Source organism: Cherax quadricarinatus, chromosome 16 (assembly GCF_038502225.1).
Source record: "Cherax quadricarinatus isolate ZL_2023a chromosome 16, ASM3850222v1, whole genome shotgun sequence".
NCBI classification, from domain to species: Eukaryota; Metazoa; Arthropoda; class Malacostraca; order Decapoda; family Parastacidae; genus Cherax; species Cherax quadricarinatus.
In genome coordinates, this window is record NC_091307.1 from 42,232,028 (window position 1) to 42,376,206 (window position 144,179).

The window sequence follows — 144,179 nt, forward strand, 5'->3', positions numbered from 1 at the left end:
ATTCACTCGTTGATTCCTTGCTGCTATTTATTTCCTGAACTATTTTAATAAGTTTCTATCCTCTCCTCTCCTCCAATCCTCTCTAATTTTTTATCTTGTCTCTAATGCGGCAATATTTCACAAACTTTCTTCATGTCTAAAAAATATGCAAATCCACCCACTAGTGTCTCTATTCTGCGTCTGTTCTGCTACCTTGCTGTAGAATTCTAGGGTTCGTAGAAAGGATTCACCATCTCTAAAGCCGTGCTGGTTATTATTTAAGAACCAATACGTCATTGACCACCGTTTCTTTGCAATGGACTGAAGAAGTCACTAGATGATGTAACGACTCCAGAATAAAGATACCGAAGTTTTGAACAATTGTCTTATTTATGTACGTGTCAGTTTTCTAAACTATTTATTCAGAATCTGTCAGACACAGAACTAATGGACTTTTCCATTAGTGACTCTGCCTTCCACTGGTGACTCAGCCTTCCACTGGTGATTCTGCCTACCACTGGTCTACCTCATCTCTCTGTGGCATTTAAGCTTCTAATATGCTGCACTTTTATCAAAACCGATGGAGTAAATACATGAGCTCCTGCTCATCCTTCACCTCTCCTCTGCATAAGACTGAAGACACCACTGCATGGAGACACATTCCCATAATAAATATGCCCAAATGTTGCATGAATGTCTTATTTATGAAGCACGTTCTACACTGTGGACCAACTGGACTTCTATACTGGACCACTCTGGACCTCCTTGACTCCGACACTAGACCACTCTGGACTACATTAATTCAGACAATGCAGCACTGTGGACCACCTTGACTCCTACACAGCATCACTGTGGACCTCCTTGACTCCTACACTGTGGACCACCTTGACTCCTACACAGCATCACTGTGGACATCCTTGACTCCTACACTGTGGACTACCTTGACGCCTACACTGTGAACCGCCTTGACTCCTACAATGTGGACCACTGAGGACCACCTTGACTCCTACAATGTGGACCCCATTGACTCCGACACTGCACCACTGTGGACAAACTTGACATCGACTCTGTGGAAGTGTGGACCACATTGACTCCTACACTGTGGACCACCTTGACTCCTACACTGAGTACCATCTTGACTCCTACCCTGTGGACCACTTTGGACTACGTTCATAACCTTATAGACCATGAATGTCAGTGATACTGCTAAAGTCTTATACACAGATAGCGCAAGAGACAAGGTGGTCCACAGTGTAGGAGTCATGATGGTCCACAGTGTAAGAGTCATGATGGTCCACAGTGTAAGAGTCATGATGGTCCACAGTGGTCCACAATGTAAGAGTGAGGGTGGTCCTCAGTGCTCCACAATGTAGGAATCAAGGTATTACGAACACAGGTTAAGAATGGCCTTTAACCTGGTCGTAATGGGTTTCTGGAGCTAAACAAACTCAGTAATATATTTAACTTCTTTATATTTAATATATTTAACTTGTATTTCCTACACCAGATATATATAAGCAGTTGCGTACATTTATGTACACTATGTATAGGAGTTGAATATAAGTGTACACCACCGTGACGAAGAATGACTAAACAGAAGCCAAAAAGAGAGAGCACCGTAATCAATCAGCAAAGTCTAACAAATGCTGACTGCGAGCGAACCACGTCGCCTCAGCATTTGGCGGGCTCGACTGTGATTGGACTATGAACCAAGGTACTGATTTACGATGGGTACCCAAAAAATAGTTAAACCCACAGCACCCGTTTCGCTGGTTGGGAGGCAGCCTATATGGGAGTGTGTACATACGCCGATAAAATTCCAACTCTTTGCATGCCGCACAAGGTGCTCAACAGTGGTCCATAGTGGTCCACAGTGTAGGAGTCAAGGTGGTCTACAGTGTAGGAGTTAAGATGGTCCACATTGGTCCACAGTGTAGGAGTCAAGCTGGTTCACAGTGCAGGAGTCAAGGTGGTCCAGAGTGTAGGAGTCAAAGTGGTCCACAGTGTAGCACTCAGGGTGGTCCACAGTGCAGGAGTTAAGGTGGTCCCCAGTGTAGTAGTCAGGGATGTCCACAGTGGTCCACGGTGGTCCACAGTGTAAACGTCAGAGTGGACCACAGTGTAGGAGTCATGGTAGTCCACAGTGTAGGAGTCAAGATGGTCGATAGTGTAAGAATCCAGATGGTAAGCTGTAGTCCACAGTGTTGGAGTCAGGGTGGCACACAGTGTTCTGGAGTGTAGAAGTCAAGATGGTCCATAGTGTAGAAGTGAAGGAGGTCCACAGTGTAGGAGTCAAGATGCTCCACAGTGGTCAAAAGTGTAAGAGTCAAGGTATTCCACAGCGTAGGACTGAAGGTGGTCCACAGTGGTCCATAGTGTAAAAGTCAAGGTGGTCCACATTGCTCCACAGTGTAAAAGTCAAGGTGGTCCACAGTGCTCCACAGTGTAAGAGTCAAGGTGGTCCACAGCGATGCAGGGTAGCAGTCAATGTCGTCCTCAGTGGTCCATAGTGTTGGAGTCAGGGTGGGTCACAGTTGTGCACAGTGTAGGAGTCAAGGTGGTCCACAGTGGTCCACAGTGTGGGAGTCAAGGTAGTCCACAGTGGTCAAGTGTACGACTCGCGTTGGTTCACAGTGTAGAAGTCAAGATGGTCCACATTGAAGGAGTGAAGGAGGTCCACAGTAAAGGTGTCAAGGTTGTCCATAGTGTAGGAGTCAAGATGGTCCACAGTGGTCAAAAGTGTAAGAGTCAAGGTGGTCCACAGAGGTCCACAGTGTAGCAACCAAGGAGGCGTAGAGTGGTCTAGTGTAGGAGTCAAGTCAAGGTCTTCCACAGTGTAGGAGTCAAAGTGGTCCACAGTGGTCCATAGTGTAAAAGTCAAGGTGGTCCACAGTGTAAGAGTCAAGGTGATCCATAGTGACCCACAGTGTTAGAGTCAAGGTGGTCCACAGTGATGCAATGTAGGAGTCAATGTCGTCCTCAGTGGTCCATAGCGTAGGAGTCAGTGTGAGTCACAGTGGTGCACAGTGTAGAAGTTAAGGTGGCCCACAGTGTAGGAGTCAAGGTCGTCCGTAGAGGAGTCAGGGTGGTCCACAGTGTAGGAGTCAAGGTCGTCCGTAGAGGAGTCAGGGTGGTCCACAGTGTAGGAGTCAATGAGATCCACAGTGATTCAGTGTACGAGTCAAGGTGGTCCACAGCGTTGCACAGAGTAGGCTTCAAGGAGGTCCACATTATATAAGTCAAGGTGGTTCAGAGTGGTCCACAGTGTAGGGGTCAACGTGGTCCACATTGTAGGAGCCAAGATGGTCTACAGTTGTTCACAGTGTAGGAGTCAAGGTGGTCCATAGTGTGGTGCACATTGGAGGTGTCAAGATGTCCACAGGAGTTCACAGTGTAGGAGTCAAGGTGGTCCACAGTGTAGGAGTCAAGGTGGTCCACAGTGTAGGAGTCAAGGTGGTCCACAGTGTAGGAGTCAAGGTGGTCCACAGTGTAGGAGTCAAGGTGGTCCACAGTGTAGGAGTCAAGGTGGTCCACAGTGTAGGAGTCAAGGTAGTCCACGGAATAGAGGTGGTCCACATTGCAGGTGTTAAGGTGGTTCACAGTAGTTCAGTGTCGTAGTCAAGGTGGTCCACAGTGTAGGAGTCAAGGAGGTGTGGAATGGTCCAGTGTAGGAGTCAAAGTGGTCCACAGTGTAGAAGTCAATCTGGTCTTCAGTGGTCCACAGTGTAGGAGTCAAAGTGGTCCACAGTGGTCACAGTGTCGTATTGAGGTGGTCCACAGTGGTCAAGTGTAGAACTCACGTTGGTTTACAAGGTAGGAGTCAAGGTGGTCCACAGCGTAGGAGTTAAGGTGGTCTACAGTTTAGGAGTCAAGGTGGTCCACAGTGTCGGAGTCAAGGTGGTCCACAATGGTCCACAGAGTAGGATTCGAGGTGGTCCGCAGTATAGGAGTCAAGGTGGTCCACAGTGGTCCAGTGTAGGAGTCAGTGTGGTCCACAGTGTATGAGTCAATGTGGTTCAAAGCGTAGGAATCAAGGTCGTCCACAGTGTAGGAGTCAAGGTGCTACACAGTGGTCCACAGTGTAGAATCAATGTGGTCCACAGTGGTCCACGGTTTTAGGAGTCAAGGTGGTCCACAGTGTAGGCGTCCACTTTCGGGGTAAGCTCCTGCTAATTCCTAATGTAACTATCAAGCAGATCCATTGTGTAGGTTTCAAGTTGATCCAGAGCAGTCATCCAGCGGAACCGCAGTGTTGCGTTCCAGCTGACCTGCAGTGTGACTCTCCAGCTGACTAATATTTTAGACAGCAAAAAGACACAGAGTGTACTATGTGTTTAGCTTGATCAAAGTGGGTCAGTTGGGCTCCAGTTGACCACGATATGAGAGGTCCAGCTGACCACGGTATGAGAGGTCCAGCTTACCACGGTATGAGAGGTCAAACTGATAACACTATGAGAGGTCCACCTGAGCACCTTATGAGGGATCCAGCTGACTGCAGTTTGAGGGATCCATCTGACTGACAGTCTGTGGGTTCAGTTGGCTCAGTTCAGGTTGACACTAGATATTTCTTGAATGTTTTAATACATTTTATCTTCTATATTTCCCTTTTCTCTATTTCATAATCCGCGTCTTGCCCATACTATCCATCTAAATTTTCGCCTTTACATTCACCCCAAAATTCTTCCTTCTCTGATGATGAATCACGACACTACACCCCGGAGACTTAATCTGCGTGAAGTATATCTTGGATGTATATCATTACTATTTTCAGGGTGTCATTAATGAGCATGATTTATGAACTTTCTCTCCAAGTTTGTTTTTATGTCATTATAACAGAATGATACATTTGTTCATTCAGCTAGTTCTAGCTTACCAATATTGCTTTTTAATTAACTTATATTTGGACATTTTTTTCTTAAAAGATTTAGCATAATTTCAGTCTTCTTAAACGCCGTTTTTTATAGAAATAGTTATTTTTTAATGAAGAAATTGTATTGTGCTGGTGAGTTTGCGTTCACGAGTTGATCCAGCAGTGTATGTGGACGAGAGGTTTCTGGTAAGAGTGGCAGGTGATGCCTCCTGCTATTGGAAAGCTGGCTAAATAACTAATATTGTTATAGGTTTATGGTACCATTCGTAGATATTACTGTACAACATGAGTATTAATGAAGCTTAGGGTGACGCCAACCACCTAGTACCGGTCATAGATTCAAACTGTCACAGGTGTCGCTATGAAGCTGTACGCTCCACCGACTACAGGAGTTGATCTTATGACTGCTTTCTAGTGGTTTAGCAGAGTAGCGCCTTCCTGCAGTACATTGTGATATAAAGGAAGACACAGCAGCTGCCACTTAGGTTCACTCACACTGGTCGTGAACCTCACGTACCATAGGCATCGTAGGCAAGCCCACTTTTTTTTATGGTTCCGTGAAAGATCTTTGCCTCATCTTATTAAAACTTTGCAGTCGCAAAGCCCTTCATTTCTAGGGGCCACTTGAGGGTTGGACCCGAACTAAATCATAAAGATTTTTCTCCCCTGATCTTTAAGGGATGTTCCCCGGGACAGATTATCTGGTACCAGCTTGTGTGAATGGGGAATGGACATGGTACAATCACAAGAGTTGGTACAATTATATATATATATATATATATATATATAAATATATATATATAAAATAAATAGATATATAAAATACATATATATATTTTTTTTTTTTTCAACAAACCGGCCGTATCCCACCACGGCAGGGTGGCCCAAAAAGAAAAACGAAAGTTTCTCTTTTTAAATTTAGTAATTTATACGGGAGAAGGGGTTACTAGCCCCTTGCTCCCGGCATTTTAGTCGCCTCTTACAACACGCATGGCTTACGGAGGAAGAATTCTTTTCCACTTCCCCATGGAGATAAGAGGAAATAAACAACAACAAGAACTAGAAAGAAAATAGAAGAACACCCAGAGGGATGTGTATATATACATATATATGCTTGTACATGCATGTGTAGTGTGACCTAAGTGTAAGTAGAAGTAGCAAGACGTACCTGAAATCTTGCATGTTTATGAGACAGAAAAAAAGGACACCAGCAATCCTACCATCATGTAAAACAATTACAGGCTTTCGTTTTACACTCACTTGGCAGGACGGTAGTACCTCCCTGGGCGGTTGCTGTCTACCAACCTACTACCTAGAATATATATATATATATATATATATATATATATATATATATATATATATATATATATATATATATATGCAAAACAACCACTCTGAAAGAATAGAGAAATTCCAAGCGCTTTCGTGACTACTCACATTATCATGAGTAGTCACGAAAGCGCTTGGAATTTCTCTATTCTTTCAGAGTGGTTGTTTTGCATATTTTGAAATCACCTGTTTACTGTGATCTTATTGCATATATATATATATATATATATATATATATATATATATATATATATATATATATATATATATATATATTATATATATATATGTATATATATATATATTATATATATATATATATATATATGTATATATATATATTATATATATATATATATATATATATGTATATATATATATTATATATATATATATATATATATATATATATATATATATATTTATATATATATATATATATATATATATATATATATATATATATATATATATATATATATATAGAAATAAATGGTATAAAATACCGACACAATGAAATATAAACACATATGCAGTATAATGTGATCCTTTATTGACTACGTTTCGCCCACACAGTGGGCTTTTTCAAGTCACAAACAGATCTACCTGGGGTGGAAGGGACGCGAGTATTTATAGTCAGGTTCAGAATGCTGAGGTCAGGTGGAGAATGCTGCATCTGATGATGTACCGAGTGGGGTTATAGAGTCTAAAATCTTGGGTAGCTTGTAAATGAGATTGAATAAGTTTGTGAGCAGACCTTCTACAGTGTTCTTATGTGGGATAGCGATGAAAAAGTTTCTTGGCAAGTGGTTCAGCTATGTTATAGAAGCCACTATTCTGGTTGAAGTTGTCGGATATAGAAATAAATGGTGATTCCAGGATTCTTCGGTATTGAGTGTTGTCTTCTGTGGCGATGAGTCTTGAGTTTCTGTAGTTTATCAAGTGGTTGTGTGAATTACGGTGTTGTACACAGGCATTCCTTGTGTCGTCAGACCTGCTTGCGTATTGGTGTTCTGAAATACGTGTTTGGAGGTCCCTTGATGTTTCGCCCACATATAACTTGTTGCAGTCATTACAAGGGATTTTGTATACTCCTGCAGAGGGTGGAAGCTTGTCCTGTCTATCACTGGTAATGTCCTTGATGGTCGTGGTTGTGGAAGTAGATACTTGAAATGAGGTATTGGAAAAGATGTTGGAAACGTGTTTGGCAATGGAGTTGGTGGGGAGGACTATGTATCTCTACTCGGCAGTGTCTTCTCTGGGTGTGTTGAAGATGTTTAATGCCCGTCGTCTGCAGTCTCTGATGAAGTGACGAGGATAGTGGAGTTTAGAAAATACTTGTTCAATTATCGTGCATTCTTCAAGAAACTCATTGCTGCAGATTCTGAGTGCACGCAGGAAGAAGCCTATAATTACACCACGTTTGGTTTTGGTGTCGTGGTGAGAGTAAAAGTGAAGAAGGTCGTTTTGGTTGGTGGGTTTTCGATAGACTTTAAAACGAAGTTCGTGGTCAGCTTTGCAGAGCAGAACATCAAGGAAAGGAAGAGTGTTGTCGACTTCTTCAAGTGTGAACTGGATTGAAGGCTCGACCTGGTTGAGCTTGTCTTGGAGAGCTTGAACGTTGAAGCGTTTAGGAGTTATGAGGAGAATGTCGTCAACATAACGGAGCCAGGTGACAGACGAAGGAATAATGGTGGAGAAACGTTCGGCTTCTAGATGTTCCATGTATAGGTTCGCCAGGACCGTACTGAGTGGCGAACCCATGGGTAGTCCAAAAGTCTGCTGAAAGAGGTGATTTTCGAAAGAGAAACACGTAAAGCCAACACATAGTTCAACAAGGTCGATGAAATCGCTGGCTGGAATGGGAAGATCAAGTGAATCGTCAATTTTCCTGCGCAAGAGATCGATGGCTTGTGTAGTAGGTACTTTGGTGAATAGGGAAGTCACGTCAAGGCTGGAAAGTTTCTTGTTCCTGATGTTGATGTTGCGAATGCGATTGAGAAGATCACCCGAGTGTTTGAGATGTGCTGGACTGATAGTGCCCAAGAGTTTAGAGAGGTGTTTTGCGAGAATTCCTGAGAGCTGGTGGGGAGCACTGCCTATTCCCGAGGATATGAGCCTCAGTGGGATACCAGGCTTTGGGAGGCCGTACATTCTGGCAGGTCTGGGGTTGCTGGGCATGGTGTGCAGAAGTTTCTTCCCTTGTTCTGAGCCCCTCAGAATGCGGCGAGTCCTTTGAAGAAAAGTTTTAGTAAGGTTGTCCACTTGGTTAGTTGTGAGGGGTTTGTAGGTATCTGGGTCATTAAGTAGATTGAGCATTTTGTTCCTGTAATCGTCAGTGTTCATGATAACAACACCACCTCCTTTATCAGCGGTGGTGACCCTGATGGTCGTGTCAAGGACATTACCAGTGATAGACAGGACAAGCTTCCACCCTCTGCAGGGGTATACATAATCCCTTGTAATGACTGCAACAAGTTATACGTGGGCGAAACATCAAGGGACCTCCAAACACCTATTTCAGAAAACCAATACGCAAGCAGGTCTGACGACACAAGGAATGCCTGTGTACAACACCGTAATTCACACAACCACTTGATAAACTACAGAAACTCAAGACTCATCACCACAGAAGACAACACTCAATACCGAAGAATCCTGGAATCATCACTTATTTCTATATCCGACAACTTCATCCAGAATAGTGGCTTCTATAACATAGCTGAACCACTTGCCAAGAAATTTCTTCATCGCTATCCCACATAAGAACACTGTAGAAGGTCTGCTCACAAACTTATCCAATCTCATTTCCAAGCTACCCAAGATTTTAGACTCTATAACCCCACTCGGTACATCATCAGATGCAGCATTCTCCATCTGACCTCAGCATTCTGAACCTGACTATAAATACTCGCGTCCCTTCCACCCCAGGTAGATCTGTTTGTGACTTGAAAAAGCCCACTGTGTGGGCGAAACGTAGTCAATAAAGGATCACATTATACTGCATATGTGTTTATATTTGTTCATATATATATATATATATATATATATATATATATATATATATATATATATATATATATATATATATATATATATGTCGTGCGCAATATGTAAAACTGGTCAATTAGCAAGAACTCATTTAAAATTAATTCCTTTCTAAAATTTTCTCATATACGTTTAAAGATAATTTTTTTTCATTAATGTTGATGTAAAAAAATTTAATTTTGCACCAAAAGGAACTTAGAAAACTTACCTAACCTTATTATAACAAGAACAATTTATTTTAGCCTGACCCGACTAATTATATTTTAGATTTATTTACAATAATTTAATACTAAACAAACACAGTGAAACATACTTTTTTTCGTTAGGTTCAGAATGATTTTGGCGAAATTATTGCATACACATATTTTCACTTGTCCTATATGGCAAGATGAGCGTTGCTATTTAAGCCAAGATCGCAAGTTCTGCCTATTCGGCACGACATATATTTTTTTTTTTTTTTTTTTTTTTTTTTTTTTTTTTATCACACCGGCCGATTCCCACCAAGGCAGGGTGGCCCGAAAAAGAAAAACTTTCACCATCATTCACTCCATCACTGTCTTGCCAGAAGGGTGCTTTACACTACAGTTTTTAAACTGCAACATTAACACCCCTCCTTCAGAGTGCAGGCACTGTACTTCCCATCTCCAGGACTCAAGTCCGGCCTGCCGGTTTCCCTGAATCCCTTCATAAATGTTACTTTGCTCACACTCCAACAGCACGTCAAGTATTAAAAACCATTTGTCTCCATTCACTCCTATCAAACACGCTCACGCATATATATATATATACATATATATATAAATATATAATTTTTTTTTCAACAAGTCGGCCTTCTCCCACCTAGGCAGGGTGACGCAAAAAGAAAGAAAAATCCCCAAAGCAAAAATACTTTCATCATTCAACATTTTCACCTAACGCACACATAATCACTATTTTTTGCAGAGGTGCCGAGATACGACAGTTTAGAAGCATATATAAAGATACAATATAAAAAGTGACCTGAAATATTATAAACCCCCTATAAAATATAATGTCAGGGCCCCAATCATATATACCATCCTATTACACATCCCTCCAAACTGCTAATATCCCAAACTCCTCCTTTAATCCTTCAAAGCGCAGGCATTATACTTCCCGTTTCCAGAACTCATGCCCGCCCCATGGTAAGCGAAAAATCGCACATGACGCTCTAACCAACAGGACCATGCAATCCTACAAGAATCACGCACCAAGCAGAGCTAGGTGTTTTACCATGATCCGAGGACATACAGTGGTGTGGGTGCCTCTGAGCTAATTTCTTTCTACTCTCCGTTTGTTGTACTAGCCTCCACGAGCAGTATTTTATATTATTGTAACCAAGAACGAGTGGTATTGAATCAATAACAACATTGAGACTAGCCGAGGTTTTGAACCCATGTCGCTTTGGCCCGTCCCATGGTAAGCGAAAATCATACATGACGGATTTTTTGGAGCCTCATTGTCCGCTTTGAAGAAGAAGGATGGGGGAATCAGACTCATTACTGTCGGTAACACTCTTCGCCGTCTCGTTGCCAAAGTAGCAGTAAGAAACATTCGCCTAGAAACTGCTAGTTTACTCCAGCCACACCAACTGGGCTTTGGGGTCTCTCAAGGCAGTGAAGCGGCAGCTCATGGTACAAGGGATTACATTAGAGACTTGCCAGAAGTGAATGCCGTAATCAAACTTGACTTTAGAAATGCTTTTAATATGGTGAAAAGAGATGTGTTCTTGCCAGCCGTTCAGGAACGGTTCCTCAGTCTTTTTCCTTTCATTTCAGCTGGTTACAGCAAATCCTCAATTGTTTTGTTTGGCGAACATGAAATTCCATCATCAGAAGGTGTTTAGCAGGATGACCCATTCGCTCCACTTTTCTTCTGCTTGGGGGTAAGAGAACTAACTTAAAGCCTGCGCAGCAAGCTCAGCATTTGGTACCTGAATGATGGTACTCTGGCAGGTACTGAAGAGTCCATGCTATAGGACCTACAACTGGTGAAGACACAGGGAGAAGCCATGGAGCTCATCCTCAGTTCCTCGAAGTATATAATCATCACACCAAACCAGGAAATAATCAGAGTTGTGCGAACAATCCTTCCTAAAGTTTCTACCACTATTCCATTCATGAGCACCCTCTTGGGAACACCGCTGGGTAAGCTGGCCATCGACACACTACTCAAGGACAAACTAAATGACCTGAAGAGAATGGAGGAGAGAATAAGGGATCTTGATGCCTATGATGCCCTGTATCTCCTCATAAGGTGTCTTGCTCTGCCAAGACTTACTTCCTGAAGTGCGCACCCTCTTTTGACAACCCAACACTCAACGAATATGACACACTCTTGAGATCAGTCTGTAAGAAGGCACTAAATCCGTTGCTGGAAGATCAGCAATGGGATCAGGCAACTCTCCCAGTGCGACTGGGAGGCATAGGGGTGGGCAAGGAAATGCAGGTAGCTTTACCTGCATTTCTGTTCTCGTGTCTGGCTTCCAGTGGACTAGTCAAGGAGATTGTCCTCCAAAGCTTGAGAGGCCAGCCGCCCCCATGCTCTCCGAACATAGGAATATTTGTGGCAGGGCGACGGCTGATCAATTCGGACTTCATGGTCTTGTGTGTCATACATCAGAAGGGAAGTATACCAGACATTTGTGATGAATGGTTTGAAAAACCGACAAGTTGAAGATTGAGACACTTATGCAGCATATGGGAATCTTTATTCAGGAAACGTTTCGCCACATAGTGGCTTCATCAGTCCAATACAAAGAGGAAGGCGTAAGGAGAGGAGGAGAATGAGGTAATCAGTCCCTCAACCTGGAGTCGATGTGTTCAGTCCATCAATCTTGTAGAATGTACAGCATAGGGCCGTAGACGTGGCTTATATACTGTAGTGAGGTGACGTGAAGCAGATGGAGGCGGGGTCATAGTGGTACCATCCACTAGTCGAAGTAGGTCTTCGTCCAAAGGTTGAACAAGTGTTGAAGAATTCTTTGTAACAAGATCCCATGATGCTGCAGTGTCTGACAGTTGTGATGAATGGTTTGAAAAACCGACAAGTTGAAGATTGAGACACTTATGCAGCATATGGGAATCTTTATTCAGGAAACGTTTCGCCACATAGTGGCTTCATCAGTCCAATACAAAGAGGAAGGCGTAAGGAGAGGAGGAGAATGAGGTAATCAGTCCCTCAACCTGGAGTCGATGTGTTCAGTCCATCAATCTTGTAGAATGTACAGCATAGGGCCGTAGACGTGGCTTATATACTGTAGTGAGGTGACGTGAAGCAGATGGAGGCGGGGTCATAGTGGTACCATCCACTAGTCGAAGTAGGTCTTCGTCCAAAGGTTGAACAAGTGTTGAAGAATTCTTTGTAACAAGATCCCATGATTCTGCAGTGTCTGACAGTTGTGACGAATGGTTTGAAAAACCGACAAGTTGAAGATTGAGACACTTATGCAGCATATGGGAATCTTTATTCAGGAAACGTTTCGCCACATAGTGGCTTCATCAGTCCAATACAAAGAGGAAGGCGTAAGGAGAGGAGGAGAATGAGGTAATCAGTCCCTCAACCTGGAGTCGATGTGTTCAGTCCATCAATCTTGTAGAATGTACAGCATAGGGCCGTAGACGTGGCTTATATACTGTAGTGAGGTGACGTGAAGCAGATGGAGGCGGGGTCATAGTGGTACCATCCACTAGTCGAAGTAGGTCTTCGTCCAAAGGTTGAACAAGTGTTGAAGAATTCTTTGTAACAAGATCCCATGATGCTGCAGTGTCTGACAGTTGTGATGAATGGTTTGAAAAACCGACAAGTTGAAGATTGAGACACTTATGCAGCATATGGGAATCTTTATTCAGGAAACGTTTCGCCACATAGTGGCTTCATCAGTCCAATACAAAGAGGAAGGCGTAAGGAGAGGAGGAGAATGAGGTAATCAGTCCCTCAACCTGGAGTCGATGTGTTCAGTCCATCAATCTTGTAGAATGTACAGCATAGGGCCGTAGACGTGGCTTATATACTGTAGTGAGGTGACGTGAAGCAGATGGAGGCGGGGTCATAGTGGTACCATCCACTAGTCGAAGTAGGTCTTCGTCCAAAGGTTGAACAAGTGTTGAAGAATTCTTTGTAACAAGATCCCATGATGCTGCAGTGTCTGACAGTTGTGATGAATGGTTTGAAAAACCGACAAGTTGAAGATTGAGACACTTATGCAGCATATGGGAATCTTTATTCAGGAAACGTTTCGCCACATAGTGGCTTCATCAGTCCAATACAAAGAGGAAGGCGTAAGGAGAGGAGGAGAATGAGGTAATCAGTCCCTCAACCTGGAGTCGATGTGTTCAGTCCATCAATCTTGTAGAATGTACAGCATAGGGCCGTAGACGTGGCTTATATACTGTAGTGAGGTGACGTGAAGCAGATGGAGGCGGGGTCATAGTGGTACCATCCACTAGTCGAAGTAGGTCTTCGTCCAAAGGTTGAACAAGTGTTGAAGAATTCTTTGTAACAAGATCCCATGATGCTGCAGTGTCTGACAGTTGTGATGAATGGTTTGAAAAACCGACAAGTTGAAGATTGAGACACTTATGCAGCATATGGGAATCTTTATTCAGGAAACGTTTCGCCACATAGTGGCTTCATCAGTCCAATACAAAGAGGAAGGCGTAAGGAGAGGAGGAGAATGAGGTAATCAGTCCCTCAACCTGGAGTCGATGTGTTCAGTCCATCAATCTTGTAGAATGTACAGCATCATGGGATCTTGTTACAAAGAATTCTTCAACACTTGTTCAACCTTTGGACGAAGACCTACTTCGACTAGTGGATGGTACCACTATGACCCCGCCTCCATCTGCTTCACGTCACCTCACTACAGTATATAAGCCACGTCTACGGCCCTATGCTGTACATTCTACAAGATTGATGGACTGAACACATCGACTCCAGGTTGAGGGACTGATTACCTCATTCTCCTCCTCTCCTTACGCCTTCCTCTTTGTATTGGACTGATGAAGCCACTATGTGGCGAAACGTTTCCTGAATAAAGATTCCCATATGCTGCATAAGTGTCTCAATCTTCAACTATACCAGACATGTCTACGCTAGACATGAGAATGTGGCGAGAGAAGACTCGCCACAGCCCATTGCCCAGTTCATCGGGAACCCTAAGTACAGAGATCCGATGGAAGTCAAAAGCGTCATAATGGAACTACTGTGCCTGAAACTAGACCTGTGCCACCACACTGGCGGACACCTACTTGACTTAATCTGAAGTGGTGGAGCCGCTAGCTGCAGCTATAACTTCATCCCAATGGGGTCAGAGATCCCTGAAGCATGAGGCAAGTGTGCTTTAGTTCCTCAAAGAGCTGGGTGAAAAATGCATCACAGAAACCAAGGATTGCAGGTAGGCCAGCTGCCTCTTGCAGAGACTCAGTGTTGCGATCCAGAGGAAAAATGCCTGCAGCATTCGGAGCACACGGCCCACCGCCGGTGAGCTGGAAGAAGTATTCGAGATGTAGGCTTTAAGATGTTATCTATGTTGTTCTACTTCCTACTGTATTTTTGTCAGTGTATTTTATTTTTAGATAAAGCCTACATGGAATATGGAATATAGAGGGTGGTAGGAGAAGACAATATTCAAACAGCTCCGGGGAGAACCTTCAGTTTTCCCTGAAGTAAGTTTATTCTTTTCTCAAAGGATGAGGGTCCCCAGCACAGTTCCAGAGATGGTAACTCCATATATATATATATATATATATATATATATATATATATATATATATATATTTTTATTATCACACCGGCCGATTCCCACCAAGGCAGGGTGGCCCGAAAAAGAAAAACTTTCACCATCATTCACTCCATCACTGTCTTGCCAGAAGGGTGCTTTACACTACAGTTTTTAAACTGCAACATTAACACCCCTCCTTCAGAGTGCAGGCACTGTACTTCCCATCTCCAGGACTCAAGTCCGGCCTGCCGGTTTCCCTGAATCCCTTCATAAATGTTACTTTGCTCACACTCCAACAGCACGTCAAGTATTAAAAACCATTTGTCTCCATTCACTCCTATCAAACACGCTCACGCATGCCTGCTGGAAGTCCAAGCCCCTCGCACACAAAACCTCCTTTACCCCCTCCCTCCAACCCTTCCTAGGCCGACCCCTACCCCGCCTTCCTTCCACTACAGACTGATACACTCTTTAAGTTATTCTGTTTCGCTCCATTCTCTCCACATGTCCGAACCACCTCAACAACCCTTCCTCAGCCCTCTGGACAACAGTTTTGGTAATCCCGCACCTCCTCCTAACTTCCAAACTACGAATTCTCTGCATTATATTCACACCACACATTGCTATCAGACATGACATCTCCACTGCCTCCAGCCTTCTCCTCGCTGCAACATTCATCACCCATGCTTCACACCCATATAAGAGCGTTGGTAAAACTATACTCTCATACATTCCCCTCTTTGCCTCCAAGGACAAAGTTCTTTGTCTCCACAGACTCCTAAGTGCACCACTCACCCTTTTCCCCTCATCAATTTTATGATTCACCTCATCTTTCATAGACCCATCCGCTGACACGTCCACTCCCAAATATCTGAATACATTCACCTCCTCCATACTCTCTCCCTCCAATCTGATATCCAATCTTTCATCACCTAATCTTTTTGTTATCCTCATAACCTTACTCTTTCCTGTATTCACTTTCAATTTTCTTCTTTTGCACACCCTACCAAATTCATCCACCAATCTCTGTATCTTCTCTTCAGAATCTCCCAAGAGCACAGTGTCATCAGCTAAGAGCAACTGTGACAACTCCCACTTTATGTGTGATTCTTTATCTTTTAACTCCACGCCTCTTGCCAAGACCCTCACATTTACTTCTCTTACAACCCCATCTATAATTATATTAAACAACCACGGTGACATCACACATCCTTGTCTAAGGCCTACTTTTACTGGGAAATAATTTCCCTCTTTTCTACATACTCTAACTTGAGCCTCACTATCCTCGTAAAAACTCTTCACTGCTTTCAGTAACCTACCTCCTACACCATACATCTGCCACATTGCCTCCCTATCCATCCTGTCATACGCCTTTTCCAAATCCATAAATGCCACAAAGACCTCTTTAGCCTTATCTAAATACTGTTCACTTATGTGTTTCACTGTAAACACCTGGTCCACACACCCCCTACCTTTCCTAAAGCCTCCTTGTTCATCTGCTATCCTATTCTCCGTCTTACTCTTTATTCTTTCAATAATAACTCAACCATACACTTTGCCAGGTATACTCAACAGACTTATCCCCCTATAATTTTTGCACTCTCTTTTATCCCCTTTGCCTTTATACAAAGGAACTATGCATGCTCTCTGCCAATCCCTAGGTACCTTACCCTCTTCCATACATTTATTAAATAATTGCACCAACCACTCCAAAACTATATCCCCACCTGCTTTTAACATTTCTATCTTTATCCCATCAATCCCGGCTGCCTCACGAACTTCCCCCACACTCACAACTGGCTCTTCCTCACTCCTACAAGATGTTGTTCCTCCTTGCCCTATACACGAAATTATATGTATATATATATATATATATATATATATATATATATATATATATATATATATATATATATATATATATATATATATATATAACCAAGGATAAGAAAATGAAGTTAAACAAAGATTTGTTTCTGGTAAGAAGAGACATTCTCCGGTTATTTAAAAGAAATAATTTTGATTAACATAACTGAGTCATAAAACTTTACAACCTAGATTCTACTCAAGTGTTCAGTTGAGGAAAACACATCAACACAGAGATTCCATCAAAATAGGCACCAACACGGCTTTAAATGTGGAAATTTCTAATTTATTTGTAAGATGGGCCAGCAAATAGAATGATGCTTTTCAGAGGAATACTCTGAACTAGTTGGGGTAATACAGAGCCTTAAACACGTGGTACATTCGTATTATAATCAAACAGATCCGGTTCTTTGGAATAAGAGCCTTTCTTAAGCATCAAGCAAAATATTGCCAAAAAAATAGTGCTAATTTACTATTTAAAAGTAGCAAAATGGCAGGTACTCATTCTATTAACAAAGTCATTCTTCTTGTCAGCAGGATACACATACGTTGTTTTTTTAAGCCACTCACAGATTTTCTACAGGTAGCACCGTCCATAGATCGCCCACACATGCAAATAGTCCAATGAATCTTGACCAACATACATTGCACCTTTGTTTACATTCTGAAGCCAATTGGATAAGGTATTTTCCATATATGAACGAAAATTTGTACAGGAAGAAACGATAAAAACTGCTGAGGAAATTTTTCGAAAATGAGAAAATCTGTCCATGCTATATTTAAAAACACCTTAAATCTTGAACTGTTATTTATTCGTTTTTTTTTCATTTATATTCATTTCATTCATATTCAATGTTTTTAAAAAAAATACATATTTGAGTTGATTTCTCAAGACAATCCAATTTGATAAAACTGGTTCAAAACACCGTCAAACTGGCGCCCACAATTCCTGAAACAAATTTTATATTTACATGAGCTCAAAGTAAAATTATGGGAAACCATCCGTTTTGCAAAATACGTCATCATCAATAGTTTGAAGCCGGCTTGAAGAAGTATTCTTTAGTTACCGATTAAAAATGAATAATAAAACTCGCAAAATAGGAATTATGGAACTAAAAAGAGCACCAAAGTTGCCCCTCGAGATACCACAGCAATAATGAAAATTTATAGGCCAATCATGTGAGTAATTCACCAGTTATTCCTGAGATATCAATTTTTTAACCATTTTACATTAACAAAAGTTTGTCTGCATGCTAACCAAGGATGTAAACTGAAATTTATTTAAAGTAATATAAAGGAATAAAAATTTCACTCCATCTTACACTAAAAATGGACAGATCTGCATCTACACTCCCGAATTTTACTCGTCGGAGTCTACAAATTAGGATGCATTTGTTCTGAAGGTATGAAGTTTTATTTTATCAGAATTATTCCAGGATACTGAGAATAGGCTGAATAACTTTGTTGATAAGGAACGTTCACATGCCAGTTTCTCGGAGAATGAAGAATTCTTAAGATTCAGAAGGCGATTTGATGAGACCTGTATCTGTGAGCTAAATAAAAACGAAAAGATGCAGGAAGAAACAAACAGAAAAAAGAAATAGTCATCCTCTTCTAAGTCCCCCTTCGGGGATTTCTAATTATTTAAACCAATCCATAATGAAACAGATAGTTTATGCCTTCAAATATAATAAATTTTACTAAATTTGACCTCAGACAATGAAAAATATACTTTTAAGACAATTTCAAAAAATAAATTATGTCTGAATTTTACAGTGGAAAGAGGTAATATAATCAATGTTTTTTTGTCTAATATGATGAGGTGGACCAACAATAATTTACTTCTAAAACAGGTAAAACAGGAAATTATATGTAATGGTTTAATGGAAGGATATAGAGTGCACTTAAAAATATATAATATATCAAGATTCCAGACTCAACTCTCAGTAGAGATTCATACAAGCAAGAGTGGAAATTGTTCATAAGCAGAGGATAAAAGAAATTTTGGAAATATAATAATAGAACAAAGCAAGTGGTATACAAATTCCTCATTAAAGTATGATAAATGTCAATTACATAATAGAGATAACACACAAAGTAAGAAATAAAACATCAGAGACACTGTAATGTAATTAATACCAACTTTAATTGCTTTCATAGAAAAATAATTGATTTTCAATTTATTCTTATTTCAAATTTGTGATTAAAATAAAAGCCATTGGAATAACTGAAGAGGAAGTATAAAGTTACTGTTTAATGATGAGAGAAAAAACAATAGGACGTGATACTTCCATAAATTAAAAATAAAAAAAAAATCAGTTAACCAGGAAATAATAAGCGTTTGTAAAAGTTTAGCTTCAGTGACGTCAGGTTTATGGGAGGGGGGGCGTAATTTCCGGGTAGAGAAATGTTGCAGTGTAAATATTCCAGTTATATTTATATTTATTCTTAGGTGAGAGGCAGTGTCTGTGATGACTTATAAAACATTGACTGTGTTGTTAGCTCTACTGATTTCTGTAAAGGTTTCTCTATTTTCATGGATTAACGTGCCTCCCAAAACCACAATTTTGGAGTATTACTCTGTCTTTTCCTGATTTGTCTGCATAGCATCTGTTAGTTACTGAACTTTAGGTATGGTTAACTTATCGTCAATTAATCAAATATCCCCTTTACCAATGAAAGCATTTTTGGCTGTGTGGTCTTCTCATTGTAGCACAATATACCTGAAGAACTAACCCAATTCCTACAACCAACAATTTTTTTTTATGTTTTATTTAAAACAATGCATACAAATATACATATATAGTCACGTGCAATAAGATCACAGTAAACAGGTGATTTCAAAATATGCAAAACAACCACTCTGAAAGAATAGAGAAATTCCAAGCGCTTTCGTGACTACTCACATTATCAAGGAACTATGAAAGTGAAGCATCCAAGGAAGCTATATAAGGGGTCGGCCAGCACCTCACTATCAGATCCCACAATGGTTAAACACGTGACGCGCGGCGAGCCAACTTGGACAGGTCCTTTGCAAAACTCACCCCCGAGCTATTTATTTGTCCAGTGTATTATTAAATTCTACCCAAATTCTATTAATTATAAATGGATCTAATTTATATAAACCAAAGGAAATATTCATATTATTGTCAAAACTGCTTTTTATGAAACAAGATTCAATTATATTCCTGTCGACCATGGACTTGCTTGATACTACTTTCTCAACTTTTTGAAAATCAATTGGATGGTTAAAATCTCTTACATGAATAAATAGAGCATTGGAATCTTGTCCAGTTCTAATGCTATATTTATGTTGTTTTAATCTTAGTTCGAGATTTTTACCAGTTTGACCGTAATAAACTTTATCGCAAATTTTACAAGGAATCTTATAGACACATCCATCAGCATTTTGGGGGGAATTCTTAATCAAAAGTTTTTTTACTGTATCAAGATTTTTGAATACAACTTTAATATTAAAAGTCTTAAGAAGAGAAGGCATATCAACCAAGTTTTCATGGTAAGGGAGAACCAACATATTTTTAGTTGAATAAGGCTGGTTGCCCTTTTTTGGATTATAAAAAGTGTTCCTAGCAACTTTAAAAGATTTATCAATTACATTTCTTGGGTATTTTAAATCATTACCTATTTCATAAATTTTGGATATTTCCTCATCTATGAACTCAGGACTACAAATTCGTAAAGCTCTCAAAAACATTGATGAGAAAACAGACAGTTTGACTCTATCTTGATGCGAGGAATAATAGTGGACATAGGAACAGTTATTTGTAGGTTTTCTGTAAATTTTAAATTTGAATTCATTATTACCCTTAATAATTAAAACATCTAGAAAAGGCAATGAGTTATTTTCTTCAAACTCAACAGTAAAGTTTATAGAATGGGCTAAGCTATTTAATTTTCCAAGAAAATGGTGTATATCTACATTTTTGGGCATAAGACACAAAATATCATCAACATATCTGAACCATTTAGCTCTATTAGGGAGGATTGTGTTAAGCAACCTTGTTTCAAAAAATTCCATGTATAGGTTACTAAGAACAGGTGAAAGAGGATTTCCCATTGCCATACCAAACTTCTGAGTGTAAAACTTATCATTAAATACAAATTTTGCATCAACAATGCAAAGTTTAATAAGTTTAATGATAGTAGGAACTGGCAATGGTAAATCATAGTTAACGAGTTCTTCAGATAAGAAACTTAATAAATCATCAACAGGAACTTTCGTAAACAAGGAATTAACATCAAAACTAACCATGTTAAAATCATTTAATAATAATGAATTCAAATTTAAAATTTACAGAAAACCTACAAATAACTGTTCCTATGTCCACTATTATTCCTCGCATCAAGATAGTCAAACTGTCTGTTTTCTCATCAATGTTTTTGAGAGCTTTACGAATTTGTAGTCCTGAGTTCATAGATGAGGAAATATCCAAAATTTATGAAATAGGTAATGATTTAAAATACCCAAGAAATGTAATTGATAAATCTTTTAAAGTTGCTAGGAACACTTTTTATAATCCAAAAAAGGGCAACCAGCCTTATTCAACTAAAAATATGTTGGTTCTCCCTTACCATGAAAACTTGGTTGATATGCCTTCTCTTCTTAAGACTTTTAATATTAAAGTTGTATTCAAAAATCTTGATACAGTAAAAAAACTTTTGATTAAGAATTCCCCCCAAAATGCTGATGGATGTGTCTATAAGATTCCTTGTAAAATTTGCGATAAAGTTTATTACGGTCAAACTGGTAAAAATCTCGAACTAAGATTAAAACAACATAAATATAGCATTAGAACTGGACAAGATTCCAATGCTCTATTTATTCATGTAAGAGATTTTAACCATCCAATTGATTTTCAAAAAGTTGAGAAAGTAGTATCAAGCAAGTCCATGGTCGACAGGAATATAATTGAATCTTGTTTCATAAAAAGCAGTTTTGACAATAATATGAATATTTCCTTTGGTTTATATAAATTAGATCCATTTATAATTAATAGAATTTGGGTAGAATTTAATAATACACTGGACAAATAAATAGCTCGGGGGTGAGTTTTGCAAAGGACCTGTCCAAGTTGGCTCGCCGCGCGTCACGTGTTTAACCATTGTGGGATCTGATAGTGAGGTGCTGGCCGACCCCTTATATAGCTTCCTTGGATGCTTCACTTTCATAGTTCCTTGATAATGTGAGTAGTCACGAAAGCGCTTGGAATTTCTCTATTCTTTCAGAGTGGTTGTTTTGCATATAGTCACGTATATAAAAATTATATAAATGTATAAAATTAGACATCATAGGTGACTGTTCCAGTCCACAAAGTAACACTATTCCTAATGGTGCTGATATACACCTGACCACAGTACGAGGCAGGTGACTCACCCCTCCCCACCAATTTTACTTTATTGCTATTAATATACTCAAAAAGTTGCGCTAAACCACAAGGAAGAACATTTACTTTAACAGTTTCATGTACTCCATATTTTATTGTTTTATTTTAAAACATTGTAATACTTTTATAAAATATAAGAACCTCGTCTAGTTCTCCACAGAAAAAGAGAATTTTTTATACCTGCAATACACAAACACATTTATCTTTGATCTTACAAAATATTCCTCATCCTAAGCTTTTTATCCTTTAACGAAATACAAGATTACACAACAATATACTTTGTATTATTCAAAATATATCACAATATGCATGTAAATTTTAAATATACTTGACATGAAATTACCTAAGAATTAATACAAAATAATGACTTGTATATACATTGTACACACATGTATTACATGTGATTATGATTCCATCAGAATGACTTGCATACATCCCTCCTTTACCACAGTGCAAAAATTAAGACACTTGCCCTAGAATTCACAACATCGTATAACTATTCAAATAACTTATAAAAAAACTAACAACAATTACACTTTAGGACAATTTATAGATGATTACACAACTTTACAACAGTGGAGAATGTCAACTAATATAATAACAGTACACTAGATCTTGAAACACATACTAGTATTACATATACTCAGATTTATATTAGTTAACACGTATTAACATGTACAACAAGATATAGATGTTTATTGACAAGTTACATAGCAATTTCAGACTATGCTTTTTCACACACTTAGGTTGATAATAGAACATTATAGCACCTAATCGAATTGATAAGCCCCTTCTCTCTTCTCAGGATAAACATCACTACAGTTAAACAGAGCTAAAAAAAATTCTATTTGTTCGTGCAGTTCAAATTCCATGTAATACATTATACCGATGAAAACACCACGACAGTGTAATCAGAGCTTAAGATTCATGATATTCTAGCAATTCTATGTCCATGTAATTCATTCTCCCCCCCCCCTCCTTATGCAGAGACCAGTCCACCCAACCATTACAACACTAAATCGCGCAACCCTCTCACAGTCATACCTCTATACGATGCCGGAAAATCTATAGCCCATCTACGTCCATACACTACCTCATTTATACACTTTGTTTTATAGAAATGCCCTGCAAAAGCCCTTGTTCGTTCCTCCCCCCCCCCACCTCCCTCATCGTCCACGATATATAGATATAATCTGCCACTAAATACATGACGGCCCTCCTCACACTATCTCCCACTTCCTCTATATCCAAACTCAGTGCCCTTAATACTACTAAACCACTCCCACCCACCATATCCAAGACTCTGCGAAACCATAGACGTGCCCTTTCAATATACTCGCAGAAATACACCACATGATATGCTGTTTCTTCCCCCCCCCCCCCACACAAAACACAATGTTGAGACTGCAAAATTCCCATCTGATACAGTCGTACTTTAGTTGGCAAAATCCCATGTAAAAACCTATACATAGTTTCCCTTACCCTTGACTTCAACCGTAACTTACTGAATACTCCCCAGATTCGTGTCCAATTATATAATGGAAAAACAGTCTCCCCTTCCAACACCTCTTGACACCTTTCCAACCTCCCCAAAATACACGCCTTTACATTTCCCGGATTTCTTACTTGTAATATGTATCTCAACATACTCATACACTCCTCTAAGTCCCTTCCCCCCCACCACCGCCTCACATCTTCCATCACATCCCTCACTCTGACACCACGTTCCCCACCCAATCTCAGATAACAATGCTTCACATATATGCTCTTTAGTCTGCTACCCAAAGGAATTAAACCTAAACCCTCTTTCGCCAGCGGTGTCATTACAACCGTTTGCCTCAGCCAATGACAACCATATCCCCATATAAAATTCAGTACTTTCCTTTGCACTTGCCGCTCATTTTTCGCCATCAAGGGGTACACCACAGCCACGTACCACAATTTAGGATAAATAGGTGTATTAACCACAATGACGCCTCCTGTTGTATAGTCAAACCACTCGTTTTTATTCCCCCTAACCTAAGCAAGACCCGTTGCACTACCCTTTCAGAATTTACCTCTCTAGCCCCCTGCGCTTCCCCTCTACAATACTCAACAAATTTTTATCTGCTCTACGACCTGCCATCCATACTTATTTCCCAGTTCCCCTCCCACCCATGACCCAACCTCCAGTAATTTCGACTTTTCACTATTAACACTCATACCTGTTGCTCCACTAAATATTTCAACAATTCTGTTTACATTCTTTAACCCCTCCTCTTCCCCCACTAAGACCGTCGTGTCATCAACATAACCAACTATACCCATAGCACCCCTAAGTTTTACTCCCCCCTCACTTACTCCTACATTTATCAACCTATATAATGGGTCTTGCAGACATGCAAATAGGATTTGAGACATGGGGCATCCCTGCCTCAGCCCCCTACCCATACTAACCGTCTTTCCCACTCTTCCATTTATTTGCACTCGTATTTCTGCATCTCTATATAAAGTTTCCGCCCACTGCACAATTTCCTCACCGAAACCCATCCTCCTCATAATCATCCATAATGTCTCTCTCTACACAATCATAAGTCACCTTCCAATCCAAAGTAAGAACACCTCCGCCGTCCATCCTACGCTCCTCTATATAACCCTTTATCCTTCCATGCCCACTAAACATTGTCAGCCCTGGCACACCCATCTGCCCCATATCTGTAACCTTCCCAATTACTTTACGCAACCTATTACCTAAAACTTCTGTACTTCCCCCTTTGGAACCATAACTACTACACCTGTCCTTTGTGTTTGACTCATGCTTCCCTTATCCTTCATCTCATTCACCAACTGCACCAAGAAATCCTTCATGACATCCCAGTTGCTCAAATAAAATTCATTTGGGATTCCATCTATCCCAGGTGCTTTCCCGACATTCATCCCTTTTAAAGCCATCCACACTTCCTCTTCATCTATAAGCCCTTCTATCATCGCTTTATCTTCTGACTCTAGGTTTCTCCATATCCCCTTCTCTAAAATCTTCAGATCTCCTATCTTTCTGTTTCCCCCTCTCATATATATCTCAAACCACTTATCAGCATAACCACTCATACTTTCTGTAGTTACTAACCTCTGTCCCATCGTATACCCTCCCACATCCGTATGTACGTCCAACTTCATCATAGTCATTATCCTCTGTCGTGTCTTTAATCGCCGCAATACACAGGCGGATGGCTTATCTCCCCATAAAACATCTTCCATTCCACCTCTCAATCTCTCACCATCAAATCTTGCATTCTGCATTTCCATCAATTGCGCTTTGATGCCCTCAATCTCTTGTACTGGATAAACCCCACTGAAACCTTCATAGCACTGTTTCAACTGCCCTTCTAAATATCTCTGTAAGCCATATTTCCAATGACTTACCTCCTTTCCTTTCCTCATATAAAAATTCTTGATTCCTGGTTTAGCATATTCCTCCCACCATCGTAGTATATCACCTCCCTTTCACCCCTAGGTCCACTCATTTGTCCACCACTCTACAAAACTAACACCGTCGTCCTGTTCATCTAACAATCTCACATTAAGTTTCCAATAACTCATGTAATGCTTTGGTAAACCTCCCCATCCCACATCCACGACTTCTCTATGATCTGAAAACACAACGTTTATAGTTTCTGTATTAGCAACCTGTAACCCGGGCGAAGCATAAATACAGTCTAATCGTGCCGCATATCCTCTCCTCACATAAGTATGCTCCACGTTCCACCCCTCCCACCTCACTACATCCGGTAAGCCTGCTCCTCCTAAAGCATCCCGTAGGACCCCCAACACACACCCAGCTCCTCTCGGCTCAACATCCTTCCTACGGATTACACAATTCCAGTCCCCCCCCAAATAATGTATATATAGGAAGCCCTCGCATATAATAAATAAGAACATCCTTCACAAAATCTTCCTTTACGCGCCTATTGCTATCAGCAGGCATATAAACACTTACTAAACACACAGGAACCCCACCCCATGTACCATCCACCCTTACCATCCACCCATCCCCCCCTTCTTCCCAGTGTAATATTTGAAATGGACTGGTCTCCGCTATTAAAACTGCAGCACCTCCCTTGAGTTTACCTGTATACCCAGCATAAACTTTGTACCCGTCAACTAATAAATCCCGACCAAACTTAAAATTATGTTCTTGTAAAAGGATAGCATGTACCCCATATCGCCTTAAAAAGGCACTGAACATCCTCCTTTTCACTTCGGCCCTGAGGCCATTTGTATTCAATGTTAAACACTTAAAAATGCTAACGGGGGGCTTACCAATCGATCTCTTACCGTGTGTTTCTTTACGTTTTTGATCAGTATTCTTTTCACTATGCCTGTTCCTAGTCACATCTTTCTCCTTCCCCTTACCTCCTCCCCCCCTGACTTTCCTAGCCACATCCACTGTTTGTTTTTTACCCGAACGTTGTGCAGGCGTAATAATATCAACATTGTCCGAGGCAACTGCCTCCCTCTTACGTGAAGCCGCAACAATGATCATTTCTTTCGGACTGCCTTCCTTGTGTATTTCAACTACAATTTCACAGAGTCCTTGTGTTTGCCCATCCCTCCTACTCACATTGCCTCCCTCATGTACCCCTCCCTGATTCACATGTTGCTCATGCAAGCCTATATTCAGCATTCCATCTTCATGCTGATCATCCAAAAATTCCTTTATAACATTATTTATGGCAGCCGACACTTCACTACCCAAATCCAGTTGTTCCACCTCTTCCTCCATACATATTTTTTCAACGTTCTGTGTTACCACCGGTAACGTAGCACACTCCTCTGGACTGTCATCCACAATCTCACTCCACAGCCTACGTTCCCGAATATGTTCTCCTGTAGACTGGGACATCACCTCTCTTTCCTTTTCCCTTCCTGTCCCTGCTCCCTGTGTCCCGGTCGACGAGCGTCGTGGACACTGTGCAGCAACATGTTCAAGTGCACCACACAATCGACAGGTTCTCCTTTGCCAGGCATATGTGACATAAACCTGAGTTTTAAAATCACTCAAAGCCACAAATGAAGGTATGGGTCGCCGCAAGGACATTTTGAGAGTGAAAGATCCCTCACGCAGTCCCGCATACATACCATCTGACCATCGTCCAATCGTAGCTTGATGTATTACTCCATGTTCTTCAAACGACGCTTTGATGTCTTCTTCATCAGCCTCAAAGGGGACATTCCGTATTTTTACCCAAGTATAGTACTTGGACACGTCCCTCATTCTCACTTCCACCATTTTGTCATACGTCACAGTCGTCACAAATTTCACGAATATTCTCGTTGAGCCGTTTAATGCAATGCCATACAGATCTTCATTGTTGATTCCGTATGTATCTCGTAAGATAGCAGGCCGTAGATGCATTTGTGTTATACACCGCACCTTTCAGCACTTCTGTGCACACAGTGTTGACACGTCTCCTGATAGCCTGCGCCATCTTGAGAAAATCTCGCAGTGCTACCAACAGACAGAAGCACAACAGCCAACGTCCGCTCTCCACCAAGGGTGTGTGACGACTGCGAGAGCTAAGGTGCAGCACAACCTCCCGGCCCGAAAGCGAAGAGGTCAATGTCTTCTCATTGTAGCACAATATAGCTGAAGCACTAACCCAATTCCTACAACCAACAAATTGAGCCATGGCTAAATACATACAGTAACACAGTATTCCTACTCGGTAGAGGCAAAATGAACACTAGTCGCTCCACATTACAACTCGAGCAGTCAATTAGAGGAGTAAACCCATGGTTAAACTGCACGTATCATGAAGAAGAGTTGGGTGTAAAGGCTTTACTTAACACTACCCAATTTGTTTCCCTTAAACTGATATGTGCCATCTCATGTCCTATGGACCCGTGAGTGTGAAAGACTTTATGGTAGATTGAGGTAGGTAATATAGATAGTTTGGTGGAGGTCAAATCTGAAACAATCAATTGTCATTGCATCGTACCTCAGCTGTTTGTGTGCAAGGTTTTAAGTTTCTGATGAATATTTTCTGTTGAATATTTTTGGTGTGTAGAGTTTCCTTGAAAAATTGAATTTGAATGGAGTGAAGCTAGATGGGTTTGTGATTGGTTTGTCGATGGCCTGTGGTGGGTACTCTTTTAGTTTAGTGGCTGTCATCAGTTCCTTTGATTTAACTGCTGCTTATCTGAAAATAGCTCCATCTTCTTCCATAACATAATGTTGCGCCTCTACTACTTCTCCTATATTGTTAATGTTTATTTCCTTTAATAGTACATTGCGTTCATTTCCTTCAATAGCTAAATTGGAAATGAACGTCCTTGTATTATTAAGATTATTCGCTTGTGTATTTATTGTGGCCACAACTGATTAAAATTTTGTGTGTTATGTTGCTTGATGTTACCAGGCTGTGTACCGAAGAAAGGTAATCGTTAGGAGTTAAAACTTCAAGAGAATCACCAATAAATTCTTTTCGGTTGTTATATCTCCCCCATCCTTTTCCCTCTCTGTGTTTAGCAGGTGGTGGTAATAGTCACGTGATCTACCTAACCTTCACGCTGGCTGTAGAGCTGGAGTCAGTGTGGAAATATCACACTGACTCCAGCTCTAACGAGTCAACACTTCTGCTCTGATCTTATAAAGTGACTGGTGTTGGTTTTCTTCAGTTTGCTTATTCTGATAAATTGTATAAAACTCTGACTGATCTAGTATGAAGACTAGATATTGTACTCTGAAGGGGTATCTGTATATAAGTCATATCTTACAGATTTAACGTCTCTCTGCGACCACGTATTTTAAGGCATAATCTAGGAAGCTTGAAGTAGAACGTGCAGTAAGCATTCATAACAGATATTGTATAACGATGTAATCTTAATTGCCTTATATTTTGTATTATCTATTCAACTACTTCGTTAAAGTAAGTTTTATTGAAGATTATTATCCCCCAAACTCTGTCTGAAAATGTTATGCTCTAATAAGAAAGTATATGATTGTTAAGACCTTATATAGACCCTTGAGTTTAATACTTATCACCCCCTCGTATCTTCCTGAGGCTCATTTCCTTTTCAAGATAAATTAAATCTAAAATGATAGCAAAACTTTCAGCTATTCAGTCTGGTGAGGCTGTGAACCTAATACACAATTATACTCGCCCAGGCAAACCTAATGAACGATAAACTCAGAAAATTATCTTGCTCACCATGATAGGCAATGATACTAACTTAACCTAAATGATGTTAACTTAAACTAAATTTATTTTGGTTAATTCATGATAGGAGAGAGAGGTCCCCACATAAAACGTATCCATTGCTCCCTATACCCACTCAACAGTACTTATAGCTGTACTTATAAACCTTCAAGATGCAAATGAACTTCAGTAGAACTTCCTTGTAGTGCCCTTGGAACTTTATTCTTTCTTAAGAAATGCAGGTGATACAGATCAACACGATGAAGAAACAGGTCCAGTGTTAGAACTCATCAAGGTCATAAACCGAAAAGACGTTTATGAATTGAGGGTTTTTGAAAATCATGGCTGGATAAAAATTTTGAGAATTTGTCGTCGGTCATTTTATGATAAAAATATATGTTTTCATTATTCTTTAAACTTTGCATTTTTTTCCCCTTTATGTTCATTTTTATGCTTTACAGTCGCCTAAGAAAATATTATTTGCTAAACAGAAAACTTTGGAAAATCTGCATGAACCTAATTTGTAGATCTGTAAAAGAACAAATCTAATTTTCTAAATTTTTTATTAAATTAATACCTATAAAGCGAACAATGGGTGAAATGTTATTATTTCTATAATAATTGAAACTTTCACTAAACCAAAATTTTTGAAAAGTTTGCTTCTTAAATAAGATTAGTTAATTCTTGTGTATTTTCATGCCCTGAATCCAAATTTCACCCTCAAAAATGCTTATTGGTTATAGGTTTAAAGATACGAGACAAGTAATATTCTATTATTTTATTATAACGTACACTATGTGTCAGTATGTTATTAAACTCTAATCCGTACCTACTCTCTGCCTTTTTACTTGACACTTACAGTGGGCTGAAGAATCATCTCTTGCCTATGTCGAGTAATAATCTGCAAGGATTCTTGTGTCCCATTTGCCCTGGTACCTTTTTTTTCCATGGTTGAAATATCTTGGTGAAACCTTTCACCATATTAGTCCCTAACTGCCCCACCGTTCGCTGGAAAAAGTCTAAATGTGAGTCCAAAAAGTGGATTTTAAGTGACAAGCAATCCCATGTAATGTCAAAAGCAAAAACTAAATTATCGGAAAAAGGTGTCTCGTATACAACGATCCCAGATCCAAGTGACTCGATACTCCCGCAATCTTGTGGCTCAATAATCCCAATTCCCAGTGACTCAATACTCCAGGTTCCGTGTGCCTCAGTATTCCAGGTCGCACGTGATTCAATATTCTAGGTTCCATATGATTCAATTTTCCCGGTTCACTGTGACTCAATAATCCCGGTTCCACATGCCTCAATACTTCCGGTTCCCTGTGACTCAATACTCCCGGTTAGCTATGACTCGATACTCCCGATTCTATGAAGCTCAATAATCCCGGTTCCTTATGGCTAAATACTCCCGGTTCACTGTGACTCAATACTCGAAGTTCTCTGTGATTCAGTAATCCCAGTTCTCTCTGGCTCAACAATCACGGTTCCCTGTGACTCAGTAATCCCACTTCCCAATGGTTCGGTAATCCCAGTTCCCTGTGACTCAGTAACCCCACTTCCCTCTGACTCAGTAATACCACTTCCCTGTGACTCAGTAATCCCACTTCCCTGTGACTCAGTAGTTCCAGTTTTCTGTGTCTCAACGCCCACTAGTGAAATAGTGTAGAATACTGCATAATAGATAATGTAGTTAAATATTAGTATCCAACATCTGAAGGAAATTACAAGGATTTGTAAGTCATCATATGGTTGCTAATATCTCAATTTCTTCACTATTAATGATAAATTGGAACTCAATGAAAGCAATCAAATATTACATTAACAAATTAGATAATATCCTAAAATGCACAAGCCGCTCGGAAGATGTGTAAAAAAGTTACCAATATGGAAAGGTTGTATCTACAGTAGTGTACAAAATAATGGGGACAGAATTAATCAGATACAACACTCAGAAATTACTGCATTGAAAGCATTATTTTATCCAATTCATTCTGTAAAAAGAAGCTGAGATCTTCTCATGTCCAAATCAATCTAAACTGTTCTCCAGGTAACGTTGACCATATTTTTAAGTAAGCAAAGTAAATAACTATAGTCAGCTTACTGTGCATAACATTCAAAAGTTAAATCGAAGGTCAGGAGAGCACACACTTGTTATAAAAACATAATTTATAATTATTTTTTTGACATATTCTGAACACCTTAAAACTTAAGACAACCAAATAAAATCAAATAAAGTGAAACATTTCTGATCACAAGAAAGATTCTGCATTTCAGAAGCAAATTTGTTTTGTTTTTTTAACAGAATTTGCACATGTAACTTCCTATGCAGAAAAAAAAAAAATCAGCGCATTAAGCTAATCAGAAGAGGCATTTTCCAGCTATTGCACAGACTCGAACAAAATTTATTCCTCAGCCTAAACGCATAAAACTAAGCCTAAACGCATCAGTCACTGAATATTGATAACATTTACAATGTCTGTGGAAAGGGTGACACTTAGATACGATCAAAGGAAGGGAAACGTAAGTCAGGTTCCTTGGATCAAGATACCATAACCAGCATCGAAGAAAAATAATGCAATAATGAGAAACAATACACCATTTTGAGATTATAAGTTGGAAGATGGCGCCTCACATTAAACATGTTATCTTAATTAGGTCACATAAGTGGTGACATTTTGAAGCCGAACAGAAGTCTTTCTCCAGTTATTAAACGGAAACAATCTAAGAATGACCTATATAACACTCACCACTGCGCACATGCGCATGCACATATGCCCGTGAATCTCGTTCGATCCCAGAATGTTTTCTCAAGTTATCAACGAAAATTTTGCTCTGAATATTCTGAGAAAAGGGAAAGTCCCCCCCCTCGTTAAAATTAGAAACATCAAAAGAAAGCGAATATTGTTTTTTTTTTTCAGTTTTCTTCTCCCGTTCACATTCTATTTAAAATTTTCTACAATCCATAAGGAAAATATTTGATATAAATTTATAAGAAAATCCAACTTAATGAAACTGGGGAAAAAAATGAATTGGCACACACACACACAGCTAAAAATACGAAGATTCCCTGCGTTAAGATAAAAGTATACGAGAGTTTAGAGTTTGAAGCTCACCTGAAGAAATAATTTCTAGTTATTATATATTAAGCAATTTACTTAAGAAAAATGGTAATAATTAAATTTACACAGTTCATAGTTAGCGAAAAGCTGTTTTAATAAGACCCAACAATCGTAAAAGATTGAAGTCAGTCAGAAAGACATCTTCCAGTAATTGATTTGATAAAAATTATTTCAGTTCTTTTAACAATTTCAGTAAAATTTCATATCTGTACTTATAAATAGCGAACATACAAAGTATCATCGTTACAGCAAGCATCATTAGTTGAAGCCGATCAGAAGATGCATATTTTAGTTATTGAATTTAAGTGAACATCACAATTCAGCAAAATTAACATTGTAGGATGTGTGCCACTAACAGCATGAATCAAGCGTTCAGAAAGTCACACCACTGGAGAAAATTTGAAGATTATCGGAAAAATCCTCCAGTTATGGCTTATATTCCAGAGATTCCTACACACATAGAAACTTTTCTCTGAAGAGATATTAAACAGAAAAAACTGAAGCCGATCGAAGGAATCATTCTCAGTTTATCATACAGAATTCAATATTACATTTTGGTTATTTTTTTTTAAATGACACGCAGCACTCGCAAATCCTAATTACAATTCAAAGGTTCGAAAGGAACAGTTCAAAGTGTAAAATCAACGTTTCCTTAAGTTAACTTTAGGAAACGTCTGGAAAAAAAAAGAAATTACTCATTCTATAATATGTGGACGGATATTGCCTCCACTACATTTTTTACTGGTTAATTCTGCTTCCCCTCCATGGGGGGAAGTGGAGCAGAATACTTCTTCTTTAAGCCATGCGTGTTGTAAGAGGCGACTAAAATGCCGTGAGCAAGGGGCTAGTATCCCCTACTCCTGTATATATTACTAAATTTAAAGGAGAAACTTTCGTTTTTCCTTTTTAGCGACCCTGCCTCGGTGGGATACTCTTCCTGACCACAATGAATTTGATGAAATACATTAAGATCCAGTGATTCATCAGGGTTTTATAACTTCCAACTGTGTCCTCATGGACTTGTCCATATATCGAATTCTAGCAGCGCCCATTCCATTAATTTTTCCCACTGTTTTTACATTGTTTCATGTGATCGTTTTTCTTCACGTGCTATATGCACTGGTGGATCTAAACAGGAGTTTAGTGTTAAGGCTGAGTCTGTTCTTGCCACTTCCCTAGTTAGGATTTTTTTTTATATATTTTATTTAAAACATCATAAATTACAAGGTAGTATAAAATATTAAATACTACAATAATACAGGATCTGGACAAGATTACGAAGAATTATATCACAAGTGCAAGAGAAAAAATTTTGAAACACGCAAAATACATACACACAATGCACTGACACACATTATTCAAAATGATAATATATCTGACACATACACACAAAACTGTTGGAGGGGGGACCCCCCCCATGAAAACTCATCTATAAATACAACCACGTCATTCGCACACGTATTGATCACAGCAGTGATCAAACATAAATTTATGAAACTTTATATATACATGCAACAGTTTATGAGATTTAACTTAAGAACAAAGTCTGGTAATTATCCGAAAACATTACCCTATAAAAATAAGCATTACACAAAATTGCATAAGCATATAAAGCATCAACAACTGCAAGATTTTTACAGCATACGTTGCATCAGCAACGAAACTTAATAATATTACAAAAGTGATGGAAAACAAATTATGTAAAAACAAATATCAACCCCATCTAAGAGGAAAGAAATTCCCTACAAAATTACAATAAAAAACTGCGAAAATACATACCAGAAAAATTATCTTTGCAAAAACTGGTAGACTAACATGGACAGTGACTTCTATAACTCTCTTTTAATCACAAGGACCTATTTTATACAAATCTTGGGCTAATCAAAATCTTGCACACAAAACTTACATGTCAACACAGTATAACGCAGTACATGCCTTCCCGACCCTCACTTTCCTTCGCAAGTCCTTTACCTCATACACTCTCCCTCCGAAAAACTAATGGCCCTCGCAGCACAGAGTTGAGAGGAGACCAGAGAGTGAGCTGCATGGATGCCTTTGCAGCACAGAGTTGAGAGGGGACCAGAGTGTGAGCTGCACGGATGCCCTTGCAGCACAGAGTTGAGAGGGGACCAGAATGTGAGCTGCACGGATGCCCTTGCAGCACAGAGTTGAGAGTAGACCAGAGTGTGAGCTGCACGGATGCCCTTGCAGCACAGAGTTGAGAGGGGACCAGAGTGTGAGCTGCACGGATGCCCTTGAAGCACAGAGTTGAGAGGGGACCAGAGTGTGAGCTGCATGGATGCCCTTGCAGCACAGAGTTGAGCGGAGACCTGAGTGTGAGCTGCATGGATGCCCTTGCAGCACAGAGTTGAGAGGGGACGAGAGAGTGACCTGCATGGATGCCCTTTCAGAACAGAGTTGAGAGGAGACCAGAGTGTTAGCTGCATGGATGCCCTCGCAGCACAGAGTTACAGGAGACCAGAGTGTGAGCTGCACAGACGCCCATGCAGCACAGAGTTGAGAGGAGACCAGAGTGTGAGCTGCATGGATGCCCTCGCAGCACAGAGTTGAGAGGAGGCCAGAGTGTGAGCTGCATGGATGCCCTTGAAGCACAGAGTTGAGAGGAGACCAGAGTGTGAGCTGCACGGATGCCCTTGCAGCACAGAGTTGAGAGGAGACCAGAGTGTGAGCAGCACGGATGCCCTTGCAGCACAGAGTTGAGAGGAGACCAGAGTGTGAGCTGCATGGATGCCCTCGCAGCACAGAGTTCAGAGTGGACCAGAGTGTGAGCTGCATGGATGCCCTTGCAGCACAGAGTTGAGAGGAGACCAGAATGTGAGCTGCACGGATGCCCTTGCAGCACAGAGTTGAGAGGAAGCAAGAGTGTGAGCTGCATGGACGCCCTCGCAGCACAGAGTTGAGAGGGGACCAGAGTGTGAGCTGCATGCATGCCCTTGCAGCACAGAGTTGAGAGGGGACCAGAGTGTGAGCTGCATGGATGCCCTTGCAGCACAGAGTTGAGAGGAGACCAGAGTGTGAGCTGCATGGACGCCCTCGCTGCACTGAGTTGAGAGGGGACCAGAGTGTGAGCTGCATGGATGTCCTTGCAGCACAGAGTTGAGAGGAGACCAGAAAGTGAGCTGCATGGACGCCCTTGCAGCACAGAGTTGAGAGGAGACCAGAGTGTGAGCTGCATGGATGCCCTTGCAGCTCAGAGTTGAGAGGAGACCAGAGAGTGAGCTGCATGGACGCCCTTGCAGCACAGAGTTGAGAGGAGACCAGAGTGTGAGCTGCATGAATGTCCTTGCAGCACAGAGTTGAGAGGGGACCAGAGTGTGAGCTGCATGGATGCCCTTGCAGCACAGAGTTGAGAGGGGACCAGAGTGTGAGCTGCATGGATGCCCTCGCAGCACAGAGTTGACAGGGGACCAGAGTGTGAGCTGAATGGATGCCCTTTCAGCACAGAGTTGAGAGGAGACCAGAAAGTGAGCTGCATGGACGCCCTTGCAGCACAGAGTTGAGAGGAGACCAGAGTGTGAGCTGCATGGATGCCCTTGCAGCTCAGAGTTGAGAGGAGACCAGAGAGTGAGCTGCATGGACGCCCTTGCAGCACAGAGTTGAGAGGAGACCAGAGTGTGAGCTGCATGAATGTCCTTGCAGCACAGAGTTGAGAGGGGACCAGAGTGTGAGCTGCATGGATGCCCTTGCAGCACAGAGTTGAGAGGGGACCAGAGTGTGAGCTGCATGGATGCCCTCGCAGCACAGAGTTGACAGGGGACCAGAGTGTGAGCTGAATGGATGCCCTTTCAGCACAGAGTTGAGAGGGGACCAGAGTGTGAGCTGCATGGATGCCCTTTCAGCACAGAGTTGAGAGGGGACCAGAGTGTGAACTGCGTGGATGCCCTCCCAGCACAGAGTTAAGAGGAGACCAGAAAGTGAGCTGCATGGACGCCCTTTCAGCAGAGAGTTGAGAGGGGACCAGAGTGTGAACTGCGTGGATGCCCTCGCAGCACAGAGTTGAGAGGAGACCAGAAAGTGAGCTGCATGGACGCCCTCGCAGCACAGAGTTGAGAGGAGACCAGAGTGTGAAGTGAACTGCACGGATGCCCTCGCAGCACAGAGTTGAGAGGAGACCAGAGTGTGAGCTACATGGATGCCCTTGCAGCACAGAGTTGAGAGGAGACCAGAGTGTGAGCTGCATGGATGCCCTTGCAGCACAGAGTTGAGAGGAGACCAGAGTATGAAGTGAACTACACGGATGCCCTCGCAGCACAGAGTTGAGAGGAGACCAGAGTGTGAGCTACATGGATGCCCTCGCAGCACACAGTTGAGAGGGGATCAGAGTGTGAGCTGCATGGATGCCCTTGCAGCACAGAGTTGAGAGGGGACCAGGGTGTGAGCTGCATGGATGCCCTTGCAGCACAGAGTTGAGAGGAGACCAGAGTGTGAGCTGCATGGATGCCCATGCAGCACAAAGTTGAGAGGAGACCAGAGTGTGAGCTTCATGGATGCCCATGCAGCACAGAGTTGATAGGAGACCAGAGTGTGAGCTGCATGGATGCCCTTGCAGCACAGAGTTGAGAGGAGACCAGAGTGTGAGCTGCATGGATGCCCATGCAGCACAAAGTTGAGAGGAGACCAGAGTGTGAGCTTCATGGATGCCCATGCAGCACAGAGTTGATAGGAGACCAGAGTGTGAGCTGCATGGATGCCCTTGTAGCACAGAGTTAAGAGGAGACCAGAGTGTGAGCTGCATGGATGCCCTCGCAGCACAAAGTTGAGAGGAGACCAGAGTGTGAGCTGCATGGATGCCCTTGCAGCATAGAGTTGAGAGGAGACCAGAGTGTGAGCTGCGTGGACGCCCTCGCAGCACAGAGTTGAGAGGGGACCAGAGTGTGAGCTGCATGGATGTCCTTGCAGCACAGAGTTGAGAGGAGACCAGAGAGTGAACTGCATGGACGCCCTTGCAGCACAGAGTTGAGAGGAGACCAGAGTGTGAGCTGCATGGATGCCCTTGCAGCACAGAGTTGAGAGGAGACCAGAGTGTGAGCTGCATGGATGCCCTTGCAGCACAGAGTTGAGAGGAGACCAGAGAGTGAGCTGCATGGACGCCCTTGCAGCACAGAGTTGAGAGGAGACCAGAGTGTGAGCTGCATGAATGTCCTTGCAGCACAGAGTTGAGAGGGGACCAGAGTGTGAGCTGCATGGATGCCCTTGCAGCACAGAGTTGAGAGGGGACCAGAGTGTGAGCTGCATGGATGCCCTCGCAGCACAGAGTTGACAGGGGACCAGAGTGTGAGTTGCATGGATGCCCTCGCAGCACAGAGTTGACAGGGGACCAGAGTGTGAGCTGCATGGATGCCCTTTCAGCACAGAGTTGAGAGGGGACCAGAGTGTGAGCTGCATGGATGCCCTTTCAGCACAGAGTTGAGAGGGGACCAGAGTGTGAACTGCGTGGATGCCCTCGCAGCACAGAGTTGAGAGGAGACCAGAAAGTGAGCTGCATGGACGCCCTCGCAGCACAGAGTTGAGAGGAGACCAGAGTGTGAAGTGAACTGCACGGATGCCCTCGCAGCACAGAGTTGAGAGGAGACCAGAGTGTGAGCTACATGGATGCCCTTGCAGCACAGAGTTGAGAGGAGACCAGAGTGTGAGCTGCATGGATGTCCTTGCAGCACAGAGTTGAGAGGAGACCAGAGAGTGAACTGCATGGACGCCCTTGCAGCACAGAGTTGAGAGGAGACCAGAGTGTGAGCTGCATGGATGCCCTTGCAGCACAGAGTTGAGAGGAGACCAGAGAGTGAGCTGCATGGACGCCCTTGCAGCACAGAGTTGAGAGGAGACCAGAGTGTGAAGTGAACTGCACGGATGCCCTCGCAGCACAGAGTTGAGAGGAGACCAGAGTGTGAGCTACATGGATGCCCTTGCAGCACAGAGTTTAGAGGAGACCAGAGTGTGAGCTGCATGGATGCCCTTGCAGCACAGAGTTGAGAGGAGACCAGAGTGTGAAGTGAACTTCACGGATGCCCTCGCAGTACAGAGTTGAGAGGAGACCAGAGTGTGAGCTGCGTGGATGCCCTTGCAGCACAGAGTTGAGAGGAGACCAGAGAGTGAGCTGCATGGACGCCCTTGCAGCACAGAGTTGAGAGGAGACCAGAGTGTGAGCTGCATGAATGTCCTTGCAGCACAGAGTTGAGAGGGGACCAGAGTGTGAGCTGCATGGATGCCCTTGCAGCACAGAGTTGAGAGGGGACCAGAGTGTGAGCTGCATGGATGCCCTCGCAGCACAGAGTTGACAGGGGACCAGAGTGTGAGCTGCATGGATGCCCTTTCAGCACAGGGTTGAGAGTGGACAACAGTGTGAACTGCATGGATGCCCTCGCAGCACAGAGTTGAGAGGAGACCAGAACGTGAGCTGCACGGATGCCCTTGCAGCACAGAGTTGAGTGGAGACCAGAGTGTGAGCTGCATGGATGCCCTTGCAGAACAGAGTTGAGAGGAGACCAGAGTGTGAAGTGAACTGCACGGATGCCCTCGCAGCACAGAGTTGAGAGGAGACCAGAGTGTGAGCTACATGGATGCCCTTGCAGCACAGAGTTTAGAGGAGACCAGAGTGTGAGCTGCATGGATGCCCTTGCAGCACAGAGTTGAGAGGAGACCAGAGTGTGAAGTGAACTACACGGATGCCCTCGCAGCACAGAGTTGAGAGGGGACGAGAGAGTGACCTGCATGGATGCCCTTTCAGAACAGAGTTGAGAGGAGACCAGAGTGTTAGCTGCATGGATGCCCTCGCAGCACAGAGTTAGAGGAGACCAGAGTGTGAGCTGCACGGATGCCCATGCAGCACAGAGTTGAGAGGAGACCAGAGTGTGAGCTGCATGGATGCCCTCGCAGCACAGAGTTGAGAGGAGGCCAGAGTGTGAGCTGCATGGATGCCCTTGCAGCACAGAGTTGATAGGAGACCAGAGTGTGAGCTGCACGGATTCCCTTGCAGCACAGAGTTGAGAGGAGACCAGAGTGTGAGCAGCACGGATGCCCTTGCAGCACAGAGTTGAGAGGAGACCAGAGTGTGAGCTGCATGGATGCCCTCGCAGCACAGAGTTCAGAGGGGACCAGAGTGTGAGCTGCATGGATGCCCTTGCAGCACAGAGTTGAGAGGAGACCAGAATGTGAGCTGCACGGATGCCCTTGCAGCACAGAGTTGAGAGGAGGCCAGAGTGTGAGCTGCATGGATGCCCTCGCAGCACAGAGTTGAGAGGGGACCAGAGTGTGAGCTGCATGGATGCCCTTGCAGCACAGAGTTGAGAGGGGACCAGAGTGTGAGCTGCATGGATGCCCTTGCAGCACAGAGTTGAGAGGAGACCAGAGTGTGAGCTGCATGGACGCCCTCGCAGCACAGAGTTGAGAGGGGACCAGAGTGTAAGCTGCATGGATGTCCTTGCAGCACAGAGTTGAGAGGAGACCAGAAAGTGAGCTGCATGGACGCCCTTGCAGCACAGAGTTGAGAGGAGACCAGAGTGTGAGCTGCATGGATGCCCTTGCAGCTCAGAGTTGAGAGGAGACCAGAGAGTGAGCTGCATGGACGCCCTTGCAGCACAGAGTTGAGAGGAGACCAGAGTGTGAGCTGCATGAATGTCCTTGCAGCACAGAGTTGAGAGGGGACCAGAGTGTGAGCTGCTTGGATGCCCTTGCAGCACAGAGTTGAGAGGGGACGAGAGTGTGATCTGCATGGATGCCCTCGCAGCACAGAGTTGACAGGGGACCAGAGTGTGAGCTGCATGGATGCCCTTTCAGCACAGAGTTGAGAGGGGACCAGAGTGTGAACTGCGTGGATGCCCTCGCAGCACAGAGTTGAGAGGAGACCAGAAAGTGAGCTGCATGGACGCCCTTGCAGCACAGAGTTGAGATGAGACCAGAGTGTGAAGTGAACTGCACGGATGCCCTCGCAGCACAGAGTTGAGAGGAGACCAGAGTGTGAGCTACATGGATGCCCTTGCAGCACAGAGTTCAGAGGAGACCAGAGTGTGAGCTGCATGGACGCCCTTGCAGCACAGAGTTGAGAGGAGACCAGAGTGTGAAGTGAACTGCACGGATGCCCTCGCAGCACAGAGTTGAGAGGAAACCAGAGTGTGAGCTACATGGATGCCCTCGCAGCACACAGTTGAGAGGGGATCAGAGTGTGAGATGCATGGATGCCCTTGCAGCACAGAGTTGAGAGGGGACCAGGGTGTGAGCTGCATGGATGCCCTTGCAGCACAGAGTTGAGAGGAGACCAGAGTGTGAGCTGCATGGATGCCCATGCAGCACAAAGTTGAGAGGAGACCAGAGTGTGAGCTTCATGGATGCCCATGCAGCACAGAGTTGAGAGGAGACCAGAGTGTGAGCTGCATGGATGCCCTTGTAGCACAGAGTTAAGAGGAGACCAGAGTGTGAGCTGCATGGATGCCCTCGCAGCACAGAGTTGAGAGGAGACCAGAGTGTGAGCTGCATGGATGCCCTTGCAGCACAGAGTTGAGAGGAGACCAGAGTGTGAGCTGCATGGACGCCCTCGCAGCACAGAGTTGATAGGGGACCAGAGTGTGAGCTGCATGGATGTCCTTGCAGCACAGAGTTGAGAGGAGACCAGAGAGTGAACTGCATGGATGCCCTTGCAGCACAGAGTTGAGAGGAGACCAGAGTGTGAGCTGCATGGATGCCCTTGCAGCACAGAGTTGAGAGGAGACCAGAGAGTGAGCTGCATGGACGCCCTTGCAGCACAGAGTTGAGAGGAGACCAGAGTGTGAGCTGCATGAATGTCCTTGCAGCACAGAGTTGAGAGGGGACCAGAGTGTGAGCTGCATGGATGCCCTTGCAGCACAGAGTTGAGAGGGGACCAGAGTGTGAGCTGCATGGATGCCCTCGCAGCACAGAGTTGAGAGGGGACCAGAGTGTGAGCTGCATGGATGCCCTTTCAGCACAGGGTTGAGAGTGGACAAGAGTGTGAACTGCATGGATGCCCTCGCAGCACAGAGTTGAGAGGAGACCAGAACGTGAGCTGCACGGATGCCCTTGCAGCACAGAGTTGAGTGGAGACCAGAGTGTGAGCTGCATGGATGCCCTTGCAGCACAGAGTTGAGAGGAGACCAGAGTGTGAAGTGAACTGCACGGATGCCCTCGCAGCACAGAGTTGAGAGGAGACCAGAGTGTGAGCTACATGGATGCCCTTGCAGCACCGAGTTGAGAGGAGACCAGAGTGTGAGCTGCATGGATGCCCTTGCAGCACAGAGTTGAGAGGAGACCAGAGTGTGAAGTGAACTACACGGATGCCCTCGCAGTACAGAGTTGAGAGGGGACCAGAGTGTGAGCTACATGGATGCCCTCGCAGCACACAGTTGAGAGGGGATCAGAGTGTGAGCTGCATGGATGCCCTTGCAGCACAGAGTTGAGAGGGGACCAGAGTGTGAGCTGCATGGATGCCCTTGCAGCACAGAGTTGAGAGGAGACCAGAGTGTGAGCTGCATGGATGCCCTTGCAGCCTGACGTGTGGCGGGAGAAGACCGTCGAGTTGCGTCGATAACTTTATTATTCTTAGGAATGTGTTATTCTCTCGATACGCCTAACACATTTATTTGATAGAATGTCATGGTTTTTGTGCACAATATTGAAGAAAGATGGTTCTACATAGTAGCAACGGGGATTAGCAATAGCCTTTATTCTATTTTTTATTTTTAACAAAAAATTCATTAATAATAGAAAAAAAATAAACGTATTTTAAAAGGCTAGATATTGGCACGTTGGTGATAAGCTGTTGCTACACTGTTAGTTCTCCCTTTATCTTTCATGTGAGATCAACAAGAGCATTGTTTAACAACCAAGTTTTGCATGATGAGTATCGAAATGACACCCCATGAAACAGCCAATAATTATTTTCTCCTCTTGAGACTCAGACAAGAGTCATTCACTCTTCTCAATATTTTGGTTCAAAAAAATAAATGGAATTGAAACTTTCTTCAGAAAACCTTTCTAGGTTTGTTCTCATATGAGACTGAAGACTACATATATTGAGAAATGGGATTACCAGCTAAGCTTATACATTTTGTATAGAGAAAACTTAACTTAGAAAGACAGCTCATCGCCTGCATAGCCGCCCCTGCAGACGAGGTCTTGAGAAGCTGTCGAAGTCATTCCTCAACGGGATGAAATGAGTTATAATATGTATGATTATAAATTACCCCTAGGGGTGTTATGTCAGCATATTTCATTCACTGATTGCTGACAAACTTACTTGTGTGGACTCAAAGTCCGCTTGTCACCAGGGTTTATGATAAGTGACTAACTCACGACTTTATACTCAACTGCGCAGTCAATAGTGGTACATCACGAGTTAGAACACTTACCTGGGTATATGCATCTGACCCGTAATTACGCCCGGATATCCGTTGAGTTGATTGAAGAATAGTGTTCTTTGAAGAATGTCGAACTACACTGTTGGATCACAACACTCGTTGTTACACTGTTCATCAATAATTGTTCACACAATATCACTAAGAAGTTGATCACACTTCTCTGTGTTTATCGTGTTTTGTGAGACACTTTGTTCACACTAACGCACGGATCAGTGTTCTTTGTTGGTTATCCTGGCGTCAGTGTGACTCTCAGTAGAGTCAAAAGTAATCTGAAGACGCCACAGAGCCCCACGCCGTTACTCCCCTAGCACAAAGGAAAAGCTGACCTAGTACTTTTTGCTTCCTTGCTACTTCCTTCATGAAGCAAAGCAGAATGTTTGTTTCTTGCTGTCTAAAGCATAGACAACAATGTACACTATCTTTACCATGGTAATAAAGTGGGAGTAGGATTTTCCTTAATTATCCTGCTAAGGTAAGAGATGAACTGTCTTTTATTAAGCTACACTTTGCAACACAGGACCACAAGGAGCGTCGAGCCACGTCGCATACTGGTACTGCATCTGGGATCAATTACTCGCTGTAGCAGTAAACAAGATGCTTGCCCCTTCTGAGAGGGCTGGGCCCCTCAGGGCTGAAAGGGGCTGAAGGGGCTGAAGGGGGCTGATACCTCCCTCCTGAAGAAAATTTCTCCACACTGGGGGGCGGCAGAGGTTCGCTGAAGGTGAACTATTCATCACTTAACATTAATTTGATTTTCTCACTCGCCACCACTGCTGCTTGTCTTTTCTGAACAGCTTTAGTCTCTGTGGTTTCTGGAGAATCACTAATTTTGTTTTCAACACTGTGTAATTATAAAGGCACCAGTTTATTTATTGTCCGCTTATTCACTACACCTTTGCTTAAAACATCAAATGTCCTGATGATTCTATTTGCATCAGGATATATGGTCACAAATTTTCCAAGTGGCCATTGGGACCTCGGACCATCATTGTCAATAATCACTATGTCACCAGGTCTTAAGGACTTATGATTTTCAGGAACACCAGCTCCATAGAAGTGTTCTCTCAATGAGGTGAGATAGTCTTCTCGCCAAATTTTCTCCCAACGTTCAATCACTTTATTAAGGTGTTTGAATTTACGTCTGAGTTGCTCAGGTTCGAAATAAGTAGGATCCTCTATGATTTCTTTATCATTCATCGGAGGAACAGGTTCGAGCCTTCTGCCATGGAGTAAATGAGATGGGCTTAACACTTCTAAATTGCCCAGATCATCGGTAACATTAGTTAGAGGTCTGTTGTTGACTCTATTTTCTATTTCAGTCACAACTGTACGGAATTCTTCTAAGTCGATTCTTTGTAGATGAAGAGTCTTCATTAAACAACGTTTTACAATGCCGATCATTCTTTCATAAAATCCGCCGTGACATGGAGATTTAGGAGGAATGTATCTCCAACGACAACTGCGTTGATTCAGCATCTGTTGTACTTCTGGTTGATCAAAGATCTTGCTTATATAAGCAGCACCAGCAACAAAGTTTGTTGCATTATCTGAAATCATCAGTCTGGGACATGCCCTTCTGGCTGCAAACCTTCTGAATAATTTGATAAAGGTTTCAGCAGACATGTCAGTGGCTACTTCTAGATGTACTGCTCTAGTCGTAGCACAAGTGAACAAACAGATGTACACCTTGATGGGAACTTTGTCAATTGTTTTGGTTAAAATTATTGGTCCAGTGTAATCTACACCTGTCACCTCAAATGGAGTGATATGACAAACTCTTTCAGAGGGATATGGAGGTGGACCTGGATACTGACATACTCGTATATCGTAGTAACGACAAGTAATACAGTCCTTTATTTGTTTTTTCACACTTTGTCGACCTTGAGGTATCCAGTAGGATTGTCGTATATGACAAAGTGTGTCAGCTACCCCACCATGTAACACGTTACTGTGGGCGTTTTGCACAATCAGTTTTGTTAGCCAATGATTCTTGGGGATAAATATTGGATGTATGGCTTCTTTAGGTAGTGAAGAATTATGAATTCTTCCTCGACATCTTATAATCTTTTCTGAGTCGAGATAAAGTCCTAAAGAATTAATCATAACAGGTTTCTTTGGGGATTTATCTTGTGTTTCTAGAAATTTATATTCTGTAGAGAAAACATCTTTCTGTATTAGTTTCACCCAGTATTTAATGGGTTCAAGATGTTCATAATCAGGTTTTATTCCTTTAATGAATTTAAAGACAAGAGCTGTAACTCTTAAGAGTTTACCCAAAGATGAGTATTTAGATCCATCAATGACTCTTTCTGTTGTGTCTGCAGAATTTACACAACTTATTTCTGCTGTGTTCAAGCAAACTGTTTCTTCTGGCATAATGTGAGCTTTTTGCTGAGGCAAGTTATTTTCATCAGAGAGCCAGTTCGGTCCGTGGAGCCATGATTTATTATCCACAAATTTCTTGAGTGGGATACCACGTGACAACATGTCAGCTGGATTCTCTTGGGTAGAGACGTGGAGAAAGAGATAATCTCTCAGCATCTCTTTTATTTCTGCTACTCTGCTTACTCTTATTATTTCTTAACCACTGGAAAACTGCTTCATTATCACTCCAGATCACCGGTTTTTCAATAGTGAGATGATCAAGTACTTTGTTGAGATAGACAGCTAATTTTGTACCTACATAGAGTGCTGTCAGTTCCAATTGTGGTACTGTTCTGACCTTCAAGGGTGCTACCCTGGCCTTTGAAGTAATCAGTGTACTTCCTTCAACATTACTCATGTAAGCTACAGCGCCATAACCTCTGGTTGAGGCATCACAGAACACATGCAATGTATACTTGTTTCCCTCTTGACCTATTTGTCTGGGAAATGTAATTTGATGAAGTTGTTTAAACTCCTTGGATATTTCATCCCATGTTTGACTCATTTCTAGAGGCAAGGTCTCATCCCATCCAATTTTGAGCTTCCTTGCATCTTGCATAAGCATTTTACCCTTTATGGTAATTGCTGAGACGAGTCCTAGAGGATCAAAACATTGTGATACCTCTGACAGTAAATTACGTTTGGTGAGTGTATGCATGATTTACTGTTTATCCTTTTGAGACTCAAAGTATCTTCCTGTGTTTTCCAATTAAGTCCCAGCATATTGTTGCAATCAGGAATTTCAGCTCCAGGGAAATCTTCTTTGATAAGTTCCCTTAATTGCTTTGAATTTATATTCAACATCCTTAGAGGCATATTTGCTTCTTTCATCTCCTTGTTAGCTTCTCTGTATAAGGATTTCAAATCCTCCTCTTTATTCACACTACCTTGAAGATTGTCCACATAGAAACTTTTCTTTAAGATTTCTTTGAAGGGACTTTCAGATTTCTTCAAAAGTGTATTTAGAGTAGCTTCTAGTAAGAATGGAGAGGATGTTGCACCAAATAATACTGATTTGAAACGATAAGTTTTCACAAGACTTAGAGGATCATGTGGATTTTCACGCCACAAGAATCGAGTATAATCTCTATCTATTTCTTGTAGTCCTACTCTTAAGAAAGCATTGGAAATATCAGCCGTGTAGGCATATGGGTTTGTGCGAAATTTCATAAGCACGTCTCCAAGCTTCTCAGTTAGTGAGGGTCCGGTCATCAGACAGTCATTAAGACTTGCTTACAACACGTAGTGGAGTGGTTTCAGAATCTTTTCTGACTCCGTGGTGCGGGAGATAATGAGCTTCTGTCTTCAACTTATCTTCGACTACTTCCTCAATGAATTTATTGTCCAACTGTTCTTGTATGATATTATCATAGACAGTCAGTAGCTCTTGATTCTTCATGAGCTCATGTATTTGTGCTTTCATCTGTCCGAAAGCCATGCGATAATTGCTAGGCAGATGTGGTGGATTTAATTTCCATGGTAACCTAACCCAATACTGTCCATCTTTATATTTGACAGTGTCCAAATATTGGTTATAAGTCTGAGACTCTTGTGGGCTTGGTTTATTTACATCAGTACCTATCGCATCTAAATCCCACAACTTATCAACTGGTTCAATCATTTCTTCCAGTAATGATAATTTTTGCTGTGGTACATGATCAGCGGTTATTCTTGTAACTAGTACATTTTCCACTGAATCAATATCAGCTTCTTTCCCACTTTGAGAGGGAATGGGACCACATATCATGTGGCCTCCTGCTGTTTTCAGCAAGTGAACATCATGTTTACTATATTTTGCACAAAACAGTAATAATAATCACTTCCAATGATTAAATCAATTGGACTAATTGTGTCCGTCTGTATGTCAGGACAGGCTAACTTGACTTTAGCTGCTTTCAGTGCTGCAACTGTTTCTTTTAATCCCTGGATCTGCACAGACTTAGGTAAATCATCTACTACCACAGCTTCTACTGTCTTTTTCCTGTTTCCTAGACCAACAGTGATTCTGGCTAGGTCATATGTCTGTTTACCAGAATTGTGGAAAAAACCAGCTATATCTAACTCTACTTTGGCATAGGGTTGTTTATTCAGTTTCTGCAACACTGTTCTTCTTATGAAGGATCTTTGTGAGCCTTGATCAAATAATGTTAGCACATTGGTTTTGTGTAATTTATTAGATAACTCAACTCGAGCTATCGGAAGAGCAGTTGCTTTAAACTTATCTCTCACATTTAATGCTGTTCCTTGTTGACTTCCTGATTCTGTGGAAGTCTTATGCTGTTCAGCAAAAGTATTTGGGCATAATGCTGTATGATGCATACCCTTGTCTTTAAAACACTTCTTCAGTGAGCATTTTCCTCCCTTGTTTTCACCTAAACACTTGATGCACCTTTTCAGCAGATGAACACGTTGTTTACGTGCCTCCATTGATTTGTAATGACTACAATACTGTGCCCAATGTGTTCCATCACAAAGTACACATTTTGGAGTACGTTTATGTGTGACAGTTTGTTTACTGTCTGTTGTATTCACAACTTGATAAATGCCTATATGGGATTTTCCATTCTGTGTTTTAGTGGGAGTAGTTATACTCTTTTTATACTGAGTTGAAGGTTTATTATCCACTGGTTTTGTGGATTTTTCATCTTGTCTCGTTGCTTGCATGCATGAAACTTTTGTTTGTAAACCATTGTTAATTTCTTCACAAGTGAAATAACGTTTACTGAACATAATATTTAATCGTTCAATAGTTTGTGGTGACAGCTTATCTTGTACAATACCACTGATAAACCAATCACATTGTATAGGTCATATTTAGCACCTAGAGATCTGAGACTATTGTCTACTGTGATTCTAAATGCCTGTAAGTCTGAAAAACAATGTTTGGGTGGCTTCAAGCTTGATATTAAGACTGCATGTCTAACTCTGGCCTTGTCAGTAACAAAGTAATTGTCTGCTAAGACACGTAAGGCTATTTGATAATTGCCTTTAACCACCACAAATGACTTAATCAGTTCATAGGGTTCTCCCTTCACAAGACATTTAAGATAATTGAACTTAGCAATCTCATCTATGTCAATTCGTGAATTTACTATGGATTGAAAACCACTAATGAATTCTTCATAATTATGACCTTGGAAAATAGGTAATGACAAGGTAGGTAAGCTTGGTTATGGTACACTTGTTGTTGTTACAGGTGTAACAGGTGTTTGACCACTAGTTACAGTAGGTCTCTGTGACAAAGTTTTGCGGCAGATAGCCTGTACTCCTGTCCACCTTAATTGTTGATTACTAAAAGTATCCAAAACATTTTTAATTTCATCCTCAGATGGATCTGATTCAAGAAATTTATTTTCATAATCTGTATAGTCTGAATTAATTATTTTCAGACGTTGTGTAAGTGTAATTCAAATTTGACCTCAAGATCATCAAAATTTATGTTTGTATATTGAGTTAATCCTATATAGACTGAAATTAGATTTTCTAATTGTGTAATCCTAGTCTGTAAAGACTGAAACTGAGTTTTCAAACAAGCCATTTTAATGGTACATTGAAAATTCTAGCACCACACTTAGAGTGTTTAAAAACACTGTACTGCTATAAACAGCTGAGTTTTTGTTATGCTTAAAAGTCAGCAATAATCGAGTCAGACACTACTGACCTACTAAGCTTAACCTCAGGGTCAATGACCATGAAGGGTACACAGTACATGTGGCTGGTGTTTATGGCTTGAGTTTGCTGTGTCAGCCTGACCACGATGATTAATCGTAAATAACGATGTTATACACTTCATTCACTATACACTATAAATGTCATTGTATAACTGTAAATCACATGTGAATATTACACATATAAATGTCACTGTTAATATGTATTTGAAAGCTTACCCTTTATATATAAGTTCCTTTAATTTAACAGGCATATCTATAAGAAATTCTTTTTAACACAGTCTTGTCTCTTAATCTCTGTCAATAAACATTATAAACACTATGTGTATATACACTCAGACAAACCGAACATCAGTTGAGTTGTTGTTGTCGTAGTCAGCGATTTTCGAGCTTGGAGCAGTGGATGCCGGGTGCCATCCCCCGTTTTCTTGTTGGGTGAGTCACTCAGCTCCCGTTTTCTTTGGGTGGACGCTGGGCGAGCCCCGTTTTCTTTTAGCTGCCCATTCTCTGTGATTGAGTCTGGAGGGACTCATTTATACTGATTATATTGTAAAACACTAGTTTTACATCTTTTTTCGAAGGACCTTGGCTCGTAGGTTATTTGTACACTGTAGTACAACATATTTGGATCATAGTGTGGCCTTTATTCGGTTCGAGCACGACCAAAATATTGAGAAATGGGATTACCAGCTAAGCTTATACATTTTGTATAGGGAAAACTTAACTTAGAAAGACAGCTCATCGCTTGCATAGCCGCCCCTGCAGACGATGTCTTGAGAAGCTGTCGAAGTCATTCCTCAACGGGCTGAAATAAGTTATAATTTGTAAGATTATAAATTACTCCTAGGGGGTGTTATGTCAGCATATTTCATTCACTGATCGCTGACAAAGTTACATGTGTGGACTCAAAGGTCCGCTTATCACCGGGGTTTATGATAAGTGACTAACTCACGACTTTATACTCAACTGCGCAGTCAATAGTGGTACATCACGAGTTAGAACACTTACCTGGGTATATGTATCTGACCCGTAATTACGCCCGGATATCCGTTGAGTTGATTGAAGAATAGTGTTCTTTGAAGAATGTCACACTACACTGTTGGATCGCAACACTCGTTGTTACACTGTTCATCAATAATTGTTCACACAATATCACTAAGAAGTTGATCACACTTCTCTGTAAGTGTTTATCGTGTTTTGTGAGACACTTTGTTCACACTAACGCACAGATCGTTCTTTGTTGGTTATCCTGGCGTCAGTGTCACTCTCAGAGTCAAAAGTAATCTGAAGACGCCACAGCACCCCACGCCGTTACTCCCCTAGCTACTTCCTTCATGAAGCAAAGCAGAATGTTTGCTTCTTGCTGTCTTAAGCATAGACAACAATGTACACTATCTTCACCATGGTAATAAAGTGAGAGTAGGATTTTCCTTAATTGTCCTGCTAAGGTAAGAGATGGGCTGTCTCTTATTAAACTACACTTTGCAACACTAGACTTTGCAAGGAGCGTCGGTCGCTTGACCACGTCACATACTCGTACTGCATCTAGGATCAATTACTTGCTGTAGCAGTAAACAAGATGCTTGCCCCTTCTGAGGTGGCTGGGCCCCTCAGGGCTGAGAGGGGCTGAAGGAGGCTGATACCTCCCTCCTGGAGAAAATTTCTCCACAACATACTTTGGTCAATATATATACCTTTTTCAAGATGAAAAATATAAGCAAAATTTCCACTAATTTTCACGTATCCCCAGAGAGGACCTTCAAAAGGTTGCTTGATTTTTCTTCCTATTTTGTTTTCTCCATCTTTTTGCTATTATATCGCTCATAAATCACTCATTCCATCGTGTTATTGTGTGTGTACTCACCTAGTTGAGGTGTGTGGTACTGATATATTCATGTTCAGCTGATATGTTCATGTATGCTTGTACCAAAGTTGATGAACCAAATACCACCATCCTGGAATGATTCGAATATCTTCTAAATCCCTGAGAGGTTTATCTTATAAATAACCTCTATATAGATTTTAATTGTCTCTTCTGAACGGCTTTCATATTTAATGGCTGATGCATCTAACTGCAGGATATCAAACATTAAATTCCGTTCGAGCGCAAGAAAATTTGTTGAGGTCCGCTTAACGCAGCAAAATACTAAAAAAAAGAAAGCTTGAAACTGTTGAAATCCGCGTCATAACTGAAGAATGATTCATCTGATGGATTTCAAAATTTCTCTATTCGTTTGGCTTCCTGCTAATGGATGATACAAATTCCAAAAGCAATCTTATTTAAAATAATTGACGATACATTCTATAGGAAGGATGATACCCAAGAAGCTGACTCTGAGTAGGTAGAAAGGTGAAAATTTATTTAAATTTGTGAAAATTTTGGAAGGGGAATCAGTCAATTACTCGAGAATGCATTAACTAGTAGGCTTCAAACTTTTTGTAACGATGAGCTTTATTAGACGAAACCTTGACACTTGCTAGGAACTGTGCAAATTGAAATTTGCATGTTTTCCACGTTGGTGTAATGTATCTTGAGCAAGAATCATGGGACTGTGTTCTAGCGAGGTGCCCAGTACACAATATACAGGTTTTTCGCACATTTTGGTTCAGTGTGAAACTAAATATATCCAAGTATCCAAGTTTGTGCATGTTATTTACAAGGTTAGTGTATTTAATGGAGTGTGTAGATGCCATTTTGTCTTTTTTAATCTCTAAATTTTATATTATTATTTTACCGATTTTTTTTTTTTGGCAAGACTTTGGTGATAAATTCTTGGTCCAAGGAATATTAATAATCCTCTATTACTTTGATCGCATGTGATTATCTCCCATATCGTAAGTTCCACACGAACTCAGTGGGTTTAACACTTTCTGATTAACATATAATGATCTACAGTTTTTTTTTTTTTGAATGGACGAGGCATCTTATGTAACGGTTGAAACTGAGTAGGTTTAATTTTTTTTTCGATTTGCTCATAATGCTTCTTCTGGTCAGATTTAAACTTTTAGTAAATGTGTTTTTCTCAAAAAGATGTTAAGTTGTGTTAGTTATATGGCAGTTTTTAAGATCAAATTGTGTAAAATAATTAATGAATGTCTCTTGTCATCAGAAGTCAGAATATATAACTTCATAAGGTTTTCCTTGGTTAAATAAACATAATGTATTTTATGTACCTATAACATCTATGTGATTGTTTAGAAATTGAATTTTATATAGGCTAAAGTCCAATAAAACTTACTTGTATATATATTAGCATATAGTTAACCCTGTTTGAGAAAAAAATAGATTTATTTTATAATTTTCATTTTTCAAAGATTTTTGTAACAATAGAAATTATATTTTTAATGAGATAACTTGATAATGCAACTTCTGAGCGACCTTTTGTATTTGCAATATTAGTCTCTTCGCTCTCTTTGAATTGCTTATATTTTTTTCCTATCTGTATATCTTAATTTACAATTTTTATTGAATTAATCTGAATATTAATTTCGAAATCACTTGTGAATATATTTTCTCTTTGCCTTAAAATATTTAATACTAATATTTAACTGCTCTAAGGACCTTTGACTGCATTAACGACCTTTAACTATTCTAACGACCTTTAATTGCATTACCGACATTTGCAGGACTCGACCTTATTCCATTAGCGTGCAGTGAGAGACACAGATCTGGAGTTGGAAAATATAGGAATAATTTTCACGTAATTACACGCATCAAAGGAAATACATATAGTTATTCTATTTAATCCTTTCCAGGCTAAACTTAAAGGTAGAATATCTGTTTAACCCACTAATAGTTACCATTCTGGTGAATATAGATCATATTTTCTGTTACTTACATTTGCTAGTGCAGTTTGGTAGATTTTTCAGCATGTCTGGGATTCTTAAATCACGATTTGCATTACAATATGCAATCCTTTTAGGTATATATGTTAAATTGCATAGCTGTGAATCATAATAGTTGTTGACGTAGAGTTTGTTGACATTTAGGGTGGAAGATTTAGGTCCTCTTTTACTAATTTCTTCATCAGTAAGCAAGCTCTTATTGGTGGTAACTAAATCATCAGGTGATTTTGAAAGGCCTTGCAGTTATTATGCCATTTCTCCGAACAATTAATAAATGTATTTCTATAAACTGTGTTAAAAATACGTTTTTTCCTATTGCATTTAGTTCCTTGATTGCTGGAAATGTGATTATGAATGATGGTCATGAGTCTCGGAATGTGATCTGACAGAAGATCAGCAATAACAGTCATGAGTTATCTAATAACCACTGAATTATTGTTTTTTATATTTTATTTAAAAAACAGTGAACATACAATACATACATGAGAAATACATCATCAAACAACAAGTAGGTTATGCAAGGAAAAATACACTGAAAGCTTCCTTATCAAAAGAGGAAGAATACCAACCCCTAAATTAAGTGAACAAATCTCTACAGTGCCCAAAACTCACTATCCAGCGCATTATTGAAAAAGCAAATAAAACATAATTGACGATGATAAGTGGTAACAAAACTTATATGTGAAATCACGAAAAATCAACAAATATTACACCTATAACTGAAACATAAGCATTATTTAACATCAGCTATATGTCCTGCTATGTTATTGATGTAAATATATTATATTGAAAACCTCCACATGACAAAAGTACAGGAATAAAATAAATTATATTGCACGATCAATACAAAACAATACCCACGAGGTGGGTGCAGTATTGAGACATGGAATCAAGATTATTTATTATTATAATCAACAGGAAGGGTGATACCAAGGGTATCAGTTGTAAGTTCCTAAACAACATGTACAATCAATATTAGCACCAAAAAAGCATGTTAGCCATAAGGTTAACTGTGGGAATACTTCGACGTACCCCCCCATCCCTCCTGTTGAAAATCCTGTTTCATCACACCAACACATTATCCATCATCAAATCCTTAAAATTATAATAGGCGTATATAGATGACTACGTAACTTGATGAAACCAGAAGTAGATGCTATACTGTGCCATTCCATCAAAAAATGAACGACAAACCTCATGGGTTGGCGCGTCAAAGGACAAGTTGTCGATTACAGACCAATTATGATGCTTAAAATTAACCCCTATCAAGGCAATAAACTCTATATTAATTGAATCTGACATCAGTGTGACGTTTATATGACACAATATCATGAAGATGCCTACGTAAACACTGGGAAAGACCCACTTGGACATCTCTACGTCACCGAATAAAACATTAAAAAAATTTTTTTTATACAAATATACACAAATATACAAACCAACCATGGCCGTGCTTGTTTATTTCACCAAACAAAACCGTTTTCCCCAGCTTGCTATACAAAATGCCCAGAAAGTAGAGAAAAAAAAAACAAATATCTCAGTCACACATCTCAGCACTACCACGCATCCACAAGCACACAAAACATACCATAACTGCAGACATGCAACTTAGCTACTGAACCTTTCACTCTAAGCATCCTAACGTACCAAGGGTGTTACCACGGGACCAGTCCAGCCCCTCGCTGCCTTACCCCCCTCCCCCTCAGTTGCAGTAACCGCTGTACCGTAATACTCCTATAGCTTGCAGGGAAGGTGGAACCCCACCTCCCACCGTAAATGATCCTATTCCTACAAGCCGTTCTATAAATACCCGCCGCAATTGCCCTAACCCGAACTGCTCCCTCAGTTTCCCTCATGCCCCATGAGATATATAGGAAGTCCACCACCACATACAGGATTGCCCTTCTTACCTCCCTTGACACTCCGCTAACGTCCAAGGATCATGCATGGAGAGTCGAGATACATCTCCCACTGAGAAACCCCAAAACCCTTCCCAACCACGTACGAACGTCGTCCAAAGCGTCACAAAAATAAACAGCATGGTATGCTGTTTTTTTTCCAAACTACAATGTAAACAATGCGCATCCCTTACCAAACCCATCCTGCTTAAAACTGATTTCGAAGCTAAAATACCCATAGTAAATCTGTACACTAATTCGCGAACCTTCGGCGCCAACTGAAGCTTACAAAACCCGTCCCATATTTCTTTTCAATTATACAGCGGAAAAGCAGACACCCCTAGCACAAGTACCGGATGCCAACATCTCCGCACAATCTGCCCCGCCCTAATGCTTTTAACATTTTTCAACTTTAACAACAGATGCAACATGTCCTCACACTCAATTAAACCTCTACCACTCCACCATTTGGGTATATCTACCATTACCCTACCCACCATGGCTCCTCTCTCCCCACCCTCCCACAGGAATCGCTGCTTTACATAAAGAGCCTTCGCCCGTGGCCCCAAAGCCAAGAGACCTAGACCCCCAAGACGTACATGTGTCATGACCACCTCCCTACTCAACCAAACCCTCCCATAACCCCATACATTCCTTAAGACCCTTCTTTGCAGCTCCTGAATATCCGTGTCCCTTAAGGGGTATACCTCAGCCACGCCCCATACCTTGCTATAAACAATAGAGTTGACTACCACTGCACGTTGTTGCAATGAGACCTCTCCAGCTCTTAAACCTTTAAGGTCTAAAGTGTTTTTGACCACCAGTTCAGAATTTACCCTTCGACCCTCCATCTCTTCTGCCATGTACACGATCCCGCAAATTTTTAATTGTACCACTACCGACCAACCATACCTTTCGCCCAAACCCTCCCCCCCACCCACCCACGTACCCACCTCCAATAATTTCGATTTTCCTCTGTTAACACACATACCAGTTACCGCCCCAAAACCCACAACAACCCTACCTACAATCTGGAAATCCTCCTCCGCTTTTAACAAAATCGTTGTATCATCCATGTAACCGACTACACATGCACTATTATTACCCTGTACCCCACCTCCCAAACTGTCATTCACCAGATCGTAAAATGGGTTTTGCACACAGGCAAAATGCAACTGAGAGAGGGGGCAACCTTGCCTCAAACCCCGTTCCATACATACAGGATGCCCTAATTTACCGTTCACCTGTGCTCTTACCAGTGCTGAATCATACAAAGTGTCGACCCAGCTTACTATTCCTTCCCCAAAACCCTGCTTCATTAAAATAAGCCTTAATAAATCTCTGTCAACACAGTCATAAGCATTTTGCCAATCAAGCCCTAGGACACCCCCCCCCTCCCTTGACATTCCCTCAAGAATTCCCTAATACGCCCATGTCCTTCCCTCATACTTCTACCTGGTATACCCAGCTGTCCTTTATGAATAACCGATCCAATAACTTTTCTCATCCTGTTGCCTAACACCTTTGCAAATATTTTATAGTCTGGACACATGAGAAAGATTGCCCTATATGCGCTCAGACCCCTCCCCCCCTCCCTTTTTGGGAACCAACACCACTACCCCTGTGCGATGCGACGTACCCATCCTCCCCCTTTCGAGTATGCAATTCAACACCTCAACCAAGCATTGCTTGATGTGCCCCCAATGCGTCCTATAAAATTAATTGCATATACCATCTTTGCCTGGTGCTTTCCCTTTACTCATCTTAAATATCTCCTCTTCGGCCTCCTCCACATGAATCCTACCCTCTAGTGCCCCCCCGATCCCTTGCACTTATGACCTTTCTGAAATCCCCTCCCCCCAGCAGACCACCCTCATGAAACCCCTTCCCCACCCCTCTTCGCCAAAGTTTGCCCTCAAACCAAAGGTCAGTATAAAAACTCATGCTGTCTGTATTAGAAAGTAATTGACCAGTCTGATATCCACCCAAATCAGTGCATACTTCAAAACTCAGTAGGGATGTTGCTTGTTGTCTAACCCTAAATTTCCGCAGGACACAGCCCGAAGGCTTGTCTCCCCAGAGCACCTCTTCCATACCTGCCTTGATTCGAACTGTATTAAACCGCTCATTGTGGATTTCGGCTAGTTGATCGTGCAGATGTTTAATGTGTTCATACCTACCACCTCCGTCCCTAACATAATAATCATTCAGTTGTTCCTATAGGTAATTCTGTAGCCCATATCTCCACCTCGCTTCTTTCTTGCCCCGATTCCTATAAAAATTCGCTATCCCGGGTTTGGCGCGCGTTTCCCACCAATCGAACAAACATTCCCCAACCTTCCGAGTTTCCCAGAGATTCGTCCACCAAACCTGAAAAGTAGGCTCCTCCCTCTCCCCCTCCAAAAGCCTCACGTTTAGTTTCTAATAACCAGGATAAAACTGCACCATTCCCTCCCAGTCCAAAGCTGCCATCACTGCACAGTGATCCGAGAATCCTATAGCAAACGTCTGAACGCGCCCAACTCTAATGCCTTGTGTTACATAAATTTTGTCCAGTCGTGCCGCGTAGCCTCTGCAAACAAACATGGGCTCCACCCCCACCCACCCCTCCCCACCACATCATAAACCCCTGCATCCCCTAGCAAATTTCGGAGGACAGATAAAACGCACCCTGCTCCCCCGTGGCTCTACATCACCATGACGGATAACGCAATTCCAATCCCCACCCAAGACCGAAATTAAAGGAAAACCCCGAGTGTGATACATTAAAACCTCCCTTACAAAATCTATTTTTACTTTAGAGTTGCTATCCGCAGGCATATAAACCCCTATAAAACAAACTAACCCCACCCCAAAAACAATCCACCCTTACCACCCTTTGTAGACAGCCTGTACTGTCTGCACAGACAGCCCATGCTGTCTGCGAGCTTAGTTCATATTTCGCGCCACTCAAGTGTTGCCCTCTGTAGCCAGGCCTCTCGGTGGGCATGCCAGCCTGTCTGCCCTTGCCACGCTCTCACTCTGGCGTCACTCTTCACTCACTCAAGAAGTGTTCTCTCTCGTGGCATGGCCCTCCCGGGCCATGGGCACAACACACAAGCCTGTGTACCCACCACGACATTACAAATAAAGTAAGAAGCCTCAGAAGACATCTATCATTTGAACCCCGCTACCATACTACCAATAAACCCATTAAACATTGGTAGCAGCGGTGGTCGCAGCAGTTGTTTGCCCGAAGAGAGGAAGGAAGAGGTATGAAGTCATCTTCACTTCATCACCCTATACAAGAAGCATCCGTCTCTTAACGAGTTATCCTGATGTCGTGTCTGCACGTTTGAGCATCCAGACACAGGTACAAGCAGGATCCAGCCAAAATTTACCGAATTTCTTCTAAAACTGACCCCACGCTACAGCGTCCCACGCTGTTTCTCAAGTCACGTGTTCAGCGTCACTTGTATGTTGCTGTTGTTGTTCAGCTCATCACAGCTGTTTCAGCAAGCCAGAGGTGAGTTTTGTGGTGATTTCTGCGTCCAGTGTGAGCTCCACGTGTTTGTGGGTGGGAGAGAAGAGGAGGAAGTGGCCGTTCCTTGCCTCGCCCTGCTGTACTCTCACACCTCACCAGCCTACCATACACCACTCACCACTGCCCACTCCCTCTGCTGTGTTTTCTGCTGTTTTTCGTGTGAATTCGTCGCCAGTGCTGTGTATCCAAGTGCCCGAGGCCACTCGAAGCTACATGGATCAGCATGCCACGTAGATCACGACACCACGTGGATCACGACGCCATGTAGGTGTGGGCGATGTCACGTAGACCTACGAGCCACATGAGTTACCAGATGTCCCAGGCCACATGCTGTGGTCTGCTGCCTGCATCACATTGACGTCACCCACGATGCTGCCCGACTTCATGACGTCACGATGTCTGCCTGACGTCACCTCGAGATGTCTGCTGATGTCACAGTGCTGCTGACATCGCCTCGCGACATCACACCTGACATCACATGATGTCACCATCGAGTGTTCAGTAATTATTTCAGTATTGTCGAGAAGATTGAGAGAAGATATATGTCGTGTGTTAATTAATTCCTCTCAGTCAGTGTTCTCACATGTTAGTGTACAGCATGTACCACGGGTGTGTGTAAAGTTTCCGTGTGTCCAGTGAGGTCTGTGGCCAGACCTGACTAGCACCACTGTGCTAAGTCAACCATGTGACCAGCGTGTTTGACAGCTGATTAATCAGCCCCGAGTGACCGAGCCCTCTTGTACAGAAAGCTTTTATGCTCATCGCTCGTGATGCTCTGCAGAATCGTACCTGCTACGATTCCCATCGAGATTTGTTTCACTTCACCTCCAGACCTTCAGAATGCAGTTATATGTAGAGAAACAAGTCTGGGGACGCTTAGACTAACCTCTGCTATAACTCCAACTGCCGAGAGAATGACGCTTATCAAGCTGCAGTTAGCCCTGTCGGCAGGCGCTGTGTCAGCCTCGTGTCACAAGCTTCATTGAGCAGCCTGCACAAAGATGTCACTTTGACTGCTAGCTCTCTCACTGCAGTCTGGTGTATGATGTTACGAATCCCAGATGTTTCGCCCAGTCGTCTCTGCCACGACTCGCTCCACGCTCACCGGCAGTGACAGCCCAGCGACAGTACCAGTCGAGAAGTGTCCTCCTGAGTCGCTTGCCAGAAGTCCTGCCCAGTTGCCGAGTTTTGTCGACGCCTCACTCGAGGGCACCAGCATGTCGTGCCCCAGGTTGAGTGAAACCTGCAGCGACTCCTACGATGCCTGCTTCACCATTCCAGAGGAGACCGTACCCTGTTATGTCACAGCTCAGCTGCAGCGATGTCTCCCGTGTTGCAGTATCTGTCCAGACGCAGGAAGGCGTGCAGTGATGCACTTCGATGCTCACTGCCTTTGACCACGATGTTTAGCACACCCCACATGTTTTTTCTTCCCTCCCTGTAGGAAGTTTTTATTTTCCATGTCCATATGTATATATATGTTTTTATTTTGTGTTCTGTGCCCTGTTCCTATGAGAGAGAGACCGAGTTCCTTTTACCACCAGTATTGTCGCGTCGGGACGACGCGTGGTAAGTGGCCGAGCATATGTAGACAGCCTGTACTATCTGCACAGACAGCCCATGCTGTCTGCCAGCTTAGTTCATATTTTGCGCACTAAGGTGCTGCCCTCTGTAGCCAGGCCTCTCAGTGGGCACGGCAGCCTGCCTGCCCTTGCCTCGCTCTCACTCACACAGCGGCCTAGCAGGAAGACACAAGGCCTACTCCTAACTCTCTCTCGTGGGATAGCCCTGCCTGGGCCATGGGCACAACACTCAAGCCTGTGTACCCACCACGACTTAACAATAAAGTAAGAAGCCTCCAAAGACGTTTATAATTCACACCCCGCTTTCAGCTCTACCAAACAAACCATTAAACACCTTCCACCCCCACCCTCCTCCCATCCCAAGACACTCCAAGGGCTGGACTCCTTCACTGCTATAGCCACTCCACCCTTGAATTTTAAAGAATTACTCACATACACGCGATAACCTTTCAACCGTAACTCTCTGCCAAACTTGTAATTGTGTTCCTGCAGAAAGCATACATCCACATCATAACGTCTCAGAAACCACTCCATCCACACTTTTATAACCTCCGTCCTCAGGCCGTTGGCATTGATGGTGACACTGGAAATTATAGGAAAGGAGGTTTTCCTCTGTTTGTGGGTCTTTCCCATTCCCACACGTACCTTTGACTGTCCAACTTTGGCAGTCGTCTTCTCAATACCCCCCACTCCCCCTGATCTCTACTAATTTTTGGGACCTTGCAACTACCCCTTCCGTGAGGGGCTGCTCAGCCACTTTCGCCCACGATTTCTTCCCCGGACGTTGGCCTGGTGTTAAGACCTCGTCCATGTCCGACGCACCCGCCGGCCTTTTGCGAGAGCTGGCCTCCACATTCATCTCCTCACCAGACTCCTCCTGCTGAACCGCCACCACCACCTCATGCTTCCTTACAACCGTGGCTTTGTCTTGCAACTCCATGTTAGGAGATTAACACTGAATTTTAGGCTCACATCTACTATGTTGACATATATGAGTTAAATTAGGCACATGTGCAACTCTTGGGTAACTTTATTGAGTTGCACATGTGTCTAATTTAACAACATGTCGGTTCTCTGAACCATTCATCTACATATATGAGTAAACTCGATTGTGTCCCACAGTTCTAACATTATCGTGATCTTTCAGAAATTTGAATAGTTTAGTTCCAAGGGTATTTTCTTAACTTCCACTTGCATTCTTATGTCTATTATTCTTATGTCTATTATTCAGGGTAGGCTCACTGTTTATGTGATCTGGTAAAGCATCACTGATTAGCTTAGGCTAAAATATGGAAGATATTATTGAGAAGTTCATTACATGTATTATAATATCGCACGTTTACTCGAATTTGCAGGGCTAGTAGTGCATCCGGAAGTTCTTTCTAACATAACTGACACAACAGTAAGTTGACCTTTAGTTATATGTTGCATACCTAAGCAACTTCGAGGGAGGTTCTCCACCTAATAGTCTAGATTCCTGCAAACAGATAACTTCAGAATTCATGGTTGAACTAATGTGTTGAATGATGGGTAACTGAAGAAATGTTTCTGGAAAAAATACAACCAATACTTTGTAGAAGTTTATTATATTCATAAGATAGTAAGTTTGTTATGCTCAAGCAGTAGTGTACAAACACTGAATAACAATATTATTGTGCATGAACTACCATTCGTATTTTAAACTTATACAATGCTGGAAAAATTAATGTTAACTTATATCAATTTGTTTGTGCTTATGTGCATTTTAATAGGTTAGGTTTAACAAACTGAATGTTTGTCTGTCATGTTTTATGACATAAACTAACAAGAGTTGGTAGGTGTCAAATATGTTTGGTTAACACTGTTTTTTTTTTTTTTTGGGGGGGGGTGTATTTGCACACCTATCTATGGTTTATAGTTTCATTTGCGTCAGATTAATGAGAGAAAGAAGCTGTGTTTTCCTGAGTGATGTGATGGCTTGTCCCAACTCCAGAAATATAATCGGCCAACTTGTTGTTTAGCAAACTACATTTAGGCTTGCTCAGTCTCTCCCTGCACATAATTACGTTGAATTATAATAGCCATATGTGGGAGGTGGAGATGTTGCTACCTTTACCCACACGTTGTCAATTGTCAATACATATATACCTTAGTGGACTTAAATATTTTCAAATAATTTAAAAACAATTCTGACCTTGTCTCTGTTCAGGATACGATCACAGTTCTTATACAGGAGGTTCAGAGTCTTACTAGGCACGATGTTGTGCTCCAGGTATTTTAATGGGAATTTGTTTTATTCATATTTCACATCTTGGAGTCCTATGTCTTAGAGTATCATCTTCTAATTTACCAGTGAAACGTAGACCTTACCAAGATAAGCAGAGTTGGTGGTACTGGAAAATTCTCTTCATTATCGGTGCCCTTTAAAGTAATGAGAGTGACTTATCAGTATCACTTTGTTCTGGGTACAAGGTAGTAATAATGAACCTTCGCTCATATACGTTTCAGTTATACTGTGTTTAATTCATTTAAAAACTTTTGATTCTTGTTGGTACCAAAAATTTTTGCTATGGTTATGTGATTCCTTTGGAAGACATGTTGGAGTGCAACATTTTGTTATTCCCTCTACTGTGTGCTGACTTCTGGGCAGACTGTGATCCCTAAAATCCTGGTATTTAAATTGTATTATTGCTCTGTTATCTATGTTCAGATTAGGTCTCTGTCCTACTAGTGTACCGACAGGATATTCTGATACAATGGTAAAAGTTTATCTTCTTTTTCGGGTGAAGTAGAGACTTAAAATATTAATTTACTAAATTTATTAGGTCGGCATAATAAAAATGGAGAATTTATCCACTAAGTGAAATATGAAATGTGTTAGGAAATTAGCTCTTACTGTTATTGATTCACATTTAAAGCTTTTCCTCAGTTTCATTTATACTGGAATAAATAAAGCATTGGAAAATGCTTAATATATCTGCCATTAGTTTATCCTAGGAAATTAATTTTTCCATGACACGTAGATTAGTTTTCTCAGCTGTGTTTCTCATCACATGTCTGCAGCATATCAGCTTCTTCACCTATGTGTTGTACTGTCCTAAAGACATCACTGGCTAGCGAAACGTTTCCAAAATAAAGATCGCCAAATGTTGCACAAATGTCTGATACATCAGCATTATTTTGCCTTGGTGATCTTGTTATGACTGATCATCGACAGGATCTTCCTCCTCCCACCTCTTAAAGGCAGCGATTAACATTTGTTCTACAAAGTCTAAGCTCTTTTGCCATTTCCAGAGGGATGATATCAATTGGCATATATTAGAGGGCAATTTCACCTTTCATAATGTATAATTCAGTCTTTTCGAACCCTTCGCTTACCATTATAACACAAAAAGAGTTCAAAAGAATCTTCTTAGAACCCTTTGAATGATCTTCAAATATATTCTTGAACACATTTTACCCCACTGTATTCCATGTCTCCTAAATAGATACTTCACTAATGATCTTTATTTTGCTCCTTCGTTCTTTCAGTTCCAGTTTATCTCAGTAACTATTACTTTTAAATAAAATCAATAAAAATCTCATGTTTTCCATCATATTAGCAGCGTCAACTTAGAGTTAACATTAAAAGAAAGGCTAGTCCCACAAGCTGTTATAATATATAGGCTAATTACCGTCATTCTCTCTCTCTCTCTCTCTCTCTCTCTCTCTCTCTCTCTCTCTCTCTCTCTCTCTCTCTCTCTCTCTCTCTTTTACACAGGATTTTACAAGGTTAGGTTAAAGTTCCTTCATTTACAAGCTAAGAGCTGTTGCTTACATCTCGTCATTTAAAAACCTTTTTATTGTTAAAGACATTCAGATAGGGAACAGGATGAAACTGAAGCCATCTGTGGGCCAGCAATTTAATTTTATTGACTGCCTTTATTTCGGTGAAATCATTATGCAGTAAGAATGTGTTCCAGACTCGAGTCTTCCTAGGAATAAATGATGTCAGATGTAGCGATGTTCTGGAGAATGGTACAGTCAAAGTGAAGTTGCTGCTTGCTACCCGTCTTGTGGTGTAGAAGCTCAACTCTAGCTATACATTGACGATTCTGGCCTGGTATATAAAAGTAAGGCCAACCACATGCTTCCTGTGTTGAAGGCTCTGCTGTCTTGCTACGTTCGCAGTTCTGTCAAGAAGTCACAGATAAGACGAAGAGCAGGAAATCAAAGAAAGTGGAGCATACTCAAGGTATGAGCATACTTGTGCCTCGTACAGAATCTTGCAAACTCTACTGTCGAGTAGATGCAAGATACGCTGAAGTGCTGTAAACTCCCTAACCGCCTTATTTGCAAGATTTACAACGTGGTTCTTCATGTTTAGTTTGGAGTCAAATTTCATCCCAAGGATATCAACTTCGTCCCCAGGAACCAACACTATCTCAGTCATGCTTACAACTGCTCTGCCATTACCATCATTGCACCTAGAGATTATCATTTGTGATTCCTCAGCTGCAAATGTTACCTGCCATCGGTTTCCCCAGGTTGACATAGCTGTTAGCGTGTGACTTCTATAACTGAGAGCAGCTGGCATTTCCATCCAAGGATAAGTAAATGTCAGAGTGCAGTTATCTGTATATGCATGGAATTGTGAGATGAGATGAAAGTCATTGAAATAGACATTCCATTGCAATGGTCCAAGCACTTGGAACACTTGCCCCAATAGGATGTCTTGCTGACTCTTTGCCACTGAGAACCGCACTTAGAGATATACCTTGAAGGTAATCACTGAGGAGTCATGGTGTAGAGCCTACAGCAGTTCCCAGTGCTTTTGCCAAGAGCCCCTGGTACCATACTCGGTCGGAAGCACCAGCAATGTCCAGTGCTACTACACAGCTGACTGTGGATTTATCCAGTGACCGGTGCCACTTGGTCGAGTTTCACCAGCAGATCAGCATCAGAGTAACCTTTTCTGAAGCCATATTGACGGTCACACCCCTCAAGGGAGGTTCCTTGACATTGATGAGAGGATCCTGATCTAGGGAATTGGATCTGTGCTCCTGATCCCTCTCCCCCTCACATACGCTGTATAATCCTACTGGTTTAACGCTCCCCATGATCATAATAATAATAACTGACAGTCACAAAGGAGTGGTGGTGGAAAAACTCTGTCATATGCCATGAGATTGCCTCAAGGATTTTGCCAGGGCTCACAGCCCTGGCAAGATCTTTGTCTGGGCTCACAGCCTTTTCTTGGTCTAGCGTTTTAAGATACACCTATTCCTGTTTTATTGTCACCACTGACAGCTTTGGCACAGTTCTTGCAGCTAGCCAAGGAGGGTCCCTTGCTGGATCAGGAACTTTCATCTTGGCAGCAAAGCGCTGGACAAAGAGTTCACCTTTCTCCTGAGTACGAGTAGCGATAGTCTCATCCTGTCGATTTAGAGGAAGAAGTTCATCAGGCAAATAACCTTGTCTGTCCTTGATCAGGGACCACCAGGTTTTGGAGCCCACTTTACCTGATGCCAACTTTCTTTTTGTGTCAGCCTCTCATTTAGAAGTGGTCCACTTTTGAACTTCTCCCATATGCCTACAGGCTTGCCTGTGCAGGTTCCTGTTATAGGTAATGGAATGTCTCTTATACTTTCTCCAAGACTTGTATTTAGCAGTAGCAGCCGCTCTACAACGAAACCAAAATCAAGGCTGTTTGTAGACTTAGTCACATTCTGCCCTTTAGGGACTTTCTTGTTGTAGATTATGTAATTGTGAAGGCATTTACTTGGTTGTCAACATCACCTTAGAGAAGGGCATTCCATTCGGAGGTGGGGAGGTCAAAGCAAAGGGCTGGTTGTATGTGTAGTTTCCTCACCTCGTTCTGTTGGTATCTCCAGTGTCGTAAAAACAGCCTCGTGGTCACACGGCCCAACACAGCCGAGGGGTTGACACGTGACTATGCCTTCTGACAAATCACTCACTACTGGGTCGAGAGAGGAGCCAGAGATGTGAGTAGGAAAATCAACAAAGTTTCTCATGTCTAACATTGCAAAAAGGTCATAAAAGTCCTTCTGTATAAGATGTTGGTTGAAGTCTCCAACAATTGTAATATGTTAAGATTTGTGTTGGAGCAGAAGTGTGTCCACATTTTCCAATAAGAAGTGATGTGGTCTGCATGTTGCCGCTAAGGTCTGTACATTGCACATGCTAGTACATAGGTACTAGTATTTATGCATAGCTTAAAGAACATCATTTCTAGGTGAGTGGGGATGGCAAAATTAATGGGCTGGGCATGTACACTTTCAGAGAAGCACACAGCAACACCTTGTTCTTGCCTGTCTCTTCTCATCCATGAGATGTAGGCAGCATTTCTTACAAAATTTTCAGTAGTTCTCTCGTACAAAAATGTTGCAACACCTATTATGTCGGGACATCGAGTGTTCACGAAACTGTGCGTGAGCTCTCCAACAATGGAATTGAATCCTCTAATGTTGGCCGACAGGATGCTGATAAACTGACTCCTCATGACTGTGTTCAGCTTGAGTTGGTGGGTGTTTAAGGTGCCTGTCCTTGAGACAAGTAGAATACCTGGGCAGCCACTAGGATTTACGTCTGTGGTCATGTATAAGGCATAAAGCCACCTGCTTGGCGGCGAAAGGTGGGTCGGTGACGTGTGAGTGTGTTCACCAGTTTAGAGATCTTCCTAGTTTGTTCCACGAACAGTTGTCTAAGCAGGTGATCCTGTCTGTCAAGTTCGTTATTCTTCCGATATTGGTCCTTCTGATGTCCCCTCTTGTGGCAGTAATTGCACTTGGTATTTCGTAGGCAGTTGTGATTGGTTTGCCCCCTCCAGTGATAGCTAGAGTACTCCCTAGGTGTCTGGGATGGTGGACCCCTATTTGCTGCACCTCCTGTGTTTTGCTGCTGATTCAGCAAATGCTTTATCCGTAGGTTCTGCTACTGGTGAGCCTGATGATTATATACCTGCCGAGCGTTTTCCTGGTATCGTTGTCCTGAGAAGGTTGTGACTTCTTAGTCTTTCACCTCCTCTACCACGCCCCCGTACAGATCTATCAGATATGTCCCTGCGGTTCGTACCTTAGCGCAATACTCGTTCAGGTGCAATGTGGGTCCCCTGATTATTAACTGCATCAATCTCTGGTGGAGAAAATCTTGACTCAGTATTGGCAGGTTTTGGAGTAGTGTTCGCAGGTGTTCGATCAGTGATGTTAGATGTACTGTCTGGAGTAGTGTTGAAGCAGTGATGACAGGTGAACTAGCAGGTGTAGGAGAGTTGACAGATCCAAGGCATGCTTCGTTACTTGGAAATGGGTCTAATTCCTCTGTGGTGGTCAGTGGAATTATGTTATAATTTCCAAATACTCTGATTTGAGCTCTAGCTATCATGGAACCCTAGTGATGACAGAATTCCACCAGTTATTTGGTGTTGAGTTGACCTCAGTGCGAAATATTCAGACTTTGTCAATAGGCCTGGTCACAGACCGGGCCGCGGGGGCGTTGACCCCCGAAACTCTCTCCAGGTAAACTCCAGTGTCCACATCTGCTGAGCAGCCAGTGTAATTTGATGTAGGCCTGCACTGGCCTTCTGCTATAGCTTGGAGAATATTTAATGATATGAGTAAATCATGAAGTGATTTTCTGTGATGGATTATCTTAGCTGCATCCTTACAACCCAGCCCGCTAGGGCAGTCTTGGTTATCTGAGAGGCGTTCCTGAGGTACCTGTGAAGCTTGCTCTTGTGGCTCCGGGCTTCTTTCCGCATATATCACAGGACCTTGGGTATCTTTCAAGTTCCTGAAATGTCTACCTGGCTACAACAAAATTCTTCTTCTGGAATGAAAACTGTGCGGCAGTTGATGGAACATGTGGGCTCCTTACATTTAAGAAGTGGTTGGTCTCTTGTAATATACCCACAAATACTGCAGGAGCCTCCGGGACAATAGCAAAATGCACAAGTCACGTTGTAATAAAGCTCCCAAATGTTATTACATAGCACCAAAGAGAAAAATATTAGGTAAACACTGTGAAGACAATAGTGACATCCCCACATAGGCCTGTAAGTCCTTCATGAACCACTACATTTGGTCACCAAAACACACTAAAATATCATTATTTCCTTGATATTCATTTCCATGAAGGAGTTTTCTTCTACTGGTGTGTTGTAGGTAGTACAGTGTCACTGAACACCTTTTTTTTTCTCACCAAGCCTCATAGTTAAATAATATAAGAAAGTTTGTGGAGCGCACTACAACACGTCCTGCCACCACCACTCTCTCTCTCTCTTTCTCTCTCACTCTCTCTCTCTTTTTCTCTCACTCTCTCTCTCTTATTCTCTCTCTCTCTCTCCCTCCCTATCTCTCTTGCTCGTTGGAGAAAGTTATTATTGTTTTGAAACATTTAAACAAGGAGGATGATGAAGCTGGAGCAATCTATGGGCCAGCAGTTTTATTTACTCTATAACCATGTTCCAAACTCCACTCATTCTAGGAATCAATGATCTCAGATGAAAGTTTATTCTTGAGCAGAGATGCTGTTAGCTGCCTATCTTTTTGAAACCAAGCTACCTTCTCGCTGTCCAAGAAGTGCAGCCAAGTGTGTGTGGTCTTGACAACATCGTCCTTGCACATAACAATAAGACCTTCAAGGTCTCTAGTGTTCAAGAAATATATACTTTGTCAAGAAATATTTCATTCTGATTTATTGACACCTTTTGACAGTTTGACACAGTTCTTGCAACTAGAAAAAAGTTTCTGTAACTGAAACAAGGACTTGCATCTTGGCAGCAAAATGTTTAGCAAATAGAGCAGTTTTCTCTTTATTGCTAGTAGAGACAGTCCCAGTCGATTCAGAGGGGGGATAATTTATCACATGAATAACCACATCGGTCCATGATCAAAGAGCAATAGATTTTGAAGTCCATTCTTCAAGATGGCAGTTTTCTTTTTGTTTCCACCACCTGTCTAGAGAAGACCCAGATTTGAACGTCTTACGATTTACGACAGGCTTCCTACGGTGGTTTCTGCTGTAGATTATGGGACACCCTTAATTCCTTCTCCAAACCTCGTACTTGCCAGTAGTGACCTCTCGGCAACACATGCCAAACAAAAACTGATTTGAAGACTTCGTTACATACTTCCAGTGAGGGACGTACTTGTTTTGGTGTGTAAGGTATGCTAGAATTGAGGGGAATTAACATTTTGTGTCACAAAGTTGGTCGGGTCTGCATTCTGCGATTGATTTCTGTACAATACACTTGTGGAGTGGAGGAACCAGGGCTCATGAATAGAAATACCTGGAGTAAACCTGGAGAGGGTTTAGAGGGTCAATGCCCCGCCGCCCGGTCTGAGACCAGGCCTCATGGTGGATCAGGATCTGATGAACCAGGCTGTTACTGCTGCTGCACGCAAACTGACGTACGAATCACAGCCCGGCTGGTCAGGTACTTACTTTAGGTCCCTGTTCAGTGCCTTGTAGAAGACAGCCAAGGGTCTATTGGTAATTCTCCTTACGTATGGTGCTAGGCAGTTGAACAGTCTTGGGTCCCTGACACTTACTGTGTTGTCTCTCAGTGTACTCGTGGAGCCCTTGCTTTTCATTGCGGAAATGTTGCATGTCGTGATGAGTCTTTAGGTGTCACAGGGGGTGATTTTCGTGTGCAAGTTTGGTACTAATCGCTCTAGAATTTTCCAAGTGTATATTATCACCTATCTTTCTCGCCTACGTTCCAGGGAATAGAAATCAAGGGACTTCAACCGTTCCCAATAATTTAGGTGCCTTATCGTACTCATGTGTGCCGAGAAAGTTCAGTGTACAGTCTCCAGGTCAGCAATTTCGCCTGCCTTGAAGGGGCAGTTAGTGTATAGCAGTATTCCAGCCTAGAGAAACAAGTTATTTGATGAGAATCATCATGGGCTTGGCGCTCCTAGTTTTGAAGGTTCTCGTCATCGATCCCATCATTTTCCTAGCATATTCAGTAGATACATTGTAGCGGTCTTTGAAGGCGAGATCCTCTGACATTATAACTCCTAGGGCCTTCACATTACTCTTTAGCTCTATTGTATGTTTACAATTTGTTGTATACCCTGACTCAGTTTTAATTTCTTCAAGTTCTCCATATCTGAGTAGTTGAAATTTCCCTTCATTGAACTTCATATTGTTTCGAGTGGCCCATTTGAAGATTTGGTTGATGTCCGCTTAGAGTCTTGCGGTGTTTTTGATAGAGGTCACTGTCATGGCAATTTGGGTGTCATCTACAAAGGAAGACATGGAACTTTGGCTTACATCTCTGACTATGATATTGAGTTTCGGAGGGGTGTAGGGATGGAAGCTGGAAGCAATGAGGCGGTGTGATGGTGATCATGTGGGTGGCAGTGTTGGTGGCCCAGTGTGGGTGGTGGTGTGGATATGTTAGATATGAGGATGTGGAATAGGATGGGAGTGAGTACTATGCCTTGTGGAACAGAGCTTCTCACCGTAGCTGCCTCGGACTTTACTCTATTTACTATTATTCTTTGTGTTCTATTTGACAGAAAGTAATAGGGCCATCTGCCAACTTTTCCTGTTATTCCTTTATCACGCATTTTGTGTACTATTACACCGTGGTCATACTTGTCCAAGACTTCTGCAAAGTCTGTGTCTGTATTTTATGTATCCTCTATAGCATTCAGAACCTTGTCACAGTGGTCCAGTAGCTGGGACCAGCGGGAGCAACCTGCTCTAATCTCGTTTTGCCCTGGATTTTGTAACTGATGGGTATCTAGGTGGTGTACGACCTTGTTTCTTAGAACCCTTTCAAAGATTTTTATATGGGATGTGCTATCGGTCGGTAGTTCTTTGCAACTGCTTTACTGCCACCTGTGTATAGTGGAGCTATGGCTGTTGTTTTTAGTGAGTGTGGGATGACCCCTGTGTCCATTCTCCCTCTTCATAGAATGCTGAAGTCACATGACAGGGGCATCTTGCAGTTGTTGATGAACACGCAGTTAGATGAGTCTGGGTGTATGGGCATGGGCATTGTATGGGCATGTCATTTATTGCCTTTTGAAAGTCATGTGGTGTTAGGATAATATCAGATACTTTTGAGATGACCAGATTTTGGGTCTCATCCATAAAGAATTCATTAGGATTGTCGACCCTTAGTCTGGGTAATGGCTCACTGAACACTGAGTCATGTTAGAACTTTAGCATCTCGCTCACTTCTTTGCTGTCATCTGTGTATGTCCCATCTCCCCTACGCAAGGGCCCAACACTGGATGCTGTTTTACCCTTAGATTTGGCATAAGAGAAGATTTTTTTTTTCAATTTCCTTTGTGGCTTTTAGATCTTGCTATTTTTGTCTCCTGTAAGATTCTCCCAGCATAAGTTCGATATTTGCTATTTCAATGACCAGTGCCTCCCTTTGTATTTAAGATATATTGGCCCCTCTCAGCAGCTCTGTGATTCTTCGCCTTCGTCTGTATAGGGAGTGTCACTCTCTTTCAAGTTGACATCATCTCTTTCTTTTTCTTAAAGGAATGTGCCTTGAGCAGATCTCAAGAACCACAGAGTTAATTTTTTCTAGGCAAATGTTCGGATCCGTATTGTTTAGGTTATCTTTCCAGCTTGTTTCATTTAGGGCATCGTTGACTTGTTCCCAAAGTATGTTTTTTTTATTGAAGTTGAATTTTGTGAAGACAGGCTTATGACTGTTGACATTTTGCTGGTCAGGGGTTTTGTGCATACGTGTCTGTATCTCTATTATGTTGTCGTCTGAGTGTATTGTCCTTGATACAGTTATATTACATATCAGATTGTCGTTGTTAGTGAAGATGAGGTCAGGCGTATTTTCTAGTCTTCTAGGCTCTAATATTTGTTGGTTTAAGGTGAATTTGTTGCAGAGATGTAATAGCTCGTGAGAATCATCATCTGAGATGCCTCCTGGGGTGATCTCTGCTAAAATATTATATGCTACACTCCTCCATTTCAGTAGGCTCAAGTTGGAATCTCGCAGTAACAAGATGTTTGGGGCAGGAGTTGGTAGATTTTACAAACAGTGGTCAGTTTTCAAAAGCTTTTTCTGGAATTGCTGGTAAGCTGCATCCGGAGGCTTGTATACAACCATAATGACAACGTTTGGTTAAAAATCTTTACCGCCTGAACTTCAACTACATCATGTGAGGTGTTTAGAAGTTCTGACTCTGTGACGTACAAGCCAACCCTCCCCCTCCCACCTTGTTGGCTGTTTAGTGTTATAACCTGGGATCCATATTTTGTTGTCAAAATTATTCTTTATGTGGGTCTCTGTGAAAGCTGCAAACATTGCATTTGAGTCCAGGAGCAGCCCTTTGATGTAAGGAATTTTGTGGCTTGTTGACGGCTTTAGAACTTGTATGTTTGCAAAGACAAATGTGGCTATATTGATGTATTTTTTTTCGGGGGGGGGCTATTTGCTGGCTCTAATATCTGTTGTTCTGGAGTCTTTAAGAATGGCAACATCAAAGAGCTTTTCATGAACATTTTCAGATACATCATCCTTGCTGGTAAGGACGATGTATCTGCATATGCACATGGCTCTCAAAAACATTGTGAGGAACACACTTCTCTTTACCCTAGATTCGTGACTGAAATAGTAATGAATGTGTAACTTCCTACAGACTGTAAATCTGAATTTTCTCTAAACACGATGGATTAAAACATCTAGGAAAGGCAAAGTGTTGTTTATTTTATGTCCTGTTGTGAGCTTAATGGAAGATACTAGACCAGTGAGTCTGTAGGAACTGATCCCTTGGCCACAGGCAAAGAACACCAACATAGAATTCCATATACAAGTTGCTGAGTAAGGGGTTAATGCCTTGTTTTTGAGCATAGTATTTCTCTTCAAACACGAACTTGCAATCACTAACACAAAGTTTTATCAATTCGATTATTTTCGTGGCGTAGGACATAGGGAAGTTTTCTAGTTCTTCATCAAGGTACGCATGCAAGTCAGGGACAAGGACTTTCGTGAACAGAGCTGGGACATCAAAGCTCACTATGGTGAAGTCATGAGGGACATTTAATTTCTGGAGCCTTTCAGTAAGGTCAACATTATTTTTAATATGTGCATCCGAGATCCTACCAATCATAGGAGTTAGAAGTTTAACCAGTGATTTAGATAGGTTATATGCTGCTGAGCCTACTGTACTTATAATAGGATGGACTGGGCACCCTGGCTTATGAGTCTTTATTACCCCATAAAGATATGGTAGAGTTGCCGACCTAGCCGACTGATGTTTAGTTATTTTATCATTCCCCTTCAATAACGTTTTAATGTGTTTATTGAAATGGTTGTTGACCTGGTTGGTGGGGTTCTTAATGAGCGGTTCATGCGTTTCGTAATCACTCAGTAAATGGTTCATTTTCCCTAAAAATTCAGTTTTATCCAAAATAACAACTACCTTAGATTTATCACCTGTTGAGAGGTGCCATATAGGTAAAACTTGAGATTTTGGCTTAATTAGCAACGCTATTCCTGACGTAGAAGGCAAGTGAAAATTTGTGTATACAATAATATCGCAAATATCATTCAGAACTTAACGAAAAAAAATTATTTCATTGTGTTTGTTTATTATTAAATTATTGTAAACTTATCTAAAATATATTTAGCTGGATTAGGCTAAATTAAATCGCACTTGCTATGAGCTTAGGTAAGTTTTCTAAGGTTCTTTTGGTATTTAATTATTAATTTTTACATTAGCATTAATGACAAAAAAAAAAGATCTTTAAGCGAATAAGAGAAAAATTTAGAAATTACTTAAATTTAAATGAGTTCATACTAATTGACCCTGTTTACTTATTCGGCACGACATATATATAAGCCGAACTGGTGAGTTTGGCCTATTCGGCAACGTCTTTTTCTGTCATACTGCTAGAGTGGAGATTTGCTAGTTTCAGTCTGAGCATAAAAGAAAAATACATATCATAGTTTTTAAGTAATAAAAAGTGTAAACTGGCCTTTGATATATATAAGGCAGAATTTAACTAAAAAAAATTACGTTAGTTTAAGTGAAGTTAGGTGAGGCTTTTATTGGTCTAAAAATAGAAGTATTTTTGCTATTGTGAATGTCATAGTAGAGCCATTTTAGGTGCATGGGATTCTGGGATGAGTTGAAGGTCACTGAAGTAGACGTTACATAAGAACTAACAAAGCGCACTTCCCTGTGAAACACTTCCACTAATAGAATGTTTTGTTGATTCTGTCCCGTTGAGAATTACCCCAAGAGATTGTCGTTCAAGGTAATCACTGAGGAGACATAGTGTAGAACCTGCACTTCACACTGTTTGCAGTTTTGCCAAGAGCTCCTGGTGCCATACTCTGTAGAAAGCAATAGCAATGTCCAGTGCTACTACACAGCTGACTTTGGATTCATTCAGTGACTAGTGCCACATAGTGGAGAGGTTGAACAGCAGATCACCAGCTGTTTAACCTTTTCTGAAGCCATATTGTCTGTCACAATGAAGCAATTAGCAGTCGACAAATGTTTTCATCTGCCGAGATATTGTTGTTTTAAGAATGTCATCAGAGACTGTCAAGACTGACACTCGTCTATAGTTGGTGATTTGTGCTATGTCCTTCGTTTTGTGACAAGAGACTACATTTGCCTCTTTCCATAGAGAAAGCAATTTACACTATAAGGCAGTGTTTATAGACGCGAGTTAGATGTAACATTAGCTGGTCTGCACATCTATTAAGCTTTCTTTGGCTTATCTTATTTGTACCCAGAGCTTTATCTTGGTTCGACGATTTAGGGAGAATATACACTTCACTCTGCCTTTGAAAACTTTGACATAGTTCCTCTCTCTCTTTCTTCTTCCCCCCCTCCCCCTCTTCTCTCTCTCAGAAATAGGGCAATTCACCGACTTTATACTTTTTTTACAACTTAGGAAATGGGGACTAGTTTTACTGCACACACATCTTAATCTTCATCTCTCAGGTAAGTGGATGAATGCTGCAGTCATTATATTTTTTTTTTCATTCTCTTCTTGGGTACTTGGAAGATCTTCAACCTTACTTTAATCCCATCCACTCTCATCTTCAGCTACCAATGACAAAATAATCTAATTAGTATTGAAGATGACTTCAAATAATTTTGAATTACTAGCTTACGAGCGAAGTAATTACCGTAAAACTCGTACTTAAAATGTATATAAACCGAGAGCTCTCAAGACTCATTCATAATTACTTTCTCAGGTTTTCCCTGTGTTTCTCTGTTCGTAGTTTTCAGGATCTCGCTACTGCCCCAGCTCACATCGTTTTAAGTCATAACCCCCATTCTTCACCAGCTTAATAGTTTTTAAACAGCTTATAGGGCTGTTTTAACATTTATTCGTCACTCTAATAACACAGAAATTCACATAATTTTTTATTTTTATACGTCACTTGGTAAAGCACTAACACAGCGACGCTACACTTAACTACAGACTGTGAAGGAGGCGCTGGAAGAAGTTTTCCAGTATTAAGATTATTATTAAACACAGTATTAAGATTATTTATAAACACACATATTTCGCGTAACTGTTTTCATCAATAATTCGTCATTTTAGCACATTTTCCTGGTAAAAATACTCGCCAGATGTATTAACGCAAACATCTTTCATTTTTGAACGATTTCACCATCCTACATGTTAATTTCTCAAATTCATTTTATAGTTAACTTTTGTCCATTTTTTCTCACCTATACAGTGAATTAATCTTGGAAAGATCACCTTTTCTTCTATACAACTCCTGGTTTGTGTATGTACTATTTACTTCCCATTTTAAACATTATTATCCCGTGTCCCTCAAACTTACCGCTCTCTTTCTGACAGATTTAACCGACACAAAAGAAGTGTTAGACTTGTCGAAACTATATAATATTCTTTTCTGTTATGTTAGAGACCAGTTATATTATTGACTGGTTCTCTGCCTAAACTGTCTATCCTTGTTCTAGCCTTCACATACATCGTCTTATTGAAGCATTTCTCATACACAATTTGTCTTATATAAATCTTAGTCCTGGTTTTGACTAAATACTTTCCTTTCTCATTACACTGTTAAATGCTCCAAACTTCAGAACACTCGTGATTTGACCTAATTCTTATCTCTTTCTTTCTTCATCGCCTTATCGATATTGTTTTTTGCCTTTCCTTTTCTCCTGCTTAAGTGGGTTCTGTCCTACCTTCTAGTACCATTAGCTCTCCTGCAGTGCTGTTCTGTTTTCATTTTTTCTCTTGTCTTTAGGCTATTACCACTACTATTGCTTCGTTAAACTCCACTCTGTGGGTCTAATGACACTACCACTACTGCTTATTGCTTCCTCTACCACTGCTTCACTACTTATACTACTACTACTAACACTGCTATCACTACTACTACTGCTAACACTGCTGCCACTACTACTACTACTGCTACTACTACTACTACTACTATCACCGCTACTACTACGTCTACCGCTACTGCCACTACTTCTACCATTATACTACTACCTCTTCTCTCACTCCCGGCCCCACCTCCTCTCGTGTACACTGGCTTGCTGTCCATCATGCTTTTGTCTGATTAGTTAATGGTAGAGTTGGGACCAACACGTCGTCATAAGTTACAGTCTTTTGTGTTGGGGTTGTTTACACTTCTTATATCTCGTTTCCTCTAACTTTCCTACACTCCACATGTTGCATATCAAGAACTCTCTTCTCCATTTACGTGAATGCAAATATTCTCTATAAAATCACCTTTACTTTCATTTATAGCTAATAATTACCTCTTCCCATTATAAGCACCTTTTCACTTCCTACATACCTATTAGGAAAACCTCAATAAATTAAGCATACTTTTACTATCATCAAACCATCCTGTGTTATCAACGAATTATCATCAACGTTCAAGAAACATGTAACCTAAAAGTGACCTTAAAGACACCTTAATATCGTTAGATCATCACTTACAACACTATAAATAGAGCAATCATTACTCCACAACAACCTACATTACGTTACCTACGTACTTATATCAAACATCAACTACAATCATTGGTGAACATATCGTCAACAATTTACCAATATTATCATTAACAACATTTTAACAAGTAAACTTTTCTAAAAACAAAATGCAAGCACAATCATCTACCTGGAGTCTACCTTGAGGGTATTCCGGGGATCAACGCCCCCGCGGCCCGGTCCATGACCAGGCCTCCCGGTGGATCAAGGCCTGATCATCTAGGCTGTTACTGCTGGCCGCACGCAGTCCAACGTACAAACCACAGCACGGCTGATCCGGCACTGACCTCATCTGCCCAGCTCCCTCTTGAAGACAACCAGGGATCTATTGGTAATTCCCCTTAAGGCTGGAGGAAGGCTGTTAAACAGTCTTGAGCCCTGAACACTTGTTGTGTTTTTTCTTAGTGTACTAATGGCGCCCCTGGTTTTCTTTGTGGGTATGTCGCATCGCCTACCAATTTTTTTGCTTTCGTAGTGAGTGATTTCTGTATGCAGATTAGCGATCAGTCCCTGTAGGATTTTCCAGGTGTACATTATTAAGTATCTCTGTCGCCTGCGCTCCAGTGAGTACAAGTCAAGACTTCCAGTAGTTTGTCCCAGTAGAATTTGAAGTAGTTCATAAGCAGGATAGAGATATCGAAAGACGGCAGTAAAAATATTCTTGGCAAGTGTATTTACCAGCGAAATAAGTGAAAATAAGAGATTACTGATGAAATAGATGTAAGTTTAATAATAATCCTGTGTGTGTGTGTGTGTGTGTGTGTGTGTGTGTGTGTGTGTGTGTGTGTGTGTGTGTGTGTGCTCAGCTCCTTGGCCTGCCTCTTCACTGGTCGCTAATAGCTCACTCTTCCTGCTCCATGAGCTTTATCACATCTCTTCTTAAGCTATGTATGGATCCTGCCTCCACTACATCACATTCCAGACTATTTCACTTCCTGAAAATTCTGTGATTGAAGAAATACTTCCTAACATCCCTGTGGTTCATCCGTGTCTTCAACTTCCAACTGCGACCCCTTGTTGCTATGTCCCATCTCTGGAACATCCTGTCTCTGTCCACCTTGTCGATTCCTCTCAGTATTTTATGTTATCATATCCCTCCATCTCTCCTATCTTACACTGTCGTCAGGTCGATTTTCCTTTACCTCTCCTTGTACGACGTGTCCCTTAGCTCCGGGAGTAGTCTTGTTGCAAACATTTGCACTTTCTCTAGTTTCCTTACGTGATTGGCTAGGTGTGGATTCCAAACTGGTGCTGCATACTCCAACATAGACCTAACGTACACAGTGTACAGGGTCCTGAACGATTCCATATTAAGATGTCGGAATGCTGCTCTGAGGTTTGCCAGGCGCTCATAAGCTGCAGCAGTTATTTGGGTGATGTGCGCCTAAGATGTGCCTGTTATATTCATCTCAAGATCCTTTTCCTTGAGTGAGGTTTCTAATCTCTTACCCCATAGATTGTACTCCGTCTTCGGACTTCTTTGCCCTTCCCTAATCATGATGACTTTACACTCGGTGGGGTTGAACTCCAGGAGCCAGTTGCTGCACCAGGCCTGCAGCCTGTCCACATCCTTTGTAGTTCTGCCTGGTCTTCGTCAGGCTGAATGCTTCTCATCAACTTCACATCATCTGCAAACAGGGACACTTCTGAGTCCACTCCTTCCGTCATGTCGTTCACAAATTCCAGAAACAGCACCGGTCCTAGGACTGACCCCTGTTTAACCCCTCTCGTCAGAGGAGCCCACTCCCAGACCTCACCATGTACCATGACTCGCTGTTCTCTTCCTGACAGATATTCCCTGATTCACTGCAGTACCTTCCCTGTAATACCTGCCTGGTCCTCCAGCTTTTCCCCTAATATCTTGTGTGGAAATGTGTCAAACGCTTTCTTATAGTCCAAGAAAATGCAATCTACCCACCCCTCTCTCTCTTGCCTTACTGCTGTCACTCGGAACTGTGTGTGTGTGTGTGTACTCACCTAGTACTCACCTAGTTGAGGTTGCGGGGGTCGAGTCCGAGCTCCTGGCCCCGCCTCTTCACTGATCGCTACTAGGTCACTCTCCCTGAGCCGTGAGCTTTATCATACCTCTGCTTAAAGCTATGTATGGATCCTGCCTCCACTACATCGCTTCCCAAACTATTCCACTTACTGACTACTCTGTGGCTGAAGAAATACTTCCTAACATCCCTGTGATTCATCTGTGTCTTCAGCTTCCAACTGTGTCCCCTTGTTACTGTGTCCAATCTCTGGAACATCCTGTCTTTGTCCACCTTGTCAATTCCTCTCAGTATTTTGTATGTCGTTATCATGTCCCCCCTATCTCTCCTGTCCTCCAGTGTCGTCAGGTTGATTTCCCTTAACCTCTCCTCGTAGGACATACCTCTTAGCTCTGGGACTAGTCTTGTTGCAAACCTTTGCACTTTCTCTAGTTTCTTCACGTGCTTGGCTAGGTGTGGGTTCCAAACTGGTGCCGCATACTCCAATATGGGCCTAACATACACGGTGTACAGGGTCCTGAATGATTCCTTATTAAGATGTCGGAATGCTGTTCTGAGGTTTGCTAGGCGCCTATATGCTGCAGCAGTTATTTGGTTGATGTGCGCTTCAGATGTGCCTGGTGTTATACTCACTCCAAGATCTTTTTCCTTGAGTGATGTTTGTAGTCTCTGACCCCCTAGACTGTACTCCGTCTGCGTGTGTGTGTGTGTGTGTGTGTGTGTGTGTGTGTGTGTGTGTGTGTGTGTGTGTGTGTGTGTGTGTATGAGCTAATCTTAGTGCTGGATCACTTAATGCTGTCTTCTTTGAAGCTTGATTACGAGAAGCGTCATAAATTTGCTAGTAATTTACTCAGTTAAGAGCTTAAGTCTGACAATTTCATGGAATTTCTATGTGATCAGAGTAATCAATGAATATTAAAATAATCCTATAAGCTGTTAAGATATTCTTGAAACATGGAGTTACGAGGGAGAAGACTGAGCTGGGAGAATAGCGTTATCCATAAAATTACGAGCTAAGAGAGATCGGGAAGGTGTGAGAGAGATATTAAAAAGAGATCATGAGAGTCTCCAGTTTTAATATCTGTTAAAAACGACTTCTGCGGCATTTCCTTCTTTCGCAAGATCGTAATATAAAACTATTGGAAATCATCTTATGACTTATACTAATAAGGTAAATTTCTTCCCTGGAGGGCGAGAGGAGAGTTGAGGTGTTTAAAATAAGGTTCAATGATAGTGACAGCAGCATTAATCAATCTTCCTGAGAGAGGGAGATCAAAAAGATATGTTTGGAGTAAGATTAGTCCCTATTTTCTAACGCGTGAAAAAAAACAGGATAAAATTGGCGGATTGCTCGAGTTCTGAGGGAAATAGAACTGCATGGTGGAATTCAGTTGAAAACAACTAATTAATCCATATGGTTAATAATCCAGCCTTTGTTCGTTTTAATTTTGCTAATGAAGCACATTCTTCGTTTAATGTGAAAATCATAGATTTTTATCTCTTTAGTATTGTTTAGCTCGGAAATGTTTCTTTTAAGGAAAAATGGGATATTTTTATTTCCTAATTATATATATAATTATATAATTATATTTAAATCTTAAGACTGAATAAAAGAATGAAAAATCTGTTCTTGATGGACTAAGAGTATAAGAGTGAATGAGAACGATAGAAGTGAAGATAGGCAGATAGATAGATACGAAGGGAGAGAGAGAGGTTGCTATAGGAACTCAGGAAATCAGTAAGAGGCATATGAGAGGTGTCTCATATTATTCCCTGAGAATTTAATATTTGCGTATAGGACTAATAGGACTGCAAAGGGAAAAGTATTTTGTGTTAATATTAAAAGGAGCGGGTTGTCCTGTTTTAACGAGTGATGTTACACTGCTAGGACATGCTCGTGATATTCCCAGTGACAAGCAATGAAAGGGAATAAAGTAATATTTTAAAAATAAATATAGACACTCCCCAGATAGGGAGCCAAGGCCGGGTCACCACTACTTGGAAAAGACCCGGGCCGGGAGAATACCGGCGAATAAAAAAAAAAAAAAAAAAGCCTATCACTAGATATTGCAGAAATTAGAAACTTTTGAGAAAAATATAATAGTGAGAACTGATATGATAAGAAGAATGGAAGAGAGTGCTTTTCATGGACAAAAAAGAGATAGAGAGGGAGAGAGAAAATGTTAGAAAGGTTTTCCTCTACAAAGAAGTAACAGGTGTGGTGGTGTGATATTACCCACCGGAAGTCATTATGCACGGTTTGGCAGGTGAACCTTCAGACAACTGGCCCGGAAATCCAGGTATCGATTGTTGTATGTGGAATCCCAATGATGAGAGTCAAAGACGGTCCGTGGAAGGACTGGGGAGAGTAGTGGTGATGGGGAGAAGGAAAGGTGGGAGAAGAGAAATAAAAGTAATTAGGTTAAGTGGGGAAATATCAAGACCCTGAAAGATACGAGATTAGAGAGAAGGTAAATAAATACCTAAGAAAACTGTAATATGTTTATATTAAGAATGTTAATAACGCAGGATAAATTAGTATTTTGTTCGTTTAATGACAACATTTCTTACGTTACCCCATGATAAATTATGTTGTATTATATCACAACTTTGCCTTTTGTAATGTATATAGAAGAGGATATCACCATCCTGCAGCAGGAAAATATAAGCAGCTCCTGCAGAAGAGATTGCTTTCCCAGTTATAAATGTTTTTTAAAATGTTAAAGGATCACGAACTGTATGTCTGTATTTTAATTCAACGTGGCTGTAATCCTTCACTTTCTCTGAAACGAACATTAAAAATGTAATCCCTTATCACAGCCTTATGGAAATTAATTTCACAATGCTCTTATCATAGACTTCATTGTCTGAATAAAAGGTTCCCTCATTCATTGGAACTTTCGGTGGTAACTGGTAGATTATTATTATTATTATAATCAAAAAGAAGCGCTAAGCCACAAGGGGGTAACTGGTAGAAAAAACAGAGGTTACACAAAACATGATAATGTTTCGTAAAACTTTAGAGGCGAAGTTAGACCTTTGATTCATCTGAATCTCTCTACGAAGTCCCACCAGTGAGATGAATCGTACCAGAGAGCAACCATAAAGATAGTTTCCTGATAACGTAGCGAGGAATCTCTAAGAGTAAATAAATACTACTCGATAAATTTTGATCGTGGAAGCAGGACAGGACAGGACAGCCAACAGAAGCTGAGAGAAGAGCTTTGCCAACTAGTGGCGTTATTGAGACTTATTTGGTTGTCAATTAGCTGACAGGTGTGGCACTTCTTTAAATGTGTATTCATTTTACGCTTATAGAAGTTTCTAGCCAGGATGCCCCGAGTCTTTCTCACCCAAAATGCCCACCAACCAGACTATTATGAGCTAACTAAAAATCTTGTCTATATAATGGCTAAGGCAGTTTAATATATGCTGTGCTTTGTTTTAGATAATTTCCGTTAAAAAGAAGACGAGAATTAAACTTGTCCCTCAGAACACTATTATTATAATAATGACACTGATCAAAGTCCTTTTTTATCCTCATTCAATATTTCTAAATAGAAATTCCCGAAGGAACACCCTTAAGAGGATGCCTAAATATATTTTTCTTCCTCCAATTCTGCAGTCATATTATCCAATTGGCTTCATATTTCCAAAGTTTGTGCACGGTAACGAGGACCCAGATGATGATGCCACTGTTTTCCAACAACTGAGAGCTCCACTTTAACAAATTTCTGTTTACTTCTTCTGAAGAGCCTCAATGTGTAATTGCTGATACAATTATGAGACAGAATAGTCCATATTAAGATCTCTCTGTTTTCAGGCAAATTTGTTGATGTGCTAAATAAAAAAATATTTGCTATTGTTTGAAACCGTGTCATAGATGTGTAATAGAGCAACCCCCCCCATGTGGTGTTTAAATATTTTTAGCGAAATATTCAGAAATTAATGTTTTTATATTTTATTTACTTTATTAACACATCGGCCGTTTCCCACCAAGGAAGAGTGGCCCAAAAACAAGAAACATTCACCATCATTCACTCCAACACTGTCTTGCCAGAGGTGCGCTTACACTACAGTTATAAAACTGCAACATTAACACCCCTCTCCAGGACTCAAGTCCAGGCTCCCCGAATTCCCTGAATCCCTTCATATTACCTTGCTCACACTCCAACAGCAAGTCAAGTTCTATAAACCATTTGTCTCCATTTGCTCCTATCTAACATGGTCCCGCATTATTATTTTTATCTATATCACTGTCATTATTACCACTGAGGTTATTTTTATTGTGATTAATATTATAATTTATGTAATTGAAGCTGTAAACATGGTCAGAGTATCAGTAATATATACGGAGCAACAACTGTAAATGATTTGCTAGACTCCCAGTTGGTGTATTAACGTATGACCAATCTCGCTTAGTGGTGTTCCATTATCAGTGGTTCCAATATTTCATAGGAATATTGTTTAGCTGAAATATAATATATAAATTCATTTTGTTATGTGTTATATTTTTTTAAGTATTATTATTCATTGTAATAATTATTCTGAGTATTAACAAGGTGTATTGAAATAAGTTGAGATAAAGTTAAAGAGTTTTATTGATAGCTTCTGTATATGGTACGAGATCTGTTCAAAGAGCTCGGAGGGAACGTGAGGGCAAGACTTGATAAATATCAGCCCCACTCCACACCTTTACCGGCTTGAGTAGCATTTTTCCACTATCAGTACCCATTATTTGCTGCTAGCAAGTGAGTGCATAGCCTGTCTTAATGTGTGTATAAGTTAGAGCAGCCCAGGTTTTAATATAAAGACATGTTGTAACATAACCACCGGGGATGATATAGCCTCCTGCCGGCACTGTTATACCACCCTAGGGAAGGGCTATTAAGTGTGGGTGTTTCTTGTACCTTGCATTATAGAATATGTAATACTTGGATGTTGTATGATTAGAGCCAACTGTAAGTTTAGTGATAATTTAGCGTACGTAATAAGGCAAATAGATTACTGGGATTTATATCAAGAAGTGTAAGCAACAGAAGTCCAGAGGTCATACTGCAGCTTTATACATCATTAGTAAGGCCTCACCTAAATTATGTAGCTCAGTTCTGGTCTCCATATTACAGAATAGACATAAATTCGTTAGAAGACATTCAGCGTAGGATGACTAAATTAATACATAGCATTAGAAATCTTCCTTATGAAGAAAGATTGAAGACTCTTAAGTTACATTCACTTGTTAGACGAAGAATGAGGGAAGACCTGATCGAAGTGTATAAGTGGAAGATAGGTATTAATAAAGGGGATATTAATAAGGTCTTGAGGATCTCTCCAAGAGAGAACCCGCAGTAATGGATTTAAATTAGATAAGTTTAGATTTAGAAAGGACATAGGAAAGTATTGGTTTGGAAATAGGGTAGTTGATGAGTGGAACAGTCTACCTAGTTGGGTTATTGAGGCTAGGACTTTGGGTAGTATCAAATTTAGGTTGGATAAGTACATGAGTGGGATGGGTTGGATTTGAGAGGGACTTGCACATCAGAGCTTATTTCTTGGGTGGCATTGAAAATTGGGTTGGACAAATGTTTTGTTAGTGGGATGAATTGTAAAGGACCTGCCTAGTATGGGCCAACAGGCCTCCTGCAGTGTTCCTCCTTTCTTATGTTCTTATGTATTTATGGTGCAAAATGATCTATTTATGTATGATCATGTGACTAGCCTCTACCAGTCTAGCTCTGCCTTTTTACGAGGCTATTATAAACTTTATTTTTTTAACCTGCTTCCTTTCATTACTTTACAAGACTTCTGCTGTTACTTATAAATGATGTGGAGTAAAACTGTTTCTCTGGTAATTAGTCTTCAGCCTGTAATCTACTCCATTAGTCTCTCTTTCTAACCTAAAACATCTCTTACCAATATTTCATATTAATACTATTTCATTAAATATCTGCTACTTATGCTTACTATGTTTTTGCTGTAATATGTTATCTACCTGTAACCTAACTTAGCTTTATGCATATTTTGATATATTAGAAACAACACTGTCTTTCTGTGTTTTAATTCTCTGTCTTTTGTATCTCATGTTATTATATTTTTGCTTTAAGTATTTGCTTAATTCTAATGTATGTGATATATGCCTGAAGATATCCATTCTTTTCACATGTGTTCAGTTTTGTGTATTCACTTTACTTTAGTAAGATTTCAGTTTTTTGTTAATATAGAAGTTTAATTTGTTATAATTCAGTTATGTTTGATGTCACATTTATTGTAAGTGACAAGGGTGTACTAATGCTTTATTAATTATATTCCTTCATAATTTTTATAAGATCTTCTATTTTTTTTATCAATCTTATTTGTTGAGTTGTATGACTAAACCAGAAATACTCTTATAGGGTGTAGCAGCCTTCCAGGCGGCTCCTGAAGATATGTCAAAGAGTTACTAGAGTACTTGAAGACCGTAACCCTGCAGGATCGGACAGGACATGTAACCTAATGATCGTAATTAAGGACTCTGTGCTAACCCAGACCTGTTGGGACGGAACAAAGTACGCATCCCTCTATCTACTAGACTAACATCTTTAAACACTAGGTGCTCAGCAGTACTGAACGTGTTTTCCCTGATAAAAGGACATCTATGGCCCTGGAGCTGCAGAGACTAATTTCAAATTCATCCTGCTTGGTGTACAAGCCTTTACGAGCAGTCTATATATTAATGAAATCACGAAATAAGTGATTTTGAATCAATAACAGAACTGCGGCTTGGCCAGGATTCGATCCTACGTTCCCAATCCCGGCCATGTGAAAACTTAACAAAGAACGAATCACTCTTTCCACTAGGCCACAAATCATTAAACACTTGTTCCGTGATTTCATTAATATATAGACTGCTCGTGAAGACTGGTACACCAAACAGAATGAGGTTCAAATTAGTGTCTTAGGCTCCACGACCACGGATGATGTCCTTGCAGCAGGAAAAACACGTTCAGTACAGCTGAGCGCCTGGTATATAAGGATTGCTAATCTAGTGGAGTGATGCGTACTTTATTCAATTCTCACAGAGCTGGGCTTGGGAATGCAAGATCGAGTCTTGGCCAACTCGCAGTTCTGTTAATGATTATATATATATATATATATATATATATATATATATATATATATATATATATATATATATATATATATATATATGTCGTGCCGAATATGCAAAACTGGTCAATTAGCAAGAACTCGTTTAAAATTAAGTGCTTTCTAAAATTTTCACTTATACGTTTAAAGATATATATTTTTCATTAATGTTGATGTAAAAATTCATAATTTTGCACCAAAAGTAATTTAGAAAACTTACCTAACCTTATTATAACAAGAACAATTTATTTTAGCCTAACCCAGCAAAATATATTTTAGATTTGTTTACAATAATTCAATACTAAACAAACACAGTGAAATATATTTTTTTCGTTAGGTTCAGAATGATTTTGGCTAAATTATTGCATACACAAATTTTCACTTGTCCTATATGGCAAGATGAACGTTGCTATTTAAGCCAAGATTGCAAGTTCTGCCTATTCGGCACGACATATTATATATATATATATATATATATATATATATATATATATATATACATATATATATATATACATATACATATATATACATATATATCTATTCTTTCTTTCAGCACACCGGCCATATCCCACCAAGGCAGGGTGGCCCAAAAAGAAAAACTAAAGTTTCTCTTTTAAATTTAGTAATTTATACGGGAGAAGGGGTTACTAGCCCCTTGCTCCCGGCATTTTAGTTGCCTCTTACAACACGCATGGCTTACGGAGGAAGAATTCTGTTCCACTTCCCCATGGAGATAAGAGGAAATAAACAAGAACAAGAACTGGAAAGAAAATAGAAGAATACCCAGAGGGGTGTGTATATATATGCTTGTACATGAATGTGAAGTGTGACCTAAGTGCAAGTAGAAGTAGCAAGACATATCTGAAATCTTGCATGTTTATAAGACAGACAAAAGACACCAGCAATCCTACCATCATGTAAAAAATTATAGGTTTTCGTTGTACAGTCACTTGGCAGGAGGGTAGTACCTCCCTGGGCGGTTGATGTTTACCAACCTACTATCTAGGATATAGTATATATATATATATATATATATATATATATATATATATATATATATATATATATATATATATTTTATTTTTTATTATCACACCGGCCGATTCCCACCAAGGCAGGGTGGCCCGAAAAAGAAAAACTTTCACCATCATTCACTCCATCACTGTCTTGCCAGAAGGGTGCTTTACACTACAGTTTTTAAACTGCAACATTAACACCCCTCCTTCAGAGTGCAGGCACTGTACTTCCCATCTCCAGAACTCAAGTCCGGCCTGCCGGTTTCCCTGAATCCCTTCATAAATGTTACTTTGCTCACACTCCAACAGCACGTCAAGTATTAAAAACCATTTGTCTCCATTCACTCCTATCAAACACGCTCACGCATGCCTGCTGGAAGTCCAAGCCCCTCGCACACAAAACCTCCTTTACCCCCTCCCTCCAACCCTTCCTAGGCCGACCCCTACCCCGCCTTCCTTCCACTACAGACTGATACACTCTTGAAGTCATTCTGTTTCGCTCCATTCTCTCTACATGTCCGAACCACCTCAACAACCCTTCCTCAGCCCTCTGGACAACAGTTTTGGTAATCCCGCACCTCCTCCTAACTTCCAAACTACTAATTCTCTGCATTATATTCACACCACACATTGCCCTCAGACATGACATCTCCACTGCCTCCAGCCTTCTCCTCGCTGCAACATTCATCACCCACGCTTCACACCCATATAAGAGCGTTGGTAAAACTATACTCTCATACATTCCCCTCTTTGCCTCCAAGGACAAAGTTCTTTGTCTCCACAGACTCCTAAGTGCACCACTCACTCTTTTTCCCTCATCAATTCTATGATTCACCTCATCTTTCATAGACCCATCCGCTGACACGTCCACTCCCAAATATCTGAATACGTTCACCTCCTCCATACTCTCTCCCTCCAATCTGATATTCAATCTTTCATCACCTAATCTTTTTGTTATCCTCATAACCTTACTCTTTCCTGTATTCACCTTTAATTTTCTTCTTTTGCACACCCTACCAAATTCATCCACCAATCTCTGCAACTTCTCTTCAGAATCTCCCAAGAGCACAGTGTCATCAGCAAAGAGCAGCTGTGACAACTCCCACTTTGTGTGTGATTCTTTATCTTTTAACTCCACGCCTCTTGCCAAGACCCTCGCATTTACTTCTCTTACAACCCCATCTATAAATATATTAAACAACCACGGTGACATCACACATCCTTGTCTAAGGCCTACTTTTACTGGGAAAAAATTTCCCTCTTTCCTACATACTCTAACTTGAGCCTCACTATCCTCGTAAAAACTCTTCACTGCTTTCAGTAACCTACCTCCTACACCATACACTTGCAACATCTGCCACATTGCCCCCCTATCCACCCTGTCATACGCCTTTTCCAAATCCATAAATGCCACAAAGACCTCTTTAGCCTTATCTAAATACTGTTCACTTATATGTTTCACTGTAAACACCTGGTCCACACACCCCCTACCTTTCCTAAAGCCTCCTTGTTCATCTTCTATCCTATTCTCCGTCTTACTCTTAATTCTTTCAATTATAACTCTACCATACACTTTACCAGGTACACTCAACAGACTTATCCCCCTATAATTTTTGCACTCTCTTTTATCCCCTTTGCCTTTATACAAAGGAACTATGCATGCTCTCTGCCAATCCCTAGGTACCTTACCCTCTTCCATACATTTATTAAATAATTGCACCAACCACTCCAAAACTATATCCCCACCTGCTTTTAACATTTCTATCTTTATCCCATCAATCCCGGCTGCCTTACCCCCTTTCATTTTACCTACTGCCTCACGAACTTCCCCCACACTCACAACTGGCTCTTCCTCACTCCTACAAGATGTTATTCCTCCTTGCCCTATACACGAAATCACAGCTTCCCTATCTTCATCAACATTTAACAATTCCTCAAAATATTCCTTCCATCTTCCCAATACCTCTAACTCTCCATTTAATAACTCTCCTCTCCTATTTTTAACTGACAAATCAATTTGTTCTCTAGGCTTTCTTAACTTGTTAATCTCACTCCAAAACTTTTTCTTATTTTCAACAAAATTTGTTGATAACATCTCACCCACTCTCTCATTTGCTCTCTTTTTACATTGTTTCACCGCTCTCTTAACCTCTCTCTTTTTCTCCATATACTCTTCCCTCCTTGCATCACTTTTACTTTGTAAAAACTTCTCATATGCTAACTTTTTCTCCCTTACTACTCTCTTTACATCATCATTCCACCAATCGCTCCTCTTCTCTCCTGCACCCACTTTCCTGTAACCACAAACTTCTGCTGAACACTCTAACACTACATTTTTAAACCTACCCCATACCTCTTCGACCCCATTGCCTATGCTCTCATTAGCCCATCTATCCTCCAATAGCTGTTTATATCTTACCCTAACTGCCTCCTCTTTTAGTTTATAAACCTTCACCTCTCTCTTCCCTGATGCTTCTATTCTCCTTGTATCCCATCTACCTTTTACTCTCAGTGTAGCTACAACTAGAAAGTGATCTGATATATCTGTGGCCCCTCTATAAACATGTACATCCTGAAGTCTACTCAACAGTCTTTTATCTACCAATACATAATCCAACAAACTACTGTCATTTCGCCCTACATCATATCGTGTATACTTATTTATCCTCTTTTTCTTAAAATATGTATTACCTATAACTAAACCCCTTTCTATACAAAGTTCAATCAAAGGGCTCCCATTATCATTTACACCTGGCACCCCAAACTTACCTACCACACCCTCTCTAAAAGTTTCTCCTACTTTAGCATTCAAGTCCCCTACCACAATTACTCTCTCACTTGGTTCAAAGGCTCCTATACATTCACTTAACATCTCCCAAAATCTCTCTCTCTCCTCTGCATTCCTCTCTTCTCCAGGTGCATACACGCTTATTATGACCCACTTCTCGCATCCAACCTTTACTTTAATCCACATAATTCTTGAATTTACACATTCATATTCTCTTTTCTCCTTCCATAACTGATCATTTAACATTACTGCTACCCCTTCCTTTGCTCTAACTCTCTCAGATACTCCAGATTTAATCCCATTTATTTCCCCCCACTGAAACTCTCCTACCCCCTTCAGCTTTGTTTCGCTTAGGGCCAGGACATCCAACTTCTTTTCATTCATAACATCAGCAATCATCTGTTTCTTGTCATCCGCACTACATCCACGCACATTTAAGCAACCCAGTTTTATAAAGTTTTTCTTCTTCTCTTTTTTAGTAATTGTATACAGGAGAAGGGGTTACTAGCCCATTGCTCCCGGCATTTTAGTCGCCTCATACGACACGCATGGCTTACGGAGGAAAGATTCTTTTCCACTTCCCCATGGACAATAGAAGAAATAAAAAAGAACAAGAGCTATTTAGAAAAAGGAGAAAAACCTAGATGTATGTATATATATATATATGCATGTGCGTGTCTGTGAAGTGTGACCAAAGTGTAAGTAGGAGTAGCAAGATATCCCTGTTATCTTAGCGTGTTTATGAGACAGAAAAAGAAACCAGCAATCCTACCATCATGCAAAACAGTTACAGGTTTTTGTTTCACAGTCATCTGGCAGGACGGTAGTACTTCCCTGGGTGGTTGCTGTCTACCGAATATGTAAAACTGATCAATTAGTAAGAACTCATTTAAAACTAAGTCCTTTCTAAAATTTTCTCTTATGCGTTTAAGGATATATTTTTTTTCATTAATGTTTTTGTAAAAATTTTTCATTTTGCACCAAAAGAATCTTAGAAAACTTACCTAACCTTATTATAACAAGAACAATTTGTTTTAGCCTAACCCAGCTATACATATTTTAGATTTGTTTACAGTAATTTAATACTAAACAAACACAGTGAAATATATTTTTTTCGTTAGGTTCAGAATGATTTTGGCGAAATTATTGCATACACAAATTTTCACTTGTCCTATATGGCAAGATGAGCGTTGCTATTTAAGCCAAGATCGCAAGTTCTGCCTATTCGGCACGACACACACACTCACACACACACATAAATATATATATATATCTATATATATATATATATATATATATATATATATATATATATATATATATATATATATATATATATATATATATATCTGATGGGGTCCACCTCTGGTGTAAATTTTGGGACCCATAGCCTCGGAGAAGTGGATAAAAAGGCTTCAAGGAAGAATATTTGGATTTCTTCCTGAAGCTATTTAAATATTCCACTTTCCTACCACCCCATTTTTTCATTTTTTTCTACCAATAGGTATATATTTTATTACATGATATGGTACAAAAGATTTAAGAGACACATTGTTGATACAAAGAAGGCATATACAGTACATGCGGTGTGGGAGATACATGTCTAGTACATGTTGTAACGTGTTTGTTACTGATTATAATGCAAAAATCTCATTCATCTCCTAAAAGCTGGGGCACATGCCCAATATACAGCAGGCAATACCCCTCTGAACAACAGCGCTGAGTCGCTGAAACAGAAAAGTAGCTGCCCTGGGATCCCTATTTATCCTGATGAGTCTTTTGCCTAGCTCCTTAAGGAACTTAGATGCACTCTTTTCCAATGAGCCAATAGTACTAGTCTACTCAGTCTCTCCGCCTATGGGATTACAGACAATATGGCATCGTCTGTTGTTCTGTCGATCCAAGAGTGGGACGGGAAGTAACTTTGTTTGAGCAGGAGAACAACTCATCTGATCTGGTTCAAGTTTTCACTTCCTGTGTGTTTTCCTGAACCCAAGACTCACGCTGTTGATGAGTTGCATTCATTCCAACTTTCCAGTTTTATTTATTAAAGAGTGATAGTAATTTTTATTCAATAATGAAGCCTCCTTCATTTAATTGGTTTCAATTGTTTTTTGATACATTCTAAATGAAAGTTTTTATCCCATTATCTAAGTCCAATTGGCTGCAAATTTTAATTTATGCAGAAATTGTGATGTTACTTGGGATCGTTGGAATCAGATTAATTACTGGAGATTCTTATTTTTGGTTGTTTTCAACTTTTACCATTATTTTACAGTATTAAATCATAGTGTATCACTACCTTTCAGCTGCATCTATTTAAATTTTTGAATTATATTAAGCAAATTTTTTTGTATGAAATAACTAGAGAATGTTTTTACTGATCAGCTTCAAACTCTAAAAACTGGTGCATCTTATGTGGAAGTATCATATTTTTTGGCTGAATAGGTAACAATTTCCATTTTTTTTAAGATTTTATGAAATTAGATTTTTTATGGGACTAAAGAATTTTAATAAAATGTAAATGAGATTAAAAAAATCTCATATTCATGGCGCTTTTTAGATTTAACGAGGGAAGACTTTCTTATTTCAGGAACATTCTCAGAAACATATGTGTTTACTTTCTCAAAGTTTTTCATATATTATTGGAGCATAACTGTTTCAATCACCTTAAAATTTTCAATGCATGTATAACACGTTGTATCATCTACAAGATTCATGGTAGTAAAAAAACACGGTACGGGTGGGGATTGAACCCATTGCAAGTGAATCATAAAACTGAAGGCCAGTGTGTAAACCACTAGGCCAGATGGCTACAATAAGAATCATCCAACTAGGTACACTTACACACCTTAAGGCATGGCGTCCAGACATACACCTAACTTATACACACTATGGGCTGATTCTATACAACATCAGTGTACACAAGAGTTGAACATAAACAACTATACATAAGGATGATGACTAATTGTAATGCATTACAAATGCAAGTTTTTGCAAATGAATCTCCTGATAACATGGCTGTGTTATTACGGTTTCTTGAGTCTTGATGGTGGATTTCGGGGGCCTTGAGCTAGAGCACGTTCATGTAGATAGTGGGCGCAGGAGGAAAAGCAGTCCTTCCTCAGAAATTCCCCTGAAATACTAGTTATTTAATATATAATTCACCTGAAATACTAGTTATATATATATAATAATTCATCCATATGATGATAGCTGTTCATCTAACTTTTGAAATTAAATGAAATCGGTTTATAACTGACCGTACAGTTTTCTCTGTCAAATTTTCATCTTTTAGTCATGTGGACTAATCAGTGACATTCAGTGGAGTAATTGTTTACTGTTGCTGCATTATAACTCCTCTAGGAGCAACACAATTAACAGATTAATCACTCTATTGTTCAGACTAGCTAGGAGGGTGAGAAGCAGCAGCAGCGTTAGCCTAAAAATCTTCATTTAATTTTTTTAACGATTCACTAACCTTCCACTGAGGTAGGATGACCTGATAAAGAAGAAATACTTTCATTATCACTTACTTCATCACTGCCTTGGCAGAGGCGTACCGATACTCCAGTTCAAAAACTGTAGCATATCTCCATGCCACATTCAAATTGCAGGCACTGTACTTCCTCTTTCAAGGACTCGAATCCAGCTAACTTGTTTCCCTGAATTCATTCTTTATTGTTTCTTTACTCACACTCCATCAATAAGTCAAATCACTGAAACCATTTGTCACCACTTGATCCTATTTAACTTGCTCACACACAGTTGCTAGATGCCTAAGCCCTCACACGCTAAATCTCCGTTACCCCCTCCATCTAACCTTTCGTGGGACAACTCCTATCCCACCTTACTTCCAATACAGGATATATATATGCCTTCTGAGTCATTCTATTTTGTTCCAACCTCTGTAAATGACTAAACCACCTCAACAACTTCCTCTTCAGCCTTATGGATAATACTTTCAGAAACCCCACACCTCCTTCTTATCTCCAAACTGTTTTCTGTACATAATATTCATGACCTCTCCACTGTCTCAAGCAACATTCACCACCTATGCTTCACGCCCATATAGAAGCGTCACTACCACTATACTATCATACATGGCACCAATAGCTCTTTTGTGGGTGTGAATATCCTCAATTTTCTGAGTAAGAACACCTGATATTTCTGTATTACTATTTTTCTGCTTATCTGAGAGTGACGGATAACCCCACATGTTCTCACTGTGACAACCTCCACCCTCTAACTGATAAAATTTGGGCATTTTCCACCTTGCCCTGAGGGTCAAACTCAGTATGGCGGATCGCCTTCAGGGTATATCTCGGTATGACGGGGCTCAAGTTAACAAGATGAAGACTACATCAGCAGGAACATGATTTTATATTTATGACGGATATCTTTCCACAAGAGATTAACTCCGTTTCCAGGGTATATCTCAGCATTATAGATCGTCCTGAGGGTCTAACATGCTATGGCGGAGCTTCAGAGCTTCAGTGCTTCTAGCTCGCTTATATTATAATGTCCATTTCAGATTTTAATAATCTCAGAGTGCCTTTCCTGCTATTATCATACAATGGATGATCAATGGGATAATTAAAGAAGTTCATAGGAGAGACCATCGGCTCCCACTTCAACTCAGTGTGCAAATCCTGACATTTTCGGCTGAATATATATGAATATGTGTTTGCATACAACAGATGAACATCAACCCCATAAAGGGGTTTTAACACCTTGTACCAAAAATATTACAATTTCTTTTTGACAATCTCACGAATCTGAAAACCAAGATATAGAGGCTGATTAACCATTAAATTTGGCAAATGAGCAAATTACTCTATCTTGATCCAAATGTGTAATATTTTTCAGAAATGGATTTTTAACAACTCTTCGGAATACGTTATCATTATTTTCATATCTTAATGCTAATGTATCACAACACATTGTGATATTAAGCAGGGATTTTTCTCAGATAGCATTGTAAGTCAACTTGAATGCTTTGGATTTAATGGGACATTGAGTCGCAGCTCTCTGTTCAATATTAGGTCTGATAAATGCCTAGAAATTTACTCTGATTATATGTATATATATATATATATATATATATATATATATATATATATATATATATATATATATATATATGTATATATATATAAATATATATATATATATATATAAATATATATATATATATATATATATATATATATATATATATATATATATATATATATATATATATATATATATATATATGTATATATGTCGTGCTGAATAGGCAGAATTTTTGATCTTGGCTTAAATAGCAACGCTCATCTTGCCATATATGACAAGTGAAAATTTGTGTATGCAATAATTTCGCCAAAATCATTCTGAACCTAACGAAAAAAATATATTTCACTCTGTTTAGTATTAAATTACTGTAAACAAATCTAAAATATATTTAGTTGGGTTAGGCTAAAATAAATTGCACTTGTTATAACAAGGTTGGGTAAGTTTTCTAAGATTCTTCTGGTGCAAAATTAAAATTTTTTACATTAACGTTAATGAAAAAAATATATCTTTAAACGTATGAGAGAAAAATTTAGAAAGGACTTAATTTTAAATGAGTTCTTGCTAATTGACCAGTTTTACATATTAGGCACGACATATATATATATATGCATATATGTATATATATATATATGCATATATATATATATATATATATATACATATATGCATATATATATATACATTATATATATATATATATATATATATATATATATATATATATATGTATATATATATATATATATATATATATATATATATATATATATATATACATTATTTATATATATATATATATATATATATATATATATATATATATATATATATATATATATATATATATATATATATATATACATTATATGAATGTGTAAATTCAAGAATTATGTGGATTAAAGTAAAGGTTGGATGCGAGAAGTGGGTCATAATAAGCGTGTATGCACCTGGAGAAGAGAGGAATGCAAAGGAGAGAGAGAGATTTTGGGAGATGTTAAGTGAATGTATAGGAGCCTTTGAACCAAGTGAGAGAGTAATTGTGGTAGGGGACCTGAATGCTAAAGTAGGAGAAACTTTTAGAGAGGGTGTGGTAGGTAAGTTTGGGGTGCCAGGTGTAAATGGTAATGGGAGCCCTTTGATTGAACTTTGTATAGAAAGGGGTTTAGTTATAGGTAATACATATTTTAAGAAAAAGAGGATAAATAAGTATACACGATATGATGTAGGGCGAAATGACAGTAGTTTGTTGGATTATGTATTGGTAGATAAAAGACTGTTGAGTAGACTTCAGGATGTACATGTTTATAGAGGGGCCACAGATATATCAGATCACTTTCTAGTTGTAGCTACACTGAGAGTAAAAGGTAGATGGGATACAAGGAGAATAGAAGCATCAGGGAAGAGAGAGGTGAAGGTTTATAAACTAAAAGAGGAGGCAGTTAGGGTAAGATATAAACAGCTATTGGAGGTTAGATGGGCTAATGAGAGCATAGGCAATGGGGTCGAAGAGGTATGGGGTAGGTTTAAAAATGTAGTGTTAGAGTGTTCAGCAGAAGTTTGTGGTTACAGGAAAGTGGGTGCAGGAGGGAAGAGGAGCGATTGGTGGAATGATGATGTAAAGAGAGTAGTAAGGGAGAAAAAGTTAGCATATGAGAAGTTTTTACAAAGTAGAAGTGATGCAAGGAGGGAAGAGTATATGGAGAAAAAGAGAGAGGTTAAGAGAGTGGTGAAGCAATGTAAAAAGAGAGCAAATGAGAGAGTGGGTGAGATGTTATCAACAAATTTTGTAGAAAATAAGAAAAAGTTTTGGAGTGAGATTAACAAGTTAAGAAAGCCTAGAGAACAAATGGATTTGTCAGTTAAAAATAGGAGAGGAGAGTTATTAAATGGAGAGTTAGAGGTATTGGGAAGATGGAGGGAATATTTTGAGGAATTGTTAAATGTTGATGAAGATAGGGAAGCTGTGATTTCGTGTATAGGGCAAGGAGGAATAACATCTTGTAGGAGTGAGGAAGAGCCAGTTGTGAGTGTGGGGGAAGTTCGTGAGGCAGTAGGTAAAATGAAAGGGGGTAAGGCAGCCGGGATTGATGGGATAAAGATAGAAATGTTAAAAGCAGGTGGGGATATAGTTTTGGAGTGGTTGGTGCAATTATTTAATAAATGTATGGAAGAGGGTAAGGTACCTAGTGATTGGCAGAGAGCATGCATAGTTCCTTTGTATAAAGGCAAAGGGGATAAAAGAGAGTGCAAAAATTATAGGGGGATAAGTCTGTTGAGTGTACCTGGTAAAGTGTATGGTAGAGTTATAATTGAAAGAATTAAGAGTAAGACGGAGAATAGGATAGCAGATGAACAAGGAGGCTTTAGGAAAGGTAGGGGGTGTGTGGACCAGGTGTTTACAGTGAAACATATAAGTGAACAGTATTTAGATAAGGCTAAAGAGGTCTTTGTGGCATTTATGGATTTGGAAAAGGCGTATGACAGGGTGGATAGGGGGGCAATGTGGCAGATGTTGCAAGTGTATGGTGTAAGAGGTAGGTTACTGAAAGCAGTGAAGAGTTTTTACGAGGATAGTGAGGCTCAAGTTAGAGTATGTAGGAAAGAGGGAAATTTTTTCCCAGTAAAAGTAGGCCTTAGACAAGGATGTGTGATGTCACCGTGGTTGTTTAATATATTTATAGATGGGGTTGTAAGAGAAGTAAATGCGAGGGTCTTGGCAAGAGGCGTGGAGTTAAAAGATAAAGAATCACACACAAAGTGGGAGTTGTCACAGCTGCTCTTTGCTGATGACACTGTGCTTTTGGGAGATTCTGAAGAGAAGCTGCAGAGATTGGTGGATGCATTTGGTAGGGTGTGCAAAAGAAGAAAATTAAAGGTGAATACAGGAAAGAGTAAGGTTATGAGGATAACAAAAAGATTAGGTGATGAAAGATTGAATATCAGATTGGAGGGAGAGAGTATGGAGGAGGTGAACGTATTCAGATATTTGGGAGTGGACGTGTCAGCGGATGGGTCTATGAAAGATGAGGTGAATCATAGAATTGATGAGGGAAAAAGAGTGAGTGGTGCACTTAGGAATCTGTGGAGACAAAGAACTTTGTCCTTAGAGGCAAAGAGGGGAATGTATGAGAGTATAGTTTTACCAACGCTCTTATATGGGTGTGAAGCGTGGGTGATGAATGTTGCAGCGAGGAGAAGGCTGGAGGCAGTGGAGATGTCATGTCTGAGGGCAATGTGTGGTGTGAATATAATGCAGAGAATTCGTAGTTTGGAAGTTAGGAGGAGGTGCGGGATTACCAAAACTGTTGTCCAGAGGGCTGAGGAAGGGTTGTTGAGGTGGTTCGGACATGTAGAGAGAATGGAGCGAAACAGAATGACTTCAAGAGTGTATCAGTCTGTAGTGGAAGGAAGGCGGGGTAGGGGTCGGCCTAGGAAGGGTTGGAGGGAGGGGGTAAAGGAGGTTTTGTGTGCGAGGGGCTTGGACTTCCAGCAGGCATGCGTGAGCGTGTTTGATAGGAGTGAATGGAGACAAATGGTTTTTAATACTTGACGTGCTGTTGGAGTGTGAGCAAAGTAACATTTATGAAGGGATTCAGGGAAACCGGCAGGCCGGACTTGAGTCCTGGAGATGGGAAGTACAGTGCCTGCACTCTGAAGGAGGGGTGTTAATGTTGCAGTTTAAAAACTGTAGTGTAAAGCACCCTTCTGGCAAGACAGTGATGGAGTGAATGATGGTGAAAGTTTTTCTTTTTCGGGCCACCCTGCCTTGGTGGGAATCGGCCAGTGTGATAATAAAAAAAAAATAATAAATATACATTGTATATATATACATATATATATATATAATATATATATATATATATATATATATATATATATATATATATAAAATAAAATATATATATATATATATATATATATATATATATATATATATATATATATATATATATATATATATATATATGTCGTGCCGAATAGGCAGAACTTGCGATCTTGGCTTAAATAGCAACGCTCATCTTGCCATACAGGACAAGCGAAAATTTGTGTATGCAATAATTTCACCAAAATCATTCTGAACCTAACGAAAAATATATATTTCACTGTGTTTGTTTAGTATTAAATTACTGTAAACAAATCTAAAATATATTTAGTTGTGTTAGGCTAAAATAAATTGTTCTTGTTATAATAAGGTTAGGTAAGTTTTCTAAGATTCTTTTGGAGGAAAATTATAAATTCTTACATTAGCATTAGTGAAAAAAATGTATATTTAAATGTATAAGAGAAATTTTTAGAAAGGACTTAATTTTAAATGAGTTCTTGCTAATTGACCAGTTTTACATATTCGGCACGATATATATATATATATATATATATATATATATATATATATATATATATATATATATATATATATGTATAATATATATATAATATATATATATATATATATATAGATACACACAAACACACACACACACACACACAGAGCAGAGGTATGATAAAGCTCACGGTTCAGGGAGAGTGACGTAGTAGCGACCAGGGAAGAGGCGGGGCCAGGAGCTAGAATTCGACCCCTGCAACCTCAACACACACACACGCACACACACACACACTCTAGCCTTCCCCTTCTATTTTCTCTCTCTCTCCTCTAGCCTTGTCCCTCCTCCCCCCCCCCCCCCACACACACCTTGAAAACACATGAACTTCTCTCTGTGGTAAAATACATAAGCTTCTGTCTGTGGTAAAAAAAAAAATGGGTGACCCTAGAGGACGGAAAACCAGAGATCTGGTGGACGAACCAGGGAGGAAAGAGCTTGGTAAGATAATTGAGGAACGGAAAACTGAAGAGTGCAGGAAGTGGGGGCTACAAGTCTTAGCAGCAGAAGCTAGGATACAGTGCTTATAAGAGAAACTAAAAAACCTAAAACAGATTAGAGAGACAAATGACAATTCAGATGCGACATCAGAAAATTCAATGTCAAGCACAGACAAGGGGGCGGTAAGCAACAAAAGAGACATGCCATACGCGAAGGCCCTATTAGACCCACGTGGGGCCAGGGAAAAGACGAGGAGCACGCTAAGATCAAATGACAGGTCCAAAGACAATGAAGATATGCTATATGCAGAGACTCTAACAGCCAACTGCAGTAGCAAGGAACAGCTGGTCATGAAAGACAGTTCACTGAGAATAGAAGTTTCAGATAGGACAGGGACTGAAGGCAAGAACATTTCAATGGAAGGAAATAAAACGCCTCAGAGGAAGCAGATGGAGACTCAGTGGGAGGAGGAAAGGGCGAGGTCAGTTTTTGTCTACGGGCTCCAAGAAGCCCGTAGGGGACAACTTCAAAGAAATAAAACAGGAGGAGGAAAAAATGATGAAGGCATCATGAAAACAATAGGTGAGGGCGATATGACCTAGGTGACAAATTTTCAGAGAATTGGGTGGTTTGCGAGTGGAAGGATACGGCCTGTCATAGTAATTTTCAAGGAAGAATCAGTTCGATCCAGGATTCTGCAAGACACTGCAAAACAGAGGGACAAGCAGGGGTGCCATAGAATATACCTCGACCACGACAGAACACAAGAAGAAAGGACTGCACTGAAAGAGAGGGTACAGAGACGCAAGGAGGAACGAGAGGCAATGACGAAGATGAGCAAGACCCAGACACAGGAGGAAGGGCAAACACACCCCACAGAATCTCCCACCGATAGACTCCAACCGCGACATTCCCAACGCAACTGAGCAACCTATACTACAACCCACTCACTGTTCCCTCTGCCACCAACCCCCATATCACAAATCTCACCCCAACAGCTGTCCCTTATAGGCATTCTGACCCCACCCCCATCATCACAAACCCCACCTACACCACAGCCCCCCATAGGCCCCCGCCAAGGCTCTCGCTCCCCCAACCCCAATATTCTTTGTAGATGAATGGTTCAGAGAACCGACATGTTGTTGAATTAGACACATGCGCAACTCTTGGGTATCTTTACTGAAGAAACGTTTCGCCACACAGAGGCTTCATCAGTCCATACTCAGGAGAAACTTGAAGAACAGGAGGAGAATGAGGTAATCAGTCCCTCAACCTTGAATCGATAAAGATTGATGGACTCACCACATCGATTCAAGGTTGAGGGACTGATTACCTCATTCTCCTCCTGTTCTTCAAGTTTCTCCTGAGTATGGACTGATGAAGCCACTGTGTGGCGAAAGGTTTCCTCAATAAAGATACCCAAGAGTTGCACATGTGTCTAATTCCCCAATATTCTTGCAGGACCACAATGATAGAAAAGAACCTGAAAGTTTGGTACACAAACATGGATGTAATAACGAATAAACATGAGGAGTTGAACGAAAAAATCAGTGATAAACCCCCAGACATCATAGCAGTCACAGACACAAAACTCGCTGAGACAATAACAGACACAATCATCCCAACGGGATATCAGATCCTGAGGAAAGATAGGAGTAGAGGGGGAGGAGGGGCTGCACTGCTCATAAAACACCGATGGGGATTTGAGGAAATGGAAGGCATAAAGTAGTCATTGGAGTGATGTATAACCCACCACAGAACTGCAGGAGGCCAAGAGAGGAGTACGAAGAAAACAACAGGGTGATGGTGGACACACTGGCTGAGGTGGCAAGAAGAGCTCACTCGAGCAGAGCAAAGTTACTGGTAATGGGCGATTTCAACCACAGGGAGATCGACTGGGAAAACCTGGAGCCACATGGGGGTCCCGAAACATGGAGAGCCAAGATGATGGATGTGGTACTTGAAAACCTCATGCATCAACATGTCAGGGACACTGCCAGAGAGAGACGGGAGGATGAGCCAGCAAGACTGGATCTTGTGTTCACACTGAGCAGTTCAGACATTGAGGACATCACATACAAGAGTCCCCTTGGAGCTAGCGATCACGTGGTTCTGAGTTTTGATTATATAGTAGAGTTACAAGTGGAGAAGGTAACAGGAATTGAAGGGGAAAGGCCAAACTACAAAAGGGGGGACTACACAGGTATGAGAAACTTCCTACAGGAGGTTCAGTAGGACAGAGAAATTGTAAGAAAATCAGTAAATGGGATGATGGCATATGTGGCAACAAAGTGCAAGGAGGCAGAGGAAAGGTTTGTTCCCAAGGGAAACAGAAATAATAGGAAGACCAAAACGAGTCCTTGGTTTACCCGAAGGTGTAGGGAGGCAAAAACTAAGTGCAACAGAGAATGGAAAAGGTACAGGAGGCATAGGACTCAGGAAAACAAGGAGATTAGTAGAAGAGCCAGAAACGAATATGCACAGATAAGGAGGGAGGCCCAGCGACAGTACGAAAACGACATAGCATCGAAAGACAAATCTGACTCGAAACTGCTGTATAGCCACATTAGGAGGAAGACAACAGTCAAGGACCAGGTGATAAGGCTGAGGAAAGAAGGTGGAGAACTCACAAGAAACGATCAAGAGGTATGTGAGGAGCTCAACATGAGATTTAAGGAAGTATTTACAGTGGAGACAGGAAGGCCTCTGGGGGGGACAGACCAGATGGGGACACCAGTAAGGAATACACCAACAACTGTTGGACGACATACATACAGATGAGGAGGCGGTGAAGAAACTGCTAAGGTATTATCGATACCTCAAAGGCAATGGGACTGGACATCTCCCTGTGGGTCCTTAAAGAGGGAGCAGATATGCTGTGCGTGCCAATTACCACAATCTTCAACATGTCCCTGGAAACTGGGCAACTACCTGAGGTATGGAAGACGGCAAATGTAGTTCCCATTTTTAAAAAAAAAGTGAGAGAAAAGAGGTACTAAACTATAGACCTGTGTCATTTACGTGTATAGTATGCAAAATTGTGGAGATTATCAGGAGGAGAGTGGTGGAGCACCTGGAACGGAACAAGAGTATAAATGCCAACCAGCACGGATTCATGGAAGGCAAATCCTGTGTCACAAACCTTCTGGAGTTTTATGATAAAGTAACAGAAGACACGAGAGAGAGGGGTGGGTTGATTGCATCTTCTTGGACTGCAAGAAGGCCTTTGACACAGTTCCTCACAAGAGATTTGTGCAGAAGCTAGAGGATCAGGCGCATATAACAGGAAGAGCACTGCAATGGATCAGAGAATACCTGACAGGGAGGCAACAACGAGTCATGGTACGTAATGATGTATCACAGTGGGCACCTGTGACAAGCGGGGTCCCACAGGGGTCGGTCCTAGGACCAGTGCTATTTTTGGTACATGTGAACGACATGATGGAAGGGTTAGACTCAGAAGTGTCCCTGTTTGCAGATGATGTGAAGTTAATGAGGAGAATTAAATCAGATGAGGACCAGGCAGGACTTCAAAGAGACCTGGACAGACTGGACACGTGGTCCAGCAAACGGCTTCTCGAATTTAATCCTGCCAAATGCAAAGTCATGAAGATAGGGGAAGGGCACAGAAGACCACAGACAGAGTATAGGCTAGGTGGCCAAAGACTGCAAACCTCACTCAAGGAGAAAGATCTTGGGGTGAGTATAACACCGAGCATGTCTCCGGAAGCACACACCAACCAGATAACTGCTGCAGCATATGGGCGCCTGGCAAACCTGAGAACAGCGTTCCGATAACTTAGTAAGGAATCGTTCAAGACACTGTACACCGTGTATGTCAGGCCCATACTGGAGTATGCAACACCTGTTTGGAACCCGCACTTGATAAAGCACGTCAAGAAACTAGAGAAAGTACAAAGGTTTGCGACAAGGTTAGTTCCAGAGCTAAGGGGAACGTCCTCTGAAGAAAGGTTAAGGGAAATTGGCCTGACGACACTGGAGGACAGGAGGGTCAGGGGAGACATGATAACGACATATAAAATACTGCGCGGAATAAACAAGGTGGACAAAGACTGGATGTTCCAGGGAGGGGACACAGACACAAGAGGCCACAATTGGAAGTTGAAGACACAAATGAGTAAGAGAGTCATTACGAAGTATTTCGTCAGTCATTGAGTTGTCAGGCAGTGGAATAGCCTAGAAAATGACGTAGTGGAGGCAGGAACCATACACAGTTTTAAGACGAGGTTTGATAAAGCTCATGGAGCAGGGAGAGAGAGGGCCCAGTAGCACCCGGTGAAGAGGCGGGGCCAGGAGCTAAGACTCGACCCCTGCAACCACAAATAGGTGAGTACAAATAGGCGAGTACACTGTGGATCTTTTCTACCTCTAACCCAATACATAATTTTTCTCTGGTGGATAACTATCGACTATTTTGGTGCTAATTTTTGGCAACTTTCGACGTTCAATTCTTCTTTTTCTGGGTATACCAAGGAAAACGATCAATTTATAATGAAATATATTTACGAAAATTTCAGTATGCCTTCATGCAAGGACATATTCACTATTAATGGTTATTCAAATTGGAACTATGAGAATTTGTGTACAGTACTGAAAAAAAGTCTCGACCTTGCCATCTTGGGCAGGGTTTAAAAAGATTGTAGACCCCATGTTACGTAGGGAAGAGTTATGAAAATATGACTAACGACACTTGACCGTGTCTCGCACGTAATGAAGGGTGAGAAGGTGAACCTACAGAGATCAGCCGACGGTTTCTGAGCATCACAAGCCATCAGCCGACCCCTGTTTGCCACGTCATCATCGACCCTTTAATCAAGACATCAACAGAATCCGGCCGACACTACGTGCTCATCCCAGTCCATCACTGACTCCTGTCTCAAAACATCAACGGAGTCCAGCCGACATTACCTGCGCATCACAAAACCATCACTGATCCCATCTCAACTCATCAACGATGAATTCTACCGCCATTCCAAGCCCATTTGAGTCATTCACGAGTGGATACACAATTCCACCTGCTGGTACTGCTCTCCCCTGTTGGGATTTTCCCAAGTGGTGGCTATGTATACTCAACGGAGCACTTTACTTCCTTGCTGGTGCCTCACTACCCGGCAGCCGCTACTCATCCCAGTATTTCAGTCAGGGTGATCGTCCCAGCATCACGAATACTGCCAATGTTTGGCCCAACAGTCAGCTGGGCAGAGTCATCTAACTGTCTTGTTCACCTATGATCACCCATGACCCCGCTGGCTTCTGCTGAAACTGCTTACGCTAGCATGAATGTCGAGTGTAATAATTTTTTAGCCGATTCAGAAAACATTTGCGTTAATAACGTGATTCGGTAATATCGAGCAACGAGTGTTAAAAACTTGGTTATAATAGTGTATAGTGATATTGTGTTTAATCGTGTGATTCAGTATGTGTAAGGGATTTCGGTAACATTGAGCGTGTAATATTTTTTTGGCGTACTAGACGTGTGAATCAGGGTTACTATATTGGTGTTTCGTGTGATTCAGTTTGTGTAAAGAGTTTCAGTAGCATTGAGAGTGAATCAGAAGCAGTCAGTGAGGAGTGTTAATAGTGATAATAGTAAGATTTAATAACAAATGTGTACAATTTTTTTTGGGTCAGTTGCGTGCGACACAGATGTGCAGCTTGCGATTACAGTGGAATATTCGCTGAGTGGAACCTCAGTCCCAATCTCAAAGGACTTCTTAATTAACGTATCTCATTCTCCAGGAGCAGACGATGAATGTTCTTTTAGAGATATTGATCGATGTGAAGAAATCCAGAGATACGTTAGTGGAGAAGTGTGTTACTACAACAGGTCATCCCAGTTACCCGGTGGCTGTTGTTAACGTACAACAGCCTATAGAAAGACCAATAGTTATTTCTATGAGTAAGAAAGGCTGCTATTGCACCAAATATACATGGAACGGTGATGAATATTTCATGTCCCCATCACTAAAGGAGAGGTCGTTGGCCGATGCAGGGTCGACATTTCAGCATTAAAATATTCAGCCGAAACACCATCATCGTTTTCAGCCTCTGACACCGTCACCATCACCGTTCTTCAGTATCTGACAATGACGATTAACAAAACGGGGATAATGGTCACAAAAATATTAGCTGGTTTCCCTGATATACCTCCAGTGAAAAAGATTCGTGCATTGTATGTTTTACCATCTGCATAAAATTGAATAATATATGTTTTTTCATTGTATTCTTGTATAAAATGATTAATAAAATAGTGAAATGATGTGGTGTAATGTTATATCCAATGTTTGTTCTTATACCAGTGTAAACATCTAAAAAATGGTAGACCATGAGCTATAGCTCACCTTTTGTACCTTAATTTTTAGTAACCAGGAGCTGTAGTAGTTCTTTACCCTGGGGGGGGGGAATGTGTCTTAAGATCCACATAAGTGAACAGAAACATCTGCTATGGGAACCAGGAGCTGTAGCTAACTGTAGCTACAATGAATAATGAACCTTATATGTATGGAAGAAATGGTCTAGAATAGCTCATGAGTCTGAAATTCTAAGGACATCAAACTCGCATTTCATTAACTTAATTTGAAAAATCATTTAGTATATGACTCTAAAATATATCTTGATCCGAGGAACTGGAGCTACGCCATAGCATGTTAGACCCTCAGGACGATCTGCCATGCTGTGATATACCCGGAAGCCAGTCTTGATCCGAGGTAATGAAGTTAAAACTTTTGGAAAAAAATCGAACTTATGAAAAAAATTTGTTCCTGGTGATGAAGTCGTGATCCGAGGTCGACTCTCAGAGCGAAGTGTAAAAGGGCCAAATTTCATCAGGCGAAAAAAATATTTTTTTTTTTTTAATTATTTGAGAGGGGGAGTCCGTCGTATTGAGAACCGGTGGGGGCTCCGTCGTATTGAGAACCGGTGGGGGCTCCGTCGTATTGAGAACCGGTGGGGGCTCCGTCGTATTGAGAACCGGTGGGGGCTCCTGGAGGCTCCGTCGTATTGAGAACCGGTGGGGGCTCCTGGAGGCTCCGTCGTATTGAGAACCAGTGGGGGCTCCATCGTATTGAGAACCGGTGGGGGCTCCTGGAGGCTCTGTCGTATTGAGAACCAGTGGGGGGTCCATCGTATTGAGAACCAGTGGGGGCTTCGTCGTATTGAGAACCGGTGAGGGGTCCTTCGTACTGGAACCGGTGGAGAAATCCTGAGAACCGGTGGAGAAATCCGTCATACTGATATCCGCCACTCTGAGATAAGATATACTACTTTATTGGTATTTTGGAAGATTTTATTTTAATAAGTTGTAGACAATACTGAGGTGAACGATGATGTAAGCTGTTCAGTAGTGTGGTGGGTCGTGCTGCTGCTGTGGCAACTCCACCAGCAAAGTTGTGACTGATATACTGCTGAGAGATTACGTAAATCCATACTTGGTGTGGTTAGTGGTGTTGCTGTGGAGCTCCGCCACACTGTGGCTGACAAATATTGCAGCTACCGGTCTGTTCTTTGATCTGTGATATATGCCACCTCTTAACAATTTGCAGTTGTAGCTCTCTAAAATACCTAAGTGCAAGATATATCTGTTAGATTATACTTCATCTCCTAAGGTATGGATTTATGCATTTCTTCTTCCTGAAAAAAACCATACCCCCGGCCGGGATTGAACCCGCGGTCATAGAGTCTCAAAACTCCAGCCCGTCGCGTTAGCCACTAGACCAGCTAGCCACAATAAGATTCATCCAACTAGGTATATTTCTACACCATAGGAAGGTTAGCACAGGCACCACTGTGACCACAAATGCAAGTTTTTACAGACGAATCTCCAGCTAGCGTGGCCGTGACGAACTCTAGCTAAAGTCCCTTCACTGCCGTCAACATGACTCAAGAAATCGTAATGACACGATTGCAAACAAACATACCCCCGGCCGGGATTGAACCCGCGGTCAGAGAGTCTCAAAACTCCGGCTAACGCGACGGGCTGGAGTTTTGAGACTCTATGACCGCGGGTTCAATCCCGGCCGGGGGTATGGTTTGTTTGCAATCGTGTCATTACGATTTCTTCCTGAAAAGTTGATATATTCACCATAGTTCTCTCTATCTCTCTACACCACCTATGAAATGAGATTTGTTTATCGTAGCAAAGCCTTGTCTTCTCAAATTTAGAAAAGAAAATTGGTACCTAACACATAGCTGACACTCATCACGAACAGCTTCCTCGATATTATCATTGTCTGTATAACACACCTAGGCCAGCGATGCAATAGATTCTTGTGTTTAACCTGGCAACACTGCCCACAACAACATAGCAAACTTATCTATGAGACAATGTAATGTTCGAGCTTGTTTTCGCAAACGCTTCGATGTATTCGAATTGGTCTTATTCTCAGAACCTTTTAAATTCCCTAACCGGAATTGCTAATGACCAGAGTGACAAAATATGCTTCGCTGATTATGATCCCGTCCTCTGTTTCGTACGTTAATGTTAGCTTTAGAACATGTCCCATTCTGGTGTACTACAATTAGAACGATTTCTCTCTGAACAGGGAATACTCAGACCAGGGAATACTCAGAACAGGGAATGCTCAGAGCAGGAATTACTCAGAGCAGGGAATACTCAGAGCAGGGAATACTCAGAGCAGCAGGGAATACACAGAGCAGGGAATAACCAGAGCAGGGAACAGAGCATTATCCCAGACTGCTTAGCTTTTCCAGCCATCCTCCAGCTCCTGGGTCAATATCCCAGGCACCCTCCCTGCCCTTACCACCGACTTAGCTACAATTCCTTTGATCAAGATTCCACAAATATCCCTCCCCACTACTACTAAAGAGCATCTATGCTCCATCTCCTCGGATCGAGAGAACCTTCTTCTATTCCAAACCCCTAACCCAACCATCAACATACTCTGATTCCTTGGATCAAGATGCTACACATCTCCCTCTTCCCCACCTAGCTCCATTTCCTCGAATCAGTCCTAGCCATGCGATGCCACATTTACCGTATTACACGTGCTCCAACTCCTGGGTCAAGACTAACCTAGCTATAATTTCTTGGAACAAGAGCTCATTTATATATCCATGCTTCCCTGTTACACTTGTGCTCCATCTACCTGGATCAAGATCGAATCTATCTCCCCACACGCACAACATATTCCCTGATCCAGCTCCTTGGATCAAGCTCCCACACACCTTAATCATTCTCTACCCTGCACCATTTCCTTGGATTAAGAGCACACTCATTTCCTGATTCCATCCAAACCTAGCATCCCCTGCTCCAACGCGTTGGATCAAGAGCACCTCACGTCCCTCACCTCTGCTTCCACAATTTCCGTGACGCAATACATACTTGAGTTACTCAACGTGGCGCATTACCTTCCCAATATGTTAATGTTTTTACTGTAACAAAACTCATCTATTTAATGATATTTGTAACTTATTCTTAAGACGTATTTGATGTATTTGGGTTGTGAATGCAGCAGCGAGGAGACGGTTGGAGGCGGTGGAGATGTCTTGTCTAAGGGCAATGTGTGGTGTAAATATTATGCAGAAAATTCGGAGTGTGGAAATTAGGAGATTGTGTGGAGTTAATAAAAGTCTTAGTCAGAGGGCTGAAGAGGGGTTGTTGAGGTGGTTTGGTCATTTAGAGAGAATAGTTCAAAGTAGAATGGCATGGAGAGCGTATAAATCAGTAGGGGAAGGAAGGCGGGGTAGGGGTCGTCCTCGAAAAGGTTGGAAGGAAGGGGGTAAGGGAGGTTTTGTGGGTGAGGGGCTTGGACTTCCAGCAGGCATGCATGAGCGTTTGTAGATAAATGGTTCAGAGAACCAACAGAAGGAGAATGAGGCAATCAGTCTCCCAACCCTGAGTCGATGTGGTCAGTCCATCAATCCTGAATAGAACACGGCATACGTGCGGAGAAGGAGCCTACAAACCGCTGGTAGGCTCCTTCTCCGCACGTATGCCGTGTTCTATTCAGGACTGATGGACTGACCACATCGACTCAGGGTTGGGGGACTGCCTCATTCTCCTTCTGTTCTTCAGGATTCTCCTTTGTATGGACTGATAAAGCCGCTGTGTGGCGAAACGTTTCCTCAATAAAGATACCCAAGAGTTGCACACGTGTCTAATTTATCTTGCATGAGCGTGTTCGATAGGAGTGAACAGAGACGAATGTTATTTGGGACCTGACGATCTGTTGGAGTGTGAGAAGTGTAATATTTAGTGAAGGGATTCAGGGAAACCTGTTATTTTTATATAACCGGACTTGAGTACTGGAAATGGGAAGTACAATGCCTGCACTCTAAAGGAGGGGTTTTGGGATATTAGCAGTTTGGAGGGATATGTTGTGTATCTTTATACGTACATGCTTTTAAACTGTTGTGTTCTGAGCACCTCTGCAAAAACAGTGATTATGTGCGAGTGAGGTGAAAGTGTTGAATAATGATGAAAGTATTTTCGTTTTGGGGATTTTCTTACTTTTTGGGTCACCCTGCCTCGGTGGGAGACGGCCGGCTTATTAAAAAAAATTAAGAAGTTCTCCCCTATTCTTATATAACATTTGTTCTTATATAACATTTGTTCTTATATAACATTTGTTCTTACATAACATTTCTTCAGTCACTGGTGCTAACATAAATGGATTTTATTTAGTCATTAACAGGTGAAGACGAGGTAAATACAACACATAAAATACACAGATTTTTGTTAAATGGTGAACTTTTAAAGATAGCGTTCACAAAAGTTGACTAATGTGCTCCAAGTTCATGAATCAAGAACCCTCGACACCACCCACAACCACCAATCCCTCACCTCATGTCTCAAACCCATTTCTTCAAGTGTCATCACCAGAGCCGCAGTCCTCACCTTCTCATCAGTGTCTCATCAACGAAGTCTCACAACACAATCTTTCAATTACTAATCTGTTGCCATTGTAAACCTGTCCCATGTTATGATGTGTCAACCTCACTCTCAATACTACACTAATGACTCAACCGCGTTAATCACACATACACACACACACACACACACACACACACACACACACACACACACACACACACACACCAAAAAGAAAATACTTTCATCATTATTCAACACTTTCACCTCACTCACACATAATCACTGTCCTGGGACCAGTGCTATTCTTGGTATATGTGAACGACATAACGGAAGGAATAGACTCAGAAGTGTCTCTGTTTGCAGATGACGTGAAGTTAATGAGGAGAATTAAATCAGACGCGGACCAAACAGGTCTACAAAGAGACCTGGATAGGCTGGATGTGTGATCCCGAAACTGGCTCCTAGAATTTAACCCCTCCAACTGCAAAGTCATGAAGATCGGAGGAGGGCAAAGAAGACCGCAGACAGAGTATATGCTAAAAGGCCAAAGGCTGCAAACCTCACTCAAGGAGAAAGACCTAGGAGTGAGTATAATATCGAGTACATCGCCAGAAGCACACATTAACCAGATAACTGCTGCGGCATATGGGCGCTTGGCAAACCTGAGAATAGCGTTCCGGTACCTCAGTAAGGAATCGTTCAAGACTTTATACACTGTGTACATCAGGCCCATACTGGAGTACGCAGCACCAGTTTGGAACCCTCATCTGGTTAAACACGTCAAGAAATTAGAGAAAGTGCAAAGGTTTGCAACAAGGCTAGTTCCAGAGCTAAGGGGAATGTTCTATGAAGAAAGGTTAAGGGAAATCGGTCTGACAACACTGGAGGACAGGAGAGTCAGGGGAGACATGATAACGACATACAAAATACTGCGTGGAATAGACAAAGTGGACAGAGACAGGATGTTCCAGAGATGGGACACAGAAACAAGGGATCACAATTGGAAGCTGAAGACTCAGATGAGTCAAAGGGATGTTAGGAAGTATTTCTTCAATCATAGAGTAGTTAGGAAGTGGAATAGTCTGGCAAGCGATGTAGTGGAGGCAGGAACTATACATAGCTTTAAGACGAGGTATGATAAAGCTCATGGAGCAGGGGGAGAGAGGACCTAGTAGCGGTCGGTGAAGAGACGCGGCCAGGAGCTGAGTCTCGACCCCTGCAACCACAATTAGGCGAGTACAATTAGGTGAGTACACATACACTCACACACACACATACACACACACACACACATACACACACACATACACACACACACATAAACACCCACATATACAGACACTCATAGACACACACATACAGAAGCTCATACACACACACACATACATACACACACACACACACACACACACACACACACACACACACACACACACACACACACACACACAGGGAGCAGGGAGAGAGAGGACCCAGTAGCAACCAGTGAAGAGAAGGGGCCAGGAGCTAAGAATCGACTCCTGCAACCACAAATATGTGAGTACATATAGGTGAGTACACATACACACACACACACACACACACACACACACACACACACACACACAAATACCCACACATACAGAGACAGGATGTTCCAGAGATGGGACACAGAAGCAAGGGGTCACAATTGGAAGTTGAAGACTCAGACGAGTCATAGGGATGTTAGGAAGTACTTCATCAGTCACAGTCACTTGGTGATTGGTGACCATCCACCTCTTATTGATTCAAACATAATTTTGCAACCACCACTTCTCATAAAACTTGTAACTTTGTTGAAACACAAATAACCCGCACATAAAAGAGAGAAGCTTACGACGACGTTTCGGTCCGACTTGGACCATTGACAAAGTCAGTGTGACTTTGTCAATGGTCCAAATCGGACCGAAACGTCGTCGTAAACTTCTCTCTTTTACGTGCGGGTTATTTGTGTATCGTTCCAGTCACGGTATTGTGCCTTTTTTGTTATTTATTAACTTTGTTGAAGCTATGGACAAATCCAGTCTGGGATTCAAGCATTTAACTTCAAAATTCCCCTCACTGGGCGACACTAAGATAAAAGAGGGAGCCCTCAATGATCTTCACATTCGAGTGCTTATTCAAGATGGTGACTTTGAATCAGACCTTCATGGGGAGGGGAAAGCTGCTTGGGAAGCATTCAGGTTGGTGGCAAAGGGATTTCTCAGAAACAGAAGGAAAGGCAACTATAAAGAATCGGTGGATAACCACATCAAGGCTTACAAGAGCATGGGATGTAACATGTCACTTACAATCCACTTTTTGGACTCACATTTAAACTTTTCTCAGCGAACTGTGGGGCAGTTAGTGATGAACATGGTGAAAGCTTTCACAAAGATATTTCAACCATGGAGAAATGGTACCAGGGCAAATTGGGAATAAGAATGCTTGCAGACTATTGCTGGACAATAGCAAGAGATGATTCTTCAGCCCATTATAAGCGTCAAGTAAGAAGGCAGAGAGTAGGTACGGATTAGAGTTTAAAACATGCTGACACATATTGTACGTTATAATAAAATAATCAAATATCAATGTGATATTTTGATTCAGGACATAAAAATACATAATAATTAACTAATCTCTTTTAAGAGGCAAACAACTTCAAAAAGAGGGTGGCCCTCTCAAAACGGGGTAGTGAACGCTCTCTTCCTCGTTCCATCATCATGAGAAGTAACACCTCAACATGCATGTGTACATTAGTATCTCTTAGGCATGCTATGACGACGTCACAAGACACTTCTCTCCTTGCGAGAGTATCTACTTGATTCTACTTTCTCTAGTGAGCCTATGGAAACTGCTGCTTCCCCATTCCATTATAAAAACGAAATAAATTGCCTCTAACTTGATGAGAGGAGCACGCTTTGCTACACTCCCGCATCCACAACTAAGAAAAAACAGTAATCCTTGGTTGAATCCATTTGCAAATATTGGCATCGGAATTCTGTAGACCATATATCAGCAGATCCTTCCAGGATGAGCAGGAGGTGGAACTGACAATCTCCAGGAATACTAGACTTTTAGTCTAGTTCCACTAAAGTGTGAAAATCCCCCTCGGCAAAGCTACTTGTGATCGCGAGTGTAAACCCTGGTGGAAAGGGAACCTGGAGCGAAATAAACACAGCTGAAAACTTTGAACTGTATTTTCCTTCACCAAGTATAAACAGAACTAAGTACACTATATACACTATATACAGCAATAGGTAAAAAAAAAACCATACCCCGGCCGAGATTGAACCCGCGGTCAGAGCAATAGGTAATATATGTGCACACCACGGTATTCAAGGCAGAACAGCAGCCAGAGACAAGAGACAACTGTGCTTCAACCAGCAGATGAATGAATCTGACAATGTTGAAAACGTGAGTGGTAACCACATCACCTTCACAATTGCCAGATCCCCATTATGATTGGCTGAACCTAGGTACTGATCTGACGATGGGGCCCCCCTGATTCATCAGACCCTTAGCGCCTGGTTTGCTGGTTGGGGAGGTAGCCTATGTGTCAATGTGAACATGCTCCGAATATAGGTTATGTACTCTTTGCGTGCCACACTTACCTTAGTGTTCAATATGCGTTTCCGTGTTCTTTTCTCGAATTCAAGAATTGGGGCAACTGGAACAAAGGTCCAGAGTCGAAACTATCGTGTTTTTTGCTAACATTCTCCCTACCGTGAACAGTTTCATAATTATAGGCCATAAGCTGAACTCTTGAACGAGTGATTGTGGTCGAGTAACTATAACAATGTTGTACCCGGCGTGTCACTGGAACAAAAGAACACTACCAACGAACACTCTCGAGTGACTAAAACATTCAACGTCCATCACTTCATCATTCAAGACAACGATACCGGCCTCCGTGGCATTATGAGTGTCAAGGCTTCCGTTACATAAGCCAGGTAGGTCCGATTCACTTGCTTCCGCACTCACCGTATTGCCGTACCTAGGTCAATGTTAGAGTGGTGACGTGTACTTAGCTCTGTGAAGACCTGTTTGTGTGCTCTCTGTGAATCTGAACCAGGATGCCCTCTCTTGAGCAGCTTTACCAGCAGCTGAGAGAAGAACTCAGAGTTGCTAAACTGGAGATACGGCGATTAACGGAGGAGAACAAGAGGATTCGTAGTAATCCACCTGTTGTGAGTCCCCAGGTTAAGAGGGGAGCTTGGTCAGTGGCCGGGCAACATGGAACCAAGCTGAAGATTAAGAAAACGGTTGGAGAGGCAGAAACAACGAGAAACCAGAAGACTGCCGTGGAAACTTCCAACTCATTCTCGGTGCTACCTGACGAATGTGAGTGTTCTACTGGGAATGCCACAACGAGCACCAAGGAAGCATTGGCAGACGTGAGTGAGACATCCCTAGAAACCCCAACGAAGACCATCGAGAACGTCATGACGAATTCTACAAGTGGTGTAATGCTACCTGGCGAATGTGAGTCGACTACTCGGAGCATCACTACGGACGACGCCAAGGAAGGTAAAAACATTGTTGTTGTTGGGGATAGCCAGATTAGGTACATGGATAGGGCATTCTGTTTGAAGGATAGGAGTAGGAGGCAGAGAGTATGTTTTCCTGGGGCTGGGATGAAGGATATTGTTAGCCGTCTGGATGACATCATGAGAGGTAATGGGAGCAATCCTATTATCTGTCTCAGTGCTGGAGGCAACGATGTTGGCAGACGTAGGAGTGAGGACCTGATTAGCAGGTATAGGTCAGCAATAGAGATAATTAGGAAGAAGGGTGGGAAACCTGTCATATGTGGCATTTTGCCAAGGAGAGGAGTTGGAAATGAATGGTTGTCCAGAGCAATTGGTGTCAATTGCTGGCTGGACAAATACTGTAAGGAAAATGCGGTAACATTCATTGACAACTGGGACCTCTTCTATGGCAGAAATGACATGTATGCCAGGGATGGGGTTCACTTGTCTAGGTGTGGGGTGGGAGCACTGGCCAACGCAGTGGAGGGAGCTGTTAGGTCTTTAAACTAGGAATAGTTAGTGGTATGGGTTTTGGCGGGAAAACTGTGAAGTCGCAGGGTAGTAACATGAGTACTAGGAGAACTAGTAATAGGCAAAATGAGGAGGATATTGGAAAGCCAGTGGCACTAATTGACAATGACAGTAATAGGTTTAGTGGAATAACAGAAAGGAGCAGGAAGGGTAAAGAGATAGGAGGGTCATTAAATATTTATTACACAAATAGTCGCAGTGCTAGGAATAAGATGGACGAGTTGAGACTAGTTGCTAGTGCAGGTAACATAGATGTATTTGCCATTACTGAGACGTGGTTTAATTCAAAAAGTCGGGACATGCCTGCAGAATGTCACATTCAGGGTTTTAAATTGTTCCAAGTAGATAGAAGTATCGGGAAGGGGGGTGGGGTGGCATTGTATGTCCGAGATCGCTTGAACTGTTGCATAAAAACGGGTATTAAGTCTGAAGTAACACATACAGAGTCTGTTTGGATAGAATTTTCAGAGGGACATGAAAAATTAATTTTAGGTGTGATATACCGTCCCCCAAATTTAGATAGGGACCAGGGGAGACTACTATGGGAGGAAATTGTTAGGGCCACAAGGCACGATAATGTAGTAATTCTAGGAGACTTTAACTTTAGTCATATTGATTGGAATTTCTTGACTGGGAATTTAGAATCATACGATTTCTTAGAAGTAGTTCAGGATTGTTTTTTGAAGCAGTTTGTGACAGAACCTACAAGGGGTAATAACCTGCTTGACTTAGTTCTGGCAAACAATGAATCCCTTGTTAATAATTTAGAAGTTTCAGAGGAACTGGGTGCTAGCGACCACAAATCAATTACATGTAGAATTGAATGGAAGTATGATAGTAGGGATAACTCAGTAACAGTCCCAGATTTTCGCTTAGCAGATTACGATGGGCTTAGAGAACACTTATCATCTGTTGACTGGGGTAACGAAGAGAGCTATCAATATGACAGTTTTCTGAACACAATACATGCTGCTCAAAGAACGTTTATCCCTTATAAGGAAATTAGATCAAATAGAAATGACCCAAAATGGATGAATAATAGGCTGAAATATCTACTAGGGCATAAGAAAGGAATTTATAGGCGTATCAAAAGAGGCGAGGGTCATCTTATGAATCAGTATATTGACATTAAGAGGGACATTAAAAAGGGGATAAGAAAAGCTAAAAGGGACTATGAAATTAAAGTTGCTAGGGATTCTAAAACTAACCCAAAAAGTTTTTTCCAGGTCTATAGAACAAAAGTCAGAGATAAGATAGGTCCCCTTAAAAATAACTATGGGCATCTTACTGACAAAGAGAATGAAATGTGCTCGATTTTAAATAATTATTTTCTCTCGGTTTTTACACAGGAAGACACTAATAATATTCCGGTAATTAATTTTTATAGTGGATCAGAAGAAGATAAATTATGTAACATCACAGTCACTAGTGAAATGGTTGTGAAGCAGATAGACAGACTGAAGCAAAATAAGTCACCGGGTCCTGATGAGGTTTTTTCAAGGGTTCTAAAGGAATGCAAAATGGAAGTCTGTGAACCATTAACTAATATTTTTAATTTATCTCTTCAAACAGGTGCAGTGTCTGATATGTGGAAGATGGCTAATGTAATTCCTATTTTTAAAACAGGGGACAAGTCGTTACCGTCAAATTACCGCCCAATAAGCCTGACCTCAATTGTAGGCAAATTACTAGAGTCAATTATAGCTGAGATTATAAGAAGCCATCTCGATAAGCATAGCTTGATTAATGATACTCAGCATGGATTCACAAGAGGCCGGTCTTGTCTAACTAATTTATTAACTTTCTTCAGTAAAGCTTTTGAGGCTGTTGACCACGATAAAGAATTTGATATTATTTACTTAGATTTTAGTAAGGCATTTGATAGAGTTCCGCACCAAAGACTGTTGAAGAAAGTAGCAGCTCATGGCATTGGGGGAAGGGTGCTCTCGTGGATCGAATCATGGCTCACAGACAGGAAGCAAAGAGTGTCCATAAATGGGGTTAAATCCGAGTGGGGATCAGTAACAAGTGGCGTTCCACAGGGATCAGTCTTGGGCCCGTTGTTGTTTATAATATATATCAATGATCTTGATGAAGGAATTACTAGTGATATGAGCAAATTCGCCGATGACACGAAGATAGGTAGGATAATTGATTCAAACGTAGATGTTAGGGAACTTCAGGAGGATTTAGACAAACTCTACTCTTGGTCAGAAAAGTGGCAGATGCAGTTCAATGTAGATAAATGCAAGGTTCTGAAGCTCGGGAGTGTCCATAACCCTAGCACTTATAAGTTAAATAATGTAGAACTTAACCATACAGATTGCGAAAAGGACTTGGGGGTTATGGTAAGCAGCAACCTTAAACCAAGACAGCAATGCCTAAGCGTACGTAATAAGGCAAATAGATTACTGGGATTTATATCAAGAAGTGTAAGCAACAGAAGTCCAGAGGTCATACTGCAGCTTTATACATCATTAGTAAGGCCTCACCTAGATTATGCAGCTCAATTCTGGTCTCCATATTACAGAATGGACATAAATTCGTTAGAAAACATTCAGCGTAGGATGACTAAATTAATACATAGCATTAGAAATCTTCCTTATGAAGAAAGATTGAAGACTCTTAAGTTACATTCACTTGTTAGACGAAGAATGAGGGGAGACCTGATCGAAGTGTATAAGTGGAAGATAGGTATTAATAAAGGGGATATTAACAAGGTCTTGAGGATATCTCTCCAAGAGAGAACCCGCAGTAATGGATTTAAATTAGATAAGTTTAGATTTAGAAAGGACATAGGAAAGTATTGGTTTGGAAATAGGGTAGTAGATGAGTGGAACAGTCTACCTAGTTGGGTTATTGAGGCTAGGACTTTGGGTAGTTTCAAATTTAGGTTGGATAAATACATGAGTGGGATGGGTTGGATTTGAGTGGGACTTGCACATCAGAGCTTATTTCTTGGGTAGCATTGAAAATTGGGTAGGTCAAATGTTTGTTAGTGGGATGAATTGTAAAGGACCTGCCTAGTAAGGGCCAACAGGCCTGCTGCAGTGTTCCTCCTTTCTTATGTTCTTATGTTCTTATATCATTGAAGTGGAAAAAGACACTTATGTACAGTTCAGGACATTTATTAAAGGAAACGTTTCGCCACGAGTGGCTTCTTCAGTCCTAATACAGAGAAAACTAAGAAAACACACATATATATAGTGGCGGGAGTCAGGTGAGGTGAAACGTTTCGCCACGAGTGGCTTCTTCAGTCCTAATACAGAGGTATATATAGTGGCAGGAGTCAGCGTGGGTAGTAGTAGTAGTAGTAGTAGTAGTAGTAGTAGTAGTAGTAGTAGTAATGGAACTAAGGAGGTGAGGCAAGAGAGGGACCTGCTGGCATCAAGTAACACCAGTTCCCAGGATGGGTAATATCCTCTTGCTTAGTAATTTTGAAATACTGTAACTACCGGATTTTTGCTTTATAGTGTTACTGACAGAAATTAGTGCAGCTTCAATGCATTTTCTCCGTCTTAAGTCGTCTTCTTTAATAACTAGTTTAGCTTCATTGAATTTCATGAGGTGTCCAACATCGTCTCTATGTTGAACACATGCGTTTTTGCGGTCATCATTTCTGCAAGCATTTTTGTGTTCTGCTATCCTAATGTCCAGAGTTCTGGCTGTTTCCCCTACATATACTTTGTCACACCCCCCACATGGTATAGTGTAGATTCCTGCACTTGTGCCAGAATCATGCTTGGGTTTTTGTATCAGGTTCCTAATAGTAGTTGAAGAGCTGGTAGATATTTTAGCCAGTTTTCTGTCAAACATTTTTGAAACATTAGTGGCAACGTTGCTGACCGGTAAAACGATGTAACTTGGAGGCTTTTCTTCAATTTGATAGGTGTTGGTCTTGCTGAGGATACGTGTTGCACGTTTCCTGCAGTCACGTATGAAGTGTAGGGGAAAGTGTAGTGAACTAAAAGAGTTGGTGATGTATGTACATTCTTCTTCGAGGAACTGCGGACTGGAAATTCTGTAGGCTCTCAGAAAGAAGCCAATAACTACCCCTCTTTTAGTTCTTGTGTCATGGTGAGAGAAGAAATGTAGAAGATCATTCTTGTAGGTAGGCTTCCGGTAGACTTTAAAAGAAAGTTTGCTTTCCCCTGTGCGTAAGAGAACGTCGAGAAAAGGTAACTGGTTGTCCTTCTCCTCCTCTAGAGTAAATTTAATAGTAGGTTCCAGATTGTTGATGGTGTTGAGGATGCCCTGTACGTCAAGATTTTTGGGTACAATGACCAAAATATCATCTACGTACCGCATCCAAGTAACTGAACGAGGGATGTTATTGAGGATCCTTCTTGATTCCAGGTCCTCCATATATAAATTGGCAAGAACTGCACTAAGGGGGGATCCCATGGCTAGTCCGAAGAGTTGTTTGTACTTCTTGTCCTCGAACCTAAAACAGTTATAACGAACACAAAGTTCGACAAGGCTCACAAAATCTTGGCGGGGTACAGGTAACTCTGTATCATCTTTAATCACCCTGCGAAGAAGATCAATGGCTTGATCAACTGGGACATTGGTGAATAAGGCAGTCACGTCAAAACTTGCAAGCTTCTTATCACTCATGTCGAGATCCCTGATACGGTTAAGGAGGTCACCCGAATGCTTTAGATGAGCCTGACTGATTGTACCCAGGAGCTTTGACAAATATTTCGCCAAAACTCCTGCTAGACTGTAAGGGGCGCTGCCGATTCCAGATGTAATGGGTCTCATAGGCACATTTGGTTTGTGGGTCTTTGGTAAACCATAAAGTCTAGCTGACTTGGGGTTGGTAGGGATGAGGCGCAAGAGCTTTTTACCTTCTTCTGATTTCCTGAGTATACTGCGGGTCTTACTGAGAAAAGAATCTGTTTCTTTCCTCCATGCATGTTCGGGGATGGAAACGTATGTGTTGGCGTCGTTCAATAAATCTTGCATCTTACTAACGTAGTCTGTACTGTTGAGGATGACCACTCCTCCTCCTTTGTCCGCTGTGGTTATGAGAATATCATTATTGGTAGCTAAGTGTTTGAGTCATTCCTCGTCGCTACATCCAGGCACTCAAACACTTAGCTACCAATAATGATATTCTCATCACCACAGCGGACAAAGGAGGAGGAGTGGTCATCCTCAACAGTACAGACTACGTTAGTAAGATGCAAGATTTATTGAACGACGCCAACACATACGTTTCCATCCCCGAACATGCATGGAGGAAAGAAACAGATTCTTTTCTCAGTAAGACCCGCAGTATACTCAGGAAATCAGAAGAAGGTAAAAAGCTCTTGCGCCTCATCCCTACCAACCCCAAGTCAGCTAGACTTTATGGTTTACCAAAGACCCACAAACCAAATGTGCCTATGAGACCCATTACATCTGGAATCGGCAGCGCCCCTTACAGTCTAGCAGGAGTTTTGGCGAAATATTTGTCAAAGCTCCTGGGTACAATCAGTCAGGCTCATCTAAAGCATTCGGGTGACTTCCTTAACCGTATCAGGGATCTCGACATGAGTGATAAGAAGCTTGCAAGTTTTGACGTGACTGCCTTATTCACCAATGTCCCAGTTGATCAAGCCATTGATCTTCTTCGCAGGGTGATTAAAGATGATACAGAGTTACCTGTACCCCGCCAAGATTTTGTGAGCCTTGTCGAACTTTGTGTTCGTTATAACTGTTTTAGGTTCGAGGACAAGAAGTACAAACAACTCTTCGGACTAGCCATGGGATCCCCCCTTAGTGCAGTTCTTGCCAATTTGTATATGGAGGACCTGGAATCAAGAAGGATCCTCAATAACATCCCTCGTTCAGTTACTTGGATGCGGTACGTAGATGATATTTTGGTCATTGTACCCAAAAATCTTGACGTACAGGGCATCCTCAACACCATCAACACTCTGGAACCTACTATTAAATTTACTCTAGAAGAGGAGAAGGACAACCAGTTACCTTTTCTCGACGTTCTCTTACGCACAGGGGAAAACAAACTTTCTTTTAAAGTCTACCGGAAGCCTACCTACAAGAATGATCTTCTACATTTCTTCTCTCACCATGACACAAGAACTAAAAGAGGGGTAGTTATTGGCTTCTTTCTGAGAGCCTACAGAATTTCCAGTCCACAGTTCCTCGAAGAAGAATGTACATACATCACCAACTCTTTTAGTTCACTACACTTTCCCCTACACTTCATACGTGACTGCAGGAAACGTGCAACACGTATCCTCAGCAAGACCAACACCTATCAAATTGAAGAAAAGCCTCCAAGTTACATCGTTTTACCGGTCAGCAACGTTGCCACTAATGTTTCAAAAATGTTTGACAGAAAACTGGCTAAAATATCTACCAGCTCTTCAACTACTATTAGGAACCTGATACAAAAACCCAAGCATGATTCTGGCACAAGTGCAGGAATCTACACTATACCATGTGGGGTGTGTGACAAAGTATATGTAGGGGAAACAGCCAGAACTCTGGACATTAGGATAGCAGAACACAAAAATGCTTGCAGAAATGATGACCGCAAAAACGCATGTGTTCAACATAGAGACGATGTTGGACACCTCATGAAATTCAAAGAAGCTAAACTAGTTATTAAAGAAGACGACTTAAGACGGAGAAAATGCATTGAAGCTGCACTAATTTCTGTCAGTAACACTATAAAGCAAAAATCCGGTAGTTACAGTGTTTCAAAATTACTAAGCAAGAGGATATTACCCATCCTGGGAACTGGTGTTACTTGATGCCAGCAGGTCCCTCTCTTGCCTCACCTCCTTAGTTCCATTACTACTACTACTACTACTACTACTACTACTACTACTACTACCACCACCTCTACCCAGGCATCACCTCACCTGACTCCCGCCACTATATATATGTGTGTTTTCTTAGTTTTCTCTGTATTAGGACTGAAGAAGCCACTCGTGGCGAAACGTTTCCTTTAATAAATGTCCTGAACTGTACATAAGTGTCTTTTTCCACATCTTGTCGGTATCACCATACCATTTCTATCATTGAAGTGTATAAGTGGATGAGGGGCATAAACAAGGGAGATATTAATAAGGTACTGAGGGTGTCGAACCAGGTAAGAACCAGAAATAATGGATTTAAGTTGGATAAATTTAAATTTAGAAAGGACATAGGTAAGTACTGGTTTTCTAACAGAGTTGTAGATGCGTGGAACAGTCTTCCCAGTGGGGTGATAGAGGCTAGGACCTTGGGTAGCTTTAAGAAGAGACTGGACAAATATATGAGTGGGAGGGGCTGGGTTTGAATGGTGTCATTGGGTACGGGAGTTATTTCTTGGGTGGCTTTAGGTAGAGGTCGTTTTGATAAGGACCTGCCTCGCATGGGCCAGTAGGCCTTCTGCAGTGTTCCTACATTCTTATGTTCTTATGTTCTTATGTCAAGAAGCATTTCTTCAGCTATAGAGTTGTCAGGAGTTGGACCAATCTGGATGCAGGATCCTAACATAGCTTTAAGAGAATCATAAATCTCATGGAGCTGGTAGAGAGTGACATAGGAGGGACTAACAAGGAGGAAGAACCAAGAGCTGTGACTCGAGCCTTGCAACCACGTATAAGTGAGTACACACACCCTACCTGCGACAATCCTTTCCATCCACAGAATACAGCACTGGAAAGGAAGTTGAAGGTAAGGTACACTAACGCAGATGGAATAAATAGAGAAGAGTGAAAAAACGATTCGTGGAAGTATTCCAGGATATCATAGCACTCACACATACAAAGCTCAAGTTATGCAATAACGTTAGAAAGAAGGAACTCTGCAGCATGTCTACTGGCCCATGCGGGAAAGGTCCAAGTATGCGATTTTCCAAACTGGATATCAGATCCTGTGGAAAGAAAGAGAATGAGGAGAAGTTGCACTGATCATCAAAAGCCAATGGAGCTTTGAGGAGATGGGAGGAATGGACAAAGGTGAAGCAGATGACTACAAAGTAGGAACGCTTCAGACTGGGGGTCCAAAAGTGATAATAGCAGTGATTATATTAGTCACTTTTTTAAGACGATTGAATGTACCATGATGGACGGGTACCATGAGTTGAGATTCACTGGCTGGCTACTGAACAGAAAGATATCAGTACAAGAGTACGATGAAAGCAACAGAACAATGGTGGCCAGAAGGACCCACACGAGCAAGAAAAAGTTACTTGTTATGAAGAATTTCAACACGACTGAAGAAGCCTACTGTGTAGGCGAAACGTTTCGGATTTTTTTTTTATTTTATTTAAAACATTGCTACAATACAAGCGATGATAAATTATAATAAAATGGCTATGATACATGTATGTGCTAAGAACAAACTAAAAAAAAAAACATCCCCAGTTACAGAAAATAATACATCGAAAGTAATTACGATCTTACATCAAACAAACCTGCTTATACAATTTAAATATTGAAAGTTAAGACACATGTGCAACATCTGGATATCTTTATTGTAGACGTTTCGCCATCCAGTGGCTTTATCAATACAGATTCTAGGACATAATAGGAAGACAGTAGAACTATATACAAAAGATGAGGTAATCAGTCCCTCGGCTTTGGAGTTAGTGTTCACAGCATCGTGGTGGAGGAGAATCTGGAGCAAAGGCAAGAAGACTGACGTTTATATAGGCGTCAGTGGAAGGGACGGGCAGCAGACGAGGGCAGTCACTGGTAGGCGGGATTCCCCAGTGGAAGTAGGTCCTTCCCAAAGAGATGGGTTAGTTGCAGCAGCCGTGAAGAAGGTCTTGTAGATGTCCTCTGAACCAAGATTCCATGATGTTGCAGTGTCTGACAAGTTGTGTAAGAAAGGTATAAAATACCGACAATATGAAAGTTAAGACACATGTGCAACATCTGGATATCTTTATTGTAGACGTTTCGCCATCCAGTGGCTTTATCAATACAGATTCTAGGACATAATAGGAAGACAGTAGAACTATATACAAAAGATGAGGTAATCAGTCCCTCGGCTTTGGAGTTAGTGTTCACAGCATCGTGGTGGAGGAGAATCTGGAGCAAAGGCAAGAAGACTGACGTTTATATAGGCGTCAGTGGAAGGGACGGGCAGCAGACGAGGGCAGTCACTGGTAGGCGGGATTCCCCAGTGGAAGTAGGTCCTTCCCAAAGAGATGGGTTAGTTGCAGCAGCCGTGAAGAAGGTCTTGTAGATGTCCTCTGAACCAAGATTCCATGATGTTGCAGTGTCTGACAAGTTGTGTCCTAGAATCTGTATTGATAAAGCCACTGGATGGCGAAACGTCTACAATAAAGATATCCAGATGTTGCACATGTGTCTTAACTTTCATATTGTCGGTATTTTATACCTTTCTTACACAACTTGTCAGACACTGCAACATCATGGAATCTTGGTTCAGAGGACATCTACAAGACCTTCTTCACGGCTGCTGCAACTAACCCATCTCTTTGGGAAGGACCTACTTCCACTGGGGAATCCCGCCTACCAGTGACTGCCCTCGTCTGCTGCCCGTCCCTTCCACTGACGCCTATATAAACGTCAGTCTTCTTGCCTTTGCTCCAGATTCTCCTCCACCACGATGCTGTGAACACTAACTCCAAGGCCGAGGGACTGATTACCTCATCTTTTGTATATAGTTCTACTGTCTTCCTATTATGTCCTAGAATCTGTATTGATAAAGCCACTGGATGGCGAAACGTCTACAATAAAGATATCCAGATGTTGCACATGTGTCTTAACTTTCATATTGTCGGTATTTTATACCTTTCTTACACAATTTAAATATTGCCAGTGTTGCTACACAGCTGACGCATTCCCCCCCACGCCCACACACAGCTGACGCATCCCCCCCACGCCCACACACACATTGATAAGAACTCATATTCATTCATTTCAATAAACTTGATATATAACCTCAATTTTGGACGTATCCTAACTCATCTTGTCACTGCAGGATAAGTAAGTACAATCATGCAAGGTACAAGAAAACTGGATACACAATACCTTAAATAAGACAAACACATTTCACAAGATACATTTTGAAACACTTGTATACAATACCATAAAGGTGTTAATACCTTAAGCAACAGAAACTTTTCACACTTAATATATCCCCCCCCCAAAACACCATAACCGCTATCACCAACATGCTTACGTACATCCTTACAGTTCATTAAGGAATAACCTTAAGTATATAATCATCGGTGTTCACAATAACACCAAGACATAGTACATTGAATATTAAATATTAACATAAGTGTGTTATAAACTAGTCTAACACAATGTCACCTCAACCAGGTGATAATAACTGCCAGTGATAAATATTTATAGGAACGTTACAACAGTGACGTTCACCCTAAGCAATGTATATGTAAACTTTTACTTGTAACCCTACCATTTCTACAGTAAATAACTAAATAAAAGAGTACTCCCCATGATGACAGTCTCGTGTCCCGCTTACATGTGGACATCTTCCATCATGTAAAAAGTGTCTATGAATACACATGTGGTACATGAGAAAACACAGTTTACACTCGTACTGGCCGCTGGCACAGACAGTCACAATTTTGACATGCCTTTACCCATCCTATAACACATGTGCGATACACATCAGAGAAAGTAAGTTATTCCAACACACTCGCACTCCCAACAAATCACACACATTCTTTGCAACTGTCAACCCCAAGGAGGCGACCCCGTTTCAAACCCCTGACATCCTTTCTCACAGAAGCATATACCATCCCTATCCTACCCCTCCCTCCTGATTTACAATTCCAATAATACCCCTAACGTAAGTTGTCTGTATCCCACTGGAAAATCCCACTCCCACCTCCGCCCATAAATATCCCTGTTTCGACACAACGTTTTATAAAACGTAGCCGCTAATACCCGCCGCTTCACCTCGCTAACCCCTTTTCCCCGCATTCCCCACGATATGTATATATAATCTACCATAATGTACCCCATAGCCCTAATGATACTCTCATCCATACCCCCCACGTCAAGACTTAATGCCCGCAGAACAGAAATGCCTTTATCCCCTATCCTATGCAGCACCCTGCACAACCATCCCCTGATACTCTCCATCCCCTTACAAAAATATACCACGTGGAATGCGGAATCCTTCCCTTCATATATTCCACAGACCCACCCGTCTATCCCGTAAAACCACACAACGGTAAAATCCCATGCCAAAAACGATACATCACTTCATGCCCACGGGGTTGTAACCTCAACCTACTGAACCTACCCCATACATTTCCCCAGTCATAAATGGGGAAAATCCCCTCCACCGGTGCCACTACCCTCCCCACTAACATCCTACACAGCCTACCTACTTTTACCTTCCCCAGATCCCTAGCCAACACCAGAGCCCTTAAAGCAGTTTCACACTCACTCAACTCTACCCCAGTATACATATGTTTCAATCTACTGTGTATCTTGACCAAACCCCCCTCACCCACACCTTCAATAATCACCTCACTCTAATGAAGATGCATTTGACCCTCCACTTTAAATCCATCAAACTCAACCCCCCCGACACACAGGTAAGATTACCACATCCCTATTAACCCAATCACAGCCCAAACCCCACAAGAATTTAAAAACCCTTCTAAGTACATTCGCAATTGCCGTCCCAGTTAAAGGGAGCACAGCTGCCACGTGCCATACCTTACTATATAATATGACGTTAATAACAATGGCACGTTGCACAAGGGTCAAATGATAAGGCCGCAATGCTTCCAAGCAACCCAGAATCCTGTCTACCAACCTAACCGAGTTTTCCACACGTGCAACATCCAGATCGTCTGCATAGATAAGACCACAAATTTTTAACAAATTCACCCGCCTCTACACGACTGCACTACCCCACTCAACCCTCCCCGCCAAGCTCCTAACCCAATGACCATGGACTTTTCTAAGTTCACTCTCATTAAATAACAAAAAAAGGCACAATACCGTGACTGGAACGATACAAAAATAACCCGCACATAAAAGAAAGAAGCTTACGACGACGTTTCGGTCAGACTTGGACCATTGACAAAGTCACAGTGTGACTTTGTCAATGGTTCAAGTCGGACCGAAACGTCGTCGTAAGCTTCTCTCTTCTATGTGCGGGTTATTTTTGTTTCACTCTCATTCCAGTTGCACCTGCGAACATGTTTACTACCCCATCTAAGGTGTCCATTGACATCCTCTCCCTAACCAGAACAGTAGTATCATCTACATACCCTATTAGAACTGGCCAAGCCCTCCCAACTCCACTCCCTTCTCCCTCACTAATGCACATTTGCTGCTCCACTATTCTATAAAAGGGGTCCTGTATGCATGCAAACAATAGCTGTGACATAGGACACCCCTGGCGAAGTCCCCTACTCATTACAATCCTTTCCCCCAGTCTTCCATCATTCTGTACCGTCGCCGTTGCTCCACGATGTAATGCATCTACCCATCCCACTATTTCTTCCCCAAAACCCTGTCCCCTAAGGATAGCTCTCAATGCATCTCGCTCCACTCTGTCATATGCTCCTTGCCAGTCTAGTCCCACTAAGCCCCCCCTTCTCCCCTTTTTCTTCCACGAAATATCGTAGTAGCCCATGCCCCTCCACCATAGACCTCCCTGGCAACCCAAACTGAGTTTTCGATACGACCCACCCTACTACGCACTTAAACCTATTTCCTAAAATCTTAGCAAACAACTTATGATCCGTGCATAACAACGACATTGCCCGGTCGTCCCTAAGCGTATGCTGCCCCTTACCCTTCGGTACCAAGACTACTACAGCCGTTGCCTGCTTTTCTCCCAATTTTCCCCTCTCCTTCATTAAATTTAATAACCTACACAAAAAACTCCTCATTAGCTCCCAATGCTGTTGATAGAACTCTGCTGGTAGTCCAACGATTCCTGGGACTTTGCCCTTTCGCATTTCACTTAAAGCCCTCCATATTTCCCCCTAAGTTATTTCCCCACCCAATGCTTCCCTATCACTGTTTCCCAACCTACACATCACACTCCCATACACCTGTTCTAAATCCACAGCTCCTACCCCTTCCCTTTGCCAATACTGCTCATACCACTTATCTGCAAATGCCCCCATCCCATTTGTAGCTTGTATAACCTGACCCACCCTATACCCACCCACTGACTCATGAACCTCCAACCATGGAATAGCCATTGCCTGCTGTCGTTGTTTTTGCCTACGCAATACACACGACGACGGCCAATCGCCCCATAACACCTCTTCCACCCCCGCCACTACCTCACCGCTTGGAGCCTCTCGTCCTGGATTTTGCACAACCTCCCCTTAATTACCATAATGTCATCCATACGATAAGTACCCACCACTGCCCCCTTACATAACAACCCCTTAACCTGTCCTCCAAATAGTTAACAAGCCCATATTTTAAAGAATTGATTCGTTTCCCTTCTCGCATGTAATAATGCTGAATCCATTCCTTAGCCACATCATCCCACCACGTCACCACATTCTCCACCCCTTTTACCTCACTTAACCTCTCCCACAGTGCTGTAAAATCCTCCAACCCCTCCTCATCTCCTAACACACTCGTATTTAACTTCCAACTTCCAGTATCCCCTAGAGCAGTGTTTCCCAAACTTTTTCAGCTTGTTACCCAATTTAACATGCCACATAAAGCATGTTACCCCTTTCATAAAATGTTGTTATTATTGATATATATGGCTAAACGTGAACGTATACAGCCTCGCATACTCTGTTAATCCTAGCAAAACCATTGAAAACGTAATAACCACACATACATTATATATAAAATTAATAATAGCTACAAATTCACAGTAACAGTGGGTAAATACTAACTATATACTGCACAGGGCAGTACACATACATACCAGCTTATGTCTACCTCGGCTGATGCTCACAGATAAACTGACAGTGTGAAATAGAGGCAGCCTCAGGAAGTGAGTGACGCATACAGGACAGGTCGATCTGGGCTACTGAATGACTTTTGTCCTGAAGCATACTTGTCAAAATACTTTTGGGTTTCCACACACTTAGCTATATATTTCTTCTTTTCTAATACTGTATATTAGTTTTTGATGTTTATTGTTATTTGGTTTAACTTTATTACTTACTTATAATAGGTTTACTTTACAACTTTATATACTAAGACAAAGTTAACAATAATCCTCATACCGGGTACCGCATTGTTTTCTTGATTTTCAGAATTCATAACTTTTTTCTGTCACCCCTCCATTACCCCCCAAAAATGGTTAAATTACCCCCAGGGGGTAATTTACCCCCAGTTTGGGAACCACTGCCCTAGAGATACAAGCTAGTGACTCCCACTCCACCTCTGTCACTACCGCCCGATGATCTGAAAAAGCTACTTCTATTATACGGACAAACTTCGACGAAACCCCGTGAGATATGTACAGTCTATCTAACCTAGCCATGCAACCCCTCCTTACGAAAGTATGCTCTGCCTCCCACGCCCCCCCACTTACCACATCCCTCAACTGAACATCCACCAAGAGATTTCGTAAGGCTGCCGACATGTGCCCCGCCCCTTGTGGTTCCACATCAGCCCTCCTAATAACACAATTCCAGTCCCCACCAACGATAGCCACCGCAGGTAAACCACATAAGGAGAAAAATAGGTCATATACAAAATCCCGCTTTACTTTCACATCGTTTTCCGCTGGTGCATACACACTTACAAAGGTTACCCTCTGCCCCATCCACCACCCGTCCACATGCAACACCCTCGCCCCTCACTTCGTGTCAACACAAACGGGCTTATCTCCTTTATCAATAGACCCACACCACCTTTCAGACGTGCAGATGGCAGAGTCATAACCTTAAACCCTGCCATCTCCAGCACTCTTCCCTCCCTGAAATTATGTTCCTGTAGAAACACTACATCCACTCTATATATATATATAGAAGCATACAAAAGCATTCCCTCTTCACGCTATTACACAGTCCATTCACATTCAGTCATACATCTAAGGCCTTAAAATTTCCAACCCTTCCTCCTCTCCTCTCCTTCCCGGGGCCTCCTGCCCCAGAGCCAACACATGATTTCACACCATCCACCCTGCCACCGTTCTTTCGATGCCTCTTATCCTGGCTACCTCGAGAATATTCGTCCTTCCTCCCAGACCTCTGCGCAGGCGTCAGGATGCCGTCTGAGTCTGCCGCTGCTGCTCTCTTCCTCATGACGCCCTCCACTGCCATGTTGTCTTCCGAGGATCCCTCACAATGAACCTCAACCTCCACCATTTCATGTTGCACAGAACACGGCGACGCCTCTCTGTGCCTGCTGATCTCCTCCTTCCTTCCTATGCATGTCCCGACACTCTTTTCTTGCAACTCAGAGACGTTCCCCTGTACAGAGACGTCATCCTCCCCAGGCGGAGTTAAAGTTTCCAAAACCTCGTCCAGCTCTTCCTCCAGCGCCATCACCTTCTGCTGCACAAGCACTTCCACCCCTGACAAAGTGGCCATTTCTGGCTCAACAAAACAAGGGTATCTTCAACGGAGTCCACACCTGTAACTGGTGCTCCACCAGTCTGCACCATCCCCCTGCTCTGTTGCACACATGTCGCCGACATGTGATCATACTCTCCACACAACCTGCACATACGTCGTTGACCAGCATAAGACACAAGAATCTGGGTCTGGAACTCCATCACAACGTAAGACAAGATTGGATGCCTCAGAGTCATTTTGAGGGAGAACATATCCTCCAGACATCCCATGTATGCACCTGCCACCCACTTGCCTTGGGTTGCCAGATGCACGGTACCATACGCCTCAAACACGATCCTTATGTTAGCCTCATCTGCCTCAAAGGGTACGTTGCACAACTTTACCCACGTAAAATGTCGAGAGACGTCTATGAGACGCACCCTTACAGCAGAAGTTGCATCTAGACTCACATCCTGGAATCTTGTCACCAACGACTCATACACAGCCGTCGAATTCGACTTAACGAAGATTCTGAAGGCCCCATTCAGGGCCTTTCATACGTATTTCATACGTCTCTCTGATGATCGTTGGTAACAACACTTTGCTGTTTGGGGGGGGAAATCGCCCCACGAAGCAGCTCAATACCGATGGTATTCACCCTACACCGTACACTCAGTGCCATGTTGTTGCTATGAGAGCTCGCCTGAAAACAGTAGAGGGGTGCAGAGCACAAACGCGCTCCACCGCAGTCAGGCAGCGAATGACGTTTTGGATTAAAGTTGTCTGCGTGTTACATATGTGTCTTACCAAACAAGAATTTCAATCACAAGGAGATTGATTGGGAAAACCTTGAGCATTGAACAGTGCAGATACAGGGAATAATTCACTTGAAAGGCGCGTCGGCGCTAGTGATCATATGGTCTTGAATTTCGAATAGTCATCACTGAAGAGTTAAGCAGCACGAGAAGAACGCATGAAAGCTAAACTTCAAGAAAGCGGTTGTTGCAGCCTCCTACCACACCGGTGGTTGGGTAGTTGACCTGCCGGCTGGCAGTACCACAATGTATGTCAGACCCAATGTGGGGACTGCTGAGCCGGCCTGAATGTCAGTAGTCACCAGACTTCCTCACGGAATACACCTGATGGTGAATGTCAGCATTCACCAAACTCTCATGGACTACACTTGCTGGTGACGGCCTATGTCAGTATTCAGCGGACTCTACACCTGCTGGTGATTGTGTTCACCAGACTGCCTCGGAGCAGATACCTGGTGACTTAGGCTTCAGTGGACCTCACGGACATCTGGGTCTCTGTAGAGGACGGACGTGGAACACCAGGGTAACTCGGTGAGCGTGTGTCATGTGACACTAACAGAAGTATGAGCCAGGGTACTGTAACCGGTGAGCGTTGTGTGTCGGGTGACACAGACAAGTACTGTGGAAAGCCAGGGTGTGTTGTACCCTGTGAGCTTTGTGTGTCAGGTGAGACGACACACAAGTAAAGGGTCGTGTAATTCGGAGTGTTGAAGTGTCAGATGCCGTGAAGAAAAGGAAATACAGAGACAGAGTGTTATGACAAGGGGATAATGCGGTGTCGTGTGACAGGGTAGAGAAGGAGCGTCAGTACAAAGACAAGGGTGTCTTGTGACACGGAGAAGTAGGCGTCATGACATCAGGATTGGTAGTGCCGTAAAACACTCGAAGATAGCAGTGACGTGTGAAACTGAGGCATTAGGATTTTTGTTGATTGTTACTCTTTACTTATTTGATGTTTCTGACTTTGATATAGCTACATATTTTATATACAAAGATACTGATTCTTTGTTTTTATACAGAATATATTTATAGTAGAGTATAAACTGTAGTGTTATTTATAATTCTGAACTCCCATATTACCACACTATTAACAGGCTGACGTAAACAAACCTCTAGACAAGTAGTGTGTGTTTATGTTAAAACAGTGCTTTGTAATAGTGGTCTATATAAGTAGGAGGCAATTCCTGCATGAGGTGTAGTGGGAAAGAGAGCTAGAGGAAAAAGTTGTAAATGAGATGATGAAACCACAAAGCGTAGGGGATGGCAGAGGAAAAGTTCGTGCCAGGGAGCAACAGAAACAATGGGAAGACCAGAATGCAAAAGACTCAGGAAAACAAGGGGTTGAGCCGAAGAACCAGAAACAAATATGCATGGATAAAGGGACAGGCTCAGTAGCGATAGCAGTTAGTCACCTCAGGAGGAAAACAACAGTCAAGAACCAGGTAATCAAGTTGAGGAAGGTAAAAGGGAGCTCACAGAGGCTCCCATACAGAAAGGCTTCCAGCATATTGAGGCAGAATGTTGTGTGCAGTGTGTCCAGCAAAACTTAACGCTAAACCACTAGGGTTAAACAGCGCTGCAGGGTAGAGGTTGTGAGGTCGGTGAAGAGTACTAGAGTATAATACATGAATGTGCAATAAATCTGTTGCTGTCAAAGAGGGAGTCTCTGTCTAAGGTGGGGCCGTCAACGAATGTGAGGGAAAAGTTCAAAAGATAGGAGTAGCAAGCGAGTATATGGTGACGATAGTTTGATTGCCCGTCTGCTTCTTAAGGCAGGGTCACTCTACCTCCCGCTATCCCCCTCATCCTTTTTCTCCACCCGGAAAGGTGACGTGTGGGGCTCCGACCAAATGGTAATCACTTGACTCACAGCTCCCAACACAACTGTAAGTAAAAGCCTCTGCTCCTGTTTTTAATGGATATATTGGTTAAAAGCTTCACTTTTAACCAATTCTAAGACGTAGTTCATTCTGTCTTGATTTCCAGGTTTTGCATTTCAATCTTCACCAGTCTTTTAAATGTTTTACTTATCATGGAGAGTGATTTCTTAAGCAGTGCGTAACTTTTGTCTCCTAGGTTGGAATGTCAGCTTGGGTCATCTGGCAACCAAAGAAACAATGTTGAAGGAGACAAACTTCACATGAGTTCTGGGACGTCACTTCTTATCTATGTACCTGATAAGTGCAGCCAACCCCAGGCAACTACCCCTCATCTTTGCAGTGGTGAAAGACCTGCACTCCTTTCATCTTGATGGATTATTCAAGGCTAGACACACTGTGACGAACTAGTCGTTGGGTTGTCACTCACCAACTGTGACCCCCCCCCATCATCAGCAATGGCTACAATTTCTACAAAGTGCGGTGTCAACAACAACAGACACCCCAGTCTAACTGTACATATTAGCGTTGAAAAAAAAACATACCATGGGTGGGGATAGAACCCGCGATCAGAGAGTCTCAAAACTCCAGACCGTCGTGTTAGCCACTGGACCAGCTAGCCACGATAAGATTCGTCCAACTAGGTATATTTCTACACCATAGGAAGGTTAGCATAGGCACCACTGTGAGCACAAATGCAAGTTTTTACAGACGAATCTCCAGCTAGCGTGGCTATGATCGGCTAAGAGAGGTAACAGTAATATTTTGCAGGTGTCTGTGGACTAGGAGGGTCAGTAAAGTTAACATGCGGAGGCAGTGGGTAATTAGTAAGGAGTGAAGTATTGTGATGACGTGAAGGTGAGAATGTGAAGTGTTTGGGATTAATCGGTGCCCATCATAGGTGTTTTTCCTCGATAAAAGTGTACATGGCATCAGTATTCCTATATGAGAGAGAAGGCGGAGAAAGCTTGGCGGCGGAGGGAGAAGATATAGTTTGGGTAAGACATAGAGACAACGGAAGACACCAAAGGAAGAGTAGAGATGACTTGGCAGGCAGAAATTTCAGGAGGGATAGACGAGGGAGCAACTGTACTTTAGGGGGGGTGGATGAACCTCCACAACAGTATTAGATGCATCTAGATTAATGATACTTGATTAATGATACTCAGCATGGATTCACAAGAGGCCGGTCTTGTCTAACTAATTTATTAACTTTCTTCAGTAAAGCTTTTGAGGCTGTTGACCACAATAAAGAATTTCATATTATTTACTTAGATTTTAGTAAGGCTTTTGATAGAGTTCCGCACCATAGACTGTTAAAGAAAGTGGCAGCTCATGGCATTGGGGGAAAAGTGCTCTCGTGGATCGAGTCATGGCTCACTGACAGGAAGCAGAGAGTGTCCATAAATGGGGTTAAATCCGAGTGGGGATCTGTAACAAGTGGCGTTCCACAGGGATCAGTCTCGGGCCCGTTGTTGTTTATAATATATATCAATGATCTTGATGAGGGAATTACTAGTGATATAAGCAAATTCGCCGATGACACAAAGTTAGGTAGGATATTTGATTCAAACGTAGATGTTATGGAACTTCAGGAGGATTTAAACAAACTCTATTCTTGGTCAGAAAAGTGGCAGATGCAGTTCAATGTAGATAAATGCAAGGTTCTGAAGCTTGGGAGTGCCCATAACCCTAGTACTTATAAGTTAAATGATGTAGAACTTAGCCATACAGATTGCGAAAAGGACTTGGGGGTTATGGTGAGCAGCAACCTTAAACCAAGACAGCAATGCCTAAGCGTACGTAATAAGGCAAATAGATTACTGGGATTTATATCAAGAAGTGTAAGCAACAGAAGTCCAGAGGTCATACTGCAGCTTTATACATCATTAGTAAGGCCTCACCTAGATTATGCAGCTCAGTTCTGGTCTCCGTATTACAAAATGGACATAAATTCGTTAGAAAACATTCAGCGTAGGATGACTAAATTAATACATAGCATTAGAAATCTTCCTTCCTTGTTAGACGAAGAATGAGGGGAGACCTGATCGAAGTGTATAAGTGGAAGATAGGTATTAATAAAGGGGATATTAATAAGGTCTTGAGGATGTCTCTCCAAGAGAGAACCCGCAGTAATGGATTTAAATTAGATAAGTTTAGATTTAGAAAGGACATAGGAAAATATTGGTTTGGAAATAGGGTAGTTGATGAGTGGAACAGTCTACCTAATTGTGTTATTGAGGCTGGGACTTTGGGTAGTTTCAAATTTAGGTTGGATAAGTACATGAGTGGGAGGGGTTGGATTTGAGAGGGACTTTCACATAAGAGCTTATTTCTTGGGTGGCATTGAAAATTGGGTTGGGCAAATGTTTTGTTAGTGGGATGAATTGTAAAGGACCTGCCTAGTATGGGCCAGCAGGCCTCCTGCAGTGTTCCTCCTTTCTTATGTTCTTATGTAAAGGCCTAGTCTTAGAGATAGGGAGAGAAGAACGTTTGGGAATGTTATGTGGTTTGGGGGTTTATGAAGATTTGGACGTAAATAAAGGTGTAGATTTTGGAGAAGAAGGGACATATGGCGTCGGGTTAGATTGGAGGGGGTGCGCTGAGACCTTGGTACGGTAAGAGATGATAAGGTTGGAACCTCAGAGCGCAGGGCCGTAGTTGGGTTGGACACCGAGATGACTGCGGAAGTAAAGGGCACAGAGACACTTGTGGAAGCAGGCACCACCGAAGTCTGGGGCCGTCTAGCGACCCTGGAATAAGAGAAGCATGGGAGCCTTCTTTGGAGGAGATGGGAAACTGCCAAGGCGTAAAAGAGGCACTCTTTCTCTTTTTGAAAACAGATCTCATTTTCTCTTAAGAAAATCTGGGAATGGCAAGAATAGACCGGGTGCGCCTCTTTACAGTTAAGGCAAGAGGAAGGTTGACTGCAGGATGCACTGCTATGGTCAGCATCACCACAGACAGGACATTCTGCCTCTTGACCTGCAATATTTCACCGGGCCTCCGAAGCGCCGGCATTTTCGACATTGTGGGGTATTGACCAACACCTGCATAAGTCGGCATTGTCCACCTACATAAACAGATGGTGGCAGTGAACTGCCACAATCTGTCGTTATTACACGCCAGAGAGTCGCATTGTACGATCGTATGTGAAAGTATAATAGCTCCACAGCAAGAATTTAGGAAGAGGTGCTTGCAAGTCGTAAGTCGTGTGTTGTCAAAAACATCATGAGGCGGATGATGATGTACCTGGTCTACATTTTCAGCTGTGACATTGGGTATACCACTCTTAAGAATGTGGAAGGAATTGGGTATACCACTCTTAAGAATGTGGAAGGAAATGTTCTGCCAAAGATAGCTGTTGATGCTGTTGTCAGAAAGATAGTAGAAGTTGCTTGGAGCATAAAGATTTTTATCCAAAATGGACTTTGAAACAAAGCATAAAGGGAGGAATTGCTTAGTCGGATGTTTCTTAGAAGCGTAAGAGGAAACTAAGGTAAAGTCATCAGTAACAGGTCGAGGTCGTATGGACGGAAGGTTAAAGGCAGGCCATCCAGAGTCGTGTGTATGATCAGAAAATCGATGCACTGTATGTGGAGAAGCCATAATAATCAAAGCCGTGCAGAGGTCATAAGTGCCTAAATTTAGGGTCGGTCGGAACCAGGGTGCCAGATGAGGGTGACGGATTGTGACATGGAGGAGGTACTGGGTTGGAAGAGGGGTCCAAAAAATGGTCCGAAGGAGTGTCATGGTCCCTATGGGATGAATATGAAATTGGTATACAGTACTGACATGTTGATAACATGTCGGTACTCTATACCAATTTCACATTCACTCTGTCAGACATTGCAGAACAATTGTATTATGGTACAGAAAACAGCTTGGACAACTTTTTCGGGTGAGAAGGGATGGATATGAAAGGGCCTGCCCAGTCACTGATTACCTACTTTCTACTACTATTGGACTACATATCACCTTCTGACAATGTATAAGTATCCAAACTGTCTTTTTTCCAGGCTGTATGACTGACCATCTCAAACCACATTTTTTAAGGGTGATGGACTGATTACATAGTCTAGACAACTCTACTTCTTCTGTAATTCCTCTGTTCTTAACTGAAGAAGCCTACTGGGTATGCAAAACGTTTTGGAATAAAGATACTTAACTGTTGCACATGTGTCTTACTTGTGAACATGTCAGTAGGGGATACTACCGGAAACGGCCCAGGATGAGGCAAGTTATGATTATGGGTCTCAATGATAAGTTTTCCCTTTTTATTTAAAAAGAGAAGTGGAGAAAAAAAGAGTGAAGGGGGGGGGGAGGTAATGTGGAGGGATAGATCCAGGGAGGAGAGGAACTGTATAACCACCTCCACGTCCAAAAAGACCCACAGAGCATCCAGCAGAACAGATGCTACGTGGAACCAATACTATACGCTACCCTTCATACCAGTAAATTGGTAGTCCAAGATAGAAACCTCACATCCGTCGAGCCAACTCAGTGGACTAAAGGAAAGGCGGCCGCAAATCAGCCACAATGCATACTTCAATTGGCTATCACCTCCCAGAACCGACAGTCAGCCTCCATTGATACACCCATCACCTGATGAAAACCCTAAGCCACCCATGGAACTACAGAGAGGGAACGGGACAGCCCAAGATAATCCAGATTCCGTGGCGACACCACTAAGAAAGTCAATAAAGTTTTCCCCACCCTTGACAAAGCTTTCCCCAATCTAGGAGCTAGAATTTCAGAAGGAAAAAACCCAAAGGCTAAAAGCAGGGAAGGAAGAGAAGAGATGGATAGGGAAACGACAGGGAAGGACAAGGAAGGATGGAAAGGATGAGATAGGGAAGGGGGTATTGGGGGTAATTAGGTTCGATAGGAGGAAGACCAAAGGGTCCAATTCCTCAGAACAAAAGTCTCATCAATGTGCTGAGGAGCCCATCTTGAAGAGGAGGAGGAGGCGAGGAAACTGCTAGGTGAACTACATACCTTGATAGATTTGGGCCCAGAAAACATCTTTCTTTGGCTCCTGAGACAGAGAGAGAGCAGAAGCACTGTGTGCACAGTTAGCAATAATGAATAATATATCAATCGAAACATGGCAATTCCCAATTTTAAGGAGACAAACAGGTAGCATTCAACTTCAGATTAGTTTTGCTGGCATGTATATTATGTAAAGTAAGGTTAAGAGTGGCGGAGCAGCTAGAAAGGAACGTTCATATTCATGACAACCAGCACTGCGGCAGGGAAGGGAAATCCTGCATCACAAAACCACTAGAATTCTACGGCAGGGAAATGAAAGTAAGACAGGAGAAAGAGTAATGTGTAGACCACATCTTCATGGGCTGTAAGAAGGCACCACAAAAGAGACTAGTTGAAAAGACAGAGGAGCTGGCAGAAATAGCAGGGACAGAACTGCGATGCATCAATGAATACCTAACAGGAACGAAACAACGTGTATTAGTACATAGTGAGGTATCAGACTGGAGACATGTGTCGAGTGGGGTGCCACAAGTCTCAGTCGTTGGTCCAGGAATGTTTCTTGTATGTGTGAATGTCATGACAGAAAGGATAGATTCTGAGGTGCCCCTGCTTGCAGATGATGTGAAAATAATGAGGAGAATACAAGTGGACCAGGATCAAGTAGCACTACAAGGGGATCTGGACAAGCTGCAAGCCTTGTCTGACAAATGGCTTCTGGAGTTTAACCACCAAGTGTTAGTTAAGCATGAAGCCTGGGGATGGACAAAGAAGACTGCAGGAGTAGTACAGCCTAGGGGGAGGATGGGGGGCTGAAAGGCTTACTCAAGTCGTAATAAAGTTGGTAGAATTACCGACAATATGTAAAGTAAAAGGACACAAGTGCAACTAATGTGACATTTATTGTGGCAACGTTTCGCTCTCCAGGAGCTTTATCAAGCAATTACAAACAATACATGGACACAGAGGGTATATAAAGGCTCAGAGTGAGGTGAATACTAGTGAGGTACCATTTCGATGTTCACTAGTGGTAGTAGTAGTAGTAGTAGTAGTGGTAGTGACAAAAGTAATACAATATGGTAGAGCAATTAATTCGTACATGAGTAAAAGGATATAAAAGCTATTACTTGGGTAACATAAAAATAGGTTGGACAAATATAAACTGGAATGAGGCAGCTTGTTTCAGTGTTCACACTGAAACAAGCTGCCTCATTCCAGTTTATATTTGTCCAACCTATTTTTATGTTACCCAAGTAATAGCTTTTATATCCTTTTACTCATGTACGAATTAATTGCTCTACCATATTGTATTACTTTTGTCACTACCACTACTACTACTACTACTACTACTACTACTACCACTAGTGAACATCGAAATGGTACCTCACTAGTATTCACCTCACTCTGAGCCTTTATATACCCTCTGTGTCCATGTATTGTTTGTAATGGCTTGATAAAGCTCCTGGAGAGCGAAACGTTGCCACAATAAATGTCACATTAGTTGCACTTGTGTCCTTTTACTTTACATACTTACTCAAGTCAAAGGATCTTGGTGTGAGTATCACACTGAGGACATCTCCTGAGGTGCACATCAACCAAATAAACATTGCGGTATGTAGCGCCTAGAAAACCCAAGAATAGCATTTCGGTATCTAAGAAAGGAATCATTCAAGACACTGTACACCGTGTACGTCAGGCCTATATTGAAGTGCGGCGCCAATATGGAATCCACACCTGGTCAAACACGTCAAGGAATTGGAGAAAGTGGAAAATTTTGCAACAGAACTAGTCCTGAAACTAGGGAATATCCTACAAGGAGTGGTTAAGGAAGCCCAACTTAACGGCACTGTAGAACAGGAGGGATAGTGAAGACATGAAAACAATGTAGGAAAAAATGTCACAACCGGAGTATTATTATAATCAAAGAAAACACTAAAACGACAATGATCGTGAAGCGCTGCGGGGCAGAAAATAGAGCTGGGGCTATAAACAACAAGATGGAGAGGGATCAGAGGTGAGGGGAGAAAAAAGCTGGAAGGTATGCTAAGGGCTATGTGTCGATGTTTGTACAGTAAAGCAGTTGCTGACAAAAAGTCAAAAAATGATTGTAAGTCAAAGGCAGAACTGTCTGCAAAGAGGGAAGATAAAGTAAGAGCAGTAGGGTGGCGGCATCGTTGGAGGTAAATCCATGAAGCTCGCTGGTAAGCCGGTCAATCCATAAGAAGGTGAGGAACCGAAATATGGACAAACATCACAGAGAGGAATGTGGTGCCATTCCATGAGACACCCATGGGTAAGGCGGGTATGGCCGTTGCGGAGAGGAAAGAGCACTTCTTACCACTGTTGCCGAGTACGGCAGCAGCGGTAAGAAGCTGGCCACAAACCGAAAAGTGATTGTGAGGGAAAAGTTCAATAGATAGGAGTAGAGAGGGAATATATATATATATTAACAATAGTTTCATTGCCGGCTACTCGTTAAGGTAGGGTCAGTCTAGCTCCCGTTTTTCCCGCCTTTTTCTCCCCCTCCCTGAAAGTGATAGTTTGACTGCCGGCTGCTTGTTAAGGTAGGGTCAGTCTAGCTCCCGCTATCCCTTCCCCTCCCTCTTCCTCCCCCCCCCCGAAAGGTGACGTGTGGGGCTCTGGTTAAACAGTAAATCACTAGACTCACAGCTCCCAACTCTACTGTAAGTACATGCCTGCCTTGTATTCTAGTGAATTTATTGGTTGAAAGCTTCACTTTTGATCAATAATAAATTTAATCTTTTCAGCCTTGCTCTATGTTGACTGTTGTAATAATCACCACATCTTTTAAGTATCACTTACCATGGAGAGTGATTATTTAAGCAGTGGGTAACCTGTCTATCTTTCCAGCTTGGATGTCAGAGAGGGTCACCTGGCAATCAACGAGTAGAACAGGAGAAGGACTAACGTCCAGAGACTTCTCCAGGTTGTATTGAAGTACCTGTGCACCTGTATGAAATTGCAGGACGTAACTCCACAGCATTGCAGCAGTAAAGAACCTGCTTTCCTGTCTTCGGGATAGAATACTCACTGGTATACTGTGAACAACTAGCCAGTGGTGGTCACCAACACCTGCGACCCATCCCCCCCATCATCAGTAACGGCTACGATTTCAACAACAGTGTCACCAACACCAGACACCCACGTTTTATATACATTTAAATTAGTGTTGAATTCAGTTATCATTTATATTTTTCATTTTTCATTTTTTTAATGTAGGATTAATATTTCATATTTAAGTGTTTTACATTTTATATTTTCTATATAATAAAGTGTTTATGTTTGTCTGTTATTATTTCTTTTTCTATTCACTAATTTTCCTGAGGAGGAGCCAGCCTGAGTAATACTGACTGAAGTTGTTACAGGGCTGAGTAAGCCTTCACAGTGATTTAATAGAGTGCAATTTATTACGGTGCATGTCTGACCACCATTGTTGCCAACGGCCACGAAGACGGGTAGAGATGACTGTAAAATAATCCACGAGCGCAATACCTCCATTGGAAACCGGAAGATCATGTAACGCTGACCGTGCAGCAGCATTTGCCTGTTCATTGCCCTGCACATCAACGCGTCCAGGGTCCAAAGAGAAAACGGCGTCTTTGTTTTTGCTAGCCCCACTGTGCAACCATAACTGAATATGAAAGCCCAATGGATGATGGGAATCAAATTGTTTAATGGCTTGTAAAGCAATGAGGGAATCTGAAATGATCACAAACGTCGAAGGAGACATATATGTAATACGGAGAAGCACTATGAGGATGGAATGCAACTCGGCGGTGAAAACACTACCCGAGTCTAACAAATGATCTCGGACAACATCGTCAGGGAACACCGCCGCGAACCCAATACTGTCAGAAGATTTAGAACCATCCGTATAAACAACGACGGCAAGAGCATGCGACCGGAAGTGATCGAGAAAAAGAGAGCGAGTAGTAGTTGTAGGCAGGAGAGCTTTGGCGCTCGGAAGTAGGGAAAAAACAGACATGAACCATAGAAACCTCCCGAGGGGAAAGGAAAAGGCAAGCTCTAAACGAACATACAAGGGAGGCAACTGGAGAGAAGACCGGAGTAAGTGAATATGAAGAGGAAACGGTTGGAGTAAGCAGGGGGACCGAACAAATAATAGGCTTGTACTAACGTCTGAGACCATCCCCTACGTGTAAGGAACGTGAAGGTCATGAACGTCGACAAAGTAACGGAGACAATTAGTATCATGACGATCAGCTAAGGGACATTTGCCTCTGCATAGAGGCTTTCAACAGGGGATGAACGAAAGTCACCTAGGCATAAACGTAGACCTTGATGATGAAGGGGATCTAACTTAGAAAGAGTTGCAGATCGCCATAATCCAACTTGGACAAGACTAGGGTGGAATGCCAACGGAGGAAAGTTCGGCAATCTGCTCCCTATGAAAGACGTGCAAGAATTTTAAAGAGATTCAGCCAACCATGGCAAGCTGCGTTCAAAGAGGAAATGTGAGGTTTCCATGTCAACAGGCGATCGAAGAGTAGGCCATGAAACTTGACCATATCACATTCCTGAATACGTGAGACGTGTAACTACAATGGAATATCTGGGATAAGAGGACATCTAGTGAAGGTAATGAAGTGGGTTTTCGCACTAGAAAATTTAAATCCAGGAGTAGTGGCCCAATGAGACACTCGGTCGATCGCATCCTGAAAGGAGGCTGCTACCAGTCGACAGTCAGCGCCTGCATAAGCTATAGTGAAGTCATCAGCATAAAGTGACGACCAGATATGGTATAGATGAACGGAAGGAAGGTCATTTATAGCCAAGAGAAAAAGGGTAGTGCTAAGGACACAACCTTGTGGGACTTCCTTGGCCTGAACAAAGTCTGAGGAAAGTGAGGTGCAAACACATTCGCAAAAATGTCTGTCAGATAAGCAGCAAGGAAAGTTGGTAGATTACCGCGGAGGCCTAATGAGTGGGTTTGGGCTAAATTGTTATACCTCCAAGTGGTGTCATATGCTTTCTCAAGATCAAAAATGAGTGCTAGGACGGAGCGTTTGTTAGTAAAGGCATTTTGCAGAACTAATCTAAGTGGAGCAAGGGGTCCCAAGTACAGTGGCCATTGCAAAAGCCATATTGGCATGGAGAAAAACTATTGTGAGTTTGGGTCCCAAGTACAGTGGCCATTGCAAAAGCCATATTGGCATGGAGAAAGACTATTGTGAGTTTCCAGATACTATATCAAATGTCTATTCATCATTCGTTCCATCACCTTCCAGACTACACTGGTCAGAACAATTGAGCGATAGTGAGATATATCAAGCACCAAGGTGCCTGGTTGCAAAACGGTAGGGCAATGGCAGATTTCCATTGTTAAGGGAGAACCCATCGCGTCCAAATAAGATTGAAAAGACGTAAAAGAACTGAAGGGGCTGTAGAATGAAGATGTTGTAGCATACTGATATGAATATCATCAGGTCCGGCTGCCGATGACTGGCAAGC